Source organism: Chrysoperla carnea, chromosome 5, assembly GCF_905475395.1.
Source record: "Chrysoperla carnea chromosome 5, inChrCarn1.1, whole genome shotgun sequence".
NCBI classification, from domain to species: Eukaryota; Metazoa; Arthropoda; class Insecta; order Neuroptera; family Chrysopidae; genus Chrysoperla; species Chrysoperla carnea.
In genome coordinates this window covers 65,358,542-65,468,365 of record NC_058341.1, presented here as the reverse complement: position 1 = coordinate 65,468,365, position 109,824 = coordinate 65,358,542, and the positions used below count along the sequence as shown (strand labels likewise).

The following is a 109,824-nucleotide window of genomic DNA, read 5'->3' as shown; positions in this document are numbered from 1 at the left end:
ATTTTTTTAAGTATAATAATTTATTTATAATATTTATTTTAATGATGGTTGGTAGGGAGAATCAGATCGTCATCCACGCTCTCAGCGAATAAAGTAGGAGTTAATAAATGCCAAATTAAAATTATTCAAGAATAAAAATTAATTAAACTTGTTGTATAGGCTTTTTCATCATGTCATAAGCGCAAGTGCAGAGTTTATTTTTTCGTACTGACAGCAATAAGTAGGACTAAGATAGAAGACATTTGTTATTCATTTTATCACATTGGTTATAAATCATTTAGTACGAAACAAATGTGAATCGTTATTTTAAAATGAAAAGCCCTATTAGAAATTGTGAAAATATTAAGAGACGAAATTGCATAAATTTTCAATGTAAAGCGCATACACAACTCATAGACTTATATGTCCATTCATACAATTATAATAATGAAGTAGTGTGTCGTTGCTATGGCAACTCCCTGAAATAAAAACTCATGGGCGGAGCGAATAGATGAGATTATAATAAATAAAGAATTAACGAAAATAATTACAAATTTTCATTGTTAATAAAAATCATTTTTCGTGCCTAAAAATGAATAAATGGGTTAAGTTAATTAAAAATAGGTTGTTAATTAGGTACCTTATTTTCTATTAAATATGCTTAAAATGTACAAAAAATGTTGTTAGTCGCGGAAAATGAATATTTCAAAATCACTTGATTTGAGATTATGTTGTCCAATTTAAAGCATCTTTAATCTTCGCATTCACTTAGGGTCTGCGGATTTTTTGGCTTTTTGGTCAACAATTTTTTTCTTAATGCATTTTAAAATAAGTGCAAAAGTTTGTTATTCACGCGCAATTCTATGAAAAATAAAAGTTTTCATTCACGCTAAATTAAATTTGAGAAAAACTAAAAAAAACTTATAATTTAGATAAAATTCTGTTTACCTTCATATCTTACATACTAGTAAAGCTTTTTAAAAACTAACTTCATTTTTCTATTCGTAAAGTAAAAATTCTTCACCTGAAGTAAAAAAAAATATTTAGTCCAATCTCCTAGTGGAGAAAAAATCATTTAAATTAATTTCTAACTTGAATCTCTATCAATGAGTAGAGCATTCAGAAAGAGGAAAATCTATATATATAAAACTGTGTTAGACTGAAGTGTTAGTGACACTACTTATAACTAAAGAACGGCTGAACCGATTTAGCTGAAAATTGGCAGGGAGGTAGTTTAGAGCCACGAGAATAACATAGGATACTTTTTATCCCGTTCGACAGCATTCCTGTGGGACTTCATAACTCTACATATACCATTTATTTATTAAAAAAGGATAGTTCAAACCTACTTACAGTTAAATCTTATATGTCGATCTTTATTTATTAAATGTTATATGTACTGTCTATATCTATTTAATATATGTTTAGAGCTATCTTTGTTTAGAATATTCATTTTATGATTTACTGTTCTCTTACAATAAATTATAAATGTTTGTTGTATCTACTATCTTTTTTTGATAATTTTTTATTAAACAAGGATAGTTCAAACCTACTTACATTTAAATCTTATATGTCGATCTTTATTTATTAAATGTTATATGTACTGTCTATATCTATTTAATATATGTTTAGAGCTATCTTTGTTTAGAATATTCATTTTATAATTGAGTGTTCTCTTACAATAAATTCTGAATGTTTGTTAAAAAACTAATGTAAAAAAATGAATAACAAATATCTTACACTTTTACAATTTGTAAAAATCGAAAAAATCATAAAAAATTCAAAAAAACACAATTTTTGTAATTTTTGGTTGGGTTGCTTTAGGTTGGGTTAGGTTGGGTTAGGCTGCGTGAGGCTGGGTTAGGTTGGGTTGGGTGGGGTTGAGTGTGGGTGTGGGTGTGGGTGTAGTTGTGGGTGTGGGTGTGGGTGTGGGTTGAGTTGGGTTTTTTTTTCAATTTTATTGATCTGTATATATAAAAATAAATTGCTGTGCGTTAGTCTCGCTAAAACTCAAAAACGGCTGGACCGATTTTCAAAATTAAACTAAACTAAATTAAAAAAAACCCAAAAATTAAACTAAAGAAATCAAAATTTATTAATTTTGTATCGGAATCGCTATTGTTACGCTTGATCCTCAAGGTTGCAAGAGTGTTCCAAAATTGTTCAATATATAGGAAGATACGTACAAGTATACAGCGAAGTTATCCTATTTATCTATATTCAGTTTGTAAAACATAACCAAAAATTTCAAGAAGAAACTCAAGAAGTAATGTTTGTCATTACTTTTGTTTGTCAAACTGTTACGAAAAAATTATTTAAAATTAATTTAATTAAAAATAGCCATGAACACTTTTCATAGATCAATCAATTAAACTTCACAAAAAATATGTAAAAACTAAAAACGTAGTTTATCAAAAAGCTTTAAATTGCATAGATATATTTATTATGTTTTGTTATGTATTGATTATATTTCGTTGTGTTAATAAAACACATAAAACATGTTAAAATGACCAACAAGTTTCATTTAATAACCTAATACCATTTTAACCGTAGATAATACAACCAGTGTTAATTTTTGCCAAAAATAAATTAGAGTCTAAAGGTTGACAAAATCACGAACCAAAAGTTGTAAAAAAAAAAAGTTACAGGTGATACGAAGTTCACCGGGTCAGCTAGTAGTATTATATAATATATCATATTATATATTATGTTATATTAAATAGGGCAATATAAATACATTATACAATTAACGCTTACAGGTCTCTTAACTCTATCGACGCAAAGTAACGAAATCGCATTAAAAAATCCCAAAATTAGATAATTTTTAGGTGCTAATTAAATACCAAAGTCAGAAATAAGGTGCTTTGTAACTAACACCGCGACTCAAGCTTGCTTTTTGTCACTTTTTTAAACTTAAAATTCAACGAAATTAATTCTATAACGATATATTCTGTCTTTCTTAAACCATAAAAAAATCAAAATTATTTAAATTTTTATATTATCATAATTTTTTTTATTTCTCTATTAACAAGTTTTATGAATGTATGTCCTTAAAATTACTCTAAATTGCAAATATTTTTTAACTCATATTCATATTTATTTCCTGAAAAATTATACATGGAAATAAATTAAAATAAAAAAAGATGCATTGAAAACCTTTTTATTAATGTTCACAGATAAAAAATATATGTGTAAAGGTAACAGCATTTTAACAGTTAAAAAAAATCGAAATTGAATTGGTACTCTGCAACAATCTTCAAAATTCGATATGGAATAGATTTCTTGATATTTTTCCATAATATATTCTTAAAAGATAAGAAAAGAGAAAGAAAAGAAGAAACAAAACTTAATTTTTCTTTTTTTTTATCCATTACTAGCGTGATATCCACTCGCTTCGCTGAGTTTAATTAAAAGTAAAGATTGATAAAGATTGAATATATGTATGGTTTTCTATTTTTTCTGTGAAATATTTTATATTGACTTTTTTTACAGAAATCTGTAATTTATGGTAATGTCAAATGTCAAACTAAATAAATATTTAAATTTTAAAAAAATTTTATTATTAATCTTTAATCTTTATAAATTATATCTCATGTGTTATTCTGAAGTATGGGCTATATTGCTGTACAATTTCATTAAAAACCATTCGCTAGTTTTAGTGTGAAAGCGTAACAAACAAACAAACAAACATGCTTACTTTGGCATTTATAAAATATAGAAATTTTAAAAATATTTAAAAAAATTTTGACACTACTTTACAGTTTGGTGATCATATTTATTTTAAGATTTATTTATGTATATGTCAATATACTCTCTCTCTCTCTCTCTCTCTCTCTGTGGAAATGAATATTTGATAAAATTAATTTTTTCCATACGATACGAAAGTGCGTTTCCAAAGCAATGATCTCTATTATCCAAGGCATTAATATTTAGTAGAGACACCATCCAGTATAACCCAGTATAACCCGAAACATTTCAATTTTCGCAACCATGGACGCTAGTACCGTCTAGCTAGTTCATGCAGCTTCTCTATAGCAACGCAATAAAAATAATAATGAAATAATGAATAAACTTAGCGTGAAAATTAAGTGCTAAGTTACAGAGTACCTCATGGAGTACCTAATATCTGACTTTGGTACCTAAAAAATTTTGGCCTTTTTAAATGCAATTTCCGTGCTTTACGTCGCTGGCGTAACAGAGCTAAAGTTTACACACAATGGACACAACACAAGGATACTCAACTTAAACTAGAGAATTGACAAAATTTGTCAACGAAATAGTAGAAATTATAGTATCGCTGGTGTTCCTTTTGCACCGACGTGAATATATAGTGTAATAAATAGGAGTGAATTAGTTAGGACGAGTCATGCCTTTACGGGGTCGAGTTAGCACGAGTTTGCGGGTTTTTTGGCTTTTTGAAAATATAGTGTCAGACTATTCAAAAAAAAAATTTTCCAATTTATTCATTTATTAACACTCAAAACCTGTTTCCAATCTAATAAACTTTTATATATTTCGCCTATGTGCAAGGTATATTTAGGCTTACTTTCTAAATTATTATGATTACCTAATATTGTAATGGTATTTATTTCTTTTAAAGGTAAGTAATTATAAAATTGAGAAAAGCGGGTATAATTGAAATGAACGCCAAGGAGTAGTTATGTTTTTCGCGCGTATCTTGTATGTTTGTAAATTTCTTTATTACCTCGTATCTTCCAAACGGCTGGATGGATGTCGCCAGTTAGAGTATCGTTAAAGCTATTCGTCTTAAAAATCCCATGGACATAATCTATTCGTTGTGTGCGTAGTCATGGAAGGGACAATAAAATCGATGCCAGCGCTTTAAGTGAAAAATTTTGGAATTAAAGGGGGCTGTTATGACTAATTTGCAATTCTTTACATGTTAATGTAATAGAAATGTCAAATTAAAATTATTGAAAAACACGAATTAATTAAACTTAATGCATTAAAAATTGTGAAAATAAGAAATCAAATTGAACAAATATTATTTTTCAAATGTAAATTATCATAATTATTTATTTAAATTTGTGAGACAAGAATATTAAATTTTAAATGTAAGTTTTAAATGCAATCCATACAATTATATATGCATCCATACAATTCTATAATTAAAGTAGTGTATCGTTACCATGGAAACGAAACTCACGCACGGAGCGAATACGTATACACTCTTTGAAAAATCCAAGTGTCTTTAGGTAGGTGTTTGAAAAATAAAACAAGATCAAGGGTTTTTATCGCGAAAATACGTTTAAAAAAATTTAACCAAAGCTATCGAGTAGGGTATAAAAATAAAGGAAATTAAAAGGGGATTATAAAAATATATATGTTTAAATTTAATTAGGAATAATAAATTGGATTAAAAAATAAAATCAATAATTTAAAAAAATCAAAAATCCGACTACGATACATAAAAGCTGTAAAGAAACAAACAAGTCCAGTAGTTTTTATAGGTACTTGTAACAGTGGGGGCCAATTATAGGGAAAATTGAGCTGGTATAGATTTTAATGGGCCTCGACTGTTAAAATCGCTATGTAAACTACTGGACTTGTTTGTTTCTTTTCAGATTTTATTTAACGCAGTTGGGTTTTTGATTTTTTAAATTATTTTTTATTTTATTATTTTTTTTTTTTAGTTGAAATAATTGTCCAACAAAGCGGCAATTGTCCAACAAGATAACTACTATTATTACATAAGGAGAATGTTATCTTCTATTCATCATATTTGGATGTTATTTAAAATAAAATATTCTTTTTTTGCTTTTTCTCTACCCTTCCCTTGAAGTCGAAGTCCCAAGCCCCACCAGGGCTTAATGCAGTGCTGCATATAAATTAAAATATGTAGTTAAAAATGGAAAATTTCCTAATTTGTTACTAAAAGCTTTTCTACAAATGTAGGATGGCTTTTTAAAAAATTAAAGGAATGTTTTTTATAATTCTTGGAAACCCTTATACCTCGAAAACAGTAAGGTTAAGTAAAAAATATCAAGAATCAAAAAGTATTAAGAATTGTCTAAAAGAAGAAGTCGTAGAAGACAATAACGAATTTTCGTCAAAAATTTTTATACCTACTTTATTTTTTTTATACGCTTATATATCGAAAACAGCGAAGTTTGGTGAAAATTGTCACGAGTAAAAAAATACTCAAAATCGCCCAGAATATAGTTCCTAATTGCATTCAAATTAAATTTTGGGCCGGAACCACAAAATAATCTTTATTTTCCTCCATAACGAGTGTTCGACGAAAATCCACATTTTTTTTTTCAAATGCATATATTTCGAAAACAGTGAAGTTAAATAAAAAATGCCAAGAGTTAAAAAATGCTAGTGATTGTCCATAATATAAAATACAATAATTTTTTTTAAATATAAAGTAAAGAGAATGCAATGTCCAGAAGTATGGTACTTCTGTCCCACCCTCCTATGTAGGTAAATCGAAAAAGCGCAAGTTCGCATGAACATGACTTTGTTAATTACCCTCAGGTAAAAATTTCCCATCGAATGTCGTGAAAACCTACTGACAAGGAGTCGATTCCTTAGTTACGATTGTTTTTTTGGTTTTATTTTCTCGTTTACATCTGACATCACTTGAATGCACACTGTAAAGGTAAAAATGAAACTAAAAGCATAAAACCAAATAATCCTTAATAATTTATTTAATAAAAAGCAGACCTAACTTAAGAAAACTTTTATACAAGTGATCTTGAAAATAAATAATGTACATTAAAATTATAACAAAATTAAAGAGAAAAAAAATGAATTATTTAAAAAACAATTTTTAAAAATTCACAGCTAAACTTTTTTTTTTTTTGGTATAAAAGTAGGTTTTTTTGTTTTACTGAAAATAGAATATGAAAAATTTAAGTCATAAAATATACATAAATAATTTTATTTATATTTGCTTTTAATGTTCGAATATTTCAAAATTTTACATGTGTTGTCATTTTATTTTTATTTAAAATTTATTTTTTTACACAATAAACTTCACCCGGTCCACGTAAAAGAAACGTTTTAAACGTTAAATAGAAATCAATGATTTTGGAATTTATAATATTTGCAAATTTTGAGCTGACAAATTGAACTATAAATTATTATATAAGAAAATTCCTTTACATCCACATGGTAATCAAAATTTTCCCATGATAATGATAACATTTTATTATCAATTTTAATTTTTACAATTCTATTCGGGGTGTTTTTATTAATTAGGAATGTGCTCAAAACTTGAAAAAGTTCTATCGAGAAAAATGCTTCAAGTAACGTGGGGTTTATTGCCGCACATTTCACGCAATTATTATATTCGACTTGAACTTTGTTCAATGAAAAGCTCACTGTGCTTCATAATTGATAAAAGTTTAAATTAGAAAATTATTCCTTATTTAAAAGGTAACATTTGTTTTTTGAATCATTTTTTCGAAAACTGCATCCTCTTTTATACTCTTAATAAATATAGTATATATTAAATATATGTCTAAGTTTGATCCCAATTTTCTAACGCTTATAGAATATTGATGATACGAACAAAATTTTAGTATAGGTGCTCATAAATTCACCTAATTAGTTCATGTGCGCCTGTCTGTCTGTAAACACGATAACTCAAATACGAAAAAAGATATTAAGCTAAATTTTTCATAGCGTGCTTAAGACGTAAAAAGTGAGTTTAAGTTCGTTAATGAGCAATATAAGTCAATTGGGTCTTGGGTCCGTAAGACCCATCGTGTAAACAGTTACAGATACAACAAAAGTTTAAATGTAAAAAACGTTCTTTATAAAAAAATAAATAACTTTTTTTGAAACATTTTTTCGTAAAAATCACTGTTTACCCGCAAATTAAGACAAAACGTTGATAATGAGTGCAAGTGAGACAGACATACAAATTGTTGTACACACACACTAACAAAGTTAAACGAAAGTGAGTCGACACGGCGCGTATGAAAAGGGTGACGCCACGGTTCGGTTTAATTGTGTTGGTTTTTTAAATCCTTCTAATTTATATAAAAAAATAATCCAAGCACTGGCGCTCAAAACTTTCTATAGACTGTATTTCAACAATTAACTACCTCATTTGTTTGTTTTCTATTTAAATATTCTATTCTATCTCAACTAATCAGTCTGCAAAAGAAAATTTCAAACAAAAACTTTTAACCTTTTAATCAAGCACAAATTTCTAATTTAAAGTATTCTTTTTCTATCTCTTATCAGTTATGAAGCAGAGTGAGCTTGTCATTGATTCTGAAAGTCGAGGTCGAAATTACTGTTTTTGTCAATAAAACATTTTCGAATTTCAAGCATATTTCAATTTAAAAAAAAACACCTCATATATATTTTATAATTTTAAATTTATGCTTGATTTTTGTATCCTAAGATCCTATTGTACCAGTAATAAGATAGAGAAATTCGTATTTTTGACATTTTTCGAAGTTATTATTTTTTTAATTCTAAGTTTAATATTTACGTTTTAGTTCTTAAATATAAAAGTTGATTTTTTGTTGACAAATTTTACACATACTGTTTATTATATTATCCGTAAAAATGAAACTTGAAGAAAAAATTACTGAGAGTCGCATCACGTTAATGGTACACCGGATACAAAAATTGTAAAGGGACTTTTTTCTCAGAAATTTATCTTCTACATTTGTTCTTCTAATGCGATAGATTTGGACAAAATATTTTTTCTAATTTTTATTCTTTTAGGTCAGAATTTATGTGAAGATGAATCTTCCTTTCTAGATCGAATAACTTTTGGCGACTTGAGAAAGCATACATAATTCTTGTTAAATTTATTGTTTATTGTGTATAAAAATATTTGTTTGCCAAATAATAAAAGGAGAAAATAATGATAAGCATGTTTATTGCTTTAGATAAAAACTATATTAAATACAAACACCACTAAATGTCTAATCACAGTGCATTAAAACAATTTTTACATTAATTATTTTTAAAAAAGCTGTGACTCAGTACAAAAAATTTTTATTAGCAGATCAAATTAAATTTTTGTTTGATTTATTTTTGCCCATATCAACCTTATTTGTTTTAGTACTCTGAGAAATAAAAAATCTGAAATAGAAACAAGGAACGGATATTTTAACATGAAATTATTAGTTCATTTTCCTCTTCATTTATGAATTTCCTCGAGTTAGTACGTGGTAAAAATAGTATACAAATCTTTTTACTTTTGACACGATGATTTTTCAGTCGATAATGCAATTTCAAACTTTACTTCTTTATGTAAATAAAACTGCCGTGAGAAATAAGACAAAAAAACAGCCGATCTGTTCCGATGCAAGAAATGACCTATGAAAAGTCCGTTGCAAAATCATGTGCGAAAAAAAAAATTATTCAAGGTCGTGAAAATGGGTTTTTTTTTCAATTATCTCGTAAGTTATTAAGTATATGGCAGTTTTAGCTTTTATAAAATTTGTTCGAATATTGTATTAAAAAGATTCTGTACAAAATATCTTTAGGAGCAATAGTTCTCAAGATATTTGGTTAAAAAAAATATATATAAAAATATTTAAAATAAAATATTTTTAATATATAAAAAATTAAATTTTTAATATTTTTCGTGTAGTAAGTAGAGTAAGCGACTTACTCTAACTTTTCTCAGTTAAATATTTCAAAAACTATTGCTTCCTCGGAAATTTTGCAAATAATCTTTTTTTCGTAAAATTAACTCACGAATAAATTTTATAATAGCTAAAACCATATACCTTGAATAATTGTTTTTCGCACACGATTTTGAAATGGACTTTTCATAGGTCATTTCTTGCATCCGAATAAAGATAATTCCGGTGAAAAAATTTCACTTGAATTTTTTGAACAGAAAAACCTTTATTTTCCTGGATTAATATAAATAATTTTTGTCAAAATCTCAAAAGACAAGTTTCGGTAGTAAATTTAAGAGATTATCGCGAATAAAGTAAGAAGTTTTCTGAATATGCTTACGTAATTACTGTTTAATTAGTAAGTTTTTGGACTAATTTTCAATTTTTAGAATTTTTTAAGTTATACTTGCTTTTAGACACATTATGAAAAAATGGTGTTAGTTAATTTTTATAATGCGCGCACACAGGATGACGCGAAATCTACATATTGAAGTTGAATATACAATTTTTTAACACCAAGTAGATAATCGACAAATGAAATGCCACTCACAGGAGGCAAGGATATATATCATGCAGTGGAACCTGGTTAAGTGAGACATCAAGCGATTTGCAAATTTGTCTCACTTACAGAGATATTCCACTTACCCAGTGTCTCAGGCATCCAGGTATAAATAAATATCTGTCTCAATAACAGGGGGTTCCATAAAAAATAGTAGGTGTTATCCATGCTTTTTTATTATTTAATTAACACGATAAAATCCAAAGAATGTAACTTAGTGCCAAATTGTTGGGATCTTTACATTTAAGTTTTCGAAGTTATTCGCATACATACTTTCCTTAAAATGGAAATTATTTCTAATATATTTTAATAGCAGGGAGGGGGTAATGTTGGATGTTGAAAAGAATATAATTGATTAAAATAAACAGATCTTACAAGTTAAATAAAAGCTACCATCGGAGTTCCATAAACTTTGTTTTCAGACAAATTTATTTTTTTTATTATAAATTTGACCACTATATGTGTGTGTGTGTGTCTGTCTGTCAATGGGATCGTAGCTCCTAAACGGATGAATCGATTTTGATTTTTTGTTTGAAAGCTTATGTAATAGAGTGTTGTTAGCTGTTTCAAGAAGTGTTCAGTTTGAAGAGAGCTACAAGAAAAAAAACGCATTTGTTGGAGGTTTTTTAAATTTTGTAATAAGTCGCGAAATTTTGGTAGTTTCCTTGTAAGAAATCTCAAGTAGTTACCAGTGTCAGATTCTAATAAAATTGAGGGGAAAGCCGACCCATTTCCATGTTGCATGCTAAAAGAGTAAGTTTTTTTGATTTGCTTATCTTATTTTTGCCGGTTTAAACAGACTTAATTAACATTTTCTGGAATAAAAGGTTTGTAAAATATATTATAACTCCAAACTTATTTACGGCTGTATTGCACTATCGTGGGTGCGATCAAATCAATTTGGAGCAACTGTCTCCTTAAATCTCCTTTTATAGAAATATTAACTTGAAAATTAATTGTACCCTTCGAAATAAAAATTAAAATGGGGTATTGTGAATTAAAATGAATATAACTGAGCCCAGTCAGTCAAAATTATTTAAGTAATATTCTGATTAAAATTGTTTCATGTCTTTTCTGGTTCATTTTTTTCTATACAAACATTTTTCTGGTTTATGTTTCTAAATAAATTTCTTAAAAAAGGAGACCATCCGAAGTCGTCAACTGCGGCTGTTTATTTTGCAATACTTAATATAATACAACAGAACTAAGCCAAAATGTTAAATAAGAACTTTTCCTCACAAATTGATGTCAATTTTAAAATATATTCGATTTTCTGAATTTTTAACTAAAATATTAGTGTTGGTATGTCATTGATAAACCTCTCTAGTAATTTATGGGTGACTTAAAGTAAGATCTTCAAATTTTAGTGAAATACCTCCTATATATTTTGCATAGATATGTCTGAAGAGTACTTAGATATCGGACTGTCACTTTTTCGGATGTAATAGTCTAATCGACAATTTCAAATTGGTGAAATATAGGAATACTGGTCGTTAAAACACGTCGTGTTAGCTCGTTGGGATTCCGAATGATGGTTAGAAAAATGTACTGAAACGTTTTTCAGCTCATAAAAAATTGCGAAAGTTATAAAACAATAAAATTTTTATTAAATTTTATAAATATTAATAATTTATGAAATATTTGCGAAAAACTAAATACTTTTTGTTTTAATCGTTTTTTTTTTTTTAACGCTTCTGGCACATTTTTCTAAACATCATTCCGAATCCAACGAGTAATTACACGCATTTTTACGACCATTATCTTTATTATTCACCATTTTCTACTTGTCGAATAGTGTAAACATTTCTTAATTTTGATATTGTGATTTATTACAGAAAATATTAACTGTTAATTATTTACGACAAATTATTAAATAGATTAAATATTTTATTTTCAAAATTCTAAAACACTTTTTTTGATTCACTGCCACACCTCCTTCGTCTATACGAAGTTTTTTCATTTAGAATCACATTTTGACTTATACACCTTGATCTAATTATGGCAGTTGATAAGGGCAAAATTTTTGTGTATAATGTTTTTCATTATAGTAAATTAGTGTATGTTTTGTATTGTAGTAAAATGTAAGTAATAATGTTAATAATTAACAATTTTATTATTAATTAATTAATTTAATTAATGTTTCTTTATTTTTTTGTTTTGTTTAATTAACTGAATATTTAAAAAAAAAAAAAACATTTAAATAATATAATAATAATAATAATAATAATGATCGACTTAACAATTATATCAAAATATATAAATATATATTTGAATATAACTAATAATAAATAGATTGATAGAACCATATCCCTGTTTTTCAGTATCTTCATAATTCAAAAATGAATAAAAACATTTTTTTAATTCATTAATTTATATAATTAATTAATTCATATTCATTCATTAATTTATAATATTTACATTCAAAAATAAAAAGAGATTCATATCTTCATTCCTCACAGATTTTTAAGTTTTATAGTCTAGGCGATACATGCCAACACAGATTTTCATTTTGCATAGCCTACAAAAAAATTTAAGGCATAAGTTTTATTAATACTTGCGTTCGGTTAAACTGCTATCCTTATACCATGTGTGTTTGTACCATCTAGGCATACACATGTCTATAGTATGACAGAATACATCCGTTTAGTAGTGCATCTAAGCGAGAGGTATTATATACATGTATTGAACATTAGTTGGAAGACTCTTGGAGAGTGGGAGTTTTTTAGTTACAGATAACTAGTAAGTTCATCAAAACTTCCACTCTCTGCATGCATACAACAGAAGATCTGTTGTATCGTATCTGTAGTCTTACAACACATGTATATAATACCTCTCGCTTAGATGCATTACTAAACGGATGTATTCTGTCATACTACAGATATGTATATGCCTAGATGGTACTAACACACATGGTATATTATAAATGTGAAAGTAAGGATATTTGTTTGTTTGTTTATTTGTTATGCTTTCGCCCAAAAACTAGCATATTGATTTGAATGAAACTGTACTGCAATATAGCTCATACATCAGAATAACACATGAGCTATAATTTATAAAGATATATATTTTTTTAAATTAAATTTATTTTTTTGACATTTTATTAATCAGGGTGAAGGAGACAACTTATGGATATCTGGCAATCAAGGTTAAAAGATATACTTTTTACATTAAAAAAAAAAAATTGAAAACTGATTGGTGAAATTATTTAACATTTCAAAACAAGAAAGATACAATTTATGACCTTTTCCATTTTTATTTATATTATAGTCTAAGATCCCAATTAGGATCGACCTTCACCGATCTGTTAACCGGATGAAAGTTATTTTTTATGAAATATAAAATGTTAACAAATATCCCTGCAATGGGTTGCCTAAAAAAAAGTGGTCCAGACTACTTTTACTGAAAATATCAAGAGTAAAATTTTTAGAAATTTTTCACTGACTTTCATATCTAACGAATTTTGATCTACTCGAAAGTAAAAGCCATAAAGAATATGCAGCAGCTATGCTGTCTGCCTCTTTTCGTTCACTATTTTCGCATTTATACAAGTTGTGAATAGTAATTACGTTCATCTGTTAATTCATTTCCTCACATATATAAATAAAGATAATTTTATTGCAAATACGGTGGTATATGATTGTCCACAAAATATCAGTCAAAAAATAAAATTTACAAGCTTTCCAAGTTTTGATATTTTATTAAAAGTTGTCTGGACCATATTTTTTAGGGCAACCCACAACAGGGATATTTGTAAATATTTTACATTTCATAAAAAATAACTTTCATTCGGTAAACAGATGGGTGAAGGTCGACCTTAATTCGGATCTTGTACTATTATTTTATTCACATTTTAAAGATCTTGCCAGTTATTTACAAATAAAAACGTGGGCGGAGCTGCGGGTAAAATCTAACAATAAATCTTGAAAAGTAAGACTTTTCTTCTCACGTTTATACATTGTTCGTAGCCCTTTTGAATACGAACTTTTTATCGACTAACTTCACCTCCTGTTAAATCTTTTCTACAATGAAAGTCATTTGCCAGATGATAATTCGTTGTGTGCGTAGTCATGGTAGGGGTAATAAAATCGATGCCAGCGCTTTAAGTGAAAAATTTTGGAGATAAAGTGGGCTGTTATGACTAATTTGCAATTATTTACATGTTAATGATATAGAAACTGTCAAATTAAAATGATTGAAAAACACTAATTAATTAAACTTAATGCATTAAAAATTGTGAAAATAAGAAATCAAATTGTACAAATATTATTTTTCAAATGTTAATTATCGTAATTATTTATTTAAATTTGTGAAACAAGAATATTAAATTTTAAATGTAAGTTTTCAATGCAATCCACACAATTATATATGCATCCATTAATTCTATAATTAAAGTAGTGTATCGTTGTCATGGAAACGAAATTCACGCTCGGAGCGAATAGGCATATGCTCAATTGTCATATTTGACATTTTATACAATAAATGTAGGTTAAATGTTATATAAGAATTATATGGGGGAAAATGGTCAGTGGTAAAGAGCAAATTATAACAAACTATAACTCAAAAAATCACCAAAATAGCGCTTGCGTAGCAAGTGGGAATGATATGAATACTTATCCTTCTCTAACAACTTGTTTAGATTTTTATCGTTCTCTTATTACTTTTCTATTTGACATGAACTTCTCTATCTTTCTCTAACAACTTGTTTAGATTTTTATCTAATTCTTATTACTTTGAGTACTTCTTTTAAAACTTATACTTTTGCTGTATTACTTGCTAACTTTATGGATACATTAACGATAGAGGAATTTTCAGTTTAAGGACGAACGCAAACATGGAAAGGTAATATAGATATCTCCCTTTAACAATCAACATATAACTGTAGTCGTTTCTGTTCAACAATAAAATTGATTTTTTTCATTTTGGATAATCCAAATCAAAGATATGGTGCTCTTCGCCAGGAAACTTTTATTGGAGGACCTCCAGGAGATCGCCTACAGGAGCAGTGCTATATCAAATTTTTGAAATCGGACAGCGGGATCTTATAATTAATGTCCCATATGTATACGTTTTTATATTTATGTAAAATAAATGGTCTTCCCCCCCAAAAAAAAAACGTATTCTTTTGCACTCTGGATATAACTCCTTAATAAATTTTTTTTTTTTAATTAAAATTTTCTGACACTATGCCCGTAATGAGACAACAGCTTTAAGCATTTTCACAATAAATTAATAATAGACCACAAGCCTATGCTGAAATTTTTCGGGTGAAATAATCCATCGGGAATCATGTTGAAAAAGACCCTCCTATATGTAAAAGTAAGTTTAAGCTCTATGGTGTCATTTTTGCGCAGGACAAGTGAGTACAGGTGAGAATATGAATGTCACACCCCTTGCTATCTGACCCCGGCACCACCAAATTTGTACGGTGTTGTTGGATACTGACTCTGCATAGGTATTCGAAGGAAATTATATAAATGCCATACAGAAATAAACACGCATAGCTTCGGAAATTGCCCTTTTATTTCTGTACGGAATTTATGTAATTCGCTTCGGATACGTATGCAGAGTTAGTATCCGGCAACGCCGTACATATTTGCTGGTGCAGCAGGTGAGATAGCAAGGGATGGAACATTCATATTCTCACCTGTATTCACTTGTACCGCGCAAAAATGACACCATGGTACTTAAATTAACTTTTACATATGGGAGCATTTTTTTCAACATGATTCCTGGTGAGTCATTTCACCCGAAAATTCAGCATGGGTTTGTGGTCTATAAACATTTTCCCAATATTTTTGGATGCTGTTATGAGAAGTTCTGTTCCAGAATGATTCTTATAGTTGAATTAAAACTGTGCAAAATAATAATAAATGTTTGTTGAATGTATTACCCAGACTAAAAATACAATTGGATCAGAAAACTAACCATCCATATAATAATAATACTTATCTATAAAATTGCTATTTACAATCAATATAAACACTAAAAATTCAACACGCTATCTTCTAAAATCTAGAATTAAAGATTTTTATTTTTCATAAAAATGAATTGTTTGAGGCGACTTTTTTTTTTTTTTTTTTTTTTTAATAAAGGTCTTCTTCATATTATTATTCAGTCATCTGGTTTTGATTCAGTTCAAATTTTAAAAGATTATATTATTTACACATTATTAATATTTGAGGAGTTTGTAGCAAGTGTACAACTATTTACACATACCACTGATTTCTGGAACGTAACACAGGTCCAAACTAAATCTTATCTTCTCATAGTCCCATTTAATGGTTGCATTAGACTTCCATTTATGTAACTATATGTAGTGTACACATTTTGTTGTGCCGCTCGTTGTATAGCTGCAGGATCTTGGTATTGTGTTTGAGTCATATTCATCACACCCATTTGCATTGGAATTTGTGCGGGTGTGTTTATAAATCCAGCTGGAGTGTTTGTGATGTAACCAGTCACGGTACCAGCTGATTGTTGGGCAGTCATTCGATATCCATTTATTGGGGAATATTGTGCCATTAAATTTGGATTTAATGCTGCCACATTTGGACTGACTCGATTTGTTGGCGATTGCATATGTTGCACATTTGTTACAACATTTGCACTAGAATTACGTCGTAAATTTTGTGATCCAATCGGTGGCGTGACAGTGCCACTTAATTGATTCATGTTTGTTGGATAATATTTGTGGTAGCCCGCCAAAGTAACTTGCGTCTGTAGATTGGATGGAATTGATGACGGTGATGTTGATAAATGGCGGAGTGATTGCTGTTGTAACATCTGATGTGATGTGGGAGGTGGTGTCATTGTTGCATGTGGATGATGTGTGGGCGGTGGTGTTAGATTCATGGAAGCTGGTGGTGTGGAATTACAAGAAGGTGGAATTAAATCCAAACCATTAGTTAATTGTTGTAATTTTGCTAAACTACAACTTGTATTTCCACTAGTACCTGTATTATTTTGTGAATTCATTTGTGAGGTTGGAGTTGGCGCAGGCGTTGGCACTGGTCCTGGAGTTTGAATATAAAAATTGGCTGCAGTCACATTGGCACAAGCTGCTGACGAACCAAGTCGTTGATGTGATGCGTTCATACGATGCTGTATAACAGAACTCATCGGTACACTAACATGAGTTGAACCAGTGGCTCCCCCCTGTGAACCCGGTGGAAATGCTTGTGATACAACCATTTGTGGCAAGTAATTTGTTTGATGGTGTGCAGCGGCTGCATACGTTTGATGCATTGCTACTTGTTGTAAATGTAACTGATGTTGATTTGCTGCGGACACAGCAGATTGTTGCATATTTACAGCGGCTTGTTGATTATGTTGACTTGTTTGTACTGAATGTTGATGTGAAAGTATTGCGGGTGGTGTTGCTCTTGCGTGTCTTTGGGATTGTTGTTGTACTGTTGAATGCTGTTGCTGTTGAATATTACCACCACTTGGTGGGGTTGCTCGAATATTAGAATGCTGTTTACTTGACGATGGTGTATTCGAACGATTTCTATGTTGTTGTAATTGTCTTTTACTCGAAGTTGATTGTTGTTGTTGCTGTTGCTGCTGTTGTTGTTGCTGCTGCTGCTGTTGTTGTTGCTGTTGTTGTTGTTGTTGTTGTTGTTGTTGTTGCTGCTGCTGCTGTTGTTGTTGTTGTTGTTGTTGATGTTGTTGTTGTTGTTGTTGTTGCACACTTGTTTGATTTTGATTAATAATTGACATATTTGTGTGTAAACTTTGTTGTTGTGTTGCATTTAAATTTTGTTGTGGACTAGAATTACTATGAATATTATGTAAATTATGCATATTATGTTGCACCGAACAATCTGAATAATTCGATTGTTGTTGATTGCTTGAATTTTGTGATGATTGTTGTTGCTGTTGTTGTTGTTGATTTGGTGGTACAACTGATGGAGGTCTTGCTGATTCCACTGAATTCTGTGATGCCATATCACTGGATATTGATGTTGGTGATTCTAAGCCCAAATGGCTTACATCTAAATCACATTGCCCATAATGTAGACTATGTACAGAATTAGTTGTTGAATCAGGTGTATAAACTCCCATTGAACTGATATCGGACGGTGATGTATGTTGTTTTAATGCATTATGTGATTGCATTGATTCCGTTGTAGCTCCCCCACCCCCACTCATTGACATATCCATGGATTCAGAACATTTTGCTGATTTCATATGTAAATTTGACTTATCTTCTTGTTTAATTTGCATATGATTTGAAGTATTTGTAAGATGTGTATTGTGTTGTGATGTAATTGTTGCACTGATTTCTTTCGGTGAATGTAAATCCATTCGGTGATTTGATAAACTTTGACTGTTTAAATGTTGATCAATAATTTTTTGTTGCATTGATTGCTTTAAATTATCTGCAATTGTTTTATTCTTTTGAAGTTCCGCTTGTTGTGTACATAAGTTTTTAGTTTCATCTTTTGTACGTTTATCATTTTTATTATCTTGTAATTTTTTATCTTTACGCTCATGTCGATGAGCTTTTAATGCAGCTTTATCTTCAATTTTCTTATGTAAACTTTCGAATGGTGGATGATTTGGTATTGCATAGTTTAAATAATCACGATTGGCTGGATCAAACATTTTCATATCGTAATAACGATTTTGTTCCCATGGTATTCGTGCTGGATCCCAATGTTGCCATTGATGATACTGTGGTTGAGAGTTATGATAGTTTGGAATGGAATATTCCGTTTCCATTTGTGAAAGTTTTTGGGTATGGGATGCCTGAATATTTGATTGTTTTTCCGGTTCCACATAAGTTGGTTTGTATATTTCTTTATGAGGTTTTTTAATTATTGGTGTTGTAATTTTCTCTGGTTCCATCATTATTTGAGGTTTTTCTTCTTTAATTGTTGGCGGTTGTTCTTTTATGGGTGGAGAAATTGATGGAATAGTCTCTTTTTTAGCTTCTTTTGGGGCTTCACTAACATTTGTTTTAGTTTCATTAAGTTTCATTTCAGGGATTGGATTATTGAAATTTTGCATATTTTGTTGGTTTGAAAATGATAATTGTTGATCTTTCTTAGTATCTGATTGATTTGAAAATGATAATTGTTGATCTTTCTTGATATCTGATTGATTTGAAAATGATAATTGTTGATCTTTTTTAATATCTGATTGATTTGGAAACGATAATTGTTGATCTTTCTTGATATCTGATTGGTTGGAAAATGGTAATTGTTGATCTTTCTTGATATCCGATTGGTTTGAAAATGATAATTGTTGATCTTTCTTGATATCTGATTGGTTTGAAAATAATAATTGTTGGTCATTCTTAATATCTGATTGGTTTGAAAATGATAATGGTTGATCTTTCTTGATATCTGAATGATTTGAAAATGATAAAGGTTGATCGTTCTTGATATCTGAATGATTTGAAAATGATAATTGTGGATCTTTCTTGATATCTGGTTGATTTGAAAATGATAATTGATGATCTTTCTTTATTTGATCGTCTGAATTTTTATTTTCTATTTGTTTATCCTCTGATGTGTTAATTAGCGGTTCTGGACTTGGCAACTTTGTCTCTTCGGGATCAACTTCTGGTTCTTCAGGGACACGTCTAGTTATTTCATCTTCACCATTCTTAGAATTTTCATCAATTTCTTGTGATTTAATTTCTTCAATTTTGGGTATATCATCTTCTTTGGATACATCCATTACTGTGCTTGATGTTTTCGATTCTGTAGTTGGTTCAGACATATTCTGTTCTTGTATTTTCTCCGATGGTGGTTCCTCAATATTAATATTCTCTTGTTTAGCTATTTCATAAATTTCTTTAATACTTTTGATTTTTTGACCGTCAATTTCTACTTCGGACTCTGATGAATCATCATTCTCTTCTTTAGATTTATTCAATTTATCGTTTGAATCTGTGATGTTTTCAACCCTTTCTGTTTTTTTTATATCTTCAGTTTCCTTCTTTTCATGTTCTTGTGTAACATTTTCTAATGCTGATGAATCTTCTGAAACCTTTGTTTCTAGACTTTTTTCAACTTCATTAGAACCTTCATTTGATTTGATTTCTTCAGATTGTTCTTTTATTGAATCCTCAGAATTATCTTTCAAATCCAAACCTTGTTTTTCATCAAGTTTTTGTTGTTTTGGCTCTGATTTTGATTCTATTGGTGGTGCAGTTGGAATTGGATTAAGTTTTGGAGGAGGGGATAAAGATCTATCTTTAATACATGGAATTTTATCGTCATCATCCATCTCATCGTCTGCTTCTGCGCTTGAATCTTCTTCATCAGAATGTTTAATTTTCTTTTTTCGTTTTTCTAAACTATTTCTTCGACTAGTAATCGGTGTACTAATTTCAGATTTCTTAATAACTTCTTGAGATACAACAGGTTTTTCTTCCTTTTTAGGTGGGGTGATGAGTTTCTCTGGTTTTTCCTCAATTTCCAATTTATCTTGTTTTTTATTATCTTTAGATTCAGATACAACTTCTTTTTCTTTCGCTTTTTCTAATGCTTCGTGTAATGTTAACTGTTTCGATGTCGACGTTGGCAATTTCTTAGCTCTTCCTTTCAGCCAACCACGTTTCTTTTTAAATCCAGTTTTAATTTTCCGGGTATTTGAAATAGGTTCAACAACAGGAGATGTATTTTCATCAACTGAAGATACCGATTCGATACTATCGTTTATCACTTTTTCAATAACTTTTTCTTCTTTCTTTTCCTCTTCAACAGGAGTTTCAATAATCTCCTCAGTATTCTTTTCCTTTTCATTTAATTTCAATTTCTTTTCACGTCGTTGAGACCATCTTTCACCTTTCTTAGGTGTTCCTTTACGATTTCGTGGTGTTTTAAATGGTGTTTTAACTTCTGGTACTTCTTCAATTGGTTTTGAAGGTGTATTTACACTTTCTCTAGTACGTTTATTTTTCACAAGAGGAGTTTTCATAATAGGAATTTCAACAACAGGTGTTGGAGCCGCTTTTTGAAGTTTAGGCGTAGAACAATCTTCTAATTTCAATTTCTTCTTTTGCATTTCAGCTCCTGATGAATTTAATTCCCGTTTACGTTTCGGAGTTTCATTGATTTTTTCCTTTTCTTTAGGTGTTTCATTTAATTTACTCGGTCTTGTTCTACGTTTAGATAAAGATAGAGTGTCAGGCGTTTCTGGTGTTTCTTCCTGAGATACTTTTGGTGTAACTTTCTCTATCGTTTCTTCCTTCCTCTTTCTGCCTGGAGTACCTGCGACACCTCGCTTCTTTTTTCTACGTCCACGTCGCATTATTTTTACACCATTTCTAGCGCGATTTAAAGCTTCTGCTTCTTTAATACTGGCAACATCTAATCTAGGCGATTCTATAATAGGCTCCGAAGAATCCTGATCAGTTTTTTCTTCTATTCGGAATGGATTCACTGTAGGTGTTAATAGTGGTGTCCATCGTAAGCATTCTTTGTCAATAAATATTCGAGTTTTCGATTTTGATATACGATCCATATGAGCATCAACCTTCTTCCAATCAATGCATAAGATTGCTTTAGGTCCATTTTCGGATGGTACGTATCGTACAAAGTTTAACAATTGAAACGCAAGAGCAATATCATGGCAATACATTCCCGTATCTTGTGATATTTCTGATAGTTTTAAAGGGCCAACACGATGAGTGTGTAAATACTCTAATATCACTGATTTCCAGTACGCATAGTATGAAACACGCCCAAGATCTGAAAGTGGTTTTTCGGGTGTACCAGCTTGCCCCTCTTCTTTGGATAATAAATAACCTAAGAGAAAACACAATTTAATTAATTATTTAAGTTATATCGAATATAAAGGATATTGTAATATAAAACTACAGTAGACACGTGGTAATCCGACCCCTGTCTAATCCGGCACCCCTTGTAATTCGACATAATTATAACGATAATTACAATGCAGATTTATTATAAATACATGAATTCTTCGTGGCTGAAATTAGAAAATGGTTGCAGTCTTATCACTTTGATATGTAATTTGTCGGATTACAAGGTTTTTTTTTCAAAAAATTTCGGACCACAAGGGGTTTATGGTAGTACTCTATAGCTCGACAAATTCGATACTTTGACACCATCTCGCAAAACCTTTGTCGGATTACCGCGGGTTCACTATACTAATTTATTTTAAGAGAAGTAAAGGCCTGTTATAATATAAGTAACAGAAAAATAAAAGTTGAAATTATTTTAAAAAACCGAAACATTTTTTCCAAAATTCAGGCTGCGCACATCTGCTCTCCAAATTGAACTAGGGGATATAAAATCGATGCGAAGGTTGGAATAGTATCAAGAATATGCCTTTCGAAGGTGCTAACTTTTTAGCAACTCCACCCTATTTTTTTATACCACAAAATGATGTTTTTTCGCGATTTAGTTGTAAACACCTGTACTGCCCCTTCAAATTAAACTTGAGAGTTGAAAATTGGAACATAAGTTGAGTTAATTTTAAGGATGCCCCTTTTAGGATCACCAACGTTTCAAAGCCCTCAACTTCATTTTTTATACCACAAAATCCTATTTTTAAGCTAATTTGTTTAAAGATATGTTTTTGACAAAAGACAACAATTCAATTTCAACAAAAATCATCAAAAGAAACATTAAATGAAGGTTAAATATGATCTGAGTGATAGAGCTCTAGCATTCAAGAATTTTTTTTTTATTTAGACGAATTAATTATATAGCATGTAAAACCCTATATTTCAGCATAATAAAGAAATTTTACCATGTCTAAATAAGTTTCTGCCGAAACTAAGATCGAATCTGTTTCGGTCGGACAATAACTTTTACTCATCTTGTAAATTGATATTTATGGAAAATAGCTTTCGGTAAAAATTCAATGAAAACCATAAATTCTGATAGTTAATGAGCAGATCAAGTCCGTCTCCCACACACAAATGAAAAACATAATTTTTTAAATTGCTGTTTTAAAAAAAATTCGATTCATAAAATTGGCGAATTAAAATTTTATTTTCGTACAACCCATTGTGTACGGGATCCACTTTCAGTAAGTAAAAGTAGAATAAACGTTTTTAGCAGAATAGAGAATATTACGCCAGATAAAAGCATTCAAAATATTATCCCAAATAAAAGCTGACTAAACTTTGAACTGAAAGTTAATTTATATCCATCATTTTACTAAAATTCATTACTTTTGAAACACCTTGTATAACAGGTTCACTATTATTTTACAAACGAACGCGAATGATACTCTCGCTCGTTTTTATTGCAGCTACATCGTGGCCTACAATTGCTAATTACGTATAGTTTGTTTACGCATAGCGTAATAGTCGATTTGGTTGACAAAATTGTCTATGGCCTCATTAAACATTTCTTTAGAAAACATGGCACGTTGCGTTGATACATAAAGGTTTGTCACCCCTGCTAAATCAAATAAATAGTATATTATGAACCTAGACCAGAAAGTTGGATTTCCTAAAGTATGCGATATAAAGGTCGAGGCTTTATATCACATACGACAGGATATCCAACATTTTTGTCGTAGGTTTTATACTATTTCTCTTGATTCTTCCCTACCCAAAAATACGGTCTTCAAAAGTACATTTAACTCTGGGGAGAGAGACTTCCGTGACTAACATTTTCGTGACTTGGTAGCATAAACACCACTCTAGCAAGCCATAAAAGTCACTCTTCAGTTATTTTTCTGATCTTGGATTGAAAAATACTATTTTTTGATCCTCTAGCCTGTAAAATACTATTTTTTGATCCTGAAGCTGGGAAGGATGACTTTTGTTTGCTTGATACAAAAAAAAGCAAGTTACAAAATTCGCTCTTCTCGGAATTAAATGCAACCGAGAAGATCGTACTTTTGGCTAGGGGCCATTAAGAAAAACAATTTTTATAGTAAAATGAAAAAGAATATCATCTGTGTGAAACGTAAAAGATTGAGAAATGTGGGACACAATGGAACAATCGCACTATTTGTAACTTTTTCCAAGAAAAACTTTGGAACAAATAGCACAGTTTTATTGTGAAGTCGGGCATTTTAATGTAGTTTTCAAGGAGGCTTCTGAAGATAGCTCGGATCACAATAATTTAAATTGGACTTTTGTAGCTAAGACAGATTTTTATTAACTAGAATAATAAAATTTAAATGAAATACAGTTTTCCATTTAAAATGATGGAACTTTAAACTGAAATTAAAGAATCTGTGTATGAGATTTCATGAGAATTTTATGGCACGCTCGTAAGTACGCTCGGAAGCGCATATGTGAAAAATATATTTCATCGATGGCATTCTTTGTAGTGAACGGAAGCTAGTAGACAAATTTATTCCTCTCTCATGTATATACGAAGCTCACTGTACACCATTATCAATTTGTAAAAAAAACATAACTCTGCTCTTAATTGCTCTCTTTCAATAATATTTATGTTTTTTACAAATTGATAATGTTCTATAAGTTCCCGACGAGGCGCTTACCTCCAGTTCGTCCCTGACGATATCTCATACACAAATTGTTTAATATGAGTTTAAGTTTTATCATTTTAAATAGAAAACCTATTTTTTGGAGAAGTAAATAGAAAGAAGTATAATAAAAAGAAAACTTACTGAAATCAATTAAAAATCTTCCAAATCCTTGCCTTTGATACTGTGGCATTGTCATAATACAAGAAACATTATACTTTTGTTGACAATGTTTCTCCTTTGAAAAGTATCCAACAAGATGGCATCCCTTCTTATCATTTTTAGTTAAAACATAAAATAAAAATGGTTCAACATCGTAATATAAAGTTTTATGATCTAAAAATAACTTTGCAAGCAGACATAAATTTTGACAATAAATTTTGTTTACATTGCCATCAACTTCAAACACTGAGATATCTTGACATCGATATATCTCTGTGGCAGGTGGATGTCGCCATGTGCATTTATCTTGATGTCGTTCAAGCACTGCTTTACTTTTAGTATATTTCAAACAGAATTCACATAAGAATAGTTTTGGTAGTCTAGCATATTCTTGTGGAAATGGACTTGAATACCATGTTTGTATTTCATATTTGCCAAATTCTATAGCAGCTGGACATCTTTGTTGTGTGGCAATCGCTTGTGATGGTGGACTTAGTACAGTTAGTGAATTTGGTATTGGTGTAGCGGTCTGGGTCTGATTCTCTGTGGACGCTACTGCACTAACAACCGATGGAGTTATCAAATTAGCACGTTCTCGAGTATCTTTAAATAAATCCACATCCTTTTGTGTAACACCAGGTGGTAGAGACTGCTTCATTTCTTCTGTAAATATCAGAGATTATCTATAATTATTTTTATATCTTAAGCATAAATATCATGTTTTTGAGCTATTTTGAACAATTTCAATCCAAAGAAAATTTCTTTTTTTTATGTTATGCTCTCATGTTCGATAATACAAAATTCAAGATAATGGTTAAATTAATCGTTATATGAAAACTATTAAAACGATTTCATAGTCCGGAGGATATTTGAGTGAGACGCATGCCCTAAAGCTTAATTCTCACTGTTATGCCAGCAGTGAAACTGCTAAAATCATTTATGCTGCTGAAGCTGCTAAAATCATTTCAATTTAAACTTTGTCAGGGAGTTTGAAGTGGTATTTTTTTATTTTTGGATAAATATTCAAAAAGTAACCGTTGCAAAGAATGCAATTTAATTTTTTTTATACAAATTTGAAAAAATAAATTTTAATATTTTGGTACGCTTCTAAACTTTATATAAAATGTAGTAATAGCTTCCGTTCAAAGCGACAAAGGGTTATACAAATTTATGATCAATATATTCTAAACGAGCTAATACGGTTCCAAATTCCAAATTTGATAAAATTTTGTGTCAAAAAAATGTTTTTTTAATACTTTGGTTAAGTATACAGGTTGTGTTTTTTAAGTTGACATATGCTCGAAATTCGAAAAATAAGTTTTATCGATAAAAATGCTTCAAGCATAAAATGTTGAGTGTGTAGGTGCACATGTTCAATGAAAAAGCTCACTCTACTCCATAACTGGTAATTGATAGATGAACACTTTAAGTTAGAAAGTTATTATTCATTAAAAAGGTAACATTTTTTGTGCGAATCATTTTTCCGCAAACCGTACAGTTTAGGCGAAAACGGACTGACAAGTTTTATCCAAAATTGTTTTTTCGTATCAAAATTGTTATTTCCTATAAATGTTTCTGCGAAATCTATGCACTCTTCGAAAAACTTTCCAATAAATACAATAAAAGTGGTTTGTTTTTCTATAAAACCATTCTTGTTCAAATTGAATGAACAAACGAACAAAAAGCTAGGTTTTTCTATCAATTACTGTCTAAACTATTCGCTTTAAAAATATTTCCAACAAAAAAAAGGTTTACGTATTTATAAAGAACAACTTTCTAATTTAAAGCGTTGATCTAATGATTTTCAGTTATGAATCAGAGTGAGGTTTTAATTGAATCTGAAAACTTAGATCGATTATGATGCCGGTATAAGATGAAACTAACATTTTTCGATTGAAGCATTTTCTTCGATTAAATTCATTTATTGAGTTTCAAACATATGTCAACTTAAAGAAGACACCATGTTTATTATTTTTAATAAAATAATGCTAAAAAAATGTTTGATTAAAATATTTTTTAAAAAACTTGTTAGTTTTATGTATACGCCATTTTTTCTATAAAAAAAATCGCGAAATCAAATCGAATAAGGGAAAAAATTACATTTATTTTTATGAACATGTACTAAATTTACAGAGATAGCGTTTGCAACTTATTCACGACTCCGAAATACCAACCTTACCTCAATTGATTTAGGGAGAAACTCGAAAGCAGGGTAACATTATCTTAGAACTTATTACAAACTGTAAAGTCAAAGTGAATGTCTACTTTTTGACTTGAGTTACGAAAAGTGAACGATACGAAATAAGTTATATATTCTATTCTTTTTTTACTTTTATAGCCTTTTCAATCGTCAAATTGAAGAGGCTATAAACCTTTATAGCGTTTTAAGGGCGGTGAATAGAGGGCATTGCCTTAGCCCCCTATTGATTTTTGGAGTTTCGAATTGGATAAGAGCGTAGTATTGGATAACCACTACTATTGAAGTACGGTGAAGTAAGAGAAAAATGAAGTCACATACAATAAATAACAGTGTTTTGGCAGAAAATTTAAATTCTGCATAATTACCCTCGTTCTCCTAGGAAAAAATTTAAGTGGGCTAATAAGCAGCTATAAATACTTTTTGAAATATAGTCAAATATCCAATTTAAATTTTTAACTTGAAACAAAAGAAATTAGGATCTTGATAGTCGTATAATATTTATACAGAATGGAATCTCGAAAGTTTAAAGTCTTATTGGTAGGAAATTCTCAAATTACATTTTAATTTTTCACCTTTTCTTTAAAACTAAAAAATTTTCATAACTCTAAACATAAATATTCTTTAAGTTCAAATAATCAACTTTATATAACGATTGAAATTGTTCAATTATCAGCCTCTCCAATTTTAAAATGATAAATAATAATTTTTTTTATTAAAATGCATCACTTTTCATGAATGAACTCTACTTGTTTGTGAAATGCATGCAATTATCCAAAGGTAAAAAGAAAAATAAATGCAATCATTACAAATAATATTACCAACAACATAAGGCAGTACTATCACTGTACCTACAAGGATATACGAACAAGATTCATACTAGCTTATATTAATTAAAATATTAATTTATTATTGAAATATTTTCACAAATTGATCATTGGCTCCGATTTCTAGTACCAATATCATTACCAATTTCACTTACTTTCAAATCAATCAATTATCACGAAAATTGCAAAATTTTGTTTAATTATTGCTTTCGATAATTCGAAAACCAAGGCAGATATCGAAGAATTGTATTCTAATTTTTTGTCTACATTTATGAAGTTATAACAAAATTAATCATCAAAGTTGAAAATAAGGTACAAATAATTTCAACCCTAAATCTAAAATTGCCTTGGTGCTCGTACTACCTTAAGATGGTAAGTATTCCGTACAAGAAATTGTTTATTTAGTTAGTCTGTTATCTATAATTGCTGTGTCCAGGTGATATAATAACCGCATTCGGACAAAACATTGAAAAGAGAAAAAGATTATAAGTAGAAAAGTTTTACTAAGTTGAAAATTAGGTCAAACAATAATATCTTGATTTTTGGGAAATTAATAGTTGTAAATACAATTGTACAGAACCAGTAGAATACAATCAAGAGAGCACGGGATATGTACAAAAAAATTCTTATTTTCCTGACCTTTCCATAATTGATTATGTTAATAAAATTTTGCTTCAAACTTTTTTTAAAAAGTTTGTGATGGTTAAATAAAAGTGTACACAAAAATACGCCAATATTATTTTCCAATGCTTTTAGGCTATACCAAAGAATTGGATCATACACTTTGCTATTTGATTATTTACTCAAGTTTAACATATTCTGCTGCTTAATTCTTGTTTCGAATTATTTTCAATATATAGGCTGATCAACATTTTAGTTCATTTTTATTAAATATAGTATTTCATTGAATCCATTCTGACAATCCAATTTTCAGTACAATTTTAATGATTTATATTTAATGATACATATTTCACTTGGTCACTTGAATTTGTACCCCTCCCTTTCAAAGCATTAATTTTCTCTGAATGATTAGTATAATATTTGTCCTTGGTGGAAACTAGTCCAGCGTATAAGTTTCCAATATTACGTTTTCAACATTCATACTTTCAATAATAAATTTTCAATATTTGCACAAATTAATCGAGTGTATATCAGAAAAATATAATACAGAATTTATATCGAGCTTAATTAAGATGACCTCAGAGCTTCGAATTGTAAAATTGCCACTAAATAAAAAACGAACCAAAATGTGGACCAAATTTTATGCTAATTAAAATTTCAATTTTGCTAGGTTACTAATATTAATTTCCTTTTTCGGTATCACAACGGATCCTAAGCTAACCTAACATTAATTTCAATAATTTTAATCGAGAAATTCTCAAAATTACAATATTATCTTGTTTACATTGGATTAATTTTTTTTATTTATTTATTAACCTGATCATCTTAGTCAAGAAAAGGGATCAACCTTGGAATCTAATGGAATAAGCTGAATATTCCTTTATTTTGACAGGAAAAATGTTGTCTCAAAAGTCACATATGATCACGTGTGTCTATCCTTAGATATTCAAAGTCAAAGGTCGCAAAAATTATTGAGAATATCTCGTTTCCTTGGCCTTCAATCGTATTTATATCGTTCCATCTTCTGCGCCCTCTATTTCAAAAACGGTTCAACGTACAAAAAAAAGTTTCAGGTGAAATTTGTAAAGAATTTTATCTTTTGCAACTTTTATAATAAATGTAAATACGATTGAAGGCCAAGGAAACGAGATATTCTCAAAAACCGATTTTTATAACCTTTGACCTTAAATATCTAAGGACGCTCACTCATGAACATATGTAACTTTTGAGAAAAAATTTGTAGTAGCAGAATAAAGGTTTATACAAATATTTAAACTATTTCGTTAGATTCCAAGGTAAAATCCTAAAATGATTGGACTAGAATGCCATTTTACTTGTAATTGTATACTCTCTCTATCACTCTTTTGTTCGAATGCGGTCTTTACGTGCTATGTGCCAGTTTTAATCTGATTCTCCATAAGAACAAAGTATTCATTCAGAATAGTAGGTATAGTGACCGTACAACCTTAAAAGAAAGCTAATATGACATGCTCTCCAATGTGAACACAAATATCATTTGTTAGTCACAAATTTATAAACTATACTAAATGTCATTTATTTTTTAAACAAACCACAAAAATAAAATGCGACAAACAAATTTTTAAAAAAATGAATCTACCAAAGAACACTAGAAATAACGTTCAATATATAAAAGACATTTTTAAGACACAAAAGCATTTAATATAAATAATTTTTGTTTTTTCTTTTTTATTATTATTTTAAATTATAAATAAATATTTACAATATAATATAAAATTACAAAACAAAAATAAATGTTTTACAATTTATTTGGAAACAATCATCAAAAAATAAAAATGCCAATTTATATAAAAACGATAGTTGTGGGTGCTCTTTAATAGTTTTCATAAACCGATTTAATTAAATATTAATGGATTGGACACTATTCTACTCCATTATTTATTTAATAAAATACTATTTAAAATAAACAAATTAAAATATATTAAAAAGCAAGTGAAGATCGGACAATGGTTCTAATTCCTAGAGCAGGCCATCCAGCAATCAGACTTGAGTAACACCAGAGAATCAGTTAGAAATTTGTGCAGACACATATGGAGATGAAGCGTACGAATGCATTAAATTTTATATACAACGACATCATATTTCATTTTTACAAAAACTTTCAAAAAAAGTTCCAAATTAAATTGTTCACAATCAGATTTATAATTATCAATTATTATTCAAAATATTAAGAATTAAATGCCAAATTGTATTTTTTCATTGACTAATTTACAATGTATTGACCTTCTTTGTAAGTTACTGAGGAATTCAAAATGAAATGCCTCAATGTTGCGAATCAATCAATAATTATTGAAAAGCTTCCCAAATAGAAAACTTTAATTTGATGGATTTAATACAGGCCAATTAACGGATATCTTTTTTCTATAATTTACTGCAGAAATTTGTTTCTTGTTGGAATATGTTCGGCGGTATCCACCAAATGTAAACCCAAGTTGGAAGGACGGAGGGGCGCAAACTTCAGTCGTCATCTTGGAAAACACGTTTATCTAAAATATTTCGTAAACCGTGCATTTGTAGATAATAACATTTTACATCTTTTATTTGAAACTTTTTTCTGTATAATGCATAGATTTTTATTAATAGCGACCCAAACTTTGCTCAATATGGTTATTGCTTAATATATAGTTAACGGTTCATGAAACATTAAAGTAGCATAAATTTAGAGCGCTATAAATAAAAACCTATGCATTATACAGAAAAAGTTGAGTTACAGAAAATGTTATTATCTACAAAAATGATCCTGACTTTTTTTGTCGTACGATGTACGGTTCACGAGATATTTGATAAATAGTGTATTCCAAGATGGCGGCTGAAGCACGTATCCCTCGTACCGCCAATTTGGGCTTACATCCGGAAGATACCCCCCAGGAAATCAAAATAGAAAACCGAAATATTGCGTATCAGTCAATATAAATGAAGGTATTTCATTTTCAATATCTTAAGTAATTATTTGTTTAAAAAAAAAAAAAGAATCTGAGTACCTACACTTGTAATTTCTTATTCATTCCGATTAAAAACCAGTAACTAAATTTTCGATTTATTTCCGATTCCTTTCAATAGACGATTCTATTGATGTTTTTTATTAGGATTATGAACAAAAGAAGTTCAGCACACGACAAAAATTAGACAAGTTTTGCTTTTGGTGCATTGCTTTAAATTAAAAAAAAAAATTAAAAATAATAATAATTAAATTGACATGATTAAATAATTACTTGATTTAAATTAAGTATACTTAACTGTGAATAAAAATAAAAATAAAATTACTTAATTAACAGTTAAACTTATTTAAAAATAAATTAATAAAAAATAAAAGATTTGTATTTTTGATTTACATACTTAGTATGATTGAAAATAGAAATAAAGAAAATATGATGTCGTTAGAAACAATAGCTCTATTTGTAATCACTAAAAATCTTTGAATCTTAAATTTAACTTTCGTTAATTATCTGAGTAATGTAAAAAATAATTTCCTTATAGTCTAAGATCCCAATTAGGATCGACCTTCATCCATCTCTTTACCGAATGAAAGTTATTTTTTATGAAATATAAAATGTTAACAAATATCCCTGCAATGGGTTGCCTAAAAAAATGTGGTCCAGACTACTTTTAGTGAAAATATCAAGAGTAAAATTTTTTGAAATTTTTCACTGACTTACATATCTAACGAATATTGATCTACTCGAAAGTAAAAGCCATAAAGAATATGCAGCAGCTATGCTGTCTGCCTCTTTTCGTTCACTATTTTCGAATTTATACAAGTTGTGAATAGTAATTACGTTCATCTGTTAATTCATTGCCTCACATATATAAATAAAGATAATTTTATTGCAAATACGGTGATATGATTGTCCACAAAATATCAGTCAAAAAATAAAGTTTACAAGCTTTCCAAGTTTTGATGTTTTTATTAAAAGTTGTCTGGACCATATTTTTTAGGGCAACCCACAACAGGGATATTTGTAAATATTTTACATTTCATAAAAAATAACTTTCATTCGGTAAACAGATGGGTGAAGGTCGACCTTAATTCGGATCTTGTACTATTAGAAACTTTCATTCATGGCAAATATAATAAAAATTTGATTTCAGGTCGAACTGGATTTTCGATGTTTATTTTCTTATTAAAATTATGTATGGATGAAATACGTATGGCCCCTGGGAACAGTTGCGTTTACTATTGCACACTTCCTCTCTATAGCTGAAAATAGTTTGTTTGAACTCTGAATAATTCGTGGCGATAATAAGATTTTGTAGCCGTAGACTTTCTATACGTTATCCATAATATGAGCTAAATAAAAATAATAAAAATCGATCATACCAGTATTCCTGAGGTATACAGGGTGAATAATTATAATCTATTATGACTAACAGCTCGTTTTGTAATTAACCAATCAAAAAATTACCTTAACAAAAATTGTACAGTTAGATGGAGGACATCATGTTCTGACATCAGATTGGGATTCTCCGGGTTGCTTTAATAGCCAATTTGGATCCTTTCGATTAACTGCAATAATGACATATTTTTAAGTCGCATTTCCTCCGAAAACTAACGATTTTCGAAAAAATGTTTTAAATAAAAAATTTTGGTTTTTTTATGAGGATCAACTTTCTAATTTTAAGTGTTGTTCTGTCTCTTACTGCTTTTTATCTAAATTGACTATTAAAGCAACCCGGAGAACTAGACTCAATCTGATATCAGAAGATGATGTTCCCCATCAAACTCTACAACTTTTGTTTAAGGTATTTTTTGATTAGCTAACTGCAAAACGAGCTATTAGCCATAACAGGTTAAAATGGTCCACCCTGTATATGTTTTTTTTCAACTCTTTTTAATTAACACCAGTATTTATTTCGAGGTTTAATCTTAATCTTAAAAGCACTGCATTATTAAATAATCTCACTATTGAAATTATTGTTAATAGAGCAGGCTGAGAATTTTCATATTAAAAAAAATGATCCCGTCCGGTATTTAAATGCGATAATTAGGAGAAAAAGAGTAGTTTTTAAGTAAAAAAAACTTTGGAAAAAATCGGAGAGTAGGAAGTTATTTTTTTTTTAAATCGGAAAAGATGCAAAAAACCGGTTTTTCACAAAAAAAAAAGAGCGGAAAAGGCATTTTAATAAAAAAAAAAAAGAAAAACAAAAGGGGTGGTATCGCAACAAAAAACGAAAAAAAAAATTAGAAAGCTAAGTTAAATCCGATGGAAACTTTACGAGAAAATACGATTTTAACACATCAAATCTTTCGCCATTTATTTTCGAGGCTCAAATTTTAGCTCTTAATGGTATCTTTTTGTAAAAAAAATTTCGTTGCAAAATAATAGAAAATTTCCAAATACTTCGATAGATTCTACGACAGTTAAAAAAAGTCATTTTCTTCGTTAAAGTTTAATTATGAATTTCGTAGATGCATGGTGAAACCGTGAAAACGCACAGAAAAATGGAAATTTACAAAATGTAACAGTTGAACGACACAAGTTGTTGCACTGTATATTGAGCAGTGTGCACTGTAAATTCCCGTTTTTCTTTGCGTTTTCACGGTTTTATCAATGATGATTTTTCCCGATAAAACCATATTTTCTTATATTTGTATATTATTCTTTATATTTGTAAAGTTTCCATCGGATTTCATTTCAGCATGTCTCATTTTTTTCGTACTACAACCCCGTATTTTTAGTTTTTTTTCTTTTTATTAAAATGCTTTTTAAAAAATAACTTCCTACACTCCGATTCTTTTAAAAGTATTTTTTTCTTACAAACTACTATTTTTCTTTTAATTATCGCGTTGAAAAACCGGCCGGATTAATTATATATTTCATTTAAAAGTTGCTTTAAATTTAAGTGATTTATTTAGATTGAATTAAGATTTTTAGTGATTGACAAGACAGAACTATAATCTGAATTAGTTTAAGTTAGGGATGAACACCATACACCACTCCATGCTAAAAATTATTATTTATTATAATTCTGATCAATGATAGTTTAGATTGATACAATCAAAATTTGATTTTGTATTAATACCACTTTCACTCAACCATTCATTTTAAATCAAATTTTCATTGCATACAACCAAACACAACCCTTATTCAAATCCCTCAAAAAGCGTTTTAAACAAATTATCTCAAAATATTCTAACAAAAGAATGAAATATTTGTTCATTTTTCAAAAATAAAATTTGACATGCATGTCTTTCTTTTCAAATCAATGGAAAATGAACAATTTTCAATAATAAGGTAAAAATAATATTATAATTACTTTACTTCAAAAAAATCAGTTGGTTTAGATTCGAAACCCTATCAAAAAATATGTTTTCGTAGTAGAAAAAAAAAGCCGAAGTTAATTAAAAGGATGGTGGTGGGATATTCTATTATCTATTTTTGGTGTTCGAAAAGTAAACCGGACGATTCAATTGTCATTGTTCGATAAGTTCGGAATGATTGGCGTGTATTAGAGAACCTCGATACTAATTATCGGCCAGCATTCAAAACACAAATCGAATATGCTGTTAATAACTGGAAATGAGTAAATTAGAAAGTTGTTGTTTATTAAACATGTAACATTTATGGTTCGAAATATTTTTCCGCAAACCGTACAGTTTAGTCAAAAATGGACTGAAAAGTTTTACCCAAAATTGTTTTTTCGTGTCAAAATTGTTATTTTGTATAATTGTTTCTGCGAAATCTGGACACTCTTCGAAAAAAAAATTTCTAATAAATCCAAAAAAAGTGCTTTGTTTTTCAATAAAACCATTCTTGTTCAAATTGAATGAACAAATGAACAAAAAGTTAGAATTTTGCTATCAATTACTGTCTAAACTATTCGCTTTACAGAAAAATATTTCAAACAAAAATGTTTACGTATTTATAAAGAACAACTTTCTAATTTAAAGCGTTCATCTAATGATTTTCAGTTATGAATCAGAGTGAGAAATCAATTGCGCCTGAAAACTTAAATCGAATTCGATGCCAGTATAAGATGTGTGTCTCTTTGTAACTAACATTTTTCGTTTGAAGCATTTTCCTCGATTAAATTTATTTATCGAGTTTCAAGCATATGTCAATTTTTTTTCAAATTTATAACTAAACTTTTTCGTTTAAAATAAACAATTATTTTTGATAAAATGTTGTAGCGAAGAATCGATCGGTATACTTCTCGTTTTATCGGGTTTTGGACAAAATGATTTGCTTAAATAAATATTTTCAATAGTTTTAAACTTGTCACCGATATTGAAAATTTTCATAACATCTTGAAAATAACGTCTCTGCGGCATTCAATCTACAGGTTTTGTATAATACAAACCGGCCGCCACTCAAAATTAGTTTTCACATCTCCTCTACAATTTTCCCTGTAAATAAGAGATCTTTTTTACAGGGAATTCACTTTTGATGATTTGACTAAAAATCTAAAAGTATCTTTAATTTTCGGAACACAACAAAATTTTTTTTTCGGTATTTTTTTTTTCTAGTGTAAAATATTTGTTTGCGATAGAGTTTCGATTTTCGATGAATTTTTTCGAAGGTAATATTATCTTAAAAAATAATATTTTTACAGTATTACATGTAGCTAAACGTTTATTTGAGAATCGATCGCTATTGTTAAAATAAAAGAAAAAACATGGTTTTTTTTGGAAACAAGTAGAGTAAGGAATGATATGAATCAAATATTTAAAATATTATAATAATAAACAAAATACTGCTGAGAGACTGAGAACGCTACTTCTTAGTTGTGCTACTGGACATTGGCATATACAATAATGCAAAAACAAGCTTTTTAGTGCCTGGCTGTGATTCGTATCCGATTGGAGTCCGATCTTACCCGTCTGATTGATGGCTGACTGCTGTCCAACTGAGTTGTAGTTGTTTAGATGAATAGCACCATCATTTAAAGTGCGCTTTTGAGTCCGTAAATCCTCCATACTAGATCTAAATGGGGAATTCAACCCTAACCCAGCATCCCCTTTCAATAAGCGACGTCGCTCTTGCTCATGCCGCTTTGAATTTACAGCTGTTTTAACTAAATTTGATGGAGACAAATAAGGTATTTCATCCTCATTTGATGACGTTGACGGTACAAAAATACCTGGCCTCGGTACTTTTTTCTCTTGGGTTAGATTGGTAGCAGGTACTGGTATAGGAGTGATACGTTTTGGAATTTTAGGAGGTATTGTAATATTTGATTGTTCTTTAACAATTGTAGCAATACCAATTGCATTCTCAGGTTTTGATGTCACAGCAGGAGCAGGAGGAGTCGAGTTTACAATATTATTACTTTGTTCAATTTTAGATGCTATTTTATCTTTTGTTTTTAATTCGGATTTAGGTTCCGTTTTAGATAATATTTTAGGTGGTGATAATTCTTTCACAACTTTTTTAACAATAACTTCTCTATTATCATCTTCCGATTTATCTGCATTACGTTTGCGTCGTGATAACGAATAATTAGGTGTTTGAGCCGTTCTTGATCGGCTATGTGTGGGTGTTGTAAATAAATGTGATAAACCATCGAATAAACCTTTTAATTGTCCGAATCCAGGTTTTAATTTATCAATACTACTACTAGAATTCGAGGTCGTTGACGAAGCTTTGTCATCGATTGATTTATCAACAAAAGGTTTATTCTCTGTAAAACCACTAAACGGATTAGTGTTCGAAGCTGATTTCGTTGAGAATAAATCAACTTTCTTTGAATCGGTAGTCGTAGCAACAGCTGCAAATCCCCAAGGTGATGAATCTTTTTCATTACCAAGAGTACTGATACTACCAAATGTCAGCATATCAGAAGTTTTCGAACCAAATACTTTATTTCTCGAACTCTCTGATTGTTTTTCAGAACTATCTGAATCGGAACCCGAACTACTTGAACAATCAGAACTTGAACACTCCGAACTATCTTCATCATCAGAACTATTCGAACTGTTAAATTCTGAACTAGAATTAGCATCAGAATCGTCTGATGATAATGATAGCTTACTTTTAACGGTTTGTTTTTGAATTGTCTTACGTTTAGATTGCTCAACAACAGCAGGGGTGGGAGTGGGAGTTGGTTGAGAATGAGATGATGGTTTTACTACTTTCTTTTTAACTGTTTTAACTGGATTGACATCTTTAGCAATTGTTTTAATATTATCATTTTTAGGTTTTTGTTTATTATCAGTTAAATCAATTTTTTTACCATCTTTTTTAATTTCTTTTTTAATCTCTTTATTAATTTCTTCTTTAATTTCCTTTTTAATTTCAACTTCACTTATTTTTTTATTCACTTTATTTTTAGCAGCCACTTCATTATTTATTTTATTTTTAACAACCGTTGCAACTTCATTTTTGTTTTTAGTAACTGCTGCAACTTCATTTTTATTTTTAGTAACTGTTGCAACTTCTTTTATATTATTTTTAGTAGTTGGTGTAACTTCATTTTTATTTTTAGCAACTGGTGCCACTTCATTTACAGGTTTATTTTTAAGTGAAGATGTTTGATTGACTTCATTGTTTGATTTAGTTTTAATTGTTGGAGTAATAACTTCATTATTAATTTTATTTTTAATTGTTGGAGTAATCACTTCATTATTAATTGTTTTATTGTTATCAATGGTGTTGGTGTTATTTAATGTTTTAGTCCGTTTCTTATCAGCATTAAATGCAGATAATCTGAAGAACTTTTGTTTTTCTTTAGATATTCGATCGTTTGTTTCAATGTGAGGTGTGATCGATGAATTTAAACTATTTGATGGTGAATCAATGATAGTTTTTGAAGAAGATATTGCACTTGATGTTGTTGTTTGATGATTCGTACGTAGATGATTCTCTTGATCAGTTGATGATGAATCATCTTCACTCTCATCTTCTGTAGTTGTGTCCTCTAAACGTGATTGTTTTGTTATTGGTTGAATTGCCGTTAGATTTGTTGTTTTCGTTATTTGTTGGTTGCTTGTTGATTGATTTGATTTTTTTGGTATTTTTTGTAATTTTGTACTGTCATTGTTATTTGATATTGCTTCTTTGGGTAATCTGAAATTTTAATATTCAATATTATTTTTGTGCTAATTGATTAGTTTTTTTTTTTTTTTTTTTAAATCTTTACGTTAATTTTTTTATTTACGAATAAGTTTGCGCCTGAACAAAGGAAGCTTCTTAATCGATTCAATTCATTCTTCACTTTTTATATGTAGAAAATAACCTAACTCATAAAACCCAAGTTTTTATTACAATCCCTTTCTTTGTAACTTTTTTTAAATGAAAACCCGCGTGCTTAGTACTTTGTATCCTTGAATATTTTTGCTCTGTTCATCAAGAACTATTAGAAACTACTTTACAGAAATTTTGAGACTAGTTATAAAAAAAAATTCGAATTTCCATAGCTTTCGACTTCAGGATATAAGATTAGAAAAGACAGAGTTGAACATGAAATCTCTCAATATGAAAGTCGAGAATGTACAGTAAAAGCAAACAAAAAAAGTTTATATAAATATTAAATTTTATAGTATTTGCATGGGGAATATAGTAGAAGTATAGAATTTTTGTGAATATTTTACCGGTGAGAATCCTCCAGCTCGATCTACCTATAACCTCTAAGGTAGCCGACAAGACTGCCGAACGTCCTAAAATGAGGACTGGCGGAACATTGAATGCAAACCTGATATGCGTACCCGGACATTCCAGAGAATGTCGGATGCAAGCATCAACAAGCACCCAGGAGTTCCGTTTGCGAACTGCAAGCTCCTCCTTAAAGAGAATATCTTAATAAAGGCCAATCTTAGATGGGTGGAGGATCGCATTTGTGGTACTACAAAACAGATATGTTTTGAGTACAATTAAACTAGCCAGTATCCTGTAATAGACAAAAAAATTTTACGGCTTTTGAAGGACACTGACTAGTCGGCAGTGACGCTGAACACCTGGGTCTGACAGTGAAACGATGACTCATCTTCTCTGTCACTGTCCAGCTCTTGCCATACGGATATGGACTCATTTGAGCCAGTCATTCTTTGACGACCTTTACAACCTTAAATCCGTTGACTTCAAAGACTTCTGCTGTTTTTCAACATCTCCAAATGGTTCATGGTGTAGTGGCCGGGGATACATTAACCTCTTTTTCTGTACCACAACCGACCCTATGGTCTAAGTGTTTCCCATCCCAGGACAGCCACTCTAACCTAACCTCTAAGTTAAATTTTGATTTGATTTCATTTTACTTTCGGAGTATTCCAAACTCCATCTATAGCATGTGATATTTAGTTACATAGTATAAAGAATTAAAGACGTCTTTAAGTATTTCGATTTTTGTAAAAAATTTATTTTTATAATAACTTGTGAGGAAAAAATCTATCCATTTTTAACCAAATAATCAAGCGACTAAATTTTATAGAAAATAAGAAAAAATCACTTTTAGTCTGCCAGCACTCGCGTCAACCGTTCGGTGATCTTTAGTCACGTGTAAATAAACTTCGTAAATCATAACCTCTACATAATATATATATTTTAGCTAATTTAGTTTGATTAAGGAATTATTGAATGATGTTTGAGAGTGACAATATTAGAGCAGAAAAATAATATAAATAATTAAATTCATTTTAACTAATTTCAACATATTTCTATCACAAGTTTTTTTTTAATTTACTGAATACAACTTATATGAAACTAACGAAAGTACACGCCCGAATATTTGCAAAGTTAATATTTTTTTTGATTACACCATTACTCTCGTGATCAGAAAATTCCCACAATTTCTGAAAGACTTGACATAGCACGACTGCTTATGGGTTAATTTCTAATCGAGCTACAGCTCCGAAAACAGGATTATTTTTAGACTGTTTTCAGGTTTTTGGTATATATATACATAAACCACGTGGCTGGTTAAGAGGGAGGTAATGAAGTTAAGATACATAATTCTTAATATATTTTTTTTTTTGGCTCAATGAAAATAATTTACAGTTTAAGTTGCCCCCAAGTTGCGGTATACGAATATTTAATTTCAAACATTGGGTACTTTTATATTCTATGAACGCTATATTCTTACAATGCCGCAATGCAAGTGTTTCACAAAATACAAAATGCCTTTTTGACTTGATAACAAAAAAACTACATTCCATCCGAAGGGAGATCATAGTAAAGGCTACGGTAAGTTAAATAGGGGTAGGGAGAGGGTTCAAAAAGGCTGGAATTGAATCACCTTGTTTATGAATGCTCCCTTTACTTTTATTTTGTATGGATAAAAAAATTTTCTATTCCAATACTTACTTTTTAGTGGTGACATCTTTATCTCGATCTTTATTCAATTTTTTTCGTACAGAATTAGCTGCATCCAATTTCTGTGACTTTTTGATAGCAGTATCATGTTGAGAACAATGTCGACATCGCCATGGTGTTTTACTTTTTTTATCTACAGGTGGATCCAAACATTTCAAATGATAATTTCTGTCACACGTTGAACAACATAGAAGGCAAACATCTAAATCTGGTACCGTACATCCATTACATGTACGACAATCTTCACAAAACCATCGCATGTCTTTTGATAATAAGAGCGCTAAATCTGGTCCTGATGGCATACAACTTAAATGATAAGTTGTACCACAATCAGAACATGAACTTAACTTTTCTGGATTACCATTTTTATTTTTTGTTTCTGTACCCAGACATTCTGTACATATTGATAATGATGCAACCATAGACGACTGCAAAAATTAATTATTGGCACTATAATAAACTATAGTTGTGCCAATAACTTTAGTTTGTAGTTTGTATATTTTCTATAGTAATTGATTGCAAGAAAATACTAATTTTTAATATTTTATGTTTTAATCAGATTAAATTATTTGTTTAAAAAAAAAACCAAAAAGAACTTTTTGTTCCTCTTTATCTGTTCTGCTCTTCTTACTGAAGTACTGTATTGTACTCAAGTTACAATATTTAATGAGTTCAATTTTTAACAAAGCGATTAAGAATTAACAGAAATGTATTTAAAACAAAACAATATGATGTGATATAAATGCAACTGCATTAATTCAAACATTTAAATCCTTGAATTTGATAAAAAGATTTCCTTCAAAACTAATTCGTATTAATTTTAACAAAATTTAAGAAAATTCTTACATAATATTTTTATGAACGGCTACAACCAAAATTTACAAAAGGGGGGGGGGGGGTCTACAACTGTTTTGAACCAATAAAGCGTAAAGCCTTTTCTCAAGAATTACGGCATACAAAATATTAAATAAGATTACAGAATTCGAAAAAATTAATAAAATTTGAACAGCTGTGTTTTGGAAACTTTAAGGCCTACAGAGAAGGGCTCTGAACCTGAAATGTGGTAAATTTAATCTTCTTCAAATCAAATTAAGGTGTAGTTACTTGAAAATTAGACTTACAGGGTTATTTAATAGTTCGAAAAATAGCTAAAAAATTTTTAACTGTTGTATTTTGGAAAATCTTAAGTACACGCAGACGGTTCAAATTGTAGGAAATTTAATCTACTTTGAATAAGGTAAAGCGTAGTTATATTCGAAAAATTGGTCCTTCAGGTTTAAAATGGTCAAAAGCTGAATGCAAGTTAAAAATTTTCTGATCTAAGTTCTCAGAAAATAATTAGTTTGTCTTCTAGAAATTAGACTGGAAAAGAAAGATATTCATCATAGGTTATTTTATTGGACTAATAATGATATTTATAAATTTTTGAAATATATTTTCTTAGGGAAAAATAATTATTATTTATATTATATTATATAACATAAATGAAGAACTGAATGTATAAACTCAAAGGTAATAGATATAAAAACAAACCGGTTTATAACATGAATAGTTCTGTCTATCCACAACTCAAGCGAATATTAATATAATCATTTATAATAATTTAAGTTCATTTACTTTAAATAACTATTATAATGCTAATTCTATAAAAATAGACAACAATATTAGTATTAAAGATCACTTTATTTAGTCTTTAAGGATGTACGAGCACCAAGGCAATTTTAAATAAAATCCTGGATTTTTTTTATATGAAGTTGAACTAAGTCTAAATCAATTCTGAAAATTTTGGGTAAGGTTGCCCGATTATTTAAATAAATAAATGATTTCAAAAGTAGGCATATTTAACATTGGTTTATGGTAAAACGGTAGATGGATGATGTTTTAATCGATTTTTCTAAAACTAGTCGGTGGAAATTATAAAAAGAACTATTTAAATTAAAGTTAAAAACTTAAAAAGTGAAAACAAACAATTGACTGAGTAAATTGTTGAAATACCATGTATAGACAGTGTTGATTACTCTGTCATATTACACATACGTAAATGTCACACATATATAACTGATATATCCATATAATACTATACAATTTGCGCTCTCACGGGTAAACAGTGATGTTTACGAAAAAATGTTGTTTATTTTTTTATAACACATAACATTTTTTAATTTAAACTTTTGTTCTATCTCTAACGGTTTACAAGACCCAATTGACCTATGTTGCTCATTTACGAACTTGACCTCACTTTTTACGTCCTCAGCACGTTATAAAAAATTCATTTTGATATCTCTTTTCGTTTTTGAGTAATCGTGATGACAGACGGACAAACAAACGATAGACAGACAGACAACCGGAAATGGACTAATTAGATGATTCTATGAACACGTATACCAATTTTTTTTTCGTAGCATCAATATTTTTAAGCGTTACGAAGTTGGGACTAAACTTAATATACTATGTAAATTTCATATATACATGGTATAATAAATTATTGATGAGCACAGTAGTGGGGACACAAATTTAAAAAATATATATTTTCAATTTTGATGGTGAATTATATTATAACTAGACAGTATAAGAATATCCAAAATTGAAAATTTTGTTTAATCATTTAGCTTTCGAGATTTCGAAAATCAAAGCAGGTATCGAAAAATTTTATTATCATATTTCATCTACATTTATGAAGTTATAACAATTCATCATCAAAGTTGAAAATAAGGTACAATCAATTTGAAACCTAAGTCTAAAATTGCTTTGGCGTTCGTACTACCTTAACGAGACTAGAAGACGATACTATTAATAATACTTTTTTTTTTTTTTTTATTCCGACCACTAAAAGCTATGCTAGAGTGGGAACCAATTCACATCCCCTTTTAAAACTATCCCCGTCAATTCACATGTTGTAAACATGTGTTTTTAGTCGGGAAAATTTTGTACTCCTTGAGAACGACCTGTCAGCCGAAGACGAGACGCCTTCGGGTAGGAGGAGCTATTAAAATCGAATGGAGTTAAAGGATTCTGCCGAGGTCAGACGCCAGACATAAAGCCCACAGCTAATCCGTCGGGATCTCTCCCAGGATAAATGGATCCAAGGTGTCGGATCTGAACATTCTGAAACTAACGTCGTGCAGATTTCTGCAGGGGCAAATAACATGAATGGAGGTTCCATCACCTCCATACAGGCTCTACAAGTGGGATCATTGGGGATCCCCATATTGTGAAGGTGATAGTTCAATCGACAGTATCCTGTCAAGAGTCCCACCACCCTTCTCAACTGTGTTCTAGTAAGTTGCATGCTCTGCGCAAATTCTCACTAATCAAGATGACCTTGTCGTTTACTCTTGCATAATATTATGTAATATGTAAGTATTTTTGCTATAAATAATACAGTTTCTAAAAAAATCCATAAACGTCGATTTTTTGACTAAAAAACTTAAAAGACCCTTTAAAAAAAAAAAACTAAATTTTGATGCAAAAGATATACAAAAACAAAAGACATTTAAGCATATTTTTACTTTGTTGTTTGAGGACTTATTATTCAATTTTGCCTGAAATTGATAATTTGTGAATTGTGAACCTTGACCTATGAGAGAGGGAGAATAATTCACAATAGATCTTACAACTGAGGCGTACACTAGCCAATTTTTAAATGATATATCATGCGACCGGTTTTGTTTAAATTTTAAAATCGTGATTCGACATCCGTCTTTGTTTAGTTTATTTATAACTTGTATTAATAACAAACTAATTTTAGCTTAAGAGGTTATTATGTATATATTAATTATTTTGATAAATTATGACATTTTTTTATAAATTTACAAATTAGAGATGCTAAACTACCTATTACAGGGATTATTCAAAAATACATTAACAAGCTTCTAGTATAAGAAACAAAAAAGTTCATAAGTTTGTTTTTTGCATACAACTATTTTTGACTCGGTTTAACTAGAAAAGGATAACCTCATACCGAGTATAATTGTTTTGAAACAAATTTTAGCACATAATATAATTTTTGATCGAAAATCGAAAAATTACTTTCTAAAATCTTTCTGAGGAAAAAAACATTTAATTTTTGAATACACTGTATGTTTTTAAATCATTTCCCTTAGAATATCAATGAGTGTGAGAGAGTACATATAAATAATGTGTATAGGAAAGATATTATTAGATGTCTCTTTGCATGCCTGTGAATAGCACAAGCGTCTAATAGTATCTTTCTAATACACATTGCTTAATGAATATCTTGACTCGTATTAAGAGATTAACCAATATTAAACATTGGGCAATGAAAAATAAAACAATAAGGAAAATTTTAGGTCTAAATTGACCTCAATCCGATAAGCAAAATCGGAGATGTCGACCACTTTGCGTTTAACTGTCTCAGTTGTTTCTTAGTTTATTTTTTTCAAAGAATCTTTCATGAATTAAGTGATTATATTAATTTAACTTGTTTTAATTTTTCTACAAAATTAGTGAAGTTTTTCATATATTTTTCTCTTTAAAAACATTTAATAATCAATACAAATAATAATTTATATGTATTTGTAAAATGTGCGTTGATTGTGTACACTGAAAAAAAATTAAAATAATGACAGCATCGTTCCGAAGTTGGCCGTTTCATATTGAAATAAAGTAAAAAGACTTTCAAACAATTGCCTAACGATTGAAACCTGTACAGCTAAATATTTGTATTTACAATAGAATGGGATTGAATTTAAAATATGAATTCATTGATAAAACTCATTGAAGTTTAAATAAACAAAATCATTACTTCTATGAAAGAGATTGATTTTAGTTTTAAGTCATGCATTTTATTGATGGAAAATAAAATTGTACTTAGTTTATGTACTTTACGTTTGCTTTAAATATAGAATTAGGTTAGTACGAAATCATATGAATCATGTCTAGTCCATATGTGATTGAGCCAACTTCATAAAGATTGTTGTTAACAGTTAACAGAGACTTTGAAATAAACATATTGACCATTTTTAAAAGATTTACTATATTTTTTGGTACATATGCAACAAGCATCGATAGCGCAAGCTCTAGACTTAACCAACACTAAAATCAATAGTAACCCATATGTCGCTGGTTCAAATCCGTCTTGAAGAAATCTATTTTTTTTTTAAATAAACCTATTAACAGGTATAAATCTTTTATTTTTTTTACCTGCTCGTGTAGTTGTGACAATCATATCAGTAATTTTTTTTAATATTAATACTATTCAAAACAACAATATTTGAAATTTGTTAGACAGTATATTACTTTCATACAAACAACCCATGCGCTTGTGTCAACTTCACCACTCAATCCCGTATAGTAGTTGTATCACATGTGGCACGATTTGCCATATATGATCTCGCGATGAGGTTGAGACAACCCCATATCGGTTGGTATTAATAATTTTTTGTTCAGTGTACTCTCTCATGCTTGTGGCAGATGTATTATGCAAAGATGTAAATTAAACAACCAGTATACATACTTATTGTGTTTATTTCAACTGTATTGATTTACATTTAAGGTTGTATGGGTCGTCAACAGACCACCTTTTTTTTCAAAATTTTAAATAAGCGTACATTTAACACACATTGCAATAATTTATCATAATAATTAAACTGATTTTATAACAATTAATAATACATAAAATTCTATTATAAAAAAAAAGTATTTTTACCATTCATTTGATTAGTTATTATAGTTATAATTCCTATATTATCGACATATTATACTCTAGAAATCTTCTGTATCATAATAAAAACAATAGATTTGGCAACGTTGCAACGGTTTAAAGCGCCGAGTTATGGTTCTTTAAAATTTTCGGACTCAATTGTCTATTTTATAAAAACAATTTTTTGTGACGTATTAATTAAACTTGCCAACCGATGTCAACGATATCTTTTAATGATTTTTAAAGTTATCATACTCATAATGAAACATACGGAAATTACAATGTGAATTATGATTAATCGTTAATATTTTTTGATAATGATCGATAACATGTATTATTTTTTATACATATAAATTCTTTAAACTTAAGCTTTTTCTTGGTGCATTATTATGTGAACATAGTTTTTTTTTTTGGAAATATGAGAATTTTGGTCTTGTATAAAGAATAAAGCACGGGATTCCATTGAGTCAATGTAAAAACTACGATTTTTAATTTTCAATATTTCATTAAAAAAGTCGATAAGGCATCCTCAAACTTGAATAAAACATGCTTATCTATAATATAATAAAAGGCTAACTGTTCTAAGTTTATTTTTATATTTTACCCATACTACCTTAAACACTGATTAACTTAGATTACTAAACTCACTCATACATGTAGTGTTTAGAAACAAATTTTGTTCGTAATATGAACTTTATTATTTTGCAAAATTTGATTATTGTCAAGCATAAGCATCTGTTACATAGCCTTGAAACTAACTTTACTAGTCAATTGATGTTTGATAATAAATCTAACATTAAAAAAACACACAAAACATGTTAATAAAAGCGATTTGTATAATTAAGCGGAAATTTTTTTAATTTTAATAAGACTTTTATCAAGTCAAATTTTACTTTTTAAGTTATAATTAGCTCGTGACTAACTCTTGATCGTTGCTTAGATTAGTTATTGTATTCAGTATTAGGAGAACAATTATAAAAACTGTTTCATTCGAAACATGTTCGCCTATTCAAAATTACACTTAATTTTCTTTCTCCTAGATTTATTAAGCCGGATTTGAGATTTTAATTTTCTAATTTAAGAGAAACTGTACATGGTTTTCCGTCATTAGCCAGCATTGAATGTGCAAAAAAAATGCAAAAACATTAAATTGGATAATTCTAGATCTCAAAAAAACCTGTCGATTGACGAATGGTAAGTTCGATTTGGATGCGTACGTGCTGAGAAAACTTATGCAAAAATAGACGTTTTTACATTTGATTATAACTTTTTCTCTTTTTCGATTTTAAAGTTGATATTTAGTGAAGTTATTAGTAATGGATTCACAAACCTACAATTTTTTTTTTTTTTAGCAAAAAATTTTGATAATTTTTCGAAATATCGTATTTTTTCGAAAAAGGACACCTTTCGTAAAAACTTTCTTCTTGCTCGAGGGACTATGGCACAGACGGTTTTACGGCGCTTAATCCTTTCGTCAAGACTTCTTCGAGCATGATATTTTAGCATCAAGTGAAATTTTTTAATTTTTGATGCCGAAGTGCATTTTTTGGGATACAGAAATACTCGATTTTAACGGGATCATAACCATCGTTACGCGAAAGATAACAATTTAATATAAAGAACGTTGTTATTAATAACGTGTGAAAGTTTCAGAGCTCTACGAGTTTTATTTGTTAACGCAAAAATTTCATTAAAAAAAAAAATACACTTTTATGTTGCCCGATTTCGGCATCAAAAATTAAAAAATTTTACTTGCTGCTAAAATATAGAGGAAGAGATTAAACGCCGAAAAACCGCTCTACTTTAGTCCCTCGACCAAGAGGAAAGTTTTTACAAAAGGTGTCCTTTTTTCGAAAAAATGCGATATATCGAAAATTTTTCGCTAAAAAAAACTGAAGATTTGTGAATTTGTTACTCATAACTTCAATAAATATCAACTTTAAAATCGAAAAATAAAAAAAAGTTATAAGCAAACTTAAAAACGATTATTTTCGCATCCAAATCGGACTTACCATACGTCAATCGATAGGTTTTTTTGAGATATAGAACTGGACAATTTAATTTTTTGCATTGACGTAAACTTTTTTTTTTAATCGCACGAAAACAGTTTTTTTTGACTTTTGCGAGTTTTTTCGGTAAACTTAGCCATTGACTAGATACTACTGATTCCTTCTAATAAAGATACTATTATAATACAAAAAAAAGTATATCTTTCTTATCCACATTGCATGTATATACATATGAACTGTCTCATACTCATGGATGCATATATAGTAACCCTAATCTGTATTATACGACACACAGCATATAAGAAAATCAAAATTGCAGCTAATCTTCTAAAAAACAAGTGAAAACAAACAATTGACTGAGTTAATTGTTGAAATACCATGTATAGGCAGTGTTGATAACTCTGTCACATTTCACATACATACATATCTGACATATTAAACTGATATTCTCATATAATGCGCAAGTGTTGATGCGCAATCGTTTGTTTTTTTTTGACGTCATGTAAATAACAAAAGATATTCACTTTGATATTCCTATATTAATACATACTATAAAATTTGTACCTAATTAACGCCCTCGTGGGTAAACAGTGATGTTTACAAAAAAAATGTTTCAAACAAAAGTTGTTTATTTTTTTGTAAGGAACATTTTTTACATTTAAACTTTTATTCTATCTCTAACGGTTTACAAGATTGGTACTACGGACCCATGACCAAATTGACCCATGTTGCTCATTTACGAACTTGACCTCACTTTTTACGTCCTAAGCACGCTGTAAAAATTTCAGCTTGATATCTCTTTTCGTTTTTGAGTAATCGTGACCACAGACGGACGGCCGGACGGACGGACAACCGGAAATGGATTAATTAGGTGATTTTATGAACACCTATACCAATTTTTTTTTTGTAGCATCAATATTTTTAAGCGTTACAAACTTGGGATTAAACTTATAATACTATGTATATTTCATATATACATGGTATAAAAATGATTTCGATGAGTGCATTATCCAGTGCATTTTCATTCACACCCGATTATATCATTAAACTTATTTGGTAATCGATAAAGAATAGAAATCGCAATGGTCGAATTTTCTGAGCGTTTCGGATGAATATTTCATTAAAATCTAATCATTTTTCGACGAGATACACCCTGTTTGAAATTTCGAGAAAATTGAAAATTTTTTAGGTGCGGAACTTTTTTGCGGGACAGTATATATACAAATATTTAGGTTAAACTAATTACCTATGTAATTGTAAGTAAAATACGTATATATATGTAATGTATATTGTATATTAAAAGATAATATTATTCACCCTTAAATATGTTACGCTTGACGGCCATCGCCACCACAGCACATACGTTATACTCTACCGTACATTGTACATCGTGTATCGACCGTCTAGTGACTAGTCCGTCAGCTAGTTTGAATTCTATCTATCAAGCATCTGCATCGTGTGAAAGAAATCAACAATAATAAACTTCACTACAACCAAATGTTTATACCGTGTATATGAAATATATCAAGGTATACTAAGTTTAGTCCCAAATTTGTAACCTTTTAGTCCATTTCCGTTTGTCTATCTGACAACACGGTAACTCAAAAAAAAAAAAGAACAAAATATCAAGTTGAAATTTTTACAGCGTGCTTAGGACGTAAAAAGTGAAGTCGAGTTCGTAAATGGGAAACATAGGTCAATTGAGTCTTGGGTCCGTAGGACCCATCTTGTAAACCGTTAGAGATAGAACAAAAGTTTAAATGTAAGAAATGTTCCTTATAAAAAAAGAAACAACTTTTGTTTGAAACATTTTTTCGAAAACATTAGGTTCGAACATTGTATAGTATGTATTATATAAGAATATCAGTTATGTTTGTGTGACATGTATGTATGGCTATCTTTCTTTACTTACATTACTTGAAAAAACAAACGATTGTGTAATCAACACTGTCTATTTGGTATTTCAACAATTAACTCAATCAACTGTTTGTTGTCACTTGTTTTTTAATAAAAACACTCATATAATTGCAACGCCTTGTTAGTACAAATTAACATTTTAAATTTTAATTTTAAATGTTTCATTTTTTCCCTATGGTATTTATAAAGGAATAAATGATTGGGTTATACATATAATTCAATTATGCAAATTGTAAAAAATAGAAAATAAGTCTATGTGGGTAGGTTTTCGACGTCGCTTAATCCAAATCCAAGTTCAAAAATGTAAATTCAATATGGCAAAAGTCGTTTTTCCCTGAAAATACAGTCAAATCTGGGTAAATGCGAGCTGGATAAGTGAGAAAACTCTATGAGTGAGAGTAATAGCCAGGACCCGTCATTTTAAGCTCCCAAAACCTCTATTAGCGAGAAACAGAAACATCTATAAGAGAAAGCCGTTTTTCGTCAATGGACCTCCGTAATTGAGACTGCTACTTATCTATACCTCTATAAGCGACAGTCAAGCTTTATTTATTTATATTCTTTAGGAGGAATTATGGCTACAATAAAAATATATTTACTTCATTCGTACTTGCTGTGACTAATAATTGCTGCGTACCTCTATAAGACAGAAACGCTACCTATGTACCTGCGCTAGCGAGAAACTCGGGTTAGTGAGAAACCTCTATAAGCGAGAATGAGATTGTGCTGCCTTGAACTCTCGCTTATCCAGGTTTGACTGTAGTCTTTTTTACCACCGAAATGTGGCAAAACAAAAAAATAAAAATAGGGAAATAGTGCTTTTAAAGGGATTTTAGAGGCCGCCAAATCAAGATGTGAAAACTTAAAATAGCGCCTGGAAGATTCGTGAAATCCAGAAATTAGTGACTCAAGAAACAGTGAACTGACTCAACAAAAAGTAAAAAAATTAATATTGAATAAGTAAATTTTATCATCGTTTTATAAATTTATTAGCGACATGTATTTTTGGTTAAAAATAAAATTTTCCGATCGCCATTTAAAATTTTCATTTTTTTTGAATTCAGATTTGTATTTAGCAACTTCAAAAACCCTCTTAAAAGCACTATTTCCCCATCATTATCTTTTTTATTTTGCCACAGTATGGTGGTAAGAATGATTATTTTCAGGGAAAAACGACATTTGCCGGCCGCTATATTGAATTTTCACATTTTTGATCTCGGATTTGCACCCATATCCCACCCATATACACTTATTTTCTATTTTTTTACTATTTTCAATATGGTTCCGTTTTCGGGTTGTTTACAATGAAAGGTGAATCATACGGAAAATTCTAAAAGTATAGCTTGTTCTAAATTAAATTACGAACATGAGCCGTGTTGCATCTTAATTAGACTGCTCTGAAAAAAATTAGACACTCGACCCTGATATTGCATAAATTACCTGCTATTAAGATGTTCAAAGATCATTGTAAGATTTCGCAAAATTCAAAAATTTAATTTATTTGCATTAATCTTCAGCTTTGAAAATAATCTTTCTGAAGTTTTTCCAAACGTTAAACAGTTATAACTTAAAAACGGTGAACTTTAGGAAAAAATCACAAGGAGCCTTTTTGACGTAATATTAACCAAAAAATCTCAGGTAGTTTTATTTGGTTCAAAATTGACATTTGACTGTCACTATGGTGGAGGAGGGATATACAAAAGTTGGACCAATAGAATTTCTGGTAACATTCGGAATATTAATCTATAAGCTTTTCTGAACAAGAACCAATTGTCAAAATCGGTTCTCTACTTTTGCACACATAACTATATCTAGCACCTGCTTTAAAACTAAAAAAAGCGGTCTAGATGCGACCCGAAAGGTCCACACGACTAACTTGCCAGTGGAAAGGATACAAAAATATCATATGTTTTAATATTTATAATTTGACGTTAAAACTATATAAATGATAAGTGATAATGGTGACAATTATACAATTTTTCATTCGGTACAAAAACGGCTTGACCGATTTTGCTCAAAACCTAATCAGGTCTAAGCTACATAATTATGTGTTAAATGAAATTGGTCTCATGTCAATATCATCATTTGTTCTCGAGATATGCGAGACGAAAATTGAATCCGAGCATACAAACATACATACATGTGCTATTCGACTCTAAAGGCCTTGAAACGTGGAGATATGTATCAATTTTCAAAATCGCACCCATTACACTAACTACCCGCCTGGGAAGTTAATTATGGCTAAAAACTAAAAAAAAATTGCTTATAAAAATGAAGGGGATGATTTTTGTTACCATCGTGCTCAAATAATTTTTCTTAAAAGAATCAATGATACATCTACTTACTAGCTTCTCCAAAAATAAACGTCTAATAATTTGTTTTTCTGATAAAATTTAATAAATGAAAGAATATTTATTAATATAAACATTATTAAATTAAGAGAGTTTTTATTTGTTTAAAAAACAGTTTAAGAATAAAAATAAACGTCACTTTTAATTTTTTTAAATTATAACGAATACTGTACAGCTGTTTTCCGTGAGGGAGAAATAGATTTAAATGTTGCATAGGGGTGCAATGGTGCATGGATATAGGTAACAGGGTTACCAATCATACTATATAAAATAGTATTCTAGTATATTTTGATAAATATACTTAAGGTAGTATGGGTAAAATATAAAAATAAACTTAGAACAGTTAGCCTTTTATTATATTATAGATAAGCATGTTTTATTCAAGTTTGAGGATGCCTTATCGACTTTTTTAATGAAATATTGAAAATTAAAAATCGTAGTTTTTACATTGACTCAATGGGATCCCGTGCGTTATTCTTTATACAAGACCAAAATTCTCATATTTCCAAAATTAACAATTAATCACAATTAGCCTTTCTCCTCTGAAGATTAAAAAAAGATCCTCTAGATGGCAGGATATATTTGTACCCCCCCCCCAATAGTGTTGCCATCTAGCGGATCTTTTTTTAATCTTCAGAGGAAAAAGGTCTGGAATTATTAATTATTGTATGTACGGATTTAATGATAATCTGATAATGTTTATAATTTGTCTTATGTACTTAGTTAAATTTTTTTTTAGAATTATTTAAAAATATAATGCTTTAATTAGCCTTTTTACTCAGAAGATTAAAAAAAGATCCGCTAGATGGCAACACTAGGAGGGGGGGGGGGGGTGCACATATATATTGCCATCTAGAGGATCTTTTTTTAATCTTCAGAGAAAAAAAGGCTAATTCACATTGTAATTTTCGTACTTTTCATTATGAGTATGATAACTTTAAAAATCATTGACAGATATCGTTGACATCGGTTCACAAGTTTAATTAATATGTCACAAAAAATTGTTTTTATAAAATAGACAATCGACTACGAAAATTTTAAAGAACCATAACTCGGCGCTTTAAACCGTTGTACCGTTGCCAAATCTATTATTTTTATTATGATACAGAAGATTTCTAGAGTATAATATGTCGATAATATAGGAATTATAACTATAATAACTAATCAAATGAATGGTAAAAATACTATTTTCATTTTTATTTTTTTGTAATAGAATTTTATGTATTATTAATTGTTATAAAATCAGTTTAATTATTATGATAAATTATGGTAATGTGTGTATTAAATTTTGTACGCTATTTAAAATTTTGAAAAAAAAGATGATCTGTTGACAATCCATACTACCTTAAAAAAAATTCATAACTTCCATGACTATTTTGGTATTTTTCATGGCCATGGGATTAAGATCACAAATAGGCATAGGCGTATCAAGGAGGGATATGTCAGGGCAGTTTAGATAGGGATAAATCAGGGTAGGATAGATTTAGTTGGATAACTCTATTTCGAGGAAAAAACATTCTGATGTTCCGCCTAGATCAAAGTTTTGCCCTCTTTAACATTTATATGAAAGAAATTACTAACTTATAACCAGGGAAAAAATTATCGTTGGAATTTTATTTAAATATGTAAACTACTCAGTCGATTTCAACTATATTTTACAGATGTAAAAATAATTTATCAGGTGCTGTGAGAGAATGCGTTCCAAAAATCCTTTTTATAAATTAAAAACCTACAATTTTTCGATGGAAAATTTCTCGTTTCAGAATTTAAAGAAAATTCAAGTAATAACAACTGCCAATTTGCTTGGAATACTAACACTACTGTTATTGTTTACAAAAATTAAAAAGAAACCAGGAAATATTTTTTTCATCATGTTTTAAATAATGTACGTTTCCTCAATTTACTTATATTATTTAGGTTAAATTTTCTTTTAAAAATAAATCGACGCTTTACTTTTCATAGTAGGCGTATGAAAATGATTCCATGGAATGATTTACGAAAATGTTTTTTATGTGACCAAATAATACTTAAATAAATATTGTTATTTTCTTTTTATTAAAATAAACAAGTGAAAACAAACAATTGACTGAGTTAATTATTGAAATACCATGTATAGACTACCATATAATACCTACATACTATACAATTTGCGCCCTCACGGGTGAACAATGATGTATACGAAAAAATGTTTCAAACAAAAGTTGTTTATTTTTATAAGGAACATTTTTTATATTTAAACTTTTGTTCTATCTCTAGCGGTTCACACGATTGGTCCTACGGACCCAAGACTCAATTGCTCCAAGTTGCTCATTTACGAACTCGACCTCACTTTTTACGTCCTGAGCACGCTATACAAATTTCAGCTTGATATCTCTTTTCGTTTTTGAATTATCGTGTTGACAGACAGACAGACGTACAGACAACCGGAAATGGACTAATTAGATGATTTTATGAACACCTATATCAAAATTTTTTTCGTAGCATCAATATTTTTAAGCGTTTCAAACTTGGGACTAAACTTAATATACTATGTATATTTCATATATACATGTTATAAAAATCTTGTGTTTGTTCGATAGAGGAGGCGCTACATAGAGTTGAGTGTACAAAAATCGAGGACTGCATTTTGTCAATTGCTTCTAGTTCAGAAAAACTTTCAAATTAATATTCCGGATGTTGTCCTAGAAACCCTATTGGTCCAATTTTTAGAACTAAATAAAGCTACTCGATGTTTTTTTAGATACTAATACGTCAAAAAGCCTTCTTATAATTTTTTCCTTTTCACAGTCATACTCTTTTAGGATTTTAATCACCAAAATCTGAAAAAATCTGAAATTTTTACGGGTTTTTTTAATTTTTGACAAAATTTTGTTCGTTACTCGAGGTCACAAATTCGAATTATTCATTGGGACAACATCATAAACTAGTCCGCTAAAAATCAGAACTACCGGAATTTGACGTTAGCTCTGATGAATAAAGTTATGTAGATAAATTTTAAAAGGCTTTATCTCGGAGTATTGGGTCTACAGAATCCATTCTCCTCTCATATTGTAGCAAATTTAGTCTACTTTAAAAAGTTTCTGAAAAGGTTTCATCATTATTCATTGGAATAACATCATAAACAAATCTGCAAAAAATCGGAACTACCGGATTTGATGCAGACTGTAATGTATAAAGTTAATGTATTATATTTAGAGCCTTTGTACTAAGTACTAGTAGAAGCAGTAGGGTAAAGTGTACAGTGTACAGACCGAACTAAATATAAAATTAGAATGTACGTAAATGATTTGTATTTAAATATAATTGGCAAATCATTTTTTCAATTGTCATATTAAGGGGTTAGGTGTAGTCAGAGACATGAAAAAATGACAATTTTAAATAATTTTTTTGTTGCCAGTTAATTATTTTATTTTATAAAAGTAAAAACATAGCATTCCTAATAAGGTTTCGACTTGACTTAAAAGAAATTTGAAAAAAAAAAATTAATTAATTTAAAATTAATGGCTGTTTCTGTTAATCCAGTTCCAACCGAAGCTCCTTGCGGTGAACATCATCTTTGGAGATTCATTTAAAATCAATCGGACAAAAAAAATTAGTTTTATTAATAGATAATCTAGTGCCTTATGGAAGCTTTTTTTTTCTTTTTTAAATTAACAAAATGGCGATCTCAAGAAATTTTTTTCCAAATTTTCGGGAATAACCAATAGGTTAATTGTTTATAAACTATTGAAATTAAAAAAAAATCAAATGAACACAAACAATTAACTGAGTTAATTGTTGAAATACCATGTAAGGACAGAGTTCTTTACGCAGTAGTTTGCTTTTTTCGTAAAGTTTTTTTACATATCAGTAAAGAAAAATATAGCCAAACATACATACATACACACTTTACTTATATACCCATATAATACAAACTATATAATCGGGTAAACAATGATGTTTACGAAAAAATGTTTACAAAAGTTGTTAATTTTTTTATAAGGAACATTTTTTATATTATACTTTTGTTCTATCTCTAATGGTTTAAAAAATACAAGACCCAATTGACCTATGTTGCTCATTTACGAACTCGACTTCACTTTTTATGTCCTGAGCCACGCTATAAAAATTTCATCTTGATATCTCTTTTCATTTTTGAGTTATTGTGTTGGCAGACAGACGGACAGACAATCGGAAATGGACTAATTACGTGATTTTATGAACACCTATATCAAAATTTTGTTCGTAGCATCAATATTTTTAAGCGTTACAAACTTGGGACTAAACTTAATATACCTTGCATAATTAATAAACTCGATCAGGCACTATTTTTTCATGTTTTCAAAAAGCTGTATAAATTTCATTGAAATCTACCGAGCGGTTTTCGAGCTACAGTGGTCATCAGTTCAATTATTATTATTTATTATTATTATTATTAAAAAACATAGTTTTGAGAAAAACGCATTTGAAGTTTTACAATCAATTTACGTAACGTAATATCTATTCCTGGGCCATATAATAGTTCTTCAACCGATGTAGCGGCTTCCAAAATATTTGATGTTGTCTACACAGCATTCTACCTTCTTGAGTGTTGTCGTTAGCATGCTTATATGCCGGTTTCTTGCAGCTGTTGCTAGATACCTGCTCTCGAACGTTTCAGAGCGCCCGAGAACCCTTTGCTAATTATCGAATAACTCAAAAAGTATTTGTCTGATTTACTTCAAATTTTCAGAAAATATTTCTAAGATATTATACTGTAAGAAAATGTAATATCTTAGAAAAAATATTTTTTGAAAATTCTGACTACACCTAACCCCTTAAACAACTTTTCCAAAACGTAAATTCATATGAATACCAATATGTATACGTATATGAATTATATTATTATAATTATATATATTTATTAAGATAAAACAATAATTGGCCAGATATCAAAATCAAATGTTGTCTTCACAAAAGCATTTTTTACTTTTTTCATTTTTCATAAACTCAATTTTATTATACTCAAAGTAATTTGAGACAGAACAGTACAAAACACACAAACCAAATACAATTGGAATATCGACACGAGCCTAACAAACAATAAGATAAACAAGTGAAAAAACAAACAATTGACTGAGTTAATTGTTGAAATCCCATGTATAGATAGTATTGATGGCGCAATCGTTTGTTTTTTGACGTTACTTAACGATGTTCCAGCATGGTATTTGCAGTTTCTATGTTAAAGCAATGGTACAATTTTTTTTTCGACAGAATTTAACGAAAAATTAAATTTAAGAATTTAATAATGCTTACTATTAATTCCCAAAGTTTCAGAAATTTTGACCGTTTAAAATGGGAAATAATTATGCCAACGTCCCAATTTCGATCAATTTACGTCAAAATTAATATCTCGAAAGTGAAAATTAATTTCTAAATTTTTTTTTTAGAATTGTATTGTATAAACATTTTTTTCTACTTTTTCTTCAATATATAATAATATCATAAAAAATAGTTGGAGAGACCGGACATTTTACATGCTTTAAATGGGACATGACCCTCAAAATCGCGAACTTTGTCTTTAAATATCTCGCGATCTAAACGGTCAAAAATTATGAAATTTTAGGAATTCATAAATAAAGCTATTATAAACCCGAGAAAAAAAATTCGGCCAAATCTGTCGAAAAGTGATTTCATGCTGGTACTACCTTAAGCAAAGAAAGATGTCCACTCTTAGATAGCCTCATATTCATAACTGACATTCTCATATAACATATACTATAAAATTTGCACCAAATTTGCGCCCTCGTGAGTTGACAGTGAGGTTTACAAAAAAAAAATGTTTCAAACAAAAGTTGTTTATTTTTTTATAAGGAACATTTTTAAATTTAAACTTTTGTTCTATCTCTAAGGGTTTACAAGACGGGTCTTATAGATCCAAGACCCAATTGACCTTTGTTGCTCACTTACGAACTCGATCTCAATTTTTACAACACGCTATAAAAATTTCAGCTTGATATATCTTTTCGTTTTTAAGTTATCGTGTTGATAGACAGGCAGATAGACGGACAGACAACCGAAAATGAATTAATTAGGTGATTTTATGAACACCTGTACCAAAATTTTGTTCGTAGCATTAATATTTTTAAGAGTTACAAACTTGGGACTAAACTTAATATACCTTATTAAAATCAAGAAGAGCATTCTTGTGGGCTGTATTATGCATTTCGTAAAATATACCCCCTTCAAGACCCACAATAAAAATATTAAGCTAGATTATAAAATTATTATTGATTAGCTAATTAATAATAATTTTATAATCTAGCTAAATATTTTTATTGTGGGTCCTGAAGGCGATATATTTTAACAAAATGCTTAATATACCTTGATATATTTCATATATATATATATATATATATATATATATATATATATTTATGGTATAAAATGTTTGTTAATCCAATTCAGTTACGGGCTGACCCAAAAAGTGATACTTGATTTAAAAAAATCTATATTTTGAAACTTTATTTCAATCGTGTGTACTTTGACTTCAATCGACTTGAAGATAAAACGCAGATAAGGCGAACAAGATCAAAATCATCAAATTTTAATAAATAGAATCAAAACGCAAAAAAAAGTTATTTTCCAAGATGGTGGCGAAAGAGTTAATTTCGCGAATACGCAAAATCAGATTTAAGGTCTCCAAACAACCGCCTGTCGAATGGATGAATAAAAAAATGTAGTGTCACAAACTTTTCGATCACCCCTCCTCGATTTTCGTTAATGCATTGGACTATGCTAAAATTTTTACAAATAAATGTTTTAAAAATAAACCATAAGGTAAAAATAAAATTTTCAAATAATATTTTACTAAAGCATGTGTTTGAAAAAGCACACATTATGTTGTTTAAATAGGAGGAGTCATAACAGCATTACTTCACATCACGTGCCAACGTAGATAACAACTCTCAACCAATGAATGAATAGAAACTAAACAAATGAATAACTGTCACTTTTAAAGTTGCTTTTGGCACTTTAGTTAAAAAATTTAAGGTACATAAAAGATTATAGATATAAATTCAGGAATAAGTAACAAACTATATTTTAGTTAATTGTTTTAAATTATTCTTATGGTAAAACAAGTGAAAACAAATAATTGACTGAGTTAATTGTGGAAATACCATGTACAGACAATGCTGATTACGCTATCGTTTGTTTTTATACCATGTATATGAAATATACCAAGGTATACTAAGTTTAGTTCCAAGTTTTTATACCATGTATTTGAAATATACCAAGGTATACTAAGTTTACCCCAAGTTTGTAACGCTTAAAAATAATGATGCTATCAACAAAATTTTGGTATAGGTGTTCATAAAATCATCTAATTAGTTCATTTCCTGTTGTCTGTCATCACGATAACTCAAAAACGAAAAGAGATATCAAGCTGAAATTTTTACAGCGTGCTGAGGACGTAAAACGTCGAGCAACATAGGTGAATTGGGCCTTGGGTCCGTAGGATCCATCTTGTAAACCGTTAGAGATATAACAAAAGTTTAAATGTAAAAAATGAACAAATTTTGTTTGAAACATTTTTTCGTAAATATCACTGTTTACCCGTGAGACTGAAATTTATACGCAAATTGTATAGTATGTTTTATATGGGTATATCAGTTATATATGTGTGACATGTATAGGATATGTGTAATGTGACAGTGTAATCACCACTGTCTATACATGGTATTTAAACAATTAACTCAGTAATTGTTTGTTTTCACTTGTTTTTACGTCATGTGATAGTAAAAAAAAAATAGCCACACAAAACTGATATTTCCATATAAAACCTATAGTATATAATTTGCGCTAATTTGCCCTCTCACGGGTTAACAGTGATGTTTACGAAAAAATATTTCAAGCAAAAGTTGTTTATTTTTTTATTAGGAACATTTTTTACATTTAAACTTTTATCCTATCTCTAACGGTTTACAAGATCGGTCCCACGGACCCAAGACTCAATTGACTTATGCTGCTCATTTACAAAATCAACCTCACTTTTCACGTTCTAAGCGCGTTATAAAAATTACAGCTTGATATCTTTCTTCGTTTCTGAGTTATCGTGGTGTCAGACAGACAGACAACCGAAAATGGACTAATAAGGTGATTTTGTGAACACCTATACCAAAATTTTGTTAAATATTAAAAAAAAAAAATGCATCAAAAAAAAAATGTTCAAATAGCTGATAATTGACTTTCTACTTCTTTTTGATGACAATATAGTAGTCGAAATACGTATTTACTATTTATATAATACAGGAATTGATCTAGGAAATTGGGGCAAAATCAAAATTCAAAATAAACAATTGACTTAGTCAATTGTTTATTTTGAATTGTTTAATATTGATTTAATCAATGTTGAAATAGACAACACAACATAAACTAATAACACTTATTGATATGCATATGATGCATGTAACATTTTAATCTGTCTATATCTATATTTAAGGTAGTATGGTTAAAATATAAAAATAAACTTAGAACAGTCAGCCTTTTATTAAATTAAAGATAAGTATCTAAATAATGTTTTATTCAATTTTGAGGATGCCTTAGCGACTTTTTTAATGAAATATTGAAAATTAAAAATCGTAACTCAATGGGATCCCGTGCGTTATTCTTTTTACCAGACCAAATAGACAATCGACTCCGAAAATTTTAAAGAACCATAACTCGGCGCTTTAAACCGTTGTAACGTTGCCAAATCTATTATTTTTATGATGGTACAGAAGATTTCTAGAGTATAATATGTCGATAATATAGGAATTATAACTATAATAACTAATCAAATGAATGGTAAAAATACTATTTTTATTTTTTTTGTAATATAATTTTATGTATTATTAATTGTTTTAAATCAGTTTAATTATTATGATAAATTATGGTAATGTGTTTATTAAATTTTGTACGCAATTTAAAATTTTGAAAAAAAGATGATCTGTGGACGACCCATACTACCTTAATATTTATTATAAAATGAATACTATATGTTACCATGAGCGCGCATCAATGAAATACAGCGCAAGCTCTATCAAGATGGGCTTCGATTAAATGTAAATGCCCAGTATATCCTGTTTACCTGTTTTGGTTCTTATATAGAAGTGAGCGCTTCCGAGACGAACTTATCAATCAACCTGTTTAAAAAACCTAATTCCTTTTTAATAGACTTTTATTCGCTTGACCTGTATGTATATAGTATATGTGGATACTCTATGACATTAAAATCGCATGAGTTAAAACAAGTGAACGAAAAGTAGCAGACAATTCCAGCAGACTTTAGTATCCTCTCATGGATATACGTAACTCTGTACATCAATATAAATTTGAAAAAGTCAAAATATTATTAAAATTAATAAAAAAATTTTATGAGGTTATACTTAAATAATTCAGTTATAAAAAGGTTCCAAGTGGTGCAAACTCTTTTTATAGGGACTCTAAGGATAAAATATCAAGATTCGTGGAGATAGGGGTGGAAAAATCAACTTAATGAGCTTTCTCCCTAACCATTTTGATTTTATTTGATTAATTATTTACTAAAAAAAGTTTTCTGAGCTTATCAAGATTTTAAAGTGGTGCAAAGCTATTTTACAGGACTCTTTAAGTAAGAGTTTAAGCTAGCAGGCAATTTGAAAAATTTGTTAAAAGGCATTTATAGATTTTTCTCCTTCACAATTTTTATTAAATCTTTTTTGGTATATAACTAATAAATTTCAATAAGGATTGTGACCCCAACTTAAAGAGTCCCAAAAAATACGATTTTGCATCTCTTAAAAATCTGGATAAGCTCAGAAAACTTTTTTTGGTATATAATTAATCAAATTAAATCAAAATTGTAAATCATTAAGTTGATTTTTCGATCCCCATCTCCACGAATCCCGATATTCCATATTTAAGAGTCCCTATAAAAGGGACCATTCCATATTTATTATTATTTAAGTATAAACTTGTAAAAATTTATTATTTTCAATAATATTTATGTTTTTTTTACAAATTGATTATGATGTGCAGTGAGTTTCGTAAATACATGAGAGGAGAACAAATTTGTCTGCTAGATTCCGTTCACTGTTAAAACATTCTAAGTGTTATTACTATTTTTTGATTAGACCTTAAAATAAAAATAGTGATAAAAGTAAGGCGTTCCATGAATTCTTAATTGAAACATTGTACAATTAATTATGTATCTAAAGATAAAAAATTAACCTGCCCGAAATATATTCCTAATAAAACATACAATTGTTGAATTCCTAAAGTTCGGCTGTTTGAGCAAGCACAATGAATTTTTTTTTCTTGCAGTTGATGATAGTTTAAAGTTCCTTGATCACGATAAACACAGTTTGGAGCCTCTTGTGGGGCATTTTAAATTATTTTAAGATACAAAAATTAATCGGTGATTGAACTTCAAAAAAGTTTTTATCATGAAAAAAATTTATTACTTTACAGCGCTTTCCGAAAAGAAAACATAATAAATCTTTGGTTTTTAACGTTTAAACGTCAAAAACTAGTCAAATGATTCGATCAATTTAAACAATCGAAGGTACAAAAATTCGCACCCGGCTAAAATTTGGTAGGATTGTTCAAAACACCTTCTACTTAAATGAAATCTAAAAAGTCCTCATCGTTACAAAAACGCATTTTTCGTGATTTTCAGGAAAATGGTTAAAAATCAAAAAACTAGCTCCGACAAAAATTTTAAATAACAAAATTTTATATAATAATGTCCCAATACTTTTTTTTTCCAAAGAGCCACCTGAGATTTAACGATTCAAAAAGTTGGAAGAGATGTAATCGTCATATGGTTTTTCTAACAAATTTAAATCAGTAATTATGTGAATTTACAAATAAAAAATATTATTTGTTCAATTTCGTATCTTATTTTCACAATTTCTAATGCAACAAGTTTAATTAATTGCTATATTTCAATAATTTTAACTGGACATTTACTATTCCATTTACATGTAGAGAATTGAAAATTAGTCATAACAGCCACCTTTATGCCAAAATTATCCACTGCAAGCGCTGGCGTCAATTTACAACTCTTCCAGCTTTTTGAATCGTTATATCTCAGAAACGGTGGCTCTTAGGAAGAAAAATTGAGTGAGACATTATTATATATAATTTAATTATCTGATCTACAATTTTTGTCTGAGCTACTTTATGATAAAACTTACAGTTTTGCTGAAAATCACGAAAAACCCGTTTTTGTAACCTTCGACTCCCTTTACATTTTTTTCCACGTCTCGGATCGATGAGAACTTTTTAGATTTCATTTATGATGTGTTTGATGGAAGAACAATCTTACCAAATTTCAACCGGGTGCGAATTATTGTACTTTCAATCATATTTCTTTATTTATTTTGACCGGATCAAAATTGACGAATAAATTATATCTTTTACGATATTTTTAAAGCATTAAAAAACATTTACGTGATACAAATATTATTTTTATTCATAACGTAAATTTAAATTCAATGAATAAAAAATAAGTTGCTAACTCGACTAGTCATATGACGGCCTAACTACTTTAATTCACCTTGAAAATAATGTAATTTCATGAATCATTCATTCATTGTTTTAATCAACACTCAACACTTCAACAGTGCAGAACAACGACTGTGACTGTGAGTGCGACACTCAAGAATATAACCCACCAAAAATTAAATCTCACAAACGTTCTTTTCAAATATTTATTAAGCTTGAACAACAAAAATCGGAGTCCATCTTTGTTTATGATAATTTTTTTTAACTCTTTTGACGTTATCTTGTTAAGTATATATTTATGAAGGGTTCCACGAAGCCAACAAATTTTACGCCAATTATTTAAACTTTTGAAATTAACATTTAATAACTTAAATTTGAAAAGAAAATCATAAAAAATTTTAGAACTTTGTTACGAAACTGATAAAATTTCCTGACTTTTCTCTGTTTTTACAGAATTCTCTGACATTTCCCTGAATTTTCCAGTAGGATTTGAATTCTCTGACAATTTCACGTTTTTTAGTAATGTGTCTATTATGAAGCAGTTATTATTCGCCCGATTCGATGGACGATTTCGAATAATACTATATGGATTTTAATGAAACTTTATAATAATATACCTAATACAAAAGAATAACACATAACCTAGAATTTACAAAGATAGGAATTACCCGCCCCGCTTTGCTTGACGATTTCGATTTATAAGTAAAATAATTTGGTTTCACAACAAATAGTAACATACAGGGTGAATCATTTTAATCTATTATGGTTAATAGCTTGTTTTATAGTTTACCAATCAAAAAATAACTAGAACAAAAGTTGTAGAGTCTAATGAGGGACAACATGTTCTGACATCAGATTGGACTTAGTTATGAGGCTGAAGCTAGCAGCTGGGTTAAAAAATACAAATATAAGGATTTAAATTAATAACTCTGGTCTGCAACAAAACCTTCAGAAAACATTGCGCCTACTCATTCCGATTTTACTTCCTAGAAATATCCCACGTATGGGCTAGGTGAATAGGATATTCTACTATTTTTGAAAAAGTACTTCAAAATGTTGATTTTGCTAATAAAAAACCACAAAAAATTTATTTCGGAAAAATACACACGCATTCTTGCCAAAAACTTAAATTAAATTTTAAACTGTCAAAATCGCGGGCATCCAATTTGATGACGTAATATGGGTATCATTATACGAAATAACACAAATAAGTTTGACAGATATATTCATAGACATCTGAATATAATATATATAAATACTTATTATCTATGTTTTATTAGCTGTCTACACTGAACTAATTGATGGTCTATGACTCATACCGCTATGACATCACAGCAGGGCTTACCCGCGTTTTAGGTCATGTGATATACAGTTTAAAAATTACGATTTATAATTTTAATATTATAAAAGAAAAGTGTGCTTTTTAATGACTCGAAATCAGAATATTTAAGTTTATTTTTACATAAATTTTAACTTTTTTTAAATTTCATGATTTATTTTTGACTAACGATGATACCTTATTACTGATAGTAATGAATAAAATAAAAGAATTTCTTACCTTGAGTGCAGAATCAATTTCAGGTGTTTTGAGTTTATTGGGTGATGTAGTAGTTGATTCCTTTTTCTTTAAAGTCACTGGACTTGATATGGGCATCAAACGAACTTTAAACAGTTTACCATCTTGGACGACTAGTCCTCTGGCCACAGCTCGTTTAGCCGATACCCTTAACAATTGTTTTAAATCCAAGTCAGGAGGATCTAAACTGACTGAATGTGATTGTAAAATAAATTTCTCAATACTTTTTAATGTGGACCCGTCACGTTCCCCTAATTCGCCAACAGATTTCGCAATGATACGTGATAAATCTGATGTTTTTGATACTTTTAATTGTCTATTTTGTACAAAACCACCAGGATCTTTATATGAACTTTGACCTTTATTAAACACTTTCAATACCGATCCATTTTTAACAGCCACCTCTAAATGTTCCGCTACAACGTCTTCATGGAACGCATGATGTTGTCGTATTGCATGACAAATACGTTCAACGCTTGGTCGTTGCTTTTGTGATCGTATTTTACGTATTGCGTCCAAAAACCATTGCGTCCAAATATCTTCGCTAACGTCTTCACTCATTTTTAAATGTTATTAATTTAAGTATTATTTATTTTTAAATTATTTAATATATTATTGTTATTTAATTATTATTATTAATTAAGGACAAGGAAGGCATCAAAGGATAATTTAAGGAATTTCTTTGTTTTTTAAGTGAATTGCATTACCATTTTAACTGTAAAAAAAATACGTGTTCGTGTAAAATACATCACACTACCTCCATTAAAAATATATACAAAATTATTTAAAGCTACAAAATATAATGAGATTATTCTTAATAATTTTATTTTTAATTACTAACTAACTTTTCGTAAATCCTAAATAACCCAAAATTATTTTATGTTTTGATTTAACGTCATGCAAATTGTCCCAAAAAAAAAACTCTCTTCGTTTTTAAATCAAAAATAGTTTGAGATTAATTTTTATAAAACTTTCGAAGAATATTCTCTATGTAATGAACAAATTTCATGTTTTGCCTTTTACAAGGGTATTAGGGTATTCTACTAAAAAGTACTTTAAAATATTGATTTTGCTAATAAAAAGCCACCAAAAACTTATTTCGGAAAAATACACACGCTTTCTTGCCAAAAACTTAAATTAAATTTTAAAATGTTAAAAACGCAGGAATCCAATTTAATGACGTAATATCGATATCATTATACGAAATAACAGAAATAAGTTTGACAGATATATTCATAGACATCTGAATATAATATATATAAATACTTATTATCTATGTTTTATTAGCTGTCTACACTGAACTAATTGATGGTCTATGACTCATACCGCTATGACATCACAGCAGGGCTTGCTCGCGTTTTAGGTCACGTGATATACAGTTTAAAAATTACGATTTATAATTTTAATATTATAAAAGAAAAATGTGCCTTTATGACTCGAAATCAGAATATTTAAGTTTATTTTTACATAAATTTTAACTTTTTTCAAATTTCATAATTTATTTTTGATTAACGATAATACCCTAATATTTAAGTATTAATAAAATGAAACTAAATATCTAAAAGGAAAAAAGTGTTGCATCTTTGAAATTTTCTACAGTTATTAATTAGGTTGTAAAAACTTCGTACCAAAAAATCGGCCACTCGGGGGAGTGCTTAGCTCTCTTTTTTAGGGGAAGAGGGTAGTTTTAATCAGTTTTCTACAAATTACAAAAAAACTATCCATCAAATAAATAAAAAAGTTCTATCTGATTTAATTGTGTACATTTGTTTTTTTTTTTCGACTTCCTAGCTTCAATCAAATTAAAAAGTATCCATCTTGTAAAAAGAGATAATAGCACAAAAATTTTAATGTTTAAGTTATAAAAAAACAAGTGAAAACAAACAATTGACTGAGTTAATTGTTGAAATACCATATATAGAGTGTGTTGATGACGCAATCGTTTGTTTTTGACATCACGTAAGTAAAGAAAGATATCCAATCTTAGATAGCCTCACACATATAATTGATACTCCTATACAGACTATAAAATTTGCACCTAACGCCCTCGTGGGTAAACAGTGATGTTTACAAAAAACTATTTTAAACAAAAGTTGGGTATTTTTTTATAAGGAATATTTTTTACATTTAAACTTTTGTTCTATCTCTAACGGTTTACAAGGTGGGTCCTACGGACCCGAGACGCAATTGACCTATGTTGTCCATTTGCGAAATCAACCTCACTTTACGTCCTAAATACGTTATAAAAATTTAATATTGATATCTCTTTTTGTTTTGAGTTATCGTGCTTACGGGCAGACACACGGATAGACAAGCGGAGATGGACTAATTAGGTGATTTTGAGCTATGAAAACTTGGTATTAAACTTAATATACTATGGTATATTTCATGGTATAATAAACAACTTTTAATTGCAAATTTTTTGTCGTAAACACCACCCGCGAGGGGGCAAATTAGAACAAACTTTTGGTGTATATTTCCTCCAAAACTATAAAAGAGAGAGAGTTGAAAATTTGTATGTAACTTCAACTAGTGGCCTTGTGAAATATTCCCGAAAAACGAAAAAAAAAAGTTGTAGAAGATATTTTCGAAAACTCCGAAATTTTTTAAAGACGAATACATATTTTCGAGACGTTCTAACGGAACAGTGATGTTGACGAAAAACTATTTCAAATAAAATTTCGTTTTTTATTTGATTGAACATTTTAAAATTGACATATTTCGATCAATTTTTAAGCTCGAAAGTCGAAAAAAATCAAAAATGTTACACAATTTAAATCAACGAGTATTTAAATTTGAACTTTATTTTATTTGAACCATAGTTATTTGTTTTTTATTTTTAAAGCCCCCCACAAAAGGGAGTTAATCACCCCCTGAGTGGCCGATTTTTTTGATTCGAAATTTTTACAACCTAATAACTGTGGAAAATTTCAAAGATACAACACTTTTTTCTTTAATATCATGAGTTTTGATTTAATTTTGTTGTGCTTCAATTTAAAAATTACTTCTTGTGGAGGAACATTTGTGGTAAATTTGTGGAAGAAAAATAACAAAATTTTATCAATTTAAAAAAAAAAAAACCTCAACTCAACTGGGAGTCGAACCCAAAATCCATTGAATCCAAGGTTGTTTTCTTCACGAAACAATTTATAAATATATCAAAATGCCACACAATAAAATATAGTTTAAAAAACTAAAAAAACACGCTTACATACATACATACAGGTAAAGCGTGTTAAAAATACTTCCTAGAGCACAGTTTAGACGATAAATAATTAGTTTTCCGTTTTTGTACCAAAAATCTATATTTCCGGTTAAAAATGACACGATTTTCGGAATATGTGTCAGAATCTGTGAAATCTAACATCGGATTCGTTTTCAGCACCCGAAAATACCTACTAAATGACAATTTTAATCCAAAATAAGCTTTTCAAAAAATTTTGGTCTACATATGTCCCTATGCCTTTCTATGACAAGGTTGAGCTGGCTAAATGTTCCTGTTTCCCAACTATCAACCGACTTATTCATTGAATTACACGCCTCAAATCAAATAAATTCAAAATAATTCGTTTTCCACCTTTTTAAAAAAGTTAGTGTAGCGAAAAGTATATTTTAAAAAGAGGAATCGAATGAGCTACATTTGACCAATATTTCAAGTTGTAATTAGTTGGAAGTCTATATAACGTAAATCTTAATTTAAAACACATAGATTAAATTTTCGAGCGATAAAAGTGTATCCTAGTGAAAACATAAAATTTGCATCAATTGTCTAAATTCTAAAATAGTCTTAAGAAAATATTGGACATTTCCATGGTATTTCTATTGGAAATGGATTGATTAGTCGTTTCCAAAATTATTTACACAAATACACAGGCAGAGACGGAGCCGCTTTAAGTTTATGAACATAGGGAAAACCAGAAATTGAATTTAATTCAATATCTGAATAGTTTAAAAGTATGTAGTAATACTCTATTTCTGAATCCATTTATTTTTCCGGATATTATTTGCCTTAGAATAAAACATTTTAAAATAAAATACAAAACTTTAGGAATAAAAATTCAGCCTAAACTCTCAAAATCCTATAAATTAGAAAAACTAATAATTAATATTGCCCTTTTTACAAGTGTTTGAAAACCATATGCCTTACTTTTTATTCGAAATAACTTTCTCAAATCTAAAAGCTCTTGTATACTGAAAGTTTAATTTCCTTTTTTAGAAGACATTGAAAAGGAAGTTTTTTTAAATCATTATTTGAGCTAGAAACTCATTAATTGGAATATTGAATCATGTTCATTTTAGAATATTTTTCCTAAATTTTTACATAAATTGATCGAAATCCATTTCCCTTTTAAAAACAAAGAGGTTATTACTAGAAATTACACAACCAAAATGAAACAACTTTTTTGTATGGAAAAAAAATAATTGATGTAGTTAATATTAACCTGAAATTTATTGAATTGATTAAATAATTTATTTCCCGCTATATTACGATATAAAGTAGCTTGTATAATGTCTGAGGATTCCAAGTCAACTGACTACTACTGAACGGTACCCTCGCGTCCCGCGAACCGACGGCCATACGTATTATAAAAAAAATACTAAATGAAGTTTGAAAAGAACAATCATTTCATCATAACATAAATAATCTAAAATTTGTATGTAAAAAAATCCAAACATTTAAAGGCACTTGTAAAATAATTATAAAACATAAAGCATCTACTAAATTGAATCTCTCTGATTCACACTCCCGTCGGCAGCCATCTTGTCATGCAAAGAAATATTTTTTTCAATTTTCTATCATTGATTTCATTAATTGGTAGTCGCTATGACAATAAACACTTATTAATTTACTTACAATAAAAAATGAATAATCCACTTATTTAATAATAAACATTCCGCGTATGAAATAATAACATAATATGATTAATTAATAAAATAAGAATATTAACTTAAAAAATTGAGAACGAACGTAAAAAAAATGAAAAGAAATAAAAACACACAAATATATATATTCTGTTAAAACACTTTTTAATCACAAACACCAAGCACTGTACAACATGTACACTGTGTACTGCTCATTCCGGCGGAGACCGAATGTTTCAACAACCATTGCAATTGAAACATTCTAAAAACATCTATTTATTATTTAAATGGCGCGTAAATATCACATTTGTTTATTATTTAGCGTATATTCAAAAATATTTTTATTGATAGAAATCATAATTCATATTATTTAATTATTTATTATATTATTTTTATAAATTATTATCCTAACTCTGGCATATCACATCATAACAAAAGACTTTAATTTGTCACAAAATGGCTAGACCGCTTAGTTGCGTGCGCACATCCATACAATGTACACACACATAACCCCTCTTACCTCACTTCAGGTATGTATGTTCTGTATGTATTTCCGTCCGTTTGTCCATCGCATCGTTTTAAATATACACAATTTTTATAAAAATTGATTTGACTATTTTTAATAAACGTGTATAATAAAATCTGGTATGAGCGCCACAAAACCTCTATATACACATAACTTATAATATACGCTCCTAAGTATAAAGTAATTTTTAAGGCACAAAAAAAAAAATGTATAAAAATATTTTAAAATAAAAAGTTATTTTTATCCTTTAATGAAAAAAATTTAAACTTGATATACATAGACTAGTAAAAATTTCAGAAAATCGAACTTTTATACCAACCGAAAATGCCGGTTGCCCATCCGAAATCTCGACCGGAAGTGAGATATTCAAGATGGCGGTCAGATTGACTTTTTCAAAACTTTTAAGATGATTGACTTTTTCAGGTGAAAGTTTCATGTGCGAACACTTAATTTTGGCTAAGTGATGGGCAAGAAAAAGCACTACTTCACTGTCTCTGGTATTCACAACAATATTTTCAGCTGTACTGTCGACAGTATAAAGAGTCATACGGTTATCAGCTCTTATGACGCTCTCAGCAAATCAACATTGGTGGACTCATCGTGGGACAGCTCCTTAAACCCTCTTGAGAACATGACTTGAAGATTACCAATGTCATATTCTAGTATTTTATCAGGCAAAAACCTACATAAGTCTGCCTTGTACTCCGAAAGAAATAAAAAGCTACTCTTCGGCATCGGCACGTTAGAATCAGTGGTTTCCCTGCGGAAAGCTGAAATATTTTGTGATTACGCTGACTGCTTTATAAAAAGAATATTGAGGATGGGATTGAAACATAGTGAAGTTCACGTTGTATTAGACAGGTACTTGCCTCAATCCATAAAAGGTGGAACAAGAACGTAAAAAAGAGCAAAGAGTTTCAGTTCCATTCCCAAGGAAATCACTGATTATAACGATGCCGAATAACTGGAGTACCTTTTTATTTCTTTTGGAGAAAAAGACTTATGCAGGTTTTTGACCGATGAAATACTAGAACCTGACATTGGTGATCTTGAAGTGATGCTCTCAGAAGGATTTTACGAGATGTCGCAGTCCACCGATCGAACTCGGTTTTTGTCGTCGACAGTACAGCTAAAAATATTGTTATGATGACCAAAAAATGAAGTGCTCGCATCGGCGGGTTATGAGCTTCACTGCACAGGATACAAAATACTTTCCAGTGTATGACATTTTCAAGAAACTCTCAAACCAATAATCTAGTTAGTTTTTGCGATTCAACGTCTAAACTTACATCTATTACAAAGATAGGTGCTTGTAAGCTTTTCTTCGATAACTTAAACTTCTGAGCGGACTTGGATGAGAACATTCTCAAGTACTTAGAGACCTTTGTCGTCAAATTGTATTAGGTACGTCCTGAATTGTCCTGGATATTTACATGAAAGACGGTAAAAACGGTATTAAATGGTATCTAATATCTTTATTTATAATTTCAAGTTTGTTATGGAAGCATTCCCATCTTTCCACGCTATTTCTGACCCACCTTTAAGACTTTGGCTGGGTGTTGATAGCAATCAACTTGTGCTTCAACTCATGACGTTAGATTCTATACCTAAGTCGTGCCTTGAAGTTGTTATTTATCACTGTAAGAGCCTTTGTAACGCGAAAAACAGCAACAGTAGGAACGCAAATGTGCCGTGTGTAAAACTGTATACTCCCTGCAAACGCACCTGTCTCAATTCTCGGGAGACACACCAGCAATTTTTCTGTAAGCTCCTGTAAGCTTTCTTTTTTGTTTCACCATGTGTTGTCTTATATATATTTTGTACATAAACTAAAAGTTAAGTTCAAATGTTGTATTAGAGTGAAAATTTGAAATCTTATTCGCCATCTTGAAAAATCCTAACCCATAATTTTTTTAAAGTATATTTTCGAGTTCTTCATGCTCTAAAACGTGTAATTGCATATTTTGGGCGCATTCCTAAGTCAAAGCGGGGCTTTACAGCGCCGATTTCGGGTTTTGACACCATCTTGGCCGCCATCTTGAATACCTTACTTCCGGTCGAGATTTCGATTGGGCAACCAGCAAATTGGGACTCAGAAGAGTCGAAATAGGGGAAAAAGACCTTTTGCGCAAAAGTAATATGAAATGCTTCTAAAACTTTTACGGAGAGCCTTTTTCAATTTTATGACTAGATTAACAGAGAGCTCGTGTAGTTTCTGCATGTAGACCGGAAACCTTAAAAAGATTTGTAGCGCCTGCTGATGGAGAGTTTCACGAAAAAAAAAGGCACATAAGAAAAAGAAATCTTAAAATCTACCAGGTAATCGGTAAAAATAGACCGAAAACTGTATAAACCCCGATTTTGTTGTAATTACAAGTTGGTGGGTTGAGTTTGTCGACTATATAGAGGAGTTGGTTGGGTCTGAAGTTTATCCCTTGCGTTCAAAAATCGAACACTATAGAGACATTTTTTCGGTCTATTTTCCGGGTCAATTTTTTCCAATCTATTTATTCTTATATCCTCGCTCCTAACATTATTTTAATAGAACTGTTAATAACTCATACTTTTAATAAATAAAGCTATTTTTTATCTGGAGATGTGGTTTGATTTCAATCAAACTAATTGGCTTTCTTTAATCAGTCATTTGTCATTAAAGTCTTTGGTCACCTTTGATCATTTTGAAAAAATGATTGAAAGTTTGAAAGTCTTTTAATGCCTATTTTTTGCATATACTTAATATCGATATGGACAAAGATTTTTTTGGTATGAATATTAGCCAAAAATGGAATCATTTAATTGTCAACACTTCACAAGAATTTAAAAACATAACTGTAAAATTGTCTCAAACATACTTTCTGTTCCTGTCACTTCAGTCTTTACCGAAAGGGTGTTTTCTGTAATAAATATAAAGTGGCAGCATGACAGAATTAAACTGTGGAGAGGTTTATTAATATTGTAAAAATGAGAATAAATTGTTAAATCATGCAAGAAGCTCAAAAAAATATGTTTTAAAACGTCTAAAAAAATACTGTTTCTTTTGTAAAATACTGTTCATTTTATTTCCCTAATCTTAATAAAGTTGGGAACTCTACAATTTATCGATATAATATGATGAAGGTATTAACAATTTATTGCATTTTTTAACATTTTTTGAGAATCTACTAATGTGGTTTAAAATTACATACTGATTTTCATAATTATTCTTAAGAATACAATAACAGGAAATTACTTGGAATCTCGGTGTTAGATCTTTCACTAGTTTAATATATGGAGGTAACAATAATAATAATAACATCGAATTGTATTTTATTTGTTATTATATTTTCACCTTATTGGTTTATCAACACATGCGCAATAGATACCGTAATAAATATCAAAACATTATGACGAATATAAATCATAAACATTTCGTTATTTAAAAACGATTAATATATTATGGTTGTAATTTTTTTTAATTACATAATTTATTCTTTTTATAATTAGATTTGTTTAAATAATGAATATTATTGTTTCTAATTATATAATTAACGATTTTGATTAGTTGTCAAATCAATATAGGTATTTGGGTATTATGTAAGCTAACTAAATTAACTAAAAATTGTAATTTAAAAAAAAATTAGGTATACATAATTGTTATTTGAGTTGACCGAATGAGAATATCATTATCGATTGCTTTAATTATGTTTTAGAAATAAAACTATTAGTGTATTTTTGTATACTAACGGGGAAGTAATTAGAGAAATTATTATTATTTTTTTATTAAAATTTCATCAAGGCAATTTTATATTTAAGGTTAAAATAATTTGTACCTTGTAGTATTAGACGAAAAATAATAATAAAATTTTTCGATATCTGCTTTGGTTTTCGAAATATCGAAAGCTAAATAATTAAACAAAATTTTCAATTCTCGATATTTTGAAAATTACTCCAGAAAGCTTTTTATTTAAAATGGCCTTCCATGGTGCTCGTATATCTTTAAACTTAACAGTTGTTTTTTACGTTATAAAAACTTCGTACCAAAAAGTTGACTCTGGGGCGGGCCTAGCGCTCTTTTTTTGGGGTAGTTGGAAGTTTTAATCAGATTTTTACAAAAAAAACTATACATCAAATAAAAAAAGGTTCAATATTTTAATAAAAGTTTTAGCTGATTTATTTGTTCACATTTTTGTTTTTTTTCCGACTTTTTAGCTTCCAAATTGTGCGAAATTTGCCAATTTTAAAATTGTACATTTTTCCAAATTCAATTAAATGAAATAAGATCCATCTTGTAAACCGTTAGAAATAGAAAAAAAGTTTAACAATAAAAAATTATTTCTTATAAAAAAATAAACATCTTTTGTTTGAAACATTTTTCGTAAACATTGTTTTTAAACTTGAGGGTTATGAACTTTGGAGTCCATTTTCTCCCAAATTATAAAAGAAGAAGAAAAGAAGTTGAAAATTTGCAGATAACTTCAATTATTGGTCTCGTGAAGCATTCTAGAAGAATTTCGAAAATTTTTGAAAGTATTTTCTCTAATTCAATCAAATGTAATACAATTAATGAATGTATTTAAAGCTATTTGACCTCAAACCGATTTTGATATATTTTGCCAATATAATACAAAAAAAAATTACAAAATGAATATATAACAAAAACAGTGAAAACAAACAACTGACTAAGTTAATTATTGAAATACCATGTATAGACAGTGTTGATTACTCTGTCATATCACACATACATAACTGATATTCCCATATAATACATACTATGCATGATAAATTGCGTAATCATATATCGGCATTTTACTAAGGCACTAAAATAATCATTTTTCATATCTGTTACTTTCTTAAGGATGTATGAGCATGACAACAATGTTTGATTTAAAGGCTCAAAATTTGTTTGTAGGTAGTCTTTTACTCAAAGAATATGTGGTTAAAATTTCAGCTTAGGTAACCGTGCAAATTTTTAAGAAAAAAGTCATTAAAAATCGATATAAAATACATTGGCTCTTATGGAGGAATCTCAAAAAACGACATATTTTGGAAGTTTTTGATAATTTTCATTTGGAATGAATGAAAACAAATTTAAAAAAAAACTTTTTGATAGAAAGTAAACATATTAGCAATGAATTAGAAAAGAAAAAACTAAGTGTCACCGTCCATATAAGGGATGTAAGAGCAGGGTAGATTAAGGGTTGAAATTATTTTTATCTTATTTTCAACTTTGCTGATGAATTTTGTTATAACTTCATGAATGTAGACGAAAAATAAGAATAAAATTTTTCGATATGTGTCTTGGTTTTCGAAATATCGAAAGCTAAATAATTAAACAAAATTTTCAATTTTCGATATTTTGAAAATTAAGCCAGATATCGAAAAATTTTATTCTTACTTTTCGTCTTATATCGTCAAGTAATAATATAAATTTATCATCAAAATTGAAAATATCTATTTTTAAATTTGTGCCCCCACTACCATGCTCATACATCCTTAAATATTTTTAAAGTAATAGATGACCATATCGCAAATAACAGAATCGCTAAACTTTTCCAACTATAGACATATAAGAATAGACTGAAGGAGTGGGCGTGATCTGCCCAGTCTCGATAAAAAGAGAACGATGCTCCTACGTACGGTTTGTTTCTTTTCAGTTGCGTTTGTGCATTTACAGTCTTGGACAAGGGCTTACTGTAAGTGGACAAGTGCGCCATTAAGTCACAGTCTTATATGTCTATGTTTCCAACTGATTTGACCAAGTAACCTACTTTTTCGTTGAAGGGTAGATTGTAGGCTATAATTTCATGTGAAAATTATCCGGTTTATCGACCAAGTTGAGCCGCAAATCTATTTTTCATTAAAAATTGCTCCGGCTACATTTTTACAATCGGTCTCATAGGGTTGTCAGTCTATTGTTTTACGGGTTTGTTTGTCGCTTTAACAAGATTTAGGCTGTTAACCGTTAAAACAAATAATTTTGCGATTTGCTTCCGGACTATTGTGTATAGACCAAAGAGAGGCTAGACCAAAAAAATCGTAACAACTTTTTGAGTAACAAATATATATTATCTCTATGGTAACAAAATAAAGTGTAACAAAAAAGCGAAATCCATGTAATAATAATTAGGTAATTGATTCTGATCTTTAGTAATTTTTGATTATTCTGTTATTAATAAGAAAATGTCTATTTTCAGAACTTGATAAACCAAAACTTGAAAAATAATACATAATTTAAAACGAAAGAAACATAGTTCCTACCGAGTGTCCCACAACACCTCTATTACTGATAAAACAAGTTATTTTGCGATTCGCTTCCGGGCTATTGTGGATATATATGATTAATCTGGCGAAAAATGCAGGTTTCTCCTTTTTTTGGATTTTTAAGATTTGTGAGTGAACGATATGGCCAAACACAATTGCAAAAGAAAGAAGGGACGCCAGATTAAACAATGGAGAGATAGCCTTGTGAGCTACTCAGGAGGAATGTGGAAAAGACTCGCCACTGATCGTAACAAGTGGAGGGATTTGGAAGGGGCCTTTGCCCTGCAGTGGGCTCAATAGTTAATAGGCTTAATTATTATTATCATTATATGGCCTAAAGACATCGCTCTTTGCTTTATATTAAATTCTTTGCTTATAACATCTTTTCTTATGATTCCACCCATAATATGAGTATTTTACCCGATATTAGAGTCGAAAACAGACCAAGTACTAAAATTTCACTTTTTTCGAAAAAATTACCTATTTTTGGAGAGCTTTATCTCGGTAAGTATTAAACCTACAGAACTATTTTAAAAACTTAAAAAATATATATTTTCTAAAAAAAAACGCAATTTTGGACTTTTATTGAGAAAACTAAAACTTGGTCCTAACAACATATTAAAAAATAACAACTAACCGTTTTCTTGCGATTTTAATGTTCGATCGACTGGCCTATATTGTTGTGTACCAAGGGTCTTAGGCTGCCACCAAAAGTCTTAATGTTTGAAACGGAGAGACTTTGTGAATCCTTTGGGATAAATACGACGTCTTTACAAATTAAACACTGATATTTTTCTTTTGGTATTTGTTTAATTTTATTTGATGTCCTTATATATATACTTTTGACTTTACTAATAATTAAAGTAATTAATAACTCATCTTTAATTTATTTTACCAATTATTTATTTTTAGATACGAACAAAGTTTGAAGAAAATGAGCGATTATTTTCGTTATTTTCTGGTTCGATTCTAATATTTTTTTCTTTGATAAACACTGTATTATTTAAAAATAGTTTATAACGCAATGATTGTACCTAGTTTTTCAGGACACACTTTGTTTCTCAAACTCAAACTCATATCAATTACTGCTACTAGAAAATTGACAAGATCTAGACAAGATAATCTAAACAACCTTGAAGAAGATTCGCAAAAAGCTGGAAATGCTTCAAAGCGTGAATGAACGAGTCTTCTATATAGCGTAACACAATAATAATACTCGCAGGCCTCAAGCCTCCGAGTAAGTGTTGACATTGCCGAAATGTCGATTAAACCCTTCAACTCAACCTCACCCACATCTTTTCTGGTATTTATAAATGTTGATTTTCTTACACTGGCGATTAAATCGAATGGGATTGCGGCAAGTATGTGAAATAATGATGAAGTCGCCAAGAAAAGGCGGGTTAGTAGCCACCCTCTGTAAACACCTGAAAAATGTAGCGACTGGTATTAAATCCGTAACAAATATTTCAACTAAAAATCGTGATTTAATCCAATTTCTTGTACATTTCTATATTACAGTATACAAAAAGCATATTAGGGTATTATCGTTAGTCGAAAATAAACATTTTTTACATTTAAACTTTTGTTCTATCTCTAACGGTTTACAAGATGGGTCCTACGGACCCAAGACCCAACTGACATATGTTGCTCATTTACGAACCTGACCTCACCTTTTACGTCCTCAGCACGCTATAACAATTTTAGCTTGATATTTCTTCGTTTTTGAGTAATCGTGATGACAGGACAGACGACAGACAGACAACCGGAAATGGACTAATTAGGTGATTCTATGAACATCTATATCAAAATATTTTTCGTAGCATGAATATTTTTAAGCGTTACAAACTTGGGACTAAACTTAATAGACTATGTATATTTCATATACATGGTATAAAAATATAATATCAAAGAAAGAAAACAAAAAATAAGTTGTAACATCATAATAATTAATTTCTTGTGCCTTACCTGTTTAGTTCATAGAATATTAAATAATCATAAAGAACGTGAGGGATCTGCTAGCCTGTAAGTGGATGCGATATGATGAATGAGAGAGAAGACTGTCAGTGAGTTTCCCTGTGTCCTTGTCATAATCATATGTATATATGTATTGAATTTTAACGCTAAGATGTCAGCGCCCCGAGTAAAAAAAAAAGTAAATCATTCTCGTTACAATCAGTTGATTATTTCAATAATTAAAGTGGTAGGAGATATATGCTTTTATAATTACAATTTTCCTACTTTTTTATATAAACTTTGTAGTTTGTGTTGTTATATAAATTTTTTAATAAAAATTTTACTTTTTTTTTTATTTTTTTTTTTAAATTTGTATACATTCAGACTTTTAATTTGATAGTTGCGTGTGTTTTCAAATGCATTTTTTTAAAAACCTAACAGAGAAAACACCATTTTGGAGACATGGTATTCAATGCGCATGATCGTATGACCAGAATCAGCTGCTTCAATGATGTGTTTATATATCACATTCACATGTACTTAAAATAAATAAATAAAATTTTATTTTGTTTTAACGTTCAAACGAGTAATATTGTTAGATAATTTTGCGTTAATTCTATGATAAAATTTTTTTTTAATGGTAAAATGGTAATTTGTACAAAATATACTGTTTTAACTTTATGTAAAAGTGGTATTATCTTATTTTAAAAATACGCGCCAGGATATTATGTTGTATATTAAGAAATGCCTATTATGACCATGCCTCGGCATTTATTATCCTTGTCAATCTACTTTGAGACGTGGTTCTCACTCTGTTGACAATTCCAGTAATGGATTTTCAAAGGTATATATATTTTATAAAGGAGTGTTCCAAAATTAACGCGAATCAGACGTTAATCTTGGGACACCTTTTATTATTATTATTATTATTGTATAAAAGTGATAGAATTTTACTTATTTTGTATAAAAACTTTAATACGAAAGAAGAATCTCTGTTAATTTGTTTCATGAAAATGTACAATATAATTTTTAGTATCCAAAACAAGTGAAGACAAACAATAGGAATATTTATATATTTTTTTATATTTTTAATTCATTGTTTACACCGTTATATTTAGCTGGCATTTTTACCTAACTTCACCGTTTTCGATATATAAGCGTTTGATGCTCAGGCAAACATTTTCCTCCACTGGCTCCCATAAAAATCAACCAAAGATAAGTCAATTCTCGGGTTAGACTGTTTTTTCGGTTTTATTTTGTCGATTATAATTCTTAGTTTACATCAAACCCATTATGTGTATATTTATAGTCATACAAACCAAATCTAACAATAAAAATAAGACGGTTAACCATCAAATCAATACCATCATCAAAAATACCACAATGAGACTATCTGCTAGAACAATTACTTTTAAATTTATGCACTACTTGGTCTTTACAAATCGACAAAACACAGAATCGAGTTACGTCTGTAAATTCAACAGCCCCTTTTGAATTAACTGCAGTATTTAATATTAACTTTTGAACTTCACGATAAGTCAATGATCCAATTTGAACAGGAGCGATCGAAAATTCTTCAATTGTCATCAATGGAAAACGTACATTTAAGTTATTACGTTTTCCATTGATGACATATAAAGAATTTTCCTAAAACCAATCCCTTTTTAATGCAAGGCTAATTAAATTTTTGGGCAAAATCTAAAAAACATTGCTTCGAAAATGTCACTGCAGCTGTTTAAAGTTTATTACAGCTGCAAGTGACATTTTTGAAATATTTTTATTATTTTTATCTGAAACTAGTTAATGAGCTGGTATTCAACGTTAGTGTCACAATGAAAAATTATTCGATGTACATTTTATTGTGGTGATAGATAAATAAACAACATAATAAGATTAACTTTAAATCTATGCACTACTTCATCTTTACGAATCAACTTTTCACACCATGGAGGTACATCTGCAAATTCAACAGCTGCTTTGAATTAAATGTAATATTTAACACTTACTTCCGAACTTCACAATAAGTCAATGATCAAATTTGAACTGCAGCGATAGGAAATTCTTCAATTGACATCAATGGAAAACGTATATTTAAGTTAAAACGTTTTCCATTGATGTCAATTAAAGAATTTACCTTAAACTAATCCTTGATTTTCTGATGTAAAGCTAATTGTTTTCTTGCACATTTTCTTGACATCGCTGATTTATTATCAATACTAGTTTCATCTGTGTAAATAAATTTTATAAATGTTAAAAATTTATTTACACAGATGAAACTAGTATTGATAATTGAATTCAATTGTTTTTTCATTTGATCAGAATCAGTTGCTGAAAATCCAAAAACATTACTTCAAACATGTTACTTGCAGCTGTTAAAAGTTTATTACAGCTGCAAGTGACATGTTTGAAATATTATTTTCGTCTAAAACTAGTTAATGAGCTGCTATTCGATGTTGGAAAATGAAATGTATATCGGATAATTTTTTTGTAATTTTAAATAGAAACCTAAAACGTGGTTTGGTATTAAAATCAGAAACATTTCAGAGGGGTAAAATAATCTGGAGGGGGAATAGACAATGTCGCGACTGATCATATATCGACGCGCAGCCTAAATCGCAAATGATAGAAGTTTGGAATTTCGAGAGGATATTGACTTTATCTGTAGCATTTGAGAAGGAGTTTTTCGAAATCCATCCCCTAAAGATTGTATGAAAATATATACCAACCATCATTTTTGAGTTCACTACTTAACCGATTTTTAAAATTATTTCATCTATAGAATGCTACGTTATCAGCAAGTGGCATGGTCGTATTTTCTTTTTAAAATAATTAAAGATTTGCACTAAAAGTTAAAATCCATTAAATAGTGAACAAAAGGGACGTTAAAAGAATTGAAGGCTATAACCTGAATATCTAGTAGTTATTTATATTGTTTAAACAATATATGTGCAAAATATTTTTTTCCACAAAAAATTGTATTTTAACTTAACAACAATAAAAATGAATTTTAACTTTCGGTGCGGAGCCTTAGCTTATTAAAAAATAAATGTAGCATTCTATAGGAGAAAGAATTTATTAAATCGGATAAATAGTGATCTCAACAATGAAGATTTGTATATATTTTCATACCCTATTTTATGATGGGATGAATTTCGAAAAAATGACACCCACAGTATAAAATCAATATCCTCTCGAAATTTCAAACTTCTATCATTAGCGATTAAGGCTGTGCTTCGATATATCAGTCACGAAATTACCTATTCCTCCTTCAGATTATTTCCGACCTCTGAAATATTCCTGATTTAAAATAATATACAAATAGAATCATTTAGAAAAAAAAATCATTAAAATCGGAGCTGTTATTGAGGATTCCCTAAGAATGGCTATTTTATGCATTCCTTTATCCGACTAATATTTAACATTTGTTTTTCTCCAAAACTAGGCATTGGAAATGAAAAAAAAATGTATTTAAGTTAAAACCTTAAGTTAAATTATTGAAAACAAAAAACTAATGAGTACGGTAATGAGGACAATTTAAAAAAACATATATTTTCAATTTTGATGATGAATTATATATATTATTTTCGATATTTTGAGTAATTTTCGAAATATCAAAAATTGAATATTTTGTTTAATTATTTAGCTTTCGATAATTCGAAAACCAAGGGAGATATAGAAAATTTTATTCTTATTTTTCGTCTACATTGATAAAGTTATAACAAAATTCATCATCAAAGTTGAAAATAGGGAACAAATAATTTCAACCACAAATCTTAACTTGCCTTGGCGCTCATACTACCTTAATTTTAGTTAAAGATGAATGCGATTAATTGAGACACATCAGTATCTAAATAATCCACACAATAATGTTGTAAAATTGTTACTTTAAATTTTTTTCTACGTGTAAAGTAGACATCGTAGTAGAATTAGACAAGGTATGTTCGATGGGGAACGGGTTTTGATTCATTTCGCACACGTACCCAGTCGACGCCATCTTAGCTTGTTCCCGCTTCCTGACTGAAATGTTGTAAAAACGTGAATACGTTTTTGTGAACAATCCTTGATTTTAGTAACGAAAAAATCGTTCCTTACAATGAATGGAGGCGATGAGAGCTTGTTCCCGCTTCCTGATTGAAATGTTGTAAAAAACGTAAATACGTTTGTGTGAACAATCCTTGATTTTAGTAACGAAAAAATCGTTCCTTACAATGAATGAAGGCGATGAGAGCTTAGTGAGTTAAAAATATTCTTAAACTAGAACAAATTTTCAATTTTCTCATGTATAATTATGTAGGATTATCTTTCTATTGCATAAAACTCATTCCTATGTGCATAACAATAAAATATAGACTCATACCTTTAAAATGAGTACCTTAAAGTACAAAAATATTATTTATTGGCCAGTTTACGGACGTTTCAAACCAAGCGCCGCGCGCCCATCTTATTCGATATCATTTTTGTTTACAATTTTAACCATATCTCCGGATCTATTGCTCGTATCAACACGAATAAAAAAAGAAATATTTGTTTTTTCATGTAGAATAAAGTGATACAAAATTGTTTGCTATAAATTTTTAATAGCTAAACCGTATAAACAATTAATAGGTTTATAACAAATTTTCCTCACTCTGGGTGATAAACAAATTTAAAATTCGGATTCAGTGGGATAAAATACGTCGAAATACACTTCTGGTTCGGTAGGACCTTTAAATGCATAAGAAACCCACTCAGCGCCTACACTATAAACAAAAAATCAATATAGCAATGACTGGGTCCCGTGGGAGAGAGATTACCGAGAGTGAGTGAATGTCCCCATCCTACTCTTATTTGCGCAAAAGCATACCTTTCCTAATTCTACTATGGTAGAAATAATTGTTTCATTATCAATTCTAGTTTCATCTGTGTAAATAAATTTTAGAAATGTAAAAAATATTGTTGGTTCAATTGAACTAAATTGAATTAAATATAAAACGGTTAACCATTAAATCAATACTATCATTAAAAATGCCACAACTGGACCATATGATAGAACAATTACTTTTAAATCTATTCACTACTTACGGCCTTTCAGAATCGACATTTCGCACCATGGAGGTACATCTGCAAATTCAACAGCTGCTTTTAAATTAAATGTAATACTTAACATTTTCTTTTGAATTTCACGATAAGTCAATGATCCAATTTGAACGGGAGCGATAGAAAATTTTTCAATTGACATCAATGGAAAACGTATATTTAAGTTAATACGTTTTCCATTGATGCCATATAAAGAATTTTCCTAAAACCAATCCTTGATTTTTCCGTGGACATTTTCTTTTGTCCATTCAGTTGTCGAAAATCCAAAAAAAACATTTCTTCAAACATGTTACTTGCAGCTGTTAAAAGTTTATTACAGCTGCAAGTGACATGTTTGAAAGATTATTTTTGTCTAAAACTAATTAATGAGCTGCTATTCGATGTTAGTGCAACAATTAAAAATTATCCGATATACATTTTATTGTGGTGATAAATAAATAAACAACATGATAAAATGTATATCGGATAATTTGCTAAATAGAAACCTAAAACGTGCTTTAATCGTTTTTTTTTTTATATATGAAGCATTTTTATTCATTGAATTAATTTTGATTAAGGTATTTCGGATGCTAATTTTTTCAAATTTAACATCCAACTCTAGGGCATGTTTAGCTAAATCGCCTTATTTTGAGGTAAGCTATTGATAAATGGTAAGCACGGTCGTATATACAGGTCTAACAACTCGTTGCCCAAACCTGTGACCGATACGCGTATCGCTACTGGAGCTTCTTGATCTAGACTGCAGATGGCGTGCTTGTCGAAGTTTGCGTTATCAATACGAAATAAAGTATACCAAATGCAAACGACTACTCATGCGCCACCAGTGTTCCACGCGGGAACTACTTTACGATTCAACTATATCGATCACGCTTCACTCTATGTGATGGTATATGTAGTTAACAGACCTGTTTATATGACCGTGATGGTAAGTAATCAGGTGGTCTAAATTGGAACTACTGAAAAAACGGTCCACTTCCTGTTTCATAGTACAAATTTTTATCGCCAGGTGGCGGGATTTATGTGATTTGAATTTAAATATTTTTATTGCCCTTAAAAAATGGCAAGTACAAGTATTGCCATCTGGTACTTTTGATTTTAATTAATTCGAATTATTATCGCCAGTTGGTGAGTTGCAACTCCCAGTTATCAATATGTAGTAGAGCGTTTTAAAGATCTTTTAGTAACATCCTGTAGAAAGCGGCTTCAAAATTGGATTTTAGTAAAGTTAATTTGCAAAAATTAAAGCGCGCAAGAGATTGTGAATTTGACTGGCAATTTTATTGAAAATCTTTTTTTTTCGTATATCTCATCTTTATAATAAATATTTTATTTTGTCATGTGCATCACTGTTTATTTATTCCCATTTTCCTTCATTTAACACATAAGAATTCTAACCCTCGTAAAGACGACGTATAGACCTACCCTGCTAATGATACGTTCAAATCACTGTATTATTTTCTAATCCCTATCTATAAATTTAAGGTTCAATCGGTCAATATAAGTTCAAGCTACGTGGAAAGAGGCAGCGAGGGCCAGCTTTTTCCTCTAGGCGTCGGGCTCTTGTTCACCTAGTCACTCGTTGGTTCATCAATGTCAGATAATTTAAACTTGATCGGATCCAGTTGCTGAAAATCCAAAATAATTGCCTCGAAAATGACACTTGCAGCTGCTAATAGTTTATCCGATAAACATTTTATTGTGGTGAAAAATAAATAATAAAATGTATACCGGATAATTGTTCATTATACTCCAGGAAACGAGGTTTAATCCTCTAAATTCTTTCCTATAGCACCGATTTATATGATAATTTAGGATTAAGCTTTGTTCACCTTCTAGATCAAAAGTTATATGGTGCCTAATGGGGCTTTTTTCCAGGGAGAGGTAACCAAAACTTCTAAAAGATGGAAAAATATATATTGAAAATGGCAACGAGAATCGATAGAAAAATGAAATATAGAACAAGCAAAAAAGTTTCATTCAAATATGTTTCGAAAAATCAATACTTTCCGAGCTATTGGCGAGTGAAATTCGGAGTATTTAGCGTTAAATTTTCCAAAAAAACAAAAAAATGTCTTAATCGTTAGATAACTCGAAAAATAATAAAGTTACAAAAAAACAGGTTGAAAGGTAAAATATTTTGCGGAAAAACAGCTAAATTTTCCCCCTCTTTTTTTAACCTTTTTTATTTTTCGATTTATTTAGGTTAGGTTAGGTTAGGTTATATTGGCTGTCCACGAAGGACACACTTAGGCTATAGAGCCCATTGCGATACCATACATGTTTTACCCCCTTTCCGCTGATAATTTCATTTATCAGCTCCTCAATTCCAGAGGCTGAGTGCACCTCCTTCATGCATATACCATGCACTACACTAGCCCATCACAACTGTTAATTAAATTAATTTTGCTGCGACGGCGGGAATCGAACCCGCTACCCTAACCATATCACGGACGGAATTGGTTAGGCTTTAATCAGCTGAGCTAATGGGGCGACAGCTGAGCTAATTTTTTGTTTTTTTTTTTTGCATTTAAATTGCAATATTTTGAAAACTATATATCCGAAACTGTTAGAACTTTTTGAGAATGTTGTCAGTACCGAAATAATGTGAATTGAAAAGCGGTAAACATTAATTTTAGTGCCCGTGGTAAATTCATCAGTTTTTGTGATAAATAAAATATGGAAAAAAAGGTACGGTAAACTTTCTTTTCAATATAACTCCGTTAATTTTCGTGCAAACGACTTTGCACAAAATTTTTTTCATTTTCAAGGTTTTTTATACTAATTTTAAAAGTGTATGATATACTTTTTTCAAAATACGTCAAATTTTTCAGTTATTTAACGTTGTTAAATACTCTGAATTTCAAGCGCAAATAACTCGGAAAGAATTCAATAAATTTCGATCCCAATTTCCTAGATCAATTTTTTGTATTATATAAATAAGTATTTAGACTACCAAGTAGTCATCATCAGTATGATTTAGCAGTCCGCTAAATCCTACCGCCACCAAATTAGCAACTAATAACATACACAATAAGAGTAATTAAGATTAGCTAAATCTTACTGATGATGACTACTTGGTAGTATTTATATAATACAAAAAATTGATTTAGGAAATTGGGGCAAAAATCGAAATTTATTTTGAAATATCCTAAAATTCTTTCTCATTTATTATCTTTGGTAATATTTATATTGGAAAGTAGTGACTTTTCGAAATATCCTTAAATGACACTTTTTGCTTAGATTTTAATTAATAAGAACCAAAATTGTAGGCAATTTAGTTTCATATAACTATGGTTATAACTATTAAAAAAATAACTATTAAGAAAATAAACGAGTTATTCAATAAATAAAAGTGCAAACTAGATCAAAACAGTGTTTGAAAATATATAATACTTACTAATTGACGTCACAGGTCAGTAGCCAATAAAAATCATTTTAAATATCGTGGCTTTTTAACAATTTTTTTCATAGTGTTTTTATTGTTAAAAATGCGTAATTTTCGAGTTTCAGGATCTACTCGACCTATAATTTCATAAAAAATAACAAAAATAATTTCAATTTTTCATGAAAATGTTTTACACTTACAATATTATTAATATCATTGCTGCCTTCTTCATCTTCTAGTATTTCATTTTTAATTCGTCCATCTTCTAGTATTTCATTTGTAATTCCATTGTAAAATCTACGAATTACAAATGAAATACCAGTAAATGAACTAATGTAACATTTTCATCTAGTATTTCATCTTCAATAATGGAGAAATTATTAAAATTTAGATCGAATTTGATACCGGTATAAGATGTGTGCCTTTGAAATTAACATTTTTCGTTATACAAATTTTCGTTGATTAAATTTATTTATCAAGATTCAAGAATATATCAACTTAAAAAAGGCACCCTGAATACTTATTTTATGAAAAAAAAAAGAACGATATGAGTACACTAAAATGAATTTCGCTGCACGATCGGATACGTATCCGACAAAACTATAGTTCATGGAATTATACAGGTCCTGAACAAACCAAATCGAGTAACATCAGTATCTGATTAAATCGTACCCATCTTTAATCAAAATTCATAAATAAAATTAAAATAATTTAGTTAATAAAATAAACGGTAAAGGCTATTCGGACACTATACGGGTGAATCGACTTTTATTTTTGTTTGAAAGGTAATTTAATGGAGAGTGTTCTTAGCTTAACAAAATCGGTTCAGATTGGAGAGAGCTAAAAGGAAAACACCGAATTTTCCGGGGTTTTTCTTAATTTTGTTTTATCTGTTTCTGGGGTTTTTTTAAAGTGATTTTTTTTTTGAGATTCACGCTAGACACATGATAGTGTCCAAAAAAAATCACACTAAAATAAAATAAAATAATGATTTCCTTCCAATATCGCGGGTTATCTTACTCGCATATATAGACTAGGATTAACCTAAACACCGATCTATATTATTCACGCATGTGTACGAACAGAGCCGAATTTAGGACGAGGCCAGCGAAGCCATAAACTCCACCAAATCGAATCAAATATAATAATTATTGATCCCAAATTCGATAGACACTAAGAAAGGTTTCTAGTGTAGTTGTTAGCAAAAGTAGTCTAGTGTAGTTATAGTTGTCGAATAACCACAGTTGACCGGCTATCGTGTATGACTGCTTATGAACGAATTTCAGCGTACGAAGTCGCTGATGAACGATTCGGTTTCTAGGCTGAAATGACCACAATGGAACATTCTTGGTTGGAACTAAAGGCCAAAAATCGTGTACATCATCATTACGCTCACGATTTGATCTCGCCACTTTACAACAGTACGAAAAGAAAAAGGATGAATCCAATGAAATTTTTCTCTACCGAATAATTTTGCAAAATAATGTGCAATCTTTTTGCAATGCAGAAGTGGCACTTTGTATTTATTTATCGATAATGGTAACTAATTGCAATGGGGAAAGATCATTTTCAAAGCACTCAAGATTATAAAGAACAGATTGCAAACGTCGGTGGCTCAAGAACGCTTGTCGAATCTCATGCTTTTCAGTTTGGTAAGCATTCGCCGTGATATGAATTTTGATGATATTGTCAACACTTTTGCAATAACAAATCGCGCAGTTTTTATTTAATTATAATTAATAAACGATTGTCAGTGTGAAAATTTAATATAAGAATAAACTTTTTCATATACATTATTTTACTTGAGTATACTCCACTATTTACGAAAAAAATTTTGGGGACCTCCATTAAATTTTGGCCACACGGCCTCCGAATTATAAATACGGCCCTGTGTACGATAAACTTGTTATGTCGGTATTTAATTTTAACAACAAAAAATAAATAAAGAACCCACGATTTGGTATATTTTTTAAATAGATAAATTAAAAAAAGGTTTAGGTTTCCACGGCTTCCATAAGATTATATTAAAATTGCTTCTTGGAGAGAAGTGTGGTAAAAAATCACGATCTAGTAATATAAAGTCATATAAAATACCTACATGTTATATAAATAATAAAAACATAATTATTTGGCAATCGAATGTTTTAAATTGTTATAAATAATTGAGCTAATAAAATAAAATAAAATTTACCGCAATCAAAATTATATTTTGACAAAATCCAAAATGAAGTTCCATGCAAAAAGTAACGACGGTTAAATGAAGCAGAAAAAACTGTCAACTTCTGTTGTTGAAAACACGTTGTCTCCACCACGCTTCACAGTTAGTCGACTCTCGACTATCCACTATAAAAGAATTATAATAATGTTTATGGTTGTGTTATGGAGTGTAGAGAAGAAGGAGAATCATCTCTTATGACTGTTTGACCAAAAAAGTGTCAACAAAAAGCTGTTTGCTGTCAAAGACTATAGGATAGGACCTATGCTCTTTGTTTGCTGTTAGATTATGTTCCAAAACCAACTAAAAACGCGCTGATGACCACTGATGATTCTTGGCTATCCTACTCTATTAACTTGTTTAGTTATCTATCCTACTCTTATTACTTTGAGAGGCGCTGATGACCACTGATGATTCGATGTGAATTTGGCTATCCTACTCTATTAACTTGTTTAGTTATCTATCCTACTCTTATTACTTTGACCACATGTTTTAAAATGTACACTTTTGATACATTATTTAATGCTTTACGATGGACACTTTTTATATACAGAGATGATTCTCCTTTTACTCTACACTCTATAGGTTGTGTTCATGTGTTTGGTTCTTGAAATTTAAATAAACATGGCGTACTACCTTACTCCTTAGATCATATATTTTAATAGATAAGCCCAACGTATACAAGCATGTATATTTTGGCTGCACAGAGTAGATTAACAAAGACAAAAATACAATATTCAAACAGCTGACGGAGAAACACAATACGAAAGCATGGTATTCAATGCGCATAATCGTATTGAAGGAAGTCAGCTGCTTCAATAGTTACTGTTTGTATAATTAATTCTGTATAAAAGTTCTAAAAAATTTTTAGTAGTTGTTTTCATTTGCAAGAAATATTTGTTTTACAGATTAGTAAAGTTTAATTATAAAATAATATTTATTAAATGGCAATTATTATGTTGTAAATACGTGCCAGGATGTTATGTTGTATATTAAGCCATGCGCATTAATAACCATGCTTTCGCATTTATTAACCTTGTCAATCTACTTTGAGACGTGGTTCTCACTATTTAGATCATCTATTACTAGATAGGCCCATAGTAGAATTATACACAAGTATGCAGTACATTTTTGCTTCACAGAGAAGATTAATGGTAGGTCCACACGATACCAACTTCACACAGACTTCTATAAAATTTTTCAAACATAAGTCGGGCATAAATCTGTACAAACAATAGTCTGTATCCAAGAACGTCATCTACTCCGATTCCAACTCCGCACTGAAAGCTATCAGCAATCAGAATAGTACCCATTCATTAGTACATATAGCTCAGCAACTCATAGACGAAACAACAAATCAATGTTCCAGTGTTGTACTAGCATGGATCCCAGCACACAAAGGAATACAAGGCAACGAATTAGCCGACCAATCAGCTAAGGAAGCCACACGAAGTGAAGATATAACAAATACAACAGTAACACATTGTGAAGCTAAGAAACACATAAAAAATGTAATAATGCAACACTGGAACCAAAAATGGCTACAACTTTTACCGACTAAGCTCCATGCAATTCGCGATAATATTTTTGACAAACTACCAACCCTTGACCGCCAAAATTATTGTAGAATCATTAGATTACGGATTGGACACACGAACATGAGCCATATTCATCTCATAACCAAAAGTAACCCAAACCAATGCTAACACTGCAACGCAATAATATCGGTGAATCACGTTCTTTCACAATGTCAGGGATACCAGCATCAAAGAAACAAAAATGGATTACCCTCGGAAGCAAAGGATATCCTCAATGATCCCAAATATTTCCCGAGTCTCTTCAAGTTTATTAAGGACAATGACTTAATTATATGAACAAATTTTGTATTAATAATAAAACATGTAAATAATGTATAAGTTTCTGCGGTCGCTAATGACCTAGACGTTAAAAGCGACCTTAAATAAAATAAATAAATAAAAAATAGTCTGTATCGTGTGGACCCACCATAACAAAGACAACAAATACAATATTCAAACAGCTGCTGACAGAGAAACACAATACCAGAGCATGTTATTCAATGCTCATGATCGTATTGACGAAAGTCAGCTGCTTCAATAGTTACTGTTTGTTTAGTTAATCTATATATATAAAAAGAGAGTGTTTGTTTGTATGTCCCCGATTTTCCCTAAAACTAACCATTGACCTTCGGTAGGGGATTATGTCATTGGGTAGCCCTTAGGCTTCCATTGTGAATAAGGGAGTTTGGTGGGGGTGCATTGTGAATAAGGGAGTTTGGTGGGGGTGGAATTAAAAATGATCTAGGAATTCATAGAAAATAGATTAAAAAAATAGTTCTAATAATTTTCAATAGATGGCGCCACTGTCAATAGTATAATTTTCACTAGATGGCGCTACTGGCGCAAATGTCTTTCGATTTTTCTCGAAAATTCTGGAATGTCCCATGGATTTCTATCGAATTTTCTAGAATTTTCTCCAACATTCTGGAATGTTCTATGGATTTCTATCGAATTTTCTAGAACTCTCTCGAATATTCTCGAATGTTGTATGGATTTTTATTGAATTTTATCAAACTTTCTCGAACAATCTGGAATGTTCCATGGGTTTCTGTCGAATTTTCTAGAATTTTCTCGAACATTCTGGAATGTTCTATGGATTTCTATCGAATTTTCTAGAATTTTCTCGAACAATGTTCTATGGATTTCTATCGAATTTTCTAGAACTTTCTCGAATATTCTGGAATGTTCCATGGGTTTCTATCGATCTTTCCCTTACTTTTCCGTACACACAGAGAGTGTAGACATAATATTGGGATCGGCCAAAAAAATCTTACTGTTCCGTACACACAGAGAGAATTAAAAAAAAAGTCTTTCATTTAACAATTTTGATATTTAAATGTGCAAAAACAACCCAGCGAAGCGGGTTTAACAGCTAGTTCTGTATAAAAGTTCTAAAAAATGGTTAGATATTGTTTTATTTGCAAGGCATATTTTATGAAATAAAATTCGAAAACTATAATCCTGACTCTAACAAAATTGTATTCCTAAAAGTATGAAAACAAGAAAATATTTTCATCTGAAATTGTTATGGTCAGTTAAATCGTCATTACAGTCTAAAAATAAACAGTTTTCCTCGGGATGTTACAGTTGTGGGACCTTTTTTCCATCCCGAGGAAAACTGTTTATTTTTAGACTGTAACAACGATTTTACTGATCATAACAATTTCAGATGAAAATATTTTCTTGTTTTCATACTTTTAAAAGCAGGATATTGTTAGAAAGTCAGGGTTTTAGTTTTCGAACTTTATTTAATTTAAACTATTTTGAGGTTATAGTTTTGTGGTAAAGTATTACAATATATATTCGAAAAATACTAATTACGCCCTTTCATTAAATTATTATTTGTGTTTAGTTCGTGACTCTTCATGCCCTCTAGAGAGCGCCATATTCAATTTAATGTGACGTCATAGCCTATAACCACAGGATGATCAAGACACTTTTAACGATACCTCATTTGTCAAATTATGATAAGTAGTTTAGAAGCTAGATGGGAACAGATGAACATACATACATACATACAGGTCAACCACATAGCCCTCGCCATTGTATAGTCAGGGTAAAAATAGACATGTATCACAAGTTAGTAAAGTTTAATTATTGAATAATATTTATTAAATGGCAATTATTATGCTGTAAATACGCGCCAGGATAATATATTGTATATTAAGACATGTCCATGATAATATATTGTATATTAAGACATATTCTATGGACATGTCCACTAATAATCATGCTTCGTCATTTATTTTCCTTCTCAATCATCTTGAAAGGTGATTCTCACTCGTGTGACAATGCCAGTTAGTATATTTTCTATGATATTTTCAAAGCTCGCATATATCGTATTACTATGTCTATATGCATATATCAGAGACTATTACCGATATATGTGTGTTTGTACCATCTAGGCATATACATATCTGTAGTATGACAGAATACATCCGTTTAGTAATGCATCTAAGCGAGATGCATTATATACATGTATTGTAAGACTACAGATACGATACGACAGATCTTCTGTTGTATGCATGCAGAGAGTGGGAGTTTTGTTGCATACTTACTAGTTATCTGTAACTAAAAAACTCCCACTCTCCAAGCGTCTTCCAACTAATATTCAATACATGTATATAATACCTCTCGCTTAGATGCATTACTAAACGGATGTATTCTGTCATTCTACAGATATGTATATGCCTAGATGGTACAAACACATATGATATATTATAGTATTTAATATATTATTTCTCTGAATGTATACAAAACTGTATGTATAAACTGTATGTATACTCTGTAATGTATATAGAGTATATATTACAGAGCCCTATAGTACAGTATGTACGATGCAAAAATATTAACAAAAATTAACCCATCCGGTTTTTCAACGCGATAAGTAGAAGAAAAATAGTAGTTTTAAAGAAAAATACTTTGAAAAAAATCGGTGTTGGTAAATACCCGATTTTCTTTGCGTTTTCACGGTTACATCATGCATTTAAATATTAATAATTATGCAAAGGTTGTAGTGCAACTTCTAATGAAGAAAATTATTTTTTAAATCGTAGATTGCTTCGTTATTAAGATACTATTAAAAGCTACAATTTGAGCCTCGATTGTATTCTTCGAATTCATATAAACCGAGAAAATAAATAGCGAAAAACGCGTTTTTTTGCGGCATTAATTCGTAGTTTCTGGTAAATATTCATCGCATTTAAAGCTAGTCTCATTTTTTTCTAGTGGTCCCTGGTGGAAAAAATATTTGAAAAATGAATAAGTCTTAATAAGTCTTAGGAAACTCTGAAAAAGTCTTAGAAACTTTAAAAAAGTATTAAGAACTCTGAACAACGAAACGAAATTCTAGAAAATACTTTCAAAATTTTCAAAAACCGAATAAATGGCGGATGAAAGGCCGCCATAATTCTATTGGTTTCATTAAACTCTTCTAATTTATAAAAAATAATGCAAGCACTGATTTTCAACACCAGGTATTTTAACTCAATCAATTTGTTTGCTTTCACTTGTTTCTAAAGTATTTTTTCTTAAAAACTCCTAATAGGCCTTATCATCATGCCATAAGCGCAAGTGCTGCGTTCATTTTTTCGTACTGACAGCAATAAGTAGGACTAAGATAGAAGATATTTGTTATTCATTTTAGCACATTGGTTATAAATCATTTAGTACGAAACAAAAGTGAATCGTGATTTTGAAATGAAAAGCCCTATTATGAAAAACCGGTTGAGTTTCTTTTATAAGAAAATTCTCCGCCTGTACTATTCGCGATCGCAAGATACGGTGGCGCCGCGCAGCGAGGATTAGTGAAACTATTATAGAGGATTTTGAGTTTTGACAGCTACACAAGTGCTGAATGTTTTTGTTGTTGAGATGGAAATTATCAAAAATGAAAAACGTTGTGGTGTTCCCCAGTGTGGGAAAACAAGATCTACAGGCGTCAGTTGTCGCACAATGTCGCAAAAACATGCTTGCACTTGCTTCCCGCGCCCGCTTTGCAAGAACAATAGCATTCGATTTTTTTGTTGTCATTGGCTACAAACACTTTGATTTAGATCTCATGAGGTTTCTCGGTGATGTTCGACGTTTGCAAACATGAAGATTTGATTAATAAACAATTATTTTGCTTCGATTGGATACCACAGAAAAACAAGTTTTTGGAACGAGAAAGCGCCTCCCCTTCCATCAACGGCCTTACTGATCCACCAAGTAGATAAAATATATCACCAATATTAATATCCAGGGCTTTCTCCATGTTAAAAAAACAAATAAACAAAAAAAAATGCAAAAATTTATTTTGACAACTTGAACGAAAATCCTCTATATCGGCCATATTGCATTCACACCAGAGCCATCTCTAGGTAATTTCGTTCGCCAAATAAACACCGATGCATATTATTTACGAATGTGTACGATAAACTTAATATTAAGCGGGAATTTAAAATTAATAAATAAGGTCAAGTAGTGAATTGGTATATTTTAATTACATAAATTCAACAAAAGGGATTAGGTTTAATCTTCCACGGCTTCCGTAAAGATTACATAATCTTTATTAAAATTATTACTTGGGGAGAGGTGGGGTAAAATCACGATCTAGTAAGATAGTCATTGTATACATGTTACTGTTACATAAATAACCACAAAACATAATTATTTGGCAACCGAATGTCTTCAATTGTCACAAAATTAGACCTCCTACAACTACATTAAAAATAAACAGTTTTTTTTAAGTCTTCTATGGGATTATTGCTTGAAAACATATGTTATTCACGAAAATTATTGACAAAATTATAAATCAAAATTCATAACCTTAATTATTTTTCATATTAAAGATGTTTACTAATCAGTTATTTCGATTAGGAAATTCAGTAAGGCGTATTCAAAAAACAATATGCGAAAATCCAAGGTTTGTTAACGAAATTTTAAAACAATTAAGTGCCCACTTTTTTTATTTATAAAAAAAATTATGTTTAGGTGCAGAAATTTCAGTACAACAAATGTTAAAAATTTAAGTAAATCAATAGAGGAAAAAGTTGGTCTACCACCACGACCTAAGCGACCATTAACACCATACTTTCGATTTATGAAACAAGTACGATCTAATGTCGTACAAGAAAATCCAAAAGCTACTGCTATAGATATCACAAAGTTAATCGCACAAAAATGGGAGAAAGTCGACATAAAAGTAAGCGCTTTATTACGTACTATACGAAAAATTTCTACTATAAAATTCGTTTATAGGAAAAATTAAAATTTGAAGAAGAATACAAGAAAGATCAGGAAAAATATATAGAAGAAAAGTTGAAGTATGATAGTAAACTTACAGCAGAGGATAGGCAAAAGTTAACGAATGTAAGGAGAGAAATAGATAGTAAAAGAAAACGTAAAGCTAAACGTAATGTAAGTTCAATTAAGAAAAATCATAATATAAGAAAATATTTAGTTTTGAGCCGTGTATGATATTCCTGACAATATAATTTGACAAATTATTACCCTAAACTCTTTAACTAGTGCCAAAATTAAAAAAAAAAATCAGTTTATTACTTAAGCTAAACGTAATGTAAGTTCAATTTGACAAATTTTTACCATAAACTCTTTAACTAGTGCCAAAATTAAAAAAAAAAAAATCAGTTTATTACTTTTCAAAATAACGAAATGAAAAAAGTTGATACAATTTTCAAAAGACTTATCATTTACAAGTGAAAGCAAACACTTGACTGAGTTAATTGTATTTTCACTTTTAAATAGCCACACACACACATAACTGATATTCCCATATTAATACATACTACAAAATCTTCACCTAATTAGCGCCCTCTTGGGCGTAAACACAGTGATGTTTACAAGAAAATGTTTCAAACAAAAGTTGTTTATTTTTTTATAAGGAATATTTTTTACATTTAAACATTTGTTCTATCTCTAATGGTTTACAAGATGGGTCCTACGAACCCAAGACCCAATTGACCTATGTTGCTCAATTACGAACTCGGCTTCACTTTTTACGTCTTAAGCACACTATTAAAATATCAGCTTGATATGTCTTTTCGTTTTTGAGTAATCGTGATGATAGATGGACAGACGACAGACAGACAGACATACGGAAATGGACTAATTAGGTGATTCTATGAACACTTATACCAAAATTTTTTTCGTAGCGTGAATATTTTTAAGCGTTACAACTTGGGACTAAACTTAATATACTATGCATATTTCATATATACATGGTATAAAAACTAATAGTACAGGTACAGATTGATTGAGGTAGTAAACAGAAAATCTGTATACATTTTTGGCTATATTTAAAATAGCCAAAGCTAGCGCCACCAATAACTTTTATCTACTCGTTAACTAAAATTGTTCCTTTTAAAATTATTTTTATACCTTGTATACAGGCAGGATGCTTTTTTAAATTGACATATACTTGAAATACGATAAATAAATTTAATCGAGGAAAAGGCTTAAAAAGAAATATGTTAGTATCAAAGGCAAACATCTTATCGAATTCGATCTAAGTTTCAAGTAAAACTTCACTCTGATTCATAACTGACAAACATTAAATGAACACTTTAAATTAGAAAGTTGTTCTTTATAAATACGCAAATATTTTTTGTTTGAAACATTTTTTTGTAAAGCGAATAGTTTAGATAGTAATTGATAGCAAAATCTAGCTTTTTGTGCATTCGTTCATTCAATTTAAACAAAAAAGGTCTTTATAGACCTAATAAAAACAATTTTGGGGAAAATTTTTCAGTTAGTTTTTGCCTAAACTGTACGGTTTTCGGAAAATCTTTTGAAAAAAAAAAATGTTACTTTTTTAATCAATAACAACTTTCTAATTTAAAGTGTTCTCCTATCTGTTACCAGTTATAAAGTATAAAATGAGCTTTTTATTGTGTCTGAAAAACCTGAGTCAAGTTTAATGTCTGCGTAAGATGTGCGCATATACACCCAATATTTTTGGCTTGAAGCATTTTTATGAAAAAAAATTTATTTTTCGATTTTCAAGCATAGGTTAACTTAAAAAAGCATCCTGTATATCAAGGTATACTAATTTTAGTCCCAAGTTTGTAACGCTTAGAAATATTATACGAACAAAATTTTGGTATAAATATTCATAATATCACCTAATTAATTCATTTCTGGTTGTCTGCTAGTTTGTCTGTCAACACGATAACTCAAAAACGCAAAGAGATATATCAAGCTGTAATTTTCATAAATGAGAGGAACATTGGTCAATGGTAAACCGTTAGAGATAGACAAAAGTTATAAAAAAAATTAATTGAATTAAAAATAGCCTTGAAAACTTTTCGATTGACAAGCTATCATGGGCGTGTTTATCTATTAATAAAAATTCATAAAAAATATCTCATCTGGTTTTCAGATAGGTGAAGGTTTTCTTTTTTTATTAAACATCATTTTTTGGGTAATAGATAACTGAGATTATCATTGCCAACACAAAGCATAAATAACAGCAAGAATCGCTATCAATGGGAGTGGAAATTCAATTTCCTTTACTTTAAAATGGCTCACTATCATCTTTTAACACTTTCGATATCTGTGAATTTTTTTTACGTTTTGTGTTGATATGTAATAACTTTTTTGATCACTGTGATCCAAAGGCGGATTAAGAAAATTGGGTGCCTACAAATCTATCAATAAAGACCTTTTTTTAATTCTTTAGTTTCAAGATCTTTATTTCTTGCGTTAATTGTTCGGGCCAGTTCTACGACCCGAACTTTCGTTGTTTAGAAAAATTTTAAGAAAAACAAACATTTTTCTAAATCATCAGAATACATCGTTACTAACATATAAGCTGTGGTGGGGCAGAAGTTCCCTACCCCGGACATCATGTTGTCTTTATTAAAAATTTAAAAAACTATTGGTTTTTATATTTTGGACTATTCTAAGCATTTTTTGATCCTATAAATTTTGTCTAATTTAAAGTGTTATTCTATCTTTTATCATTGAGGATATAAATTGGCTACTAAAGAAATCCGAAGAACTAGATCCAATCTGATGTCAGAACATGATGTCCTCCATCAAAGTCAGAAAGTTTTATATAAGTTATTTTTGGATTGGTTAACTACAAAACGAGCTATCTAACTAATTATGAATTTTTGTTTATTTTGAAAAGCTCCATATTAAACATTTTTGTTGTCATGAATATCATTTTCGCTCTACAGAATGAGTCTTAGAGGTTACGTTGAATTTCCGACCGAAAATGACCAAACCAATTAATATTTATTATTTTAAAGAAAAAATTAAGCTTTTGCTGCTCCAAAGGGGGTTCTATTTTAAGACAGGTCAGTGATGAAATAACAAAAAAAAAACATTTTTTAAATCCACATTAGTATCCACATGTTATGAATAAGCTTCAGTTACATAAAAAGGAACGGAAATGCTTCAGGTGTACTCCGAAAGTGAAAAATTTTTTCATAATAGGAACAGCCCCGCTGAATTACTACCCTCCTTAGAATTTTATATAATTAACGGTTTGTTATTTTCGGGTGGTAGTAAATGTCTACAAAATTCAACGCAACCTTCAACGTAAAAAAATATTCTATTTATCTGTTTTTATCACAGAAATGTAAGGAATTCAAAAAACCAAAAAAAAATCCTTCAGCTTTTGTGCTATGGATGCTTGAACAATATCCTGAACGTGGTTCGGAGCCATTTAGAACGTTTCAATTGCGTGTTGCACAACAATGGAAATCCATGTCCGATAGTGAACGAAAACCATACGCCGATCGTGCAAAAGAAATGAATGAAAAATACAAAGAAGAGCTTACACAATGGGAAGAGAAAATGATTCGATTGGGTAACATTGATATCGTACGTAACGATTCAAAAGTTTTGAAAATACCATCGAAAACGAATCGTCAACGTACAAAAACAAAAACTACACACGAAGCTACACAATAGGGAATCGGGTGTCCCAGTTTTATAAATCAAGAATCACTTCCACAATCACTTATTTTATCGGAAAATTTAACCAAACATGCTGAAAAAAACTGGGATACGGGAGAAATTGTCAGTGAAAATCATAAAAAACTTGAAAAATTAGCAGTTGTTGTACCAAAAGTTCCTGGATCAACGGATAAATCTATTTCAAAATTGTCTAATTCTATTGAACAATCTGAGAAACTCATCGATTCGAATGAAAAAATGCCCGAAAAGAATACAAAAGTTGATAAATTAACAAATAATAAATCAAAAAGCGATCAGTCAACCGATAATTCGTCGATTGTTAATGAAATGCTTAAAAGATTTAAAAAATTATTTTAACATTTATTTTTTTAAATAACAGTTCCTCAGATGAATTAATTTTAAACGAACTCATCAATTTTAATTCCTAGAATGATGTCAACAAACAAGGGAAACGTCTATCAGTAGGGGTTTCTTTTTTGCGTATTTTTGCACTCTTAGTGCAAGTATTATACACACATAATAATTTTTGTAAAATAGATCAGTGGTTCATATTTTTACCTTGCAGAAGTTTGTGCGGTTTTGATTTTTATGTTGAATAATTTGAAGTTCTAAAGAAGCAAATCTACATTTTCGATCTTGTCTACTTTCCTTAGGAGTATTTGACATTTTGAAAAAAAGATTTATTTTTTGAAATATTTATTTTAAGTAATTATTTTAATACTCCTAAAGAAAAACTTAATTTAAATTGATTTCCTCAAATATTTAACGTAAGAGTATTATTAAAAATATATTTGGTAAAAATGCAAGAGATGTTTTCTATTTTACAGTTTTATTTGCTTGTAATTTCGAAATGACAAAAAAAATTACTATCGCAACTTTTTAAATTCGCCCTTCTTTTAAAAAGAGCATTAGCGTAAACTTTTACTTTTACTACATAAATAAAAAAATATTAAGAAATTTTGACATTAATATCTTGCTGCATTTTGAAAAATATCTTATCAAAGATGGTAAATTTTTTTGTAACATCCTGCATATATACAATAAAAAGGCATACGTATGACAATTAAAAGTTTACGGTTATGCTCTTTTTTGAAAAAGGGCGAATTTAAAAAGTTTTAAATTAATTACACTGTTGAATTTAAACTTTTTTGTGTCGTGAAATCTTGAAAATTAATTTTCTTCTTGTTGAACTACTAATAGAGTAAGAGCCAGCGCCTGCCAGACATACGTTAAAGTATAAAAGCTGAAATTTTTTTTGCGTATTCTCACTGGTGTAGGGACCAATCTTTGGGGGCTACAAACCTTGACTAACGGTTCCTTCGGTAGGTAGCAGGTAATCAGGGGCGCAGTACCCGAGCTCTCTCACGTTAAAGTATAAAAGCTGAAATTCACACAGAGTATTCAAATGATCATTTTAAGTCAATATTGAAAAAGACATATTAATCCATCCAACTAACATTAGAAGACATATCGGTCAAATATTCAATAAGTAAATCGTCGTATAAGTCATAAACGGTTAGTGATACAAAAAAAATTAGTTTACAAAAAAGTAGATAATTTAATTATTTACAATAAAAGTTATCACCATTTTTGGTCTAAAGCGCACGGTTATATATAGCCTAAAACGGTTTTCCTTAAAATGGAGGCACTTGTGCTTTTACATTCAGTACGTGATACTGAACATATTTAAATAATAAAATAACTCTTGCAGTGAAATAAGTTCAAAATCATGGAAGAAAATGTAGATAATTGTGTATTTTTGCATTTGACCTTCTACCACGCCTGGGGGAGTGTTAGCCCCTTCGGATTGATCTGTCTTTTTCAATATTGACTTAAAATGGTCATTTTAACACTCTGTGTGAATTTCAGCTTTTATACTTTAACGTGAGGGAGCTCGGGTACTGCGCCCCTGTTACCTGCTACCTACCGAAGGAACCGTTAGTCAAGATTTGTAGCCCCCAAAGATTGGTCCCTACACCAGTGAGAATACGCAAAAAAAAATTTCAGCTTTTATACTTTAACGTATGTCTGGCAAGCGCTGGCTCTTAGTCCATAAAACTTCATTAGCTCAAAAAGAAGAGAATGGAAATCAACAGATAAAAGTTTTATACAATTGAATGCGCTATGATTAGTAAATAATTCGCTAAATTTCATTAAGTCCCATTTATCAAGTATCCATTTTGTGTATGGGTTGTGTATTGAATTTTTACAACCTATTTTGTTCCTTAAAATTAATAAATACGGAGTTATTAAAGAAAAACTGATTTTTAACGGCTTATATTCTAAAAGTCGAAAGTATGATGTAACAAAAAGATTGGGAAACAAGATTTGCTTCCTAGATTCTACTAAAATAATACTACAGAGCCTTTTTCAAGATAAAGCCATAATTTTATACATATAACCTACTGTTTTATAATGAATTAGTCTTTAATTAGTTCTATAGCTTTCTTAATATTTTGTAATACGAAAATTTCGTTATATGAAAATTGTTCGCAATCATCAATTTGAATGTTACATTTTTTTTTTTAATTAAAATATTTTTTGTGATTGTATTTTGTTCTTTAAAAGCCAGATCGAATTTGATTTATGGATTTCATATTATAATCCAGGGAATAAACAATAAACATCGAACTTTGGAAAGATTCTCGAAAAACTGGATTTTTGCATGAACCTTCTATTTGTGGTTCTAAACAAAATCCCAAAAGTTTGCATCGATCCGTATGGAGATTATCAAATTAGTCATCTGGCAGTTTTACCTGGAAAGTTTTCCGAGAGTTTTGAAAATGAGTAATTTTATAGATTTTTACGTGCTCTTTTCAAATTTCCGCTCTGCTACTTTATATCTTTGCCGCTTTATTGAAAAAATTGCGTCGAAAAGCAGTTTTTTGACAATATCCCCTTTTCGAGTCATTTTCGGCGTACGAGCGCCGCAAAGTGATTCGATTAAGTGAAAAATTATATTTTTGATTCGAGTATTTAAAGTTAAATAAGTGAAAAATTTGACGAATTTTGAAAAAAGTATATCATACACTTTTAAAAGTACAATAAAAAACCTTGAAAATGAAAAACATTTCAATTCATTTGCACGAAAATTAACAGAGTTACAACGAAAAGATGGTTGTCGCACCTTTTTCTATGTTTTATTCAGCAAAAAAACTGATGAATTTATCACGGGAACTAAAATTCATGCTTGCTACTTTCCAATTTACTTTAATTAGGTACTCACAACATGCTCAAAAAGTTTTAACATCAAATTGCTTTTTTTCGTAAGACTAACGGTATTTTAAGAAAATTCGATTCAAAAAGTTGTACCCGTACAGTATGCACTCTTTAACGGTATCTGTATTTTTTATTTTTACGTATTCCATTCTCATTGAGAGCGAAAATAAAAATGGAGCTAGTTCATAATTCAAAAATTTTTGAAGTTGATCATCCAATTTTTTTGTAATAGTTACTTCATTTATATCTATATTTCATTTATTTTCTTCAAAACCGTTAGTCTTAAGAAAAAAAAGTAATTGTGTGGTTTTTTTGTAGGTAATGTCCTAATATACAAATTTGATAACCACTATTTTTTCGATAGTATTGGCCGTTGATGAAATATTCGCGAACAATCTTATTTTGTGACCTTTGACTCTAGATAACTTTTGAGCGACATTCAGATCGATGGAAACACTTTATTTGGGCTTCAACTACTCAGATAATGGAGAAGCTTAATGCGAAAGCAGATGAAAGTTGTGGGAAAAATTTTAGGTCCGTGTAAACTCATACCGTACCAAAATTAATGAACTAGCTTTTGAGATCATTCTTAACTAAAAAATATCCATCAGCTGCAGTGAAGATGGTGAAATATACGTTGGTCACATAAATGAACGATACACAAATGAGTAATTCAATTGCCTGGGTTAGTTTTTTATCTGGTGCATATGAGGGATCAATATCTGATCCTGAAAATTGAATGTGTAATCGAAACTTGAAACTTGATATAGTCGAAGCAAAGCACAAGTACATTTAAATATTCATCTATTTTTGAATGGAAAAGATTGTTTAACTTCAGAAGTAGAGATCTTAACAAAGAAAATTGAAAAGCAATGCATTTGTGTTCAGCATATTATTATTGGGCACATAAATAAATTCCGACTTCTTAAAACAGGTTTATCATGGCGGCTGGAAAGGACTATTGACTGCGTTTATCTAAACTGATCACTCAGTATTTCTAGGTAAGTATCAGCACTCTAATTATGGACAATATATAGTTTTACACCATGTATATATGAAATATGTCAAGATATACTTAATTTATTATGGCAAAATCGAAGTATAAATGAACTTAGAGTGATACCCACCCGCTTCGCTGTGTTTAAAAGTAAAGATTGATAAAGATTGCTCTCGCTTATCCCCTTTCTATAACACTCAAAATAATGGTAAGGATTATTTTACACAGTTAAATTATATCTGATCTTCTGAGGAAAAAGGCTAATTAAAGCATTATATTTTTAAATAATATTAATAAAATTTTTTAACTAACTACGTAAGACAAAATATAAACATTATCATTTTATTTAATTATTATCATTAAATCCAGACATACAATTATTAAAAAAAATAATAGTCATTATCGACTGACATTTTCAAAAAGGTTTGTTTCCATAATGTCCCACAAGTCAAAAGTGCACTTGTTGAAAGTGAACTAGTTTGTTTTATATTTGTGGGTAGACACTTTTAAAAAAAAAGCTATTGACACATTCAGCCTTCCGGAGAAAAACGCTTCTGGCACATTTCTCTAGACATCATTCCGAATCTAACGAGCTATCACACATATTTTTACGACCATTATTTCTGTATTTCACCAATTCGAACTTGTCGACTAGACTATATGAGTTTAATTAATTTATGTTGAATGAATTCGTTTATGTTGATGTAAATTACTTTTGAAACGAAATGTTTTATCACAAGCTTCGCATGAAAATGGTTTTTCTCCAGTATGAGTTCGTTTATGTTCAATTAAATTCTGTTTAAGATTAAATGTTTTATTACAAACTTCGCATGAAAAAGGCTTTTCTCCACTATGAGTTCGTTTATGTTCAATTAAACAACTTTGTTTCTTAAATTTTTTATCACAGACTTCGCATGAAAAATACTTTTCTCTTGTATGAATAGGTTTATGTTGAATTAAATGATGTTTAAGATTAAATGTTTTGTTACAAATTTCACAAGAAAAAGGCTTTTCTCCAGTATGTGTTCGTTTATGTTCAATTAAACTCCTTTGTCTGTTAAATTTTTTATCACAGACATCACATGAAATAGGTTTTTCTTCAGAATGAGTTCGTTTATGTTCAATTAAATTACTTTTTTGAGTAAATTTTTTATCACAAACTTCACATGAAAATGGTTTTTCTCCTGTATGTATTCGTTTATGTTTGATTAAATTATGTTGCTGAGTAAATGATGTGTGACAAGCTTCACACGTAAAAGGTTTCTCTCCAGTATGTGTACGTTTATGTCTAATTAATTTCTGTTTAAGTTTGAATGTTTTGTTACAAATATCACACGAAAAAGGCTTTTCTTCACTATGAGTTTGTTTATGTTGTTTTAAACTTTGTTTCGTTTTAAACATTTTATCACAAAATTCGCATGAAAAAGTCTTTTTTTCATTATGAGATTTTTTATGTCGAATTAAACTCTTGTTCCAAGAAAATGTTTTATCACATTGATCACATGAATAAAGCTTATCTGAATCATTAATTATTTGATTTTCTAAAACCTTTTGATCAAATATTTCATCCTTAATACCAATAAATTCAGTATTTAATTGTTGTTCAGTTTTAATAGTTTGATAATTATCAGTAAATAATTTTTCATTTTCATCTAGTATTTCCTCCGTCTTAATTGATTCATGTTCCGTTTTAATAATTGCTTCATTTAATATCATTGTGTCTTCATCTTCATTACATAATTCCTTTTTATTGATAAGTTTTGTGTTTGGTTCTTCTTTTTCTTCCTTGATATAAAATTCATGATTCAAATCATCAAAAAAATCATTTGCCATTTTCTTTCTAGATTGACAATCGTGTTTGTTTACTTTATTTGATTTAAAATTTCAACCAAAGAGTATAAGATAGAGGAGAATGCTCCCATTACTGGCAATGTTAAAAAAGTGTATTAGTGTGATCAAATTAACTTTTTGAATAATTTAATTCTGAGTTCGGAGAAAAAAATTGAATTTAGTAGATCATTATGATACAAATTGAGGAAACTAAAATCTAACATTTTTTGATGGTCGGAAGGGGTCCAAAAAAAATGGTAAAGTGGCCTAATCCGGTCTTTCGCGTCAGACACCGTCGGATTGAGTTAAAAATAAAAAAGTGTTTAATAAGCTTAGGCGCCGTAAAAAGGCGAAAAGAATGAGCTACGAATGAACCCGATTGGTCCATCGATGTCCCCACAAATTGCAAAAAACCATCGATTTTGCTCGAAATTTCAAAACTTCATAGCTCTTGTTGTTTTAAAGATTTAAAGCTGAGATTTAAATGGATTGGAGCTTTTGTACCCATGAAGTATCACACACAATTTCAGCAAGATCGAATGTATACTTTTTGCAAACCGCAGCTGAATGCAAAAAACAGGACTTTTGTAAAATGGCCCTAAAAAAGTTGTGGTGCGGTAACGCGCTATTTTTTTTACGCGAGCATATGCTTCAATAGTTAAAATAATACCTACTAAAGTGCCAACCTCTCATCTTTAGTAAAAGTTACTAAAATATTAATTTTAAATTACTATTATTTTAAATTATAACATTAAAAATAGGATGGAAGTAATGGGAGCAATTATTAAGAGACAGAAGTTATGTGACATTATAGTCTTAATAATTGCACCCATTACTTCCAGCCTATTTTTAATGTTATAATTTAAAATAATAGTAATTTAAAATTAATATTTTAGTAACTTTTACTAAAGATGAGAGGTTGGCACTTTAGTAGGTATTACTTTAACTATTGAAGCATATGCTCGCGTAAAAAAAATAGCGCGTTACCGCACCACAACTTTTTTAGGGCCATTTTACAAAAGTCCTGTTTTTTGCATTCAGCTGCGGTTTGCAAAAAGTATACATTCGATCTTGCTGAAATTGTGTGTGATACTTCATGGGTACAAAAGCTCCAATCCATTTAAATCTCAGCTTTAAATCTTTAAAACAACAAGAGCTATGAAGTTTTGAAATTTCGAGCAAAATCGATGGTTTTTTGCAATTTGTGGGGACATCGATGGACCAATCGGGTTCATTCGTAGCTCATTCTTTTCGCCTTTTTACGGCGCCTAAGCTTATTAAACACTTTTTTATTTTTAACTCAATCCGACGGTGTCTGACGCGAAAGACCGGATTAGGCCACTTTACCATTTTTTTTGGACCCCTTCCGACCATCAAAAAATGTTAGATTTTAGTTTCCTCAATTTGTATCATAATGATCTACTAAATTCAATTTTTTTCTCCGAACTCAGAATTATCTAAAAATTGACGCCATTTTTTTTTAATTTGATCACAGTATATACTTTTTTCAACGCCTCCTGTGATTGGCGACAGTCATAAACGATGTTCCCAACACTATATACGCGATCTTTTCTTCTAACTTATATTCTATGATTTGAACACCACCATTGGAAAGTAACCTGTTGGTCTAAATTGGAACTACTAAAAATCGGTCGACTTAATACTGTCTCACGACAGTTTTTGGTTGGGTTCTGAAGTTTTTAGCCCTTGCGTTAAAAAATGAGACACGGAAAAACAGAAAACGAAGAGAGTATAGTCAACGTATAGTCAACGTTATCCGCCCGTGGCCCGATTTCGCAAAGATATTGTACATAGTCAATTGTGTAATATGCAGTAAATATAGTACCACAGACCTTGGTAGAACAAGACAAGGTATGCTCGATCTAGGATTAGTTTTGGTTCAGTAGGTGCATGTACCCAGTTGACGCCATTTTAGCTTTTTCGCGCTTCCTGATAAAACATGAATACGTTTGTGTGAACAATCCTTGAGTGAAAAATAGTTCCTGACAATGAATACATAATTAATGATTAATGAACTTTTTCCGCCTCAGATTTTTTCAATTTTTAATATGTAAACAAAAAACATTGACCAATTTGACAGCTCAAATGGAATAGTGAAGGCACTGAGTGCCTACAAAAAGATTCTTAACTAGAACAAATTTGTATACCATGTATATATGAAATATACACAGTATATTAAGTTTAGTCCCAAGTTTGTAACGCTTAAAAATAATGATGCTAGGAAAAAAATTTTGTCGTAGGTGTTCATAAAATCACCTAATTAGTCCATTTCCGGTTGTCCGTCCGTCCGTCCGTCTGTGGACACGATAACTCAAAAACGAAAAAAGATATCGAGCTGAACTTTTTACAGCGTACTCAGGACGTAAAAAGTGAGGTCAAGTTCGTAAATGAGCATCATAGGTCAATTGGGTCTTGGGTCCGTAGGACCCATCTTGTAAACCGTTAGAGATAGAACAAAAGTTTAAATGTAAAAAATGTTCCTTATCAAAAATTAAACAACTTTTGTTTGAAACATTTTTTCGTAAACATCACTGTTTACCCGTGAGGGAGCCAATTAGGCGGAAATTTTATAATATGTACTATACTTGATTATCAGTTATGTATATGTCACATGTTTGTATGTGTAATGTGATATAAAAATCAACACTGACTATGCATGGTATTTCAACAATTAACTCAATCAATTGTTTTCACTTGTTTCATATATAATTATGTGAGATTTTCTTTCGCTAAAGACTCGCTATCGACTTATAAATTAATAATGGGCCGGAAAAATGAAAACTTAATACTTACAATCGTGCTAGTTTCGTTGCTATTTCATAAAACGTATTATTATGTGTATAAAATTAAAATATAGACTCATACTTTTAAAATGAGTACCTTAAAGTACAAAAATATTTTTAATTGGCCAATCTACAGCCGTATCAAACCAAGCGCTTCGCGCCGATCTTATGCATTATCATTTTTGTTTACAACTTTGATCATATTTCCGGTTCTATTGGTCCTATCAAGACGAATTAAAAAAGGAAATATTTGCTTTTACATGTTTGAATAAAATAATATTTGTATACTAAATTTTCAATAACTTAGGAGCTATGGCCGTATAAACAATTTATTTGTTTATAACAAATTTCCACCCACTTTGAGCTATGAGCAAGCTAAAAATTCAAATTTAGCGGGTCAAAATACTTCGATACAAAATACAATACACTCCTTGTTCGGTAGGACCTGTAAATGTATACAAAACATACTCAGCGCCATGTAAATAAATAAGCAATATGGCGGTGACTGGGTACCGTGCAAGAAAGTG

General features: G+C 29.8%; 3 protein-coding genes across 6 annotated transcripts; 1 reads left to right on the top strand and 2 right to left on the bottom strand.

Annotated features, from left to right (window-relative positions):
* Positions 1-15,203: 15,203 nt before the first annotated feature.
* LOC123300842 (putative uncharacterized protein DDB_G0271606) lies at positions 15,204-71,142 on the bottom strand. Of its 4 annotated transcripts, XM_044883490.1 has the most exons (4): positions 36,256-37,431; positions 24,739-25,419; positions 17,115-21,923; positions 15,204-17,018 (listed from the first exon to the last, which is right to left on the bottom strand). In XM_044883490.1, exons 1-4 carry the CDS (start codon positions 37,211-37,213, stop codon positions 16,417-16,419), a joined length of 7,050 nt encoding a protein of 2,349 aa, XP_044739425.1. In that variant the 5' UTR covers positions 37,214-37,431; the 3' UTR covers positions 15,204-16,416. The 4 variants fall into 4 exon arrangements, with proteins under 4 accessions (XP_044739425.1, XP_044739427.1, XP_044739426.1 ...); XM_044883492.1 differs by lacking the exon at positions 36,256-37,431 and adding an exon at positions 71,068-71,142 and having other exon boundaries at positions 15,204-21,923; XM_044883491.1 differs by lacking the exon at positions 36,256-37,431 and adding an exon at positions 37,441-37,639 and having other exon boundaries at positions 15,204-21,923.
* LOC123301309 (histone acetyltransferase KAT6A-like) lies at positions 37,507-66,334 on the bottom strand. The gene is made up of 4 exons (XM_044884046.1): positions 65,667-66,334; positions 40,674-41,110; positions 37,700-38,444; positions 37,507-37,542 (listed from the first exon to the last, which is right to left on the bottom strand). The coding sequence occupies exons 1-4, from the start codon at positions 66,243-66,245 to the stop codon at positions 37,507-37,509; spliced, it is 1,797 nt and encodes a 598-aa protein (XP_044739981.1). The 5' UTR covers positions 66,246-66,334.
* Positions 71,143-96,147: 25,005 nt separating the features above from the next.
* Positions 96,148-100,446, top strand: LOC123300853 (high mobility group B protein 13). Its single transcript, XM_044883510.1, has 4 exons — positions 96,148-96,425; positions 96,494-96,704; positions 96,761-96,919; positions 100,103-100,446. Exons 1-4 carry the CDS (start codon positions 96,352-96,354, stop codon positions 100,439-100,441), a joined length of 783 nt encoding a protein of 260 aa, XP_044739445.1. The 5' UTR covers positions 96,148-96,351; the 3' UTR covers positions 100,442-100,446.
* Positions 100,447-109,824: the final 9,378 nt, after the last annotated feature.

Coding starts and splice junctions, on each gene's coding strand:
- LOC123300842 (XM_044883489.1), bottom strand. CDS start 37,213: ATGCTGACATTTGGTAGTATCAGTACTCTTGGTAATGAAAAAGATTCA. Junction 25,420..36,255: donor GTCAGCCATCAATCAGACGG/GTAAGATCGGAC, acceptor TGATATTTACAG/AAGAAATGAAGCAGTCTCTA. Junction 21,924..24,738: donor AAGATTTTTAATTGATTTCA/GTAAGTTTTCTT, acceptor GTTTTCTCTTAG/GTTATTTATTATCCAAAGAA.
- LOC123301309 (XM_044884046.1), bottom strand. CDS start 66,245: ATGAGTGAAGACGTTAGCGAAGATATTTGGACGCAATGGTTTTTGGAC. Junction 41,111..65,666: donor AAATTGATTCTGCACTCAAG/GTAAGAAATTCT, acceptor TAATTTTTGCAG/TCGTCTATGGTTGCATCATT. Junction 38,445..40,673: donor AAAGATGTCACCACTAAAAA/GTAAGTATTGGA, acceptor TTAAAATTTCAG/ATTACCCAAAGAAGCAATAT.
- LOC123300853 (XM_044883510.1), top strand. CDS start 96,352: ATGTTTACTAATCAGTTATTTCGATTAGGAAATTCAGTAAGGCGTATT. Junction 96,426..96,493: donor ACAATATGCGAAAATCCAAG/GTTTGTTAACGA, acceptor AATTATGTTTAG/GTGCAGAAATTTCAGTACAA. Junction 96,920..100,102: donor AACGTAAAGCTAAACGTAAT/GTAAGTTCAATT, acceptor TTTTTATCACAG/AAATGTAAGGAATTCAAAAA.